This window comes from Necator americanus, chromosome III (assembly GCF_031761385.1).
Source record: "Necator americanus strain Aroian chromosome III, whole genome shotgun sequence".
Classification (NCBI taxonomy): Eukaryota; Metazoa; Nematoda; class Chromadorea; order Rhabditida; family Ancylostomatidae; genus Necator; species Necator americanus.
Window position 1 is genome coordinate 7,708,270 of NC_087373.1, and position 121,896 is coordinate 7,830,165.

The 121,896-nt window shown below is 39.6% G+C and overlaps 7 protein-coding genes across 17 annotated transcripts; 4 read left to right on the forward strand and 3 right to left on the reverse strand.

The window, feature by feature from the left end:
* Positions 1-20,544: 20,544 nt before the first annotated feature.
* On the forward strand, positions 20,545-39,143 carry RB195_008887 (uncharacterized protein; the record flags this gene model as incomplete). Of its 2 annotated transcripts, XM_064195618.1 has the most annotated exons (11): positions 20,545-20,643; positions 20,823-20,893; positions 21,198-21,291; positions 23,568-23,667; positions 24,271-24,445; positions 29,698-29,771; positions 29,885-29,989; positions 30,068-30,259; positions 30,900-31,020; positions 31,102-31,236; positions 38,993-39,143. In XM_064195618.1, 11 exons carry the CDS (start codon positions 20,545-20,547, stop codon positions 39,141-39,143), a joined length of 1,317 nt encoding a protein of 438 aa, XP_064046763.1. The 2 variants fall into 2 exon arrangements, with proteins under 2 accessions (XP_064046763.1, XP_064046764.1); XM_064195619.1 differs by lacking the exons at positions 29,698-29,771; positions 29,885-29,989; positions 30,068-30,259; ... (1 more) ...; positions 31,102-31,236; positions 38,993-39,143 and adding an exon at positions 27,158-27,218.
* A 2,223-nt stretch (positions 39,144-41,366) lies between these two features.
* On the reverse strand, positions 41,367-43,916 carry RB195_008888 (uncharacterized protein; the record flags this gene model as incomplete). Its single annotated transcript, XM_064195620.1, has 7 exons — positions 41,367-41,471; positions 42,067-42,138; positions 42,971-43,065; positions 43,214-43,330; positions 43,646-43,764; positions 43,820-43,851; positions 43,902-43,916. The coding sequence occupies 7 exons, from the start codon at positions 43,914-43,916 to the stop codon at positions 41,367-41,369; spliced, it is 555 nt and encodes a 184-aa protein (XP_064046765.1).
* A 1,433-nt stretch (positions 43,917-45,349) lies between these two features.
* On the forward strand, positions 45,350-51,142 carry RB195_008889 (uncharacterized protein; the record flags this gene model as incomplete). Of its 3 annotated transcripts, none has more annotated exons than XM_064195622.1 (24): positions 45,350-45,529; positions 45,615-45,736; positions 45,806-45,929; positions 46,057-46,153; positions 46,258-46,328; positions 46,450-46,594; positions 46,741-46,821; positions 46,915-47,003; positions 47,061-47,185; positions 47,254-47,356; positions 47,533-47,615; positions 47,943-48,050; positions 48,115-48,214; positions 48,269-48,349; positions 48,485-48,554; positions 48,784-48,872; positions 49,006-50,008; positions 50,068-50,141; positions 50,207-50,304; positions 50,374-50,434; positions 50,505-50,592; positions 50,689-50,817; positions 50,883-50,957; positions 51,012-51,142. In XM_064195622.1, the coding sequence occupies 24 exons, from the start codon at positions 45,350-45,352 to the stop codon at positions 51,140-51,142; spliced, it is 3,327 nt and encodes a 1,108-aa protein (XP_064046766.1). The 3 variants fall into 3 exon arrangements, with proteins under 3 accessions (XP_064046766.1, XP_064046767.1, XP_064046768.1); XM_064195623.1 differs by having other exon boundaries at positions 50,520-50,592; XM_064195621.1 differs by having other exon boundaries at positions 45,419-45,529; positions 50,520-50,592.
* Positions 51,143-51,696: 554 nt separating this feature from the next.
* Positions 51,697-63,633, reverse strand: RB195_008890 (uncharacterized protein; the record flags this gene model as incomplete). Of its 3 annotated transcripts, XM_064195626.1 has the most annotated exons (24): positions 51,697-51,954; positions 52,040-52,105; positions 52,284-52,392; positions 52,474-52,601; positions 53,026-53,152; positions 53,217-53,379; positions 53,710-53,852; positions 53,918-54,013; positions 54,083-54,212; positions 54,346-54,462; positions 55,255-55,408; positions 55,467-55,601; positions 56,440-56,545; positions 56,616-56,693; positions 56,870-56,955; positions 57,153-57,261; positions 59,843-59,901; positions 60,027-60,035; positions 61,106-61,226; positions 61,603-61,763; positions 62,283-62,465; positions 63,187-63,191; positions 63,252-63,340; positions 63,458-63,633. In XM_064195626.1, the coding sequence occupies 24 exons, from the start codon at positions 63,631-63,633 to the stop codon at positions 51,697-51,699; spliced, it is 2,808 nt and encodes a 935-aa protein (XP_064046769.1). The 3 variants fall into 3 exon arrangements, with proteins under 3 accessions (XP_064046769.1, XP_064046770.1, XP_064046771.1); XM_064195624.1 differs by lacking the exons at positions 59,843-59,901; positions 60,027-60,035; positions 61,106-61,226; ... (3 more) ...; positions 63,252-63,340; positions 63,458-63,633 and having other exon boundaries at positions 57,153-57,245; XM_064195625.1 differs by lacking the exons at positions 51,697-51,954; positions 52,040-52,105; positions 52,284-52,392; ... (14 more) ...; positions 60,027-60,035; positions 61,106-61,226 and adding an exon at positions 61,473-61,533 and having other exon boundaries at positions 63,187-63,340.
* Positions 63,634-66,331: 2,698 nt separating this feature from the next.
* On the reverse strand, positions 66,332-72,921 carry RB195_008891 (uncharacterized protein; the record flags this gene model as incomplete). Of its 2 annotated transcripts, none has more annotated exons than XM_064195628.1 (20): positions 66,332-66,497; positions 67,138-67,215; positions 67,348-67,483; positions 67,564-67,624; positions 67,704-67,829; positions 68,356-68,499; positions 68,555-68,668; positions 68,733-68,879; positions 68,956-69,033; positions 69,171-69,323; positions 69,416-69,496; positions 69,563-69,712; positions 71,135-71,263; positions 71,405-71,472; positions 71,723-71,834; positions 71,945-72,012; positions 72,185-72,307; positions 72,404-72,477; positions 72,597-72,727; positions 72,823-72,921. In XM_064195628.1, the coding sequence occupies 20 exons, from the start codon at positions 72,919-72,921 to the stop codon at positions 66,332-66,334; spliced, it is 2,238 nt and encodes a 745-aa protein (XP_064046772.1). The 2 variants fall into 2 exon arrangements, with proteins under 2 accessions (XP_064046772.1, XP_064046773.1); XM_064195627.1 differs by having other exon boundaries at positions 67,348-67,498.
* Positions 72,922-73,589: 668 nt separating this feature from the next.
* Positions 73,590-117,902, forward strand: RB195_008892 (uncharacterized protein; the record flags this gene model as incomplete). Of its 5 annotated transcripts, XM_064195631.1 has the most annotated exons (12): positions 82,026-82,065; positions 104,518-104,669; positions 106,273-106,494; positions 110,875-111,018; positions 111,666-111,769; positions 112,003-112,108; positions 112,841-113,051; positions 114,624-114,653; positions 116,764-116,997; positions 117,054-117,213; positions 117,307-117,571; positions 117,633-117,902. In XM_064195631.1, the coding sequence occupies 12 exons, from the start codon at positions 82,026-82,028 to the stop codon at positions 117,900-117,902; spliced, it is 1,938 nt and encodes a 645-aa protein (XP_064046775.1). The 5 variants fall into 5 exon arrangements, with proteins under 5 accessions (XP_064046774.1, XP_064046775.1, XP_064046777.1 ...); XM_064195632.1 differs by lacking the exon at positions 110,875-111,018; XM_064195633.1 differs by lacking the exon at positions 82,026-82,065 and having other exon boundaries at positions 104,529-104,669.
* A 446-nt stretch (positions 117,903-118,348) lies between these two features.
* RB195_008893 (uncharacterized protein) lies at positions 118,349-119,782 on the forward strand (the record flags this gene model as incomplete). Its single annotated transcript, XM_064195634.1, has 1 exon — positions 118,349-119,782. The coding sequence occupies one exon, from the start codon at positions 118,349-118,351 to the stop codon at positions 119,780-119,782; it is 1,434 nt and encodes a 477-aa protein (XP_064046779.1).
* Positions 119,783-121,896: the final 2,114 nt, after the last annotated feature.

The following is a 121,896-nucleotide window of genomic DNA, read 5'->3' on the forward strand; positions in this document are numbered from 1 at the left end:
GCCAATTCCGAGATGTCCATAAAACTGCTCGTTCTGATAAGAAGCGGTGGAAAAGCTGAGAATGAGTTTGAATGTTCGCTGATAAGTGCTAAATGAGTGAATCACGCCTGTGATCCCCGTCCGTCCGTCCGTCGCCCATCGGTGACGACAGCCCCCTCATCATTCGTGGCTGTTTTCGGAACTCCTCCTTCCGTCCCTGCCCTCCACTGATAAATCACCTGTCCTCTACAGCGTTACAACGCGTACATTTTTGACTTATTGATGTTGAGTTCTGAGGCCTACAGCCCCTCGCTTTCGTTTTCGATCAAGCGCTTCCGATCAGTGAATAAAAGAGATTCAGTTCCCATGGAAATTAGTTCTGAGAGGTCCATGGGTGTGGATGGATCTGTGGCAAAAATATCCGCTGCATCCAACGATGATCACTGATGTTGACTTAGCGCTCTCGCTGTCCGACATATTGTTGTACTTTTTCCTCGTCACTCATCTCCCGTATTACCTCATACTACACGGTGTGTTTGTGCTGTTTCTTGTCGAATTCATTAATTTCTGCTTTTTTTTCTGCTCCCCTTGGAACTGAATGCCCGGAAATTTACGGTCTTCTCTTTCTGAACAAACTCGCGAAGATCATCCACAGATTTCTTTTCGTAAAAATCTTACTCGGAAATGAATCCGCCGTTTTTCTGGATATCATTGTACGTGGTATACTGCATAGGTTTACTAGGATCCAGATACACGGTTTCGATCTCTTTCTAGTGATATCCGTCCTCGTACCCCTTTATCCTTAGCAAATGTCCTGAAATTGTATTTTCAAATCGTGACAAGGCTCACAACCCACGATAGGTCCTAAACCCACAGCTTTTAGACTTTCTTGTGCATAATTTAGAGTTTAGGTATTCTTTAAATTTAAATTTAATTTGAATCACATTCAGAGATCTCGTCACTCGTAAAATTCTCTACATTTTCTTTTTCTTCAGACCACCCAAACAAAAATCCAAGAAGGAAATCCAACTTCATTTCACATTTTTCATTTTCTGTCTCTTTCAATTTTCTCATGTGGACCTATCGTAAACAAAAGTGAAATACATATTTATTTATTCATGTATTCATTTATTCACTTTATTTATTAATTTAAAAATATACTACGTAATAACTCCCGGATGTGCATTTGATTGACGTCTTCTATGTCTTGACGTGAAGACCAAAAATCTGAAAGAACACACGTGTGCTCGTTTTCACTTCGCTTCCGTGAATCAGGGGCAAAAATTACGTTCACGTCATATTTCCGCGCAAATAAACAAATAAACAAATAAATCCTATCCTTCACAACATCAGCTGTCGAATTTTAACGGGTATATGGGATAAGATTGATCTTTCCAGTTGATCCTGGCGAAAACGTCGCTTTTACGCATTCCAGCACGTCCTAATCCATTCTTCCACGTTTTTGAGCAAATTTAAAAAAGAGCAGAAAAGCCCACCGAAGATTTCAAAAAAGCGTTGCAGTAATAGTGCTCCGTAGCGGCCATGCGAGCGCTTCCAGTACGTCCTCCACGGCTCAACGGCGCAGCGAATTTTGTTTGCGGAACTACCGCAGCTGGTAGCCGCTGGTGTGCAACTTTTATCGTTTCACCAGGCGCATTTTCGATCACATCGCGGTCCATTTAATGTCCGTGTCTGCCGTCTGTGTGTGTTTACGTTATCAACAATTTTAGCAACGCTTTTCATCCCGTAAATGTTCCGTGTTTTGAAGAGAACCCTATCGAACCTCCCTGAGTCCCATGGATCCTAACGATCCATATTGTAGTTCGAATACTATCCTTTTACTTATGTGGTCGAGCGCTATTTGCTCAGCTTTAAGGCAGTCATGCTGAATAAATCGAGAGAAAATTTCAAATTCCTGAAAATTTCAAATTCCAATTTCAAATTTTAGCCTAGCTTAACATGATTTTTTTTCTTGGGCATCCGATAGTTAGGGAATTATTAATTTATTTTAATTTCTATCTGATCATTCTATACTAACTATTCTTTTCTTTGGTACATACGCATTATAAACTCTTCAAAGGTTTTTCTCTTTCTCAATTTTTCTTCTTCTCTTTTCTTTCCCCTTTTTTATCCTCGTAACAACTTTCCTTAAAAAAAATAGAGATAGATTTTTTAAGCGACATAAGAAGAGAAAAATGGGGAAATTATGGAGAAGAGAACATCTCCTCAGAAAAAAAAACCATTACAAAAAAAAGGAAGAAAAATTGGGGAAAAACAGTTTCCTATTAGTTTCGATCACTTCTCTTTTTCCAACCGCTCTCAACATTCAATCACTATCAGTGTTTTTCTTAGTTTTTCTTTCTCGAATTCTTTTTCTTGTAGGTAAAAAATGTAGAAAATGTAACATGAGGCGGGATTTTGGGGCTAAGCATTGTTTCTCGGCACCCTACCGTAAGCAGGGCACCACATTTTCATGGCAGTCATGAAAGCGATGTACCATCGATGATTGGTGAGCTTTCCAGTTGGTTTTATTTTTCGCTTAGTTCAAAAATTTCAAAAATTCATCTTTCAATCAGATATCGTTACATTCGATTATAATTTGCAGGAATTACTGAATGGGTAAACAAAAAACCAAGTTGAGCGTTGGAAAATAAGTATTTTGGCTGAATTTTGAATTTTTTCAATCCGATTTATTTTTTGTACTCAATCTATTTGACTCAACGCTCCTTTTTTTGCCTCCAATGTAAACATATTTGCAAAATTAAAGTGGATAGGCTAGATGGAATAAATAAACAAATAATACATAGAATAGATTGAATAAAAGTAGAATAAGTAAAAGAATAGGTAGTAAATGAAATAAAATGGTAAATAGTAAGAGAAATAAATGAAATTCTTGATTAAATTTGCTAGGAATTTAGCTTTCGCTTAGAAAAAATTCGTTAAGAAACATTATTTCCCCTTCTAACCTTTCCTTCAAATTTCTCAGATTTTTTTCAAAAATTATTTCTATTTAATAGTACCAATTGTCGGAGACGCTGAGAAAGATCACTTAAAGAAGTGGCCATCCAAAGAAACCCACTACGCATGTCTCTGGAACATTTACAACTCTACCTTGACCATTCCACCTCGTATCTACACAATCTGTTCGCGATCCATCGTAGATTTCGTTTTCCTCGATCCGGACCAAGTGATCCATCCAAATGTTTTTCCCCGGCGGACCGGCTGGACCGACCGTGGCCGCTGATCTCGGCCTGATTCATGAAGTCCTAATGTGTTTGGCAGCTGCTGTTTTTACCGATGTGCTTCGCCTTACATTCAAAGAGAGGCGTCCGCCTCTTCTTCCTTCACTCATGACCCTCGCTCCTCATTTCTGGCCTGTGACGCGCGTTACGTTCCACCGGCTTGTACGTGCCGCCTTTTTCACTCATTTAAGCTTTAGTGTAGTCTTTTTGTTCTTTTTTTTCTTTTCGTTGAGCCTTCCTCAGCTTTCTTATTCAATGCAACATCTGTTAGAAGGTCGGCGCTCGTTTTTGAGGAGAGCTGTTTTTTTTTCGATGGTGTGTAGACAGAATGAAAAGTGGTTTATTTGAGTACAATGCCGGATTCGTTCGAATTTTATGAAAACCCCTATAAAAAAAAGGGGAAAATCCATGGGAATTTGATGTCAGAAAAGGAATCAGAAGCTCCAGAAAAACTGCACATATCAATGTCAACGATGAAAACGAGCAGATATGCCCCAGGTCGTTTGTGCTCCGCTGAGTGCCCGCTTCCCCTTGGGACGCACCTTCCATAATTCAGTGGTGGCTTTTGCGTACTTATCATTGGCTTGAAGTCCTTTCCATTCTAGATTTTCGAGACATTTATAAAAAAATACTTAACTCAACTAATTTAATTTAGAGTTTTTTCTAGAATAAGAGTTATGATTTTTGAAGTTCTGGAAAAACATTTAAGAAAAAAAGCAATTGAGGGTACGAAAATTGTTTTAAAAAAAAGGATAACCGCGCCAATGACGACCCTTACGTCATTCCTTTCGTGGATTTTTTAAAGTTGACTGATTTATAATAAAACTACTCTCCAAACCTATGTGAACATTTGAGAAAAGTCATTAACAAAACGAAACCAATTGTGCAGTTCTCAAATGATTCAACTTCTCTAATTATTTCCTACGTTGCTACGTTCATTACTTGCGAATTTATAGACAATATCATTAAATTACGAGAACGATTCGACCCCCATTGGGAAATTTCGCAGTTTCCGCGCCGCCACATCCCGTGTGCACATGTGTCCGTGTTAGGGGAATCCACCGTACCTCGATTTTGTGACGACACCCTCTCTTTACTTTCTTTCTTTTTCGATTCTTGATCGCGCATTCCCGAGAGAGCAAAAAAAAAACCATTGTTACAAATCTGCCGCTTTGTACGTGATTGCACAATTGTATCGGTAACAGCTTGTACAATTCACTGAAAACTGTGGATTTTCTTAACGTTGTGGGTTGTTATAATGCCCATCTTAAATTTCCATCCTGCATCCAGCACAGCCTTCATCAAGTTACGACATCTCGTAAATCACTGAATCACGAAAAACCGGAAACCAAACCTCCATTCAAAAAACAAATGTTACAAAGAAGAAACTTTAAGAAACAAACGCTACAGCTCCCTGGAGTGAGATGTTGCAATAAAAAGGATATCTGGCACACTCGTCGCACATTTTATGCGGCTATTAATCCAAAAATAGAAGTAGAATAAGTAAAAAATATATAGTAAATAAAATAAAGTAGTAAATAGCGACAGGAGTAGCGCAGTCGGTAAGAGATTCGCCGCGACAACAAGATCGAATGATCGTTCGAATCCGCCCCGATGGCAACTAAACTTTTTATCCCTCCGGTGGTGTACAGGCTAGCTAAGCTTTCGTATACCTCAAACGATCATGAATTGAAGTGGTGGCGCATCCCAGGCGGATTGATCGACGCCGGAGACCTTATCCTTTATCCTTTTTATTGAGCAGCGAAACCAACGAGTGGGAGGGGTTTTGGGCGGAGCGTAGGACGAGTTGACCAATGGCGATCCTTAACACCGCCTATTCTTTCTGCGCAGCAAATCGATACGACCGTTGCCAATTTTGTACGTTATTGAAGTGGATCAATTATTAAATTATTATTTATTATTGATTATTCGCTATTTTTGTTTATCTGATCGTGCACGAGCATAATCTTGAAATTTTCGAGAACATTCGAAACATTCGAACATTCGAAACAAATTTAGCTGGTTCTTCTAATTGCTTTGTCGTTGCAAATGCTTAAACTATTAAAAACTCCTTTGTTTGTTGAAGTGAAACGTAGGTTTTTTTTTCGAAATTCGAACCTGAGCAAACGTATCGGAAATTTCGAATCGCTACCGGTTCCGCTTGTGCATTTTGTTTTTTGCCTTTAATGACTATTGGCGGGAATATCGCCGTAGTGCGTGGCGATTGGAAACATCTGAGTGACAGGCGAGGTAAAAATTCTCAAATTCTCTGCAACCAGGATCCTCTGCTGTTTTTCGATCCTAATCCAATAAATCGATCCGTACAGGTCATTAACGACTTGAAGGTTCTAAAGAAGATGTAGCTTTTCTCGCAGGTCAATGAGCCGTATACTGTATCTCATCGGCCTTAATCCGTTTGGCGCGCAGCTTTTATCGTCAAACTGCTTTGAAATTTCCGAAGAGTTCCTTTAAAAAACGCTGATACACTAAAAAATTTCCCATAAAACTACAAAGTTCAAAAACTGTCTCAATTCTTTGGAGGAAATCAAAAGAGAAACAAAAAACAAGCAAGAAATAAATAGGAAGTGTTTTCTGACGTCGTATCTAAACCTTAAGGGATCGAAGACCAAACTCTTGGCACACATTCGCCTTCGAAGATCCTGAGAAGAAAAAATCTCATCTTCCATGAGAGGTTAAAGTTATACACTGGGATTTTATAACCCGTCAATTAAACTTATTAAAATTAAACGTTACAATTAATTTTATTCCACTTTGACCCATTAATTTTGAGTAAAAAAAATTTGAATGCTGTAATCTCTAGAAAACTCGAAAAAATAATCTTAAAGAGTCGTTCAGAGCCCATACTTTGAAGTTGCTTGTAGCCTCCATTCTTTATATTTAAAAATAAAAAAAATATGTTCATGAAACTTCGAACTTTTCTACCAAGGGACCAAAATTTCTGAGATGAAAAAAAAATACAGCTCAGTAATAAGCTCTAAGCTTTTTTTTATTCGTTATTTGTCATTCTAGAAATATGCATTTCCGACACGGATCTATTGGAAATATGAGAAAAAAGCATGATTAATGCAACATCAATCGTGTCCGAAAGAAACATCCGTCAATTTCGAGGACCGCTACGCCCCCTCCGTGCCATTGAAAAGTGGGCGGGGCCACAATTTTCCATCGCGACTGTCATCAATCCGAATATTTTTCAGATCCCATAAAATATAAATATTCCCGTAGTGGTTAGATTCAGTCATATTGTTGCATATAGCCCCGTATCACCTTCCTCCATCAAAATAAGCTCAAACCCTGGAAGCTCCAGAGCTTGCTTTTTTCTCCTGAGGCGAGACGCCAAGCGAACATTTATAGGATTATCCGGGTGTTTAATGTCTATTGTCTAGCATGCGGTAGCAGAAATGACTGTTCTTTTCTGTAATTTTCCAGGAAATTGCAAATCCTTGCAAAGAATTATGTCAGCCTAGAGCTGTGTTGCACAGATTGCTCGGTTTTTTCGTTGATTAGTCACATTCTGAACGAACAGCCTGCTTTCTTCATTTCTTCCAGGCAAAAGCAAAGCAATCAAAGAAGAAACCTCAAATTTTTGGATTATTCTTCTTTTCCTTCCTTGACATTCTGGTTGTACCATGTTTCTTCTATACATGCTTTTCTCTCTCTTTTTTCTTCTTTTCTATCTAAATCCTCAAATGCCTCCTCCTCCTCCGCTTTTTCTTCCCTGCTTAAGCCCTAACTTTCCTTTTCCTCAACGTGTGATCAACAAAACTATCCATGCAAATCACTGATGAAAACCATGGAAATCCGACTAGTTCCGCAGTTACGGTGGCTTAAACTTTAAGTTTTGCAGCCACTTCGAATGATTTTGGGATTATTCTTGGTTTTATGCGTAGCTTTCTAGTTACCTCATGCTTAAGGGGAATTTAGCCAAAGAATACTTCAGGATAAAACAGTAACCTTGGGATTTTGTAAGTAAAAAGGAGGAGGGAGGAGCATGGTAGGGGACCTACCCTCCTTAAATATAGATTCTTCATCTTACCTCAACAGAAACTGCTAGTGATTCAAACGACCTTGCTCTGGTTTGCAGGTAATTAATTTTTAAATTTTTGCAAAGAAAAATTTTAATCAAAATTTATTCTATTTTTTCTGACTTTTTATATTTTGAATAGAGATCGAAAAAAGGAGAAGAAGAGGTCAAAGTGCCGCCAATCCTGCCGATCTCTTATACTTTCGTGCGGTTCTCGTCGCTCGCATCACGTGGTTTGGCGAGCAAGACCGGGTCGGTCGCTCACTGAAGCATGTTGATTTATAGTGCAATATCGCGTAGTCGGTCACGTACAAATCGTTTTTACCGTTCGTAGGTGATTACTAGCGTAACATTAAAATGTTGCGATTGTGAGATAACTTCGAGATCGGGTAATGAATTTTATTTCTTCAATTCACTACTATCTTTTGACTCAGATGTCCTAAAGCGGGAGCGGAGGATACGGTAGACTCCTTGGAAACAGACACGTAGCCATACAGTTACTGTGAATTTTTTCCGAACAGGATTTTTTTAAAGGCAAATTCTGCGTTCTGCGATTATTTTCCCGCACGGACGTTCGAGAGCCCTTCACTCCCATTATTTACAGGTTATCATGGCACGAATCGAACGTGCTGTCACTCTCGATTCCTCAAAAAAACTACTCATTTTTTTATAGAAACTTTCATTCATGTGTGTACAAGGAGCAAGTAGTTTCTGCGCGCGATCCCGCGTGCACGACAATTTTCTTTCTTGGGAAAAAGTTGTAAAAAATACTCAGTATCATGCACTTTTCTATTTGGAGATTCTCACTGAATTACTGTGTTATTATAGAGTGATTTAGTGCACACTTTCGTATAGTTAAGTATCTCTTGGAGAGATATAGTTCCCAGCACTTATGTTTATTCAGCTGACCGCGACGCGTCCGCAACAACTCGTGGACCTCCTCTGTAAAGAAGACATGCATTTTGCTTTCTACCCCTCGAACCCGTCCTAAACTTCCTACCTTAATTTTTTTCTCATACTCAAAAATAAAAAATTTCTTTAAAATTAAAAAAAAAAGAATTTCTACCTTGCAGTTAGATCCGGGACCAAAAAGAAACAGCAATTCCACATTAAATATTTTCTCATTTCATTTCTTCATCTACTTTAAAAAGTTTACTTTTCTTTTAAAGTTAGAATTTTAAAAGCAAATCCATAACTTTTCACAAAACTTTGACGGTTCGAATGTGCGATTGTCGAATGAGTTGGGACCCGTGCAAAGCGGAAATATTCGTAGCAAAGTCGGAATAGACAATTTTTGTAAACTAGAAAATTTGCCTATTTTACAACCACAGAATTCACCATAGTAGTGGATTAGAAACATTTCGTTCAAATCATATGTCATCTGCTAAAAAAAAATTCCTGATTTATTCCCACACTCACATCAATTTGCCGATCAACATTTTACACTACATGTGGCACCTTATCAGATCAATCCATTCTTTCCACAGCTTTTCCTGAAATCCACCTCTTCATCCTGTCTACGATCTGACTCTTCGCTCTAGGGCCTGTGCCTTGTGCCTATGAGTCGTAGAGGCAATCTGACTTCAGTTGATCTGACGAGTTTCCACCTATGCATCCTCGTCCTTTGTAACCTCTCATGTTACCAAGAATTCGATTTTTGTTTTCTCACGAAGACGGATCTCAACTTGATTTATGTCTTATTTGTTTGTTTTCCACGTTAACGTCCGGATACGGATGGGTCCTCAGGGTATAAATTAAATTATTGGTGGGACACAAAAATTGTACTTAGCTTCAGTTCTAGCGTTCAGTGGAAATTAATTTCAGTGTGATGGATTTTTTTCTGAAAAGAAACACTTTATGATCTTATTTTTATTTTATTTTTGCTAATGCTGACCCTTTGAAGTGCTCGCAAAGAGATGCGGGGGTGGGGTCTCCAGAGCACATCCATTTTATATCACTTTAACTTCGGCGTACTTCTATCACAATGCCTCAACTGCTTGAAATCGATTTTCCTCTAATCTTGGCTTTAATCTCATAATTTTAGTTCTGTTGGAGTTTTTTTTCTCATCCAGAAGAGCAAGATTGGAATTAGGAGTCTGGAAAATCAAAGACATGTAGAACTATTCTCTCTTCTTCCTCCTTATTTTTCTCCTCTGAAATGTCTCATCGTTTCTTTTCAAAAAAAAAAAACTAGGAAACAGATAACCTGAAGATGAACGAAAAGTACCTCATCACCTGTTCACTTTGATGCGATCATAAAGCCCTGTACCCCTCCAGTAGAAGAGAAGACTACAATTACTGCCTACAGAAAAAAAAACCAGAAATCCAGAAACTAGAAACGTGTGCAGATCTCCATAGGAAGATGGTCAGTGCTCGTAAGCTTTCTCTCCCTCTGGTAGCGACAGCAATAACATTCTATCCTATCGGAAAAGTGGTTCCCCTACCGGTTAGCCCCGTGAAAATTGTTTTTGCGCACACATCGCAGTCAAAACAACCCTATCTCTGCTGTAGGCGTAGCCTCTCCGTATCCGGAACCTTATGCTCAGCCAAGATACTGTGCTCGATCGCAAAGCACACAACTGAAAACGTCCACAAGGCAGTCCTGCCGCACATATCGCTTACGGTATATGTGCGAATACGTTTGAATACGCTACTGTAAGCCATATAACGCTAAGAAATGGCCGTAAGTCGCCGACGGTCGATAAATCTACGACGACGCACAAGGTATAAATCTTCATACCTTGTGCGTCGTCGTGGATGACAATCGACCGACGTACAAAATCATTTTTGACGTCCTCCGCGCTAACGGGCCATCATCAATGTATTCGTGGTATACATAATGAATGCATGTGAATCGAATCCGTTTCTGACCTTATGCATCGATCATGTGATTTTTATGACCATATCACATGGAGAACTACGCGACAATCAGTACATCCTGGCAACTTCTGCCACCGGACAACACATCTTCGCACATGTTCGAGGAACACTTTTCGTACACGGATTTTGAACAAAATTCGTTTTACGTTTAGTGAAATCGCCTTGAAAAAGATAAGAACGACTTTGCGACCCTACAGTCACCGCACCGGACCGTAGCTCATTCTTTTACGGTGCGGAAATGCGTGAATACAAGCACGTAGGTTGATTTACGAAACGTACACGTCCTAGAAGTATATTTGCGCGAATTCTAATTGGAAGATAATAGAAGTTTACTGTCTCTGATTTCTGACCAGTGCTCTGATTGTTAAGAATCCCAGACACAGACACGGATCTTTTAACACCGATCGAGTCACTTCTCGTCCTTTCCGGAAGTGTTCAGTCCTCTTCGATGAGAAAATCCCATTTTTCGCTGGTCACATTTCTTGAAGGGAACTATTTTGAAATCTAGATTTTAGTGATTACTTTTCTTTTATGGCTCCCACCACTGATTTAGTGCACAAGCCCGTTTCAACTATATCTACAAGCTTTTATGACTATACTATTACTGAAGATAAAAAGTTCATCCTGGCAGTAATGGTGCCATCCTGGAAGCCGACAACAACTGCGGTATAAATATCCATTTACGTCACGATTACTCTTTTGTTTTAAATAGCTTTTGAAGCTCTCTGGTTCGACCTCATCCTATTTCAACTCAATCGAAACGCTTTTAAAAAATGATGTGGGGAAGACCTTTGTCCTTTGAGGTTTCCATGTGTTTGACCGGCAATTCCTTTCAAGATTAACCTTTGTTTCCTAAATTCTGGATCTCGTAGCAAGAATATTTGACTGAGAACAGAAAAAAAAACTAATTAGTAGACACGTAAACAAAGAGCGGTTCTGCCCGCCTTGCGACTGACCTACCCAAACTCTAACTTACCCATCTTATCTCGAGGTGTCTAGGAGGATTACCTGCGATTTAGGTGTTCTGAGGTAGACCACTGAGAGGAAAATAAAAATAATATAAGTAAAAAAATTATTAAAAAAATTAAAATCAAAAATAAATATAATAACAAGAAGAGTTAAAATCAATAGTGCTGCGTAGATCATTATTTTTATGATTATTGGGCTCAAATATCTCGTACAAAGGCCTTCTAAATTCAGTTTTTCTGGAGGTTTCTAGGACTCCAATGGTAAAATACCTAATGTTTAGGTTTTAGTTCATATTTTTGTGTATAACACGACACAGGTTAGCATTAGGGACGGAACAGAGAAAGGGAGAGAGAGCGATTATCAAGCGATGGAACGGCGCCCGCCAGTTATTGTGGGCGCGTCGCGGCCGTCACGGTCAACATAAGTGCCGGGGGCCCCGCCATTAAACCTTTAACTTTAAAAAGTCCCATAAAAATAATATAATATCTTTAGAATGAATTTGAGAAGAAACACGCTACGATTTCCTATTCCGAGCGTTTCCGTTCAATATTCAATTTCATATGTTTTTTACGGCCGTTATTCATCTATCAGTCTCTTTTATCAGCTGTTCGTTTTGAATTTATGTTTATCATTAGCATGTGGTTCTCGACGCTTTGCATTCACTTTTATATAACTTGACGAATCCCGTTCGGCGCTGTTTCATTCTCCTTCGATATTATTTCGAAATAACACAAAGAAATCATCATCTGAATCCATCATTTGTTTCCTTTAAAAAAAAAATCTGGTATTTTCTCCTCATATAACTTATTTCATGAGGCTGCATGTTGTGCACATTATAGACCTGGCGTTGGTCTTCTCACAAATTTGAGTCGTTAAAGTAATAAATTTAAAATAAAATAAGGAATTTCTTGGAAATTCGTCGCCGATTTCTATTTTTTCTTCAAAAATGTAAAAATGTGGGAAATTTCTACAAAAGTTCTGCTATGATAAATCACTCTGCTATTCTTCTTTTTGCGCATACTATGTGTGTTTTTTTTCTATGTCGTGTTTCTTTTAGAAATATACAGCAGTAGAACAGCTCCTAGCCATGCTGTGTACATAAATATCTATTAGTCTCCTGTTTTTTTTTTTTATTTTACACCAACCTTCTTCCAACTACTCAAACTTACTGGGCTTTTTCAGCAGCAATCTTTGCTTTGCAATTTCATCCGCACTTCAGCTAAAAAAAGCGCCCATCTATGTTGCAGTATAGTGTCGGGATCTGCGATCGAACTAAATTAATTCCTTGTGACTTTTTTTTTTCTCTTTACTTTGTAAAAAACGATATTTATTTATTTAAGTAGAAGATATCGAATTCCACTGAAATCGTCGTTTCTTCCGCCTGTAATCACCAAAGAATCGATGTTGCGAAATCAGGGAAGCGTGTTGTTGCGGCAACAGTCTACGGTATATTCTGCTAATACAGACACGCGGCAACGGAACACAGCCGCTGATCGCACGTTTTAGTCGGGTCGATCACATTCACTTGATTTACAGTAGTATTCTTAGAAGTATACACCGAATACGGTGCTTTTGCTTAATTCCCAATTTTTAGCAGCAGTTCCTCCAGTTTGTATCTCTCTTTACAAATGGAGCATGTTGAGGTAATTCTATCACTCAAGGACATGACCTTACTCAGAATCGAGCCGTGAAGAAACTACTTTCTTTTCCATTTCAATCAAATCCTCGTATTTTTCACCTCTTCAAGGACTGTCATTGTGGGGATCGGGTGCAATGAGGTGTGCAGCGTTGATGATGAGGTAAAACCTCGCGTGTCATCGTGTCCTAAAAAGAAATACATTTCTGTGGCTGAGTCCTCAATACGATTCTTACTGAAGGAATTTAGATCCAAAGTCAGTTCTAGTTCTTGTCGATGTAACTTTTTTTCCTTTTTTCTTTTTTTTTTCTTTCTTTTTTTTCCAACTTCTTTTTCCTGTTCTTTCGTTCGGAAATTTGCGTTGACGTACGGGAAACAGACGGATCGTCGCAGCTCCTCTTCTTCCGGAAGAAGAACAATGAGAATGTGCTCATTAAGTGGCTACATGGTACTGATAATGATGGTAAACACATTGTTGATTCTTTACCTGTAATTGAAAAAATCTAAAAAAAATCGAAAGTGAGGAGAAAGGTATGCTCAGGACCATTAACTTATGGTAAGGAGAACGTGTTTTGAATGTCATTATATGGAGAAAGTACGGATGTGTCACCTCTTGGAAAAAACAGGAAAAAAACCTTGGAATTTTTGCCCACGGTGCTCCGATTGTGTTTAACTTAATGTGTAAGAAGTTAGCAACGCGAGTATTGTCGTTACAAAACCTCTCGAAGTATATATCTAAAGATCGGAGAGAAAGGATTTTTGAGGATTTATTTTTCATATTTTTTTCACCTGCAGCACATCCTAAAAATTCGAGATATGCCTCGAAATTCTCAGCTATGGAAATGAGATGCCACTTTTTTGTTGGTGAAAATTTTTGTTAAATGCTCGCAAATCCTACGAGGTGCTCATACGTTTTTGAAACCGTCAAACTGTGGAAGAAACTCGTAAAATTTTTATTAGAACATTTTATATATAGGGATTTTAATAAATGTATATTTTTATGTGAGAAATTCGCTGAAGACAGTTATAGAATCGAATCGGAGAAACCATCGTGGATGAATCGCGAGAACCCTTGAAATATGAATATTCTTACATTTTCCTTATATTTTGTGGATGAGCTGCACTCCCTAATTTACTTTATTTTATCCTATTTTCATAATTTAACTTAAATTTTTCTTATACTTCTGTAAACACGCTGGATTTCCTGGTTCTCCTAATTCAGATTATTTTGCTTATTTTCATAATTTAATTTTGATTTTTGTAAAGTTGCCATCTAATTTGCCGATTAGGAAAGTGGGAAAATCACCATTAAGGACACAGTAAAGGATGAAGTTTCAGGTTTTAATCAATCCGTCCGGGGCCGACGTGCTTAGTAGAAAATCAGAATTCACAATTCTGAAGTACACTGTAACTGACTCCATTCACTGGCTAAAAAATATTTTTGTTTATCGCGATCCAAAAGAAGAAATCAATGTTAAGTGGGAAATTTAAATTTCATGTGTAGGATTCAGATATGTGGTTCCTATTGGTGTGTAAATTTATACGGAAAGAAAAAGGAAAATTGGGAAATATGTAGGCATAAATGACAAATATTTACAACAATAGTTGTAGACGTTATTATACAGTAGATAACTTTATACGGTATGATTTGTGAGTTGAACTGTTCCAGTGTAAATGGTAATGATTATAGCTAGTGATCAAAAATATGATCTAGCCATAGAGTAAGTCCCGGAGGCTCGAATCCCGTACGTTTCTGGTCAGACGAGCATATCATCAAAAAAAAAGAGCTAGGAGCTCGTTCATTGCCTCCGGAAGGAATGGGGAGGGGTGGAGGGGGGAGAAGTAGGGCACTATAACTTCACAACGGTCGCAATTCACGCAGCGGTTATAAAACACGGCTAAACTAGACGATACACCTATAAAATCAGCGTGTTCTGACGGGGGTTTTCGTCCCTCGCCGTCCCCACCCCCCCCCCGCTCCCCCTTCCGCTACCCCTAGTTATGTAAGCACAGCAAACAACACTACCAACATCATTTGGCACTATTATACTGTACATTATTTCATTATAATATTATTATTTTACATTACATATTTTACTATTATTAATATTTCTTGTTCCTGTTTTCTTTCTTTCTTCTGCTTTCTTGAACTTGTTTACATCTTTATGAAAAAATATAGGCAGAATTATGCAGAACCACACATTTTGCAGAATATACTATCTATATTATTATGCTATTATACTATGTTATATTATTATCATATTATTTATTCACTATTTACTATGTGGATTGTGAATTTTCAGGCGATTTTTAATTTACGTCAATATTTTGTCGCGGAATCATGAAAAATCCAATTCCAACGGATTTCTATACCCACATCTGTTTAACAGCTGCAACTTTCCATGAAATTCGAGAATTCGCTAAAACTTTAATTGTTCTCTCGATTATAATGGAAAATGAGGTTTAAATATGATCCTTTTTAATGTTGGATCTCCTGAAAGTAAAATTTCCAGAGATTTCACGGATTCTAGCAGCTTGAATTGAACTAAGATAAAGATCTGATGCAATACTCTCAAAATTTGCGGTAACCTCCGAGAATAATTGTCCTGTATGGATCCTGTGATCAATTTTGGTCGAGATGGACGAGTTTGCAGCACTGGTTTTCCCGTTCTGCACACGTCAATACATGTACATGTGAATATGCCACACGAAGAATACATGTTGTGGCGCTCGCGGTGTTGCGGTAAACTCGTCCTTTTATGATAATCGGACGAGTATTTATGGACGAAAAAGACATAAGAAGAGCAGAGTTATAACGTTTTGCACAATATCAATTTGTATTCGCGTAATACACTCCGTAAAACTCGTCCGTATGTTCATGTTAGTCCACCATGATCGAATTTATCCTGTGCCCTGCATTTAAGAAGAAATCTGAGGAATTGATCTGTCTTAGGTAGTTTTTTTTTCTTTTTTTTCCATTTTCATTTTAACATTCAAAAAACTTATTTGAGTGGAATAATGCTTTTTTCCTGCGTAGCATTGTTCTGATCCCTTCGTCCAGTTCGCTTTTTCCCTATATTCTGGAAGTAATCGCTGAAATGCAGCCTCACTAGTTCCACTCGCAACGTATTCAGGATTTTCATCCATTTATTCTACTGCTGGCCAAAACTAACCCTATGTATATAAAACCAGGATTATAGCTTTCTTTGTTTTATGGCGCCTCTCTTTATTCGAAATTTTCGGAGGAACACATGGATTGCAAACATTTCGCGGACCACTCGAAATCGGTCCGCTAAGCTTGGTGCTTCCTGTGGTACCTCTGAGGCTGTCTTAGCCGCGCCTACAGTCCATGACAGCGTCGCTCACGCGTTGCGGTTGCGACGCGGCTCCGATTGGGTCGGGGAGGAAAGTGACAAGCAAAAAAAACATATGTGTACGTTGGGGTAAATGCGTTTTGGTTGTGTATTTATCTTCACATTTCCAACCTTTGTTGTATCAGCCAGGATTATTTTTGGTAAGAGCTTCCATTCCCGGCCTTCCACTAATTCAAAATGCGTTTCGATGCACTTCCGTTTTTCTGAGGTTTTTTAGACTTGGTCTGATTCAACCAGAGAATCACTTTATCTAGAATTCAGAAAAGATTCAGTGAATCCATCAAATCAAACATAGATTCGTCCAGAACTTCGACATCGTCTGTTGCATCGTTCGGTCAGCCATGAATCTGTCGTGATATAAAAAGGGATCATGCGCGTTGATAAAGGGTAAAGGATGAGCCCGGCGATAAGCAACCTTTTCAAGATGCGATTTGTCGACCACGGATGGATGAGAGGCTTGGTTGTCTCTAGGACGGTTTCGAACCATTGACCACGCGGTCGTAGACAACTTTCGGGATGTATAGCATGGATGGCTGCTAGATCTTCCAGCACTCCATACACAAAACCTATTCTCTAGTGGCTAAGTCTAGCCACATAGCACCGAAAGAAGTTGCACCCATTTCAATTATTTTAGTTTTTCGTTGCACTGGAGCGGTTTCTGGATTTCTTTTCCAGCAAACTGATCAAAGACCATATTCTGACACCTTCAGAACGAAGCTGAACTGCCTCTACCTTCTGTTCCTTTCCATTCTGGACCATACAAAGACTTTGTTGTGCCATTTTATCGCCTACATTGTCCTTAGGCTGTTCCAGATGAGCTCATTCATGAACAGGGTCGCCCACTTCCATCAGCTGCCAAATTTTTGACGCTCCAATACTTTCCCCATATACATGAAATCATCCAGGATTTCAATTTTGTGCAGCAATATCTTCCAGCAATTCGATATCTTTGGAATTCGTTAAGAGTTGTCCGTACTTTTTTCTTGGCAAATTTCTTACTTATTATGACTGAGACGATGTCACCTGTTACAATTAAAAAAATAGAAACGGACCTCACAACCAAGCTGAATTTTCTAAATTTTTCATATAAATCTTGAAACTTTAAGGACTATTCTAATATGAGATGTTTTCCTTCTTTGTTTCTCCTTCACTCCGATTAGTTTTCACCCTCTATAAACGTTCGTGTCAAGATTCCCTAGCATCCTTAAGTCTTATTCCATGATGAAAAAGTCTGAACATTCTATGGATTTTCACTCTTATGTGCATCTGAAGGGAACTTACTAGTAATTCCTCTTGTTTTCTAAGGTTTATGTTTGAAACGGACAGTAAACGAACTTTCTTTGCTTAAAAAACCAAAAATTATTAAATCTTATAACTAAATTCATTCATTTAAATTCATTTATTTAAATTTAAATTTAAATTTATTAATTAATTCTATTAATTATTATTAATTTTTAAGAGAACACTAAACACTAAACATCAGGAAACGAAGTACCTTAGTTTAAATGAACGGAAAAAACCCGGAAAATTTTCAAAGTACATAGTTTCTGTTCCACTATTCATACAACTGCATTCAATTCTGAAAATTAAAACTCTCAAATGACAAACTTTAGTCGTTTTCCTGTCGCTTGCGCACGAAACTTCCAATAGAACCGGGCAAAAACTGTCAAAATTCCGTAAAGAAACGTGTATCGGTGAGGTATGTTGTAAAATCATTGTTTACTTTGTCGTATTTATATCGTAAACAGCGATGACGACAACGAGAAATTTATGCAAAACAAAAACAAAAAGAAAACAGGTTGCTATGTAGTGGATGTGGACCTTTTATTTTATTTTACACACATTTCTTCCCTGAATTCACCAGCAGAACCACCTGATCCACTCGATCGATATTGCATTTCCAGCCCGTGAGGTATCACTTACAAACCAGACATTCACAAAATAGCTAAAGAAAATACAATGAGGTTGTTTGCTGTTCTGCACAGCCATATGTTTATTCATGTGTTTTTAGGACAACGTTCATTTGTTTACTTTCTTGTTTGCATTTATTGTCACTTTTTGCTGCCGTTATTTACGTTCTTCAATGGATTTTTTGTGAAACCTGGGAAAAAGTTTGAAAAAAGTCGAGTTCAGATGTTTTGCGGATTTTAACAAAGACACCCTACTTATAGTTTTCTGGGAATTTGTTGGTTTTTTCACAAAATGTTTTGGAAAACTTTTCACTTGAAAGAACTATGGTTCAATTTCAAACTTCATCACTTTTTCCAAATTTATTGTTGTTCCGAATCGATTTTTGCGATAAATTTGCACTTTCTGGATTATTCTATTGTAACGCTGTTATGTTTTTTTTTTCGAATTTTTATCGCTATGTGAATGTTGCAATTCTTGAAAAGTTCCTTTTCTACCTCTCTCGGATGAATTAAGTAAAACTGATTTTTTCTAGTTTTCAAAAGTAATTTATTAGATTTCGAAGATGATGATGTTCGTAGCTAACCAACACCTCAGCACTGCACAAACTTTGCCATCGTAAACAAAACATAACGCACTCGGCTGCAGGTCGCTCTTTTAAAAGGTTCCTGTTGTAGTTTTTGGCACAACAGCGAGAAATAGAAATGTATTTTCGAGATTAAAATTCCAGTTGAACAGCTATTCTCTGGCTTTAGACATATTTTCTCGTATTTTTCTTCTTTTTTCTCTTGAGAGAAATGATTTAACTTTGATTCACATTCATTACACAATGAGTAGAAAGCGGTGAGAATAGTGATAAAAGTTTAAGTGGTGGAAAAAGCAAGTTATTGAAAGAAATTTAAAAAAATAGTAAAAACAATGATAGCATCAATGAAACAATGTAAAAGTTTAAATAAAACAATAAACAATACAATAATGGAATGCCACTTGTCAACAGATTCCTGCATGTTTTGTGCTAAAATTATGGAGTACTACCACAGTTAAAGTTTACAGTTAAAAGGAATGTTGGGAATTCTTGAGAATTGCTGAAAATCCTATTTCTTTTTCAAGCCCAGCTCGAATACGTGAACCTTTTGCCAAGGCAAAAAAAAAATTTATTCCTCGACCCTTTCCACAATTTTGACATTATTCGAGATTTAGCCAAGATTAAATAATAGTTTTAATTCTAAAAAATAAATGAAAAAACAACGAGTATGGATTGTTTCTTGTCCCGTTTCTGCTAAATTTACTCTATGTTTCTGTGAATCGCTCCTGTTTTTCTGTTCTGGAATAGATCGATTGATTATTCAACGAACCTAGGACACCCTGTATGCTGTGAATGATGTGAAAAAGTACAAAATCACTAAACCACACACACTATTTGCTGCTGTGCCCTTAAACACATTTCATTCTCATCCATTGAATTCGTTATCGAAACGTCGAACACCTCACTGATCGTCTGTTCTTGACACGTTCTCACTTCTTAAACGCATATGGCAAATTTCATGGGTTCTACGGCGAAATCCTGAACCTTTTTGCATGTTTCATCGAATATTTCTTGTTTAAATCGCAAAAGATAGGTGAGCATACGGTTAAGCTCTCATTTGCCTACCACGAACACTAATAGGAGTGTCCAGAATTTACTACTTTACTGTGTGAAGAAATAAAGTAAATAAAAAGTATGCACAACATAAGTGACTAATTTCACTGAGCACTGTAGTTGAGGTTGTTCGAAATCGATAAAAAATAGCAAAATTGAAATCTTGAAAAAAATTACTGCGGCATACTGTAGACGTATGTGCTCATTGATATAACCTTAGGCAGAACTACCTTAAACTTACTTTTCATTGCTTTCTAAAGTCTAGGAATTCTAATTTTAGGAATATGTGAATTCTTGGACGTTGCCAGCTCGATTGATTATTAATTAAATGACGAATCGAGTATATGGTGTGAAAACTGCACGGAAAGTCTTCCTGAAATTTCTCACCTTCCTTATTCTCATCTATTTCACCTGGATCTTCTGAAAACGTCTGCTCCTAAATTTCAATTATCACTTGGTATCATATTTCTCGATATTTTGACAACAATTACGCCTTACGTTTTTTTTAACGGTTTTACGTTTGAATTAGCTCGAGATCACTATCCTTTTGATATTTTAACCGGATGTATTTTTTCCCATTTGAAAAAAGAGATCTATTTTCGTATGTCCTTGGGATGTCCTATCATAAGGAGTTATTTTAAGGGCTTATTCTAGAAATTCTGCAGGTGATAGATAATTGATTTTTCCATAGAGAGATAAGTTGAACCTTAAATCGTGACCGAAACCGATGACGCAATTAGCAACGCATCAAATGACGTCACATTTTCATTTTTTTTCGACTTCTGTTTCTTCTTCCGCTTAAAACCCGTCAGATGCAAGAAAAAATAAATAATTACTTACAAATACATAAAACAACTGCTGTTTTAGATGTCCTGATGTTTTCGCTGTCCCTCGTTCTCCTCATCGTGCCATTTGCCGAAGGCGGCTGCTATCAGCGGCGAATGTGCTGCACTGGCAGAAACACATCATGCAAGGTTTGGCGGATTCTTTCAAAAATAAATCTTTTTTAAACAATGTAGTAACATCCAGAAATACGATACCGTATTTTTCGTCTTGATTGTTTCTCTGATTTTTTTTTCTCATTACTGACAGTCTTTTTCGACTGCGTTCTCGAGTATTCGAACTTCGAACAACGTCAGAATGTGTTTTCTAGGCAATCGACGATGGAATAAGGCATTTGCCAACTATGAATCCATACCGAAAGATGGACGATTCGAACCGATCGTAAGTGATGTGATTACTTTACCTTGCACACGTCGATACTTATGTTTCCCACACAACCGCAACGGATCTTCGGTTGTGATAGGAAGCAGGAAAAAGACAGTGTGCGGACCACAGAAATTAGTGCGGACGCGTCGCGGTTGCCACTATAAACATAAGTGCTCACGATTATGTCTAGTTGATCAATTTTTTTATTTTTATTTTGGATGCTTCTATATTTATTTGTTTCATTATGTCGCTTTTGTTAGTCAATTTGTTTCAATTTTCCACTTTGTATAAAATACAGCTACAGTATCCTAAAATTTAGTCATCATGGTTTACCAAAAACAGGACCGTTCTCAACGTATCAAACTCCTTACTACGAAGCATCTGGCGACGGCTACGATCTAGTCTATCCGGATGTGAGTTTCGCTGTCTGAGACACCGTAACATTCCATATTTTGTTCAATTTTCGTTTTCTTTTCTTCTTTTTCCTTCTTTCCTTTTTTTCTTTTCATTTCTTCTCCAATGAAATGTCACTTCAATTTTGTGAACACAACGTCTCATATCAATTTGTTATTGGATTCATATATGTCTTAGCAAACATACACGTTATGGCATTAATTCGACATTTTATCATTGTCGTTACCCTCGAATTTATTTCTGGAAGACATCAACCCAAAAGGAAGAAAGTGTTTGATTTTTATACTTTGTTTGCTCAAAGTGCTCTGAGTTGGCTTCCTTTCTATTATTATATTATTATTTATTTGTTTTTATTTCTTTTACTTCTTTTTTCAATTTTTATTTTTATTATTCTATAAATTTCGAGAATTCTTAAAAGTATGGAAAGAAAATCCTTTGTTTTTTTTCAAAAAAGAATAGATGGGTCAAAAGAATTCCGAAGGAAGAGGGAAAAAGATAAAGATCGGATGAGAAAGAAAGAATAGAATCTCTTTTAGTTGAAGGAAATTGTTTGCAAATGGTATCACTTTGCACTTTATTTCATCTCCATTTGAAAAAGAAGCTAAGAAAACCTCTCAGTGAATAATAAACCATAAAATTCTAAAATTCCATTTCTATGCACTCTATCTGGTTTTCCACTTCAAAACGCCCACAAGCCAATAAAAACTCGCTATTGTTGGGGGCAGGTCCCATTGTTGGGTGTCTGTGTTAAATGAACCTACCGTACCCATCTGCGCACTACAACACCTGTTCTCTTCATTGTTCTCCAGCCCAAAATTCGTCAGCGACGAAGAAGTTAGCAGCGTTTTTTCATGTTCAAACAGGAAAATATTAGATCGACCTCGGAAAGTTCTGTCCGCTTTTGTTACAACAAGTTTCGACACGTAAGCACATGTTCGTTTGGCGTATGTTCGGCTGTCTACCTTTATTCCTTTACTATCTTTACCTTTATTTTTACCTTTACTCTTAATGTATACGCTCTGATGTAGCAAAGTGAACAAAACGGCTGATTCAAGTTTAAGTCTTAAAGGCAGCATACCACAAATCTGGGCTTTTACGAATTTCAGGTGAAGTATCCGTATACGGAGTCGTAGATTATGGAGACGGGGGTGGTTCCGCTCATCCCTCCCTGAATCACTGCAAGAAGCCGGCCCCTGAATGCTGTTTTGTGCGACGCCTTCTATTGCAGCGCGCCACCCTTGCACGCGTAGCGTCCCTTTCTGCCTATCGGGGCAGTCCGAATTGATTTTCGACGAATCGCAGGGCGGAGGTGGGGCAAGGGGCGGATCGTTGCAATAGATGGCGTCCTACAAAACAGCATTAGGGAGGCGGCTGTTTGCAGTGATGCGGGGAGAGATGAGCGGAACTACCCCTCTCCATAATCTGCGACCCTGTATGCGGATACTCCACCTGAAATCCGCACCACCTCAGATTCATGGTATGCTGCCTTTAAATGTGAAGCAATAGTGCACCCATGGCTACTTATAAAGTTCATTTATGCCACTGTATTCTATACGAATTTCGATACGGAAGAATAAGCTCTTTGGCTCTGAATAAGAGAATGTTGTGCACATGGTGGTACAATCGAGGACCAGTACATTATGAGCTTTTAAAGTCGTACGAAAAGCTCAACTCGGAGAAGTATTGTCAACAACTCAATAATTCAAAGAGAGCAATCGAAGAAAAGAGGCCGACGATGTTCAACAGAAATAGAAAGGAGATCATACTGCATCATAATAATCCCAGGCCATATACTGCTTTAGGGAGTCGTCAAAAAATTTCAGAACTAGGCTGGGAAATTCAGTCACATCCACCGTAATCCCCGGACTTAGCACCGTCTTACTATCACTTATTTTTGTCCTCACAAAATTTTTTGAATGGCAAAGATTTTAAAGAGTGAAATATGATGTTAAACAAGCACTGGTTCAATTTTTGCATCAAAAGATGAAACATTTTCAAAAATGGTATATACGAATTCCCTCACGTTGGCATATAATATATACATTTATATATTAATAAGAATGGCAATTGTAATATTCAATAACGTTTATTGACAGTAAGAAAAAATTTGTATTTTGTTCCATTCCAAAAACGGACAGAACTTTCTGGTACACCTAATGTCATGTTAGGGAGCATATTTGCATGTAGGGGTGTTGGAGAACAAATGTTTCTTCTTTCCTATCTTTATATTTCCTTCGCTATCGAACATATGCTTCCCGAGCTTCGTTTGTTTTAGGTCTTCGATTCAGAACATCACCAACGCATTGGAAAAGTTGTGTTTCCGGATGTGATAGAACTAGAAGGATCAGGTGCCGGAGACATATATCTTCGATATGGTTCGTCCGTTCAGCAGAACATTTTTTTAAAGTTCAAATTTGTTCAGTCAAATCAATAAAATCACCACTCAGTTTCGAGTGGATTTTAGGAACGATATTTAGCAAAATTACTGAAACATAGCCTTGGTTGTTCCAAACGTCAGGATAAATTCAAAAAAAAAGTGCGAACCCGAGATGTTTTTGATTCAAACGTGGTTGCACCGCTAACTTTTGCACGTGCTGGTACGTTTCTCGTAATCGTCCCCTTTTCGACTGCAGCGCAAAGCATCCGCCCTTTCATTTCCTTGCGCTTATGAGACGTGACAAACATCGATGAGAAAACCACTATCAAATGAGGCAATGAATGTGCACTTTTCGATGACTTTCATAAATCTTCGATCTTAGAACTTTAAAAAATACGTAGTCATCAGCACTTACAGTCGAGATTGGCCACTGCAACATTTAGAACACGTGAGTTCCGTGGATTTGTCGCGGTCGACGAGTCAAACATAAGTACCGGCGACTATAAATCTCATAACTCTTGGTGTTTGGTCTGCTTTGAACTATGGAAAATTTCACAAACGAATGTCTTAATAAGATTTCGTAGTAAATAAATATTTTTAGCTCCAACTGATGATGATGTTGTGTCAAATCGTGTTCCAAAAAGCAGTCATCATGATCATGGAACATCACCAGCACGAAAAATCACACACTTTTTGTTCGGATATCCTGAAGGGCCGGATCAACCACCGGAAGATATTCAACGGTATACGCCGAAACCGAAACATCTTCTCATACGGTGTGTGTGAACTATTAACGCTTTTATGCTGTGCTACTCTCTTTTTTTGCTGATGCCGAAGACACAACGATGAGGTTCGAAATCGCAGATGCCATGTAGGTGCCGTGTGCTGAAATGTATTACGAGTTAATTCGATTAGTTAGAATTGCTAAAATCTTTGAATGTATTCATTAGCAGGTCAAGGATTTTGTTTGCAGTTTATTTTCAATTCCTAAAAGATCACTTCCTAACTACGTGTTAATGTAGAAAGTTGTCTGCATGTGATTTTTTCCCATGTGGATAGAATATGTGGACAAAATCCTGTTAATTGTTGCGTACAGCGTCTTCTAACGTACTTGAAAGTTTGCAGTGCCGAAAAAAATTTCCCTTTGGAGTAACGCTAATTATTTCGTTGCTGTGTGTTGGAATTGGAAATTTTTGCTTATATTTCATTTCTGTTATTGTCACCTTATAGATTACAATATATGACCTGTGAAGAAATCGTTTGAAACTTGAAAAGCTTGAAATTGCCCTGCTATGCCCCAAAATAATTGGGGATTCCCACTCATACGGCAAATCGATGCGGAGTCTATTTTCCGATCAGCTCCCTGTTCCAGTTTTACTTCTAGGAAGAAAGTAGGGGTACTGAAATCCAGATATTCTCTTGATGTTTTTTAGAGCCTCGAAATGTTCTTCCCGCTCAATGGCAATTTTTTGTTGATGCTTTGTAGCTGTGCTGATGCCTGAAATTTAAAAATTAAACTTAATCAATTTTGTTCATAAAGACAGCGTTTGTTGAAATTTTTGTGGATGAAACCCGTTACCTATTGGTGGAGACATGTTGGCTTCGAAAATTTCCCTGTACGTTGTCTTTAACATCTTAGAGGTAGCGCACACCTGCACGTTGGCAGTTGCATACATGAATAACCGCACGAGTGTCTTCAGCTTCTATACTGCAGTTTCTGATTTGTGAGCTCATGTAGCTGCAGCTCTTCTCCAGCAAAGAGTATCGTCATGATCCTGAGGAACTATCTTTGCTCCTTACATGTATACATACTTTCGCACTTCCTTTTTTCAATGCATTGCATGCAAAAAAAAAAAACTATCTAATACGTAATTAGAGGCAGCATACCACGAATCTGATGTGTTGTAGGAATCCACGAGAAACTCCAGTTTTTCTTCGAACTGGTCGAGCAGGCGCGAGTAATTTTTCATTAATCCATATGTGCCAGAGTCCTTACTTGCGTAAAGCGGGATACTCCTAGCATCACGCTTTCAGATGCGTGCTCAATGACGCTCATCGCGTTTTCTTTCTGGTTGCAAAATGCCCAAGTTTCCAATGCATATGTCAAAGCAAGGGGTCAAGCAAAGGGTGTTCTCGGTCTTCTTCTTCATAGTCGAGCGGACATCAGCAATACTTCCATTTCGCGCGCTAAGGTTGCCCAGTAGCTTCTTTTCTCGCGAAGAACTCGAATACATCAAAACCTTCTTTGAACGGCTTTGCGAAGATGTCTGACTATCCAGCCGCTCACAGCTCTGGTCCGGGGATTTTTGTTGCATCACGTATACCTAATTTTACTTTCCTTGGCATATGCGGCAGCATATGCCAAGGAAAGTAAAGTTGGCATATTCTGTCGTTAACGTAGGACTGAACTTCGAATTCCCTCCTTCAATTGCCTAAAGCGGGATTCTCTTATTCTTGCTTAACGCTCAGGTTTCCGAAACCCAGGTTAAAGCATGAAGAACGGTGGCGTTGAATAGGTGAGTAAGATGCTCCTAGTCCTCTTCACTACATTCTCGATGCTCTTATACGCTCCCCTAGCCGCTCGTCTCCTCCTACCCAGCACGGAGGTCACGTCGTTTATCATGTTAACTTCCCGACTTAGGTATACATAGCTGGAGCATTTTGATGTATTATTTGAACGTGAATAAGGCATTAATAACACGAACATTGTCTTGTCAAGTTCATGCTTTTCAATCCTCGATCACGTTCAATGATGGTGCATTCGGATATGTTCGTTCCGTTAATCGTCAATAGAACATTTGAGACCCATCTGTTTCGTACATACATCGGCTTTCGCAGATTCGGCCGAAGCTCGATCCATCCTCATGTTTCGTCAAATTCGGCAAGTAGCCGTTTCGCTTGGTTAGTGCTAGATGTTATAAGAACGATGTCATCAGCAAAGCACAGATGGTGTAGCTATCGACCATCAACCGCTCTCGAGAGCGGCCCTGAACATTTTGAAATTGTGTCACCTTGTCGGATCCCTCTCTTCACGTTCATGATGATATATATTCTGAAAAGGATGCCGAAATTCAGGTCGTGAAGTTACTGTATAACTCTCGAATCTTTACGTACTGAGTAAGAAGCGTTCATGGTATGCTGCTTTAAAAGGAAATTTGTGGTTCCCGTAACATATTTAGAAACCGTAATCTTCCTCAAATAATCCGACCTTTACCTGCAACTTATATACTAGATAATCCCTTTAACACTGTGGTACTCTATTCCTGCATCAAAGTTTGTTCTCCACGAGAGTTGAAAACCGTTCTGCATGGGATTAAAAAAATCTATCAAACCAGAGCGACAGAAAATGATGCCCAGAGTGAAACCGCGATCATACGATACACTTTGCCTGAAGCGCTGATTTCGAAATTTCTGTTTTCAAATTATCCAGTCAGGATAAGCAATGAACTACAGTTTTTGTCATAACTGCAGGTATATCCCACATTTAGAAGCCATTCAACAACTTCACCAACTGATTCATCATTTCTTCTCGAAGGAAATTTTCTTTGAAAAATTTGCTTATATGAGCTTTTGTTATTGCACGTTTTAAAAGAATCTTCTGAATAAAATTATGATCATCGAATTCTAGCTGCAAAAAGGCTCCTTATTGAAAAAAAGAACAGTTTAATAGCATACATCTCTTTATCGCATCTCCCTGCATTTGTGGTCATTTCAAGACCTAGTGGGGGGGGGGCGGCTCATATGCGATATGTCTGTTTCGGCGAATACACCTGTGCTCTCTTTTTGCTGGAATAAAATCTTTCAGCTCCAATTTATTTACTCCTTCATATTTTTTCTATTATCTTCCACCTCTTGGTACGTTCCCAACAAAAGCATCAACAAATTTTCATAAGTCTGTCCCGAAACGATTTCTGTATTTCAATTGTCAATGTGTTCGGGATTCAATAAGTTGTTGTGAATGTTTGAAGATTGTCACTTGAAATTTGATAAAAAGGGCCGAAAAAGGCAGCTCTGTTCTATAAGGCAGATTCTCCAATTCTCATAAATACGAACTCATCCCTCACCCAATGGCGAACCATGAATTTGAGCCATTTTATACACTGAGCAAATCGAACTGATTTCAAGTGAGTCATTTATTTTTATGGAAATTCGTTGGAAAAAAAACCCTCAAATACTCAACTACCTACTCTCGGGTCAATCTAACGTACGAGTTTATTAATGTAACACAACGTATTCGTATGCTCAGGTGTATTGGCGTATACAATGTACTGCCATAAATGTCTGTGCACTTCAAATTATACACACCTGATCACAGTTTTTGTCGTGTCTCTGCATGGCAGGGCCCCAAATCCAGTTTCGAGACTCGTTGAAGTGTAGACACTGGCCACCAAACATCCCAAGTATACGCATGAGCGCGTGAGAGAACAGAGTGAGGTCCACACGAGGACACAGTAGCCACATAGCTTGTATCTGCACCGATTATTCACGCCCTGCTTGACGCGATCACTACCCCTCGGGGACCTAAGCCACCTAGCGCCATCCTATGCTTTTCGCATACACTGGACTCATGCCTGTCTTTAGTATGCTTTGTCACATGCGTGACGCGCTATTGCTGCCCCCTCAAAGGCAGCATACTAGGAATCTGACGTTTTGAGGTGATCCACGTGAAAAGCTAGAGATGCTGTTGTAGATTGGCGGATCTAGGGTGGTTCCGCTCATCTCTCCCTGAGCATCGTAAGAAACGGCGTGAAAACTTCGGTTATCAAGAGGCACGTTAGAACGCTTCTCTATGGAAACGTTACGGTCCCCCTAGCAGCCTTTTCATTGGTTTTACTTGATGAGGCCGGTGAGAAGGCATAAGTGATCTTCGACCGCTTGCACTTGGACTCGGCGCGTGCACAAAGGTGGCGCGTTGCAACTGAAATCGTCTTAAAACGTCGTCTTCCGTACCGTTCCTTGCGACGATCAGAGGGAGATGAGCGGAACCACTCCTGATCCTGCAATCTACAACCCTAACTCCGTTGATTCCTTCACCACGCCAGATTCGTGGTATGCTGCCCTTAAAGTCGAGCTCTTATCAACTCTACGGCATAGATGTACATTGTCTTACCCTTTATGACATCTGTGTACTCGACTGCATACTATGCTCAATATACAATTACTCAGTCTTTATCTCCGCTCTATATATACACACTATAATAAACATGGCCTAAAACACCTCTCACTGCAGGGCTAGCAAGCACAAATCTCCGCTCGAGAAAAAAGGAGAGCTCGAGTAGAGGAGCGCCAACTCTTCCCTGATGGACAACCCCGGTTATCTCCAGTTCGCGGCATCTTTTCCTTCACCTTTTGGGATGGTGACACTGCTTGGGAGTTGCGCTTCTTGTTCTGTTCGGCCCACGTCCGTTCTTCCTTTTCCACTCCGCTCGGTAACCAAATGATGAATGAATTTCGGAACACGGAGGAGCGCTGCGAGACTATGCCGCACACTTGCCTAGAGACCTTTTAGATCGAAATTTATTCCCTCAATTGAACCCATGAAAATTTTTGAAAACAAGCCATGACATTAGTACATTGGATTAGGGATTAATAAAGAAACATTCTACCCATATATAAAACGATGTTGTACAAAATGAAGAAGCAGACATTCCCAATATCCAGTTGGAGCCATTGTGAAAAACTCAAGAAAAGAAGACGTAAGAATATTTTATTTTATTTTAGAGACTTATTTTACACAGACGACTCGACGCAACTCGTCACCGACAACATCGCGCTCAACCACTTTCTCTGCATAACGTACATACCTCCTCCTTGTGTCTTCTACTCCTTTGCGGCCATCCAAGAAAACATACCTGCCGTCTCTACATAAACATATCTCACTGCAAAAATGACTTTTATACTATTTTGATTTTCTTAATCATTAACCGCATTTTTTTTGAATTATTTGGAGTGTGATAATAATTAAAAAGTGGGATTTCCTTGTAGTTATGATTGGCACTGTATTGGATGCTATGTGAAAATTGTTTAGATACTCAATCCTTAGCCAACACATACCGTTAACTGTTTCTACGACACCAACATCAGATTATTACGACGATGAAGGTAACTTTTTTCCTAAAACACTACATTTTTCGTCCTCTACGGAATTTTGATGCTTAAAATCCATCCGGAAATGGTGTCACTACTGAGAATTAATTATAAATTAACTGATTTAGACCAACAACTTATGTACCTGGAAGCACCGCCTACCGACTGTTATTGCGACGAAACATGTGTTGTGCTTGGTGATTGCTGTTCTGACTACACATTTGTGTGTCCACGTACGTCGTTCTTCACTGTCCGCACTGCTCTTTTTTCTACTTTTTGAAGGAGAAATTTTTTCCTTTCTCAAATTTTAGGTAGAGACTGCGCTGTTTCTTCATGGGGTCCATGGGAGAACTGTGTTGCCGATGATGGTGTATGCGGAATTGGAGTCCAGCAAAGAACTCGATATGTCACACAAAAACCTGAACGAGGCGGTCAGCAATGTCCACCGCTGAAAGAAATGCGCACGTGCCACACACAGTGTTCAAAACGGCGATCCTTAGATGGTAATTGATTTCAATTAATTGAATGAATTTTAATTGATTTTCCTTCTGTAATACACCAAGGAAATCACTGAGGAGGAGTCAATATTTTAGAGGAATTCGTGGTTGTCAGGTAGGTTTTAGGTTGAACAGAAACAGCATTTGTTTTTTTCGTTTATAAAGTATGATTTCTCTACCCATTGCCCTGCAACTAAGCTTCAGGCTTCCTATGCGTGAAAACTACCGCCTATGCTAATTATTGCTATTAATATTTGAAATATTATGGGATTTCAATTGTAACACTCATCAGAAAGACCTATATAACATCATATAGTCCATAAAATTTTTGAATTATTAACTTCATTTTTCTCATTTCATGGTCATCTGCTTTCGCCTCTTTAGTTTAGGAATTTCTCGTTCGAGCGAAATTAATTCCCTATCCCAGTTGGAAGAGTTTCAACCGTTTACTGATACGTTTCGGAAATAGATAGACCAACTGATTCTTCCATTGTAGTGCGCTTGCAGTTGATTTAACAACATTGTGAAATAACATCCTGTATCCATGAACAAAAAATAAGAAGATCACAATTGAGAGCACACCCTGAAAACTATTCAATATTTGATTGCTATGATGGGTGTGATAAAACATACTGCGCTTTTCCAGATATCACAACAGTTGCACTGTTACTAGATTATCGTTACAATGACACTCGTTCGAAGATGGCTCGTGACAACATCTACTGGGACCTACCATCGGTTCACGAAAAGCTCAAAGAAGCAACCTAGTACGCTAGTTTTACATTATCTACCTTCTTCCTCTTGGCTCTTGTTCAAATTAAATGTAGCTGGCAAATTCTCGGTTTCAGCTATTGCGTAAAGTACAAAATCGGATGGGTGAACAGAAATTGTTGGCATAAGCAGTTCAAGACACGCTTATATAGAGGTAACACGATATGCGCTGAATGTCAACCGGAAGCCACATTGCACCGTAATAATGGCAGGTGAGTCTAACCCCGTTGATTGTTACTGGACCCATCCACTGATTGACCATGTTAAAATACTGTCCCTCCTGCTTACAAAATATGACCCATCCAAACAAGAGTTTAAAAATTAAAAAGATGTGTGGAGACTGATCCAAACTATGAAGGTAAAAGTGATGAAATAATAAGGAAAAGTGAAGGCTATGTGAACAATAACCAAAAAGGAAAAAAGCCCATGTGCATGAATCACAAACAGTCTTCATCTGCATTTCGATAATGACATCGTTTTGATAACATCAAACGTCAATCAAATGCCGAGGCAAGGCTGGTCAAATTTGATAAAACGCACAAAAAGAACGGTCTCCAGCTGAAATTGGCAAGACAATGTTCTTGAGGAAAGGATGAGTTTCTGATGCCTTGTTCACGCTCAAAATATACATCCGAATGCTCCAACTATGTATATCTAGATCGGGAAGTTAGCTGTGAGCGGTTGGATACCACGCAATACACACGCACCTCAGGAAGACCGTCGGCGCAATAGTCATACATCTTCGCAGAAGGTCAAAGAAGGTTTCGATGTATTCGATTCCCTCGCGAAAAAGAAGCTACTGAGCAACTTTAGCGGTGTGGAAGAATGGAATTTTCGCCTCCACGATATTACGGCAAAACCTCCGTTTTTAATTCCACTGGACAAGGGGGGAGGGGGGTGAAGGCTTTATTCGACAGCTTACAATAACTATCAAGATAGGTAGATTCTATGTGACCCATAAGTGAAGCGATCTGATTATCTCGTAAAGAACAACGAACGTTAGGTCTGTACAACGAGAAATATCAAATCTGTATGCTCATACAGAGCAGCAAAGAATATATATTGTCTAATAGCGAACAGTAACTGTTCAATGGGTTCGATAATGCCGCTTATTGAAATGAATATATGAAAATGAATAAATGAGGGATACCACCACGAAACGTAAGTGGATCTATTGGATCGCGGAAATGAAGTGATGACCTAATAAAAAGTATTTACTCGTGTACATAACATAATAAAGGTAAGTTACCCTAGATATCAACATAAATAACCATGAACAGAACACTGTATTGCGCTGAAATCGAGAAACGAGGAAGTTGGAGATCAGCGATAATTACGTTGACACAATACGGAGACAAGGCCACGATTACAAGAGATGCAAACAAATATGAGCTAAATGTGTGTACATAGTTATATATATTATATATATATATATATATATATATATATATATATATATATATATTATATATATATATCACTTTTAAAGGACTTAACGGATTTACACCTACTGACCCGCATGATGTTTGCGGGGTAGGTTCCTCTTCGTACCGCGGTTGTCGCAGCACCTCCTCGAAAGGAGTGCGGTGTAAGGAGCTGCGCTCCGACCCCTGCGTCCATATTAGTTTTCTTGATGAGTCGGCGTAGTCCTGTGACTATGGTTTGCCGGAAATACTGGTGAAAATAAACTCTTCTGGCAAATAAGGGAATCGTTGGTTGCACAATGTATTCCACAGTTCTTCTTCGCTCTCTTTCATTCTAAACGCTATAGTACACCCTATTCCTTCTTGATCTGTCCTGGATTTCCTAATTGTGATCCACCACATGTCTCCGCTTTTGCGGTTAAGGTCAGCGAAACGTAGGTGAATCACTTCGCTGACTCTCAGAAAAGCCAAAAATGCCAATAAAATCATGCTCGCTCCCTTGACCGCTATGACGGATGGCTTAGTAAGGGCCCATCCGTCACAGCGGTCATTTTTCCACGTCTTCTCGTGTTGCCTTCATCCTGTGACGGACAGGTGGCCTCTTTTTGTTGCCTGTGCGGAGGAGAGCGCGTTAGATTTCATTGTCAACCTTCGGTAAAGGACCGAAGAAGTGTGTTAAAGCTGCTAAATGGTAGCTCAGTGTTCTGGTCTTTCCGTTGTTGATGAGGTGGGCCAGAAACACGTTCCGTAACCTATGAATGGCCTATACAGGTACCCGGAATTTATCTGCAAAGGTCAAAAGTTCCTTCCTAACTCTCCTGTAAATCTGGAGAGTTCCTGGTGCAATTCAAGTATCAAAGCAATCGTTTATTGTCTTTGCAACTTCATCCTTCCCTGCAACGGCCGCGCAACCGCTACAGTTTCTCCCGCGCTCCTCCATTTAGGGGTCTCTGTAATTTCTGAAAAGCGTATCCTCTTCTGTGGTATGCCACTATGTGTGGTATAGTATGACACTATGCTGTGTGGTAGATCATATCATTGATCGCAATGTTCTGGACGCGCGCACGCAGCGGTATATTTCGGGTTGGTCTGCCGTCCAGTTGGAACGTTCTACTCCTCTCAATGTATTCCTGCTATTCCATTGCTAGTTTATTGCTATACACTGATCACATTGACTAATCCCGCCTCCTACTGAAGCTCTTCGCCTTGCTAATGGATGTACTCTGGACCCGCATAATATATGCATATCTCGGGGCGATATGATACGCGGGCCTGTATAGGAGACATGTCTACTGGAGACTCTTCTCGGCCCCTTGCCTACGACCCTGAGATATCAAGTCTATCCTATGGCAACGTTTGCGAATATTCGTACCGTATTCCTTTCCTGTCCTATGGTTGACCCATGGATATTATTCAAGACTATCCTGAGGATACTCCTCTGTATATGAGCTTATTCAGTACTATTTTCTGCCCTAAATTCTTCTGCGGAATAATTTGGACAGGATATTAAGACTCTTAAAAACCATATCTAACCCAATAATTGTAATTGATATTTATTTACAGCCTGATCTTAGATCTGGTTCCGATATAGAATCATAAATTAGTACTTGGAATGGGTAGGAGGGACTTGAGCTGACGAAATAGCCGGAATGGTGGCTGCTTCAGCCCCACCTATTCAAACACACGCGGACGCGGCCGTCTGCACGCGTCCACCGGAATTCAAAACCCCACTTTTGCCTCCACGATATTACGGCAAGTTCTCTCCTACGTCAGCGATCAAAGAATAGAGACGCCGCCGCGTTTGCCAAGGAAAGTAAAATAAGGTGGGTCGGGCACGTGATGCGCTTTAACGACAACCCTTGGACCAGAGCTGTGAGCGACTGGGTTCTCCGCGATATTAAGCGCACTACAGGAAGACCGCCGACCCGATCAGATGTCTTCACGAACTTCTTCAAAGAAAATCATAATGCTCTTCGTGTCAAACGAGAAACGAGGAACCACTGGGCTACTCTGGCACGCGATCGGGAAAAATGGAAGAATTACTGGCGCCCGCTTGACCAGTTCGAAGATCAACGGGAGTCAGGGTGGTCAAGGTGATATTACGGCAAAACCTTCGTTTTGAATCCCACTGGACAAGTGGAAAAGGTAAAGCTCGGGAGCGGGTCTGAAAGATATCGAAATGAACGAAAAATCGAAATCAAGTGGTTCTTTTCCGAATGTAAATAAAGGAGAGTCCCCTTTCAGAACTAGAGAACTTGCGGGAAATATAATAAACTGTTTAATGTGAGGAATCCAACTATTACCGTCTCTTAACAAAGGAAAGAACAAATGTGAGGTCCACATTGGAAACCATAATACAACCTTTACTCTTATTTGCTTTGGCACACAACAGAGTTTGAGCGATAAGTGAAGGAGGAGAAACCCACCAGACGAGAGAAGCGGTCCACCATATTTGCGCCTGTGGCGAAAAGGCATTATGACCCACCGCTGCGTGGTTTTCGTCTCTGAAAACGAATCTTTCGCATTAACTACTAGCTGTACTAGCGAACATGTCCCCTGTACAGTTCCCCCATACTCTTTCCAGCTCTTCAAAAATTTCATCTCTTATACACCAGTCGTCTAAATTAATCTCTCTAGAGGCTTCGTTAACCTCTGTATTGAATTCTCGTCAAATCCATACAAATTCTAACTGTAAATTATAGCAAAGTTTCCAAATGTGTTGACTAAGAGTTTGAAGATCAGATTTCGTGCTGTCCTTCTTTAGTATAGCGATGGCTACCTGGTTGTCGCAGTGCCAGACAACTTCCTCGCTGAAGAGATAACTCGAAAAAACTTGTAGCCCTGATAATATACCAAAGAGTTCTCTAGCCGTACTGGATGAGCCGAATAACTCTTGTGGGAGATTAATTGAAGAGGAGATTTTGTTATGGTTGTCTAAATATAAAACTGAACCTACTACCAATTTAGAAGCGTCAGAAAATCCCCTAATAGCACTGAGTAGGTTTCCCGTGATGTCCATAAAATACCTTGGAATTGCTTATCAAAGCATAACCAACCTATGATCTCATCTCTTTCTGCTTGATTTAACGCTCATCTGTACATCGAAGCTGTCCCTAGTTGTTCTTTGCGATAGCAGTGACCACTGCTTTCTACGCTCTTGTTTTCTTTAAAGGAATAACCAAATGCATAGAAGCCAATGTTCCTTGCCAATTCATTCGATCTAACATGAAAGGTTCACGTTTAGACAAAAGCCCAGAGGCCAATTCACGACATTTTAATCTTCTTTCCTGTGAAAGATTCAATGAAAACGATTTCAAATCTATTACTTCACCTAACCAACTCAGCTTCTGGAGCGGGATCCAGATACACTTTTTCTCGGCCACTAGGAAGCCGGCATTACCAAGGTCTTCTCTGACGACCTGGACGCACTCATTGCACCTGTGCGCAGACGCTGCCCAAATTAGACCATCGTCAAGGTAGACGGCAATACTTATCCCTTGAGATCGCCATTTAGCTAATAAAAGTCTCATTAGTTTTGTAAACACCATTGGTGCAGTCGATAGACCGAGAGGTAATAACAGAAAGGTAAAGTATCTCCGCCTCCACTTGAAACCCAGAACCTTCGTCCACTGGGGTTGAATCTTTACGTGATGATTGACCTGATTTGGGATCGAAATTTGTCATAGAGCCTCCCCTAGGTAACAAAGGGAGAACCCTCGCTAAGTCCTCGAATTTGATGTACTCTTTTCTAGGCTTCTATTCAGCGCTGAGAGATCTAGAATCAAACGCGATTTCTTCCCTTTAGCAACCGAAAGTGCATTAACTCTTATGGAATGTCTGAGCTGAAAGTCTACCTCGAGAATTGCGCCCGATGCTAACAGCTTTTCAATTTCATCATCAACAAACTTATAATTCTCATATGCTGATGAGGAATTCTCTCTCACCCCCATTGGCTTGGAAGCTTCAATACATCTGGGGTAATAACCGTTCGAAATCACCTCGCGAGTGAAAGAAGAAAGATGTAAAGACATTCAAAATTTATATTTCTCGTGAATACGACCAGCTATGAACTCACTTTCACTGTTTTAGAGGTCCTCTGCAGTCTCTCGCGAAATGGCCAAAGCGGCCACAGTGGTAACAATTGGGCTTTGGAAGCCCCTGGAATCCTTGCTGCTGTGGAATTTGCCGCCCCACGAGACCATATTGACTGCGCATTTGTGCGAGAAAGGGCTGGGTTCCTGAGGAGCGGGTGCCCACGCCGCTCCTCCGTACCGAAAAGACTGACTGAGAGGCATCTACGGGGGAACGGTAAAGAGGGTCCCGGCCGATTCTTCGCAAATGCCTCCGAGACATTAAGTGTCCAGAGGATATGCCGAGAGATACGCCAACATGCCTCGACAAGGCCACGCCTTATGGAAACCGACACTGCCATCCTACTAGATGGTTTCTTGGCTATAGAAACTCAGACAGCGACACAGTTGCAGGGAAAGAAGAAAATATAATAAGAGACACAGACAACTACGTAGTTGCGACGAAATAGGAAGAACAAAATTAGAATCACAGATCACACATTGTAAATACAAATGCACATATGTGTTCAAGTGTTCTATAGATAAGTTGTAAATAACCGTACTGGAAAGAATAAACATATAACACAATCCCTCTGGTCTCCAGAAATAGAACAGGTAGACATAACACAATGAACTCTTTAAACTCCAACCTCTATCTCGCACCTATAAACGTCATGTCATCGCCTATCGATTAGCGTTCCGTTCAATAACAATCTTCTACTGTCACTTAATAATAGAAAGCGAACATCTCTCTAATGACAACAACTTTAAACATAATATCACATAACTTTTTGTAACATAAAAAGAACGCAGTAAAGAAAGAAAACAGTACTGCACTGGATGGATACGACTAGTAGAAGTTATAAGGAGAGTGCAGAGATTCGATTTACTTAATTAGACAAAGGATTCTAAATATATAGCGGAACAATTCCTAAGTACTCAATAGAACTCTTACTCATACGTTGTGATGACATGACTTGGAAAATAGAACTAACCACTCCATGGAAGTTTTCTTCAACTTTTTCTGTCGCAATCACCACTTGGTCCATATGGAAATACGAACCTACATAGTTGGTATAGATATAAACTCCCGTTCTTACATTTAGACATTAAGACTGAATCAACAAAGAAGCAACGAACTAAGCAAGAAGCAAAAAAAAAACCGAAAACGAAAGAGAAAAGACCGAACCAAACAAAAATAAAGAATAGCGCAAAGAAGAATGGTAATTGTTCTCAAGTGCTTTGCATTCGCGTCAGTTTCCCTGAATTTCAAACCTCCCTGTGTGTTCTCGTCCAACCGTTCTGTTTGTTCCACTATTTCGATTTCGCGGTTGCCGCGAGCGTACGCGTATTCACCACGCTTGCGATGTCGCATATGACGGGGAATAAGTGGGCGGAGCGATGGGAGGAGCCACGTAGTTGGGCAGCAGCGAGAGTTATTTCCTTAGGGATACATTCCTTCGCGAATCGCTCTGCCGAGGCATGATCGAGGCATGCTCAAAAATCCGCAGGGACCCTCTTTACACGCACCCATGTACGAGTGCCTCCTTGTCTTCCACGCTGCTGTTTGCGGGACTGCGGGTTTCTTATCTGAGCAGATTCGTAGTGTAACGGAAACATTCTATACTCCAATCGACTTCCCATAGAACATATACCTTCTTTCTTTTTCTTTTCTCTTGAAAAAGCCGCCAGAACAGGACTAGTAGTTTGCATGCTTTCTGCTCTCGTGTGCTGGTCGTAGAAGACGAATACGTCTGGATCAGTACCGGCTATAATCAATAGTTTATTGGTGTCGATAATGTGATAGCCCGGCCAAGGTTGCTCCTTATGTCGAAGTCGTCTGGAGCACACTCCATCAGAGGAGTCAAAATGTAAAGGACGCTTGAATTGAATTCGAATTGCCTGGCAAGGCCAGGCTTACTGAATACCGGTTTCGAGGATGACGATGGAACTAGGCTGTAGACCGGTCGCTGCTGGTGTCGAGCTCCTGCGGGCTTGTGCCAGCATTTCTTCAAGCTCTTCGCGAGATATTTGGACGTATTCCATAGATGCTTCGGGAATAAACTCTTCTCCTTCTTCGGGAATAGTGCTCACGTGACCTAACTTGAGCTGACGAAATAGCCGGAATAGTGACTACCTCAGCCCCACCCCCTCATTCACACGCGGACGTCCGCACGCGTCCACCGGAATTCAAAACTCCTATTACTCTATCTATTACTGATGTCCGCTCGACTACATCGGCGAACAACGGGTGCACACGTGACACAGATGATACTGTTAGGGACACAAGGTGTAGAGAATTTTCGAAATAATTTTCTCAGTCAAACAGATATGGTATGATGACCCACCGGTGCCAGAAAGTACATGTATTATCATTAGCACATTGATTAAATAACCAAATAGAGTCAAAAATTTAGAAATGTGCGAAGTGCGACGAAAATGCGACTGAAAATTATTGTAACTTCTTTTTTTAGATGCGCATCCGATTTGGAGGACGGTGAACAAGGTTTCTGGAAGTTAATTGGACCAAAATCATGTAATGGTATGTGGACACGAATCGGAAGAGACAACAACTGTCATTGTTCAAAAAATCATGCGGACTTGGATCCATTCCTGATCGTCTAAGTGGTTCAACGTCAGACTACGGACGACCGTGGAAATATTTCCTTCTCAATGTACTTGTTCCTGTATTATTACTAATTACGCAAAGCTATTCCTGGTATACTGCTGCTTTAATTACGGGTATGGCCTTGGTAGGAGAATAAAAAAAAAGTGCTTCGCCTGGGCCTATATAAACAGTGCTGCAAAAGTTGTGCTTTCCTTGAATAGGTTCTCATCCCTAACAAGGTCTTTCTTATCCTGTAATTTCCACGCGTTTCGCAAACGCTTTTTTTTGCTTCCAGTAGAATTTCCAATCAAGACCACAACAACCTATTATCCTAGGTGATTTGAACAGAATCCGGTTCTTAGTCTTGTCTGTACTCCATTAGAAAAAAATAAGACAAAGCATATTGTTAATGGATGTATTTGATGAACTGAAGCAGTCAACTCAAATGTCCTCGGATCTTGTAATCTCACAAACGTAAGCTGCAAATTTTTTACCAAAAAAAAAAATTCTAGAGAAATGCTAGACGTATATAGCCGAGTCAAAACGAAATGAGTCATAAATTTAGTTGCGGTGTATTTGCGTACGCGCTCGAAACGGCACGGTGGAGGCAGCAGTGGGAACCTAGGTGGGACCGTCGCAAACTGCAGCGATGGGTGGTGCCAGCAAAAGTTTCACCACGCTCCTAGCCACTATGCTCCACTGAAGCGCCTCGAGAAAAACCGCGTACGCAATTGCGTACGTGCTCCATGTCGTTTTGACCCCACTATACTTGTTTGACTTGGCGGTCGCAACACAGCGGCCACAGGTCGCACAGATCTTTTGCCTGAGCTTGCGCGAAAATCTGCTGCAATTGGACGCGTAGCGCGATACTCGTGCGACTACACAAGAGACTTTTTGCTGACTGCTTCCGAGAAATTTTCCAGTAAACGCTTACGCATAGTCGCTCTCATAATTCCCGTTTATAGAACCCTATCGATATCTTTAGTTTTTTGAGCGGGAAAATCCCTTGTGCTATTTCTCTCAGCACTGGTTTTTGTTGCTTTATCGTGAATTTTCTCGGTAATTTCGAAAAACTCACTATTTTCCCACTATCGCATAATAATTTTGTATAGTTTTAATTGTAATAACTAGTAAATTCTGCCACAATCTCTCTTTGGAACTATTTGAAGCATTTATACGGAATCATTGTGGACATATTTTCTTCTCTTAAGTGACTTCTATTTCACTTTACAAAGTGAAAAATGAAGACACAAAGGAGTTTCCTCTGGAAAAATCCAACGTTTTTTCCAGGATAAAATTGTCCTTCTATACTGCACCTGTGATCACAATTTAATTCTCACAACTTGCGAGAATCACGTAAATGCTCCATGAATGCTTCGAATGTCATGATATTATAATTTATATCGTCTTTGCTGGTCGATTTTAAACTACGCCACATATTGCTTTCTGTTACACTGCGTTCACGTCATCATTGCCTAAGTTTTCGGTGATTTTCATTGTAATTTTAAGGCGAATAAATTTTCTATGTTCAATCGATGAACCTATCTTAACCAATTCTTGTCAGCAGGAATTTTTCGTCTATATTTCCAATACTGACGCTGTGTGCATCCGAAGAATGGACGTGGCGAAAGGATCAGGGCTAAATTGGGCTGGTTGTCCGCACCTTGAGCATTTTCTAGCTTTCCACAGGAGGCCAAGATCAGCGACCCATACATCAAAGTCTTCATTTGACATGCGCATGAGTTTTGTACAAGTATAGGTTGAAAAAACAAGCTAAAATAAATTTACCGCTTTTTGCAATCATAAAAATTGAAACTAAAAAAAATACACTGCTGAACAAGGGAGGATTACGGGAAAAAATTAAACTCAGTAGAAGCTTGGGTATCACTGTTTCACAATAGCCATTTCGTGGCCAAAATTGCGGGTTGCCGTAACCATGGTGAAGATGGTTTTTGAAATCGACGTGGGACCATCGTGAACTACACCGATGTATGGTGCCAGCAAGGTCCCACCCACGATAATAACCGCTATGCGCCACCGCGCCGCTTCGAATGCAGTCGCCTACGCAGCTGCACCGTACTTCAAGTTGTTTTGATGCCGCCGACACATTCTTCAGGAACTATCTTTTTAAGAAGTAGGGTAGCTTGAAGTTAAGTAAACTTGGCCACTTGTTCGAGATATAAAGCTTAAAGTCAATGACTCGTTTATTTCTTCAACATTAATATGATCTGTTTTCATATCTATACAGTGAGATCCGGTAACGGCATATAACGTGCGTCAAATGACAACTTCATCAATTCCTTCATCGTTTTTCCATCTGCACATAGCGGATGTCGTAAATTGTACTAAAATATCTAACAAAGATCTGCACTATTTCATACATATAGAGTGTAATGAATATTCGGCGCCAAACGTGTTCAACTAGGTGAGCGTGACGCGTCTACCGCAACGCACACCACTTCTCTGCCTGACTAACACGCTCCCTTCTGTTGGCCTCCTTCGAATCGATGGCGCATCCCTCCCACTAAGTTGAACACTTTTTGGCGATGATTATCTCGTTCATTTATAACAAATACTTTGTTGACACTACTGGTCACTGTCTTCTGCTGTATATAATTACCACAGTTTATTAGTGCTAATATTTCGCAAATTTCTTTTTCTAAAAGCTATTGATTAACTAGTCTAACAGCTCACATAAGAGAAAACACAGCGTAACATCTTTAACATACAAATATTCTTAGCGGATCTCTGGAAAAAGGTTCACTTAACGAAATGTTAACATTAGAACTACTTCGAGAGCATGAGGGAGACTTCTGGAACTAAAAACTAAAAAACGACAGAAAACTAGCTTCTCAAATAATTTGTCTTCATGTTATGGACTGCTCGCAATACTACATCATAGCTTTGGATAATAGTATAAATGAGACGCTTATAGCTCACTTCATGCTGCAATTCAGTCCAATTCCCTCTGTGTTTCACGTTGGAACGCATTTTTCGCACCACTTTTACGGGCTGCAATTTGTGAAATTTGACCAATGCACCATTAAACAAACCTCAAATTCATGTAGCATTAGCGAATTTTATGTTTGACTCCTGATCTTGATCCCGGATTAGAACATAAACTTACACTTACACATAGGTGAAAGTCTCTGCAAACTGTCCTTGCTGTCTTTAAGTGCTAGTACATTCTTCAGATATTTATTCACACTTACATACAGTTGCCGTCACTTATATTCACCCAAACGTCCACTCCGAGGTTCGCCGATCCAATAAAGTGTTCGCACACTTTCTCACATTGACGCATGTCCTACCTTCATGCACTCTATACTCGATTCTGGGTCAACGTAATGTATGACCACTTTACATTGAAGTGTATCTATTTCTTCTATTCAAGTGTACATATTTTGATGAGAAACGATTGCTTCTGGATAGCTCATGCAGGATGTCCTCTTTCAAGTTTTTAGAAAACCACCAAAAAGGACCAAGAGTATGGAATAAAAGAAAGACGAATGCAGCGAAGAGTGTTTTTGGTCGGAGATGAAAGATGGATAATGATAGTTCATAAAATATACAGTTTGAATTCCGTCATTCCGCGATCACATAGCGAAACTAGGGTTTTTGTTTGTTAATTTTTAGTTTTTAATCGTATACCTATCGCAGTGATCCTTGAGAAAGACAGTGAGATCAAAGGAGTGTCCTGCTGGCAGGGGTCTGCGGTTGTTTGCGGTTTAATTAGATTGGTCTAATGCGGTCCCTAACAACACGCAACAGGAGACAACTACACGAGAGCTTTTAAATTGGCTTCAAATACGTGACCCGTCCATATATCCAATAAATAACCCACCTTTGCTCTATTTCGATATACGGGTTCCTGATCAAAGTAGTTCCAAGCAGCATTAATCCAACGAATATCGGTTGGTCGTAGACGAACAAACTTAGCTGAACATTAACGAATTTGCCAATAACGCAATGCTGCATTATATTTTAGATTTGTCTAAAATATAATGCAGCATTGCGTTATTGGCCAAAGTACCAGCTAAATATTGGTTCAAAACTGCTGCAAATATGCAATTTTGTCGCTGCTCACCTAGTTTTTCTCGATCTGTTTCCTCTATGAGAGTGCTTAAATCGAACGATGTATCAGATGAATGTGGTGAACTTGTAGTCTCTTCGCTTTCATCGGTTTCGTCAGTCTCACTGGTTTCTAGGTGGTTTTTTTTTTTAGTAATTTTACTCATGAAATGAAAGTCCTCTTCAAAAATGTATAGTCTATAGTTGATTCATCTTCGCTCAGGCGACCGCGACGGATCCGCAAAGACTCACGTCCTTAACAACTCTGAGACACACACACACTCTTTCTCGGCCACCATCTGTCTAGATGCAAATCGAACGCAAAAAAAAAAACGGTCACCTAGGCAAACAGAAACACTGTTGCTTGTTCAGTGCATCTGAGTTTGTTTTCGCTAAAGTCTAAATAATAATCTAATCTACAGATCCCCGTTTGAACCTGCCAACGTACCAGGTTCATCAGATTCTTCCTCATCGTACACATCACTGGTGTCTGTGGTGTCACCACTCGAGAATTCGCTTGATACCATCGTTGTCCCGGAATGATAGGAAGACAATTCGGAAAACGCTCTGAATTGTGAACCACTTCAAACTCAGTGATTCCAATATTTTTAAAGAAAATCACTTTTGCTCTCCATCCGACTCGTTGCTATCGCTCTAAAAGTACGTGAATTCATTTCATGCGAAAGTGCGACAAGTGAGACTACCTGCTCCGGATTCATCTGCAACTATCCTGCCAAATGACGATTAACCACAGTAGCTTGATTATGTGATAATTGGAAACTATACAATGAACCATTACTTAGGAAAACCTCTCTTATATAAGCAACCCTCAGGTTATCAGTGATAAATTGTTCATCTTCATCTTGTTTGACTTGTTCTAGTGTGTTGTGGTTGTGAGAGGTTGGCTCATAACTGAATCGTTCCTAAAGAAATCCATCAGAAAATCAGAAAGTTACCTGTGCAGGAGTTTTCCACAGTTTCTGTCATACATTTAGAAGTATCTAGGTGTGAATTAACGCTTACAATTTCATTTCTATTATTCTATTAACCTGTTCCGACAACTGGAAAAGAAACATGGGTTTGTATCACCCTGCTACGCAAATATTACGTCTAGAAAAGAAGTTCTGGTTCCAACTTCGTCTTTGATCCTTCAAACTTGATGAGAAGAATCATCTCCTCATCAAGTTTGAAGGATCAAAGACGAAGGATCTGAAATGGTCAGAACGAGGTGAGGGTTGATCGAAGCGATGCAGCGGAGCGTAGCGTAGGATCGAATTGGGACCAGCGCAAACTGAAGCGATGCGTCGTGCTTGCAAGGGTCCCCCTCGACCCTGATCGCCACGCACCAGCGCACCGCTTCCAGCGCAACCGCCTACGCAACTGCACCAAGCTTCACATCGTTTTGACCCGACTATACGGGGAATGTAAGGCATTTCTTCGGTACTTTTTCGAGTATTCTCAAAACCAAAGTCTTTTGCTAGTCGACTACAAGACGGGACAAACATCTCATCATTACCACAGCTGAATAAAAGTGAAGACGGACCTACAATAGCTCATGTTCAAATCCAAATTAGTATACAACAGTACCCTGTTCATGAAGTTGTACACACAACTTCGAAATAAACCCTGTGGGAAAATGTGTGCTACCGTAAGTTGCAATACAATTAGTCCCAACCTAAGAACCGCTTCCACCTCATCACTTAGCATTATAATCTAAGACGGATCGACGCACATAAACTCACCTCTGCTTCAATCCCCGCAATTGCAATAATTACATGGAACATGACGAAATCCCCGCCGTTACGGTAATGCACAAACTCGTCCAGGATCATATAGAAATTGCTGGGTTACCCGTTTATTGCCTTGAGAACAACCTGGGACCACAACTTACAGTTGCTAAATGAAAATGATGAAGATCCAAATTGAAATCTATCAGTTGACCATTCATTTAACTCCTAATTATATCATTGTGGAGAAATATAATATGGACGAGTTAGTGGTCAGCTATTTCGAAAATGAAATTTTTGAAATACTGAAAACTATCTGTTCAGAAGATTGCTTGCTGTATTTGGTAGTACCTAACGTTCCTTATCTCTTGGTTTGACTTTGGTGGTGTTATTTCATTTTGGCGCTATTCGGTTTGCGTTTCTAAATGAGATCAAAGTTTCGAGTACATCCTGGAGTCATTCGTTTAGAGCTCACTCTTCCCGCGGCAGTTCAAATGAACTCATTCTGCGTGGACGAGCTAGTATTGTCTTTCGATGAACTTCAGCCTTTTTCTGACGTTCTGCAGGACGAAACGCAGCTTCCTAGATTGCTTAAGTTGTACAAGGTAAACTTATTCCGCCGTCCTAGGAAATGCTCTTGAAATTGAGTTTCTTCTATCTTTATTATTAGTTCTATTTCTTTTACTGCAGAATCTTGATAAACACAACGATGCCAGCTTCATACGACATGTCCTAGTGCTTGTTTCTTGTATGGAAAAGTGCCTTCAAGCCGATCCACCACTTGTGAAGAAGCTACAAAATTGTCTTGTTGAGTATGTTTTTTTAAGGGGAAATATATGTCTATAATTTTATGTATGTCGTTCTTCACTTAACTCATTTAGGTTCACATCGCTTATCGAAAACACGAAAGAGACGACTTCGAAGAATTATTATGAAATAGCAGTTGGGATTTTATTTAAATACAGTAGCGCTCTGCTTCTCATACAGGAGGAGACTGATTCCGAGGTTTCCTAGAATTTTTTTAAATGTATTTCTATTGGGACTGTAAATTTCCGCGTAAAATTCTTACTAAATTCCTTTGTTCTGAGCCATACACTTTGGCGCCAGCAAAGATTAGATTTTTCCATTCCAGCTTGGACTTTTTCTGGATGCTGTAGCCTACCATTATCTTTGTTCTGCTTCGTCGACAGACCCAAACATATCTGCATGGATTGCTTTACAAGCTCTTGGTTAGTTAAAGTTGCGACTTTTTTGGTTTTATAGAAAGTAGTTTTCATTTAACCACCAACTATACTAGGACGGTATTGAACTCTGAGTTCATTCTTCATTTCAGAAGCAGGCGCAGCAATCACATACAGTTACGTCGTTGAGAAGAAAAACATTGAGCTGTGCGAACGAGATGACGTAAGTGATCCGATTAGTTCTCAAAATAGCCGCATTAATGTTTCTATAGGATTCTGTTACAACATTAAACATGTAGAAACTCGCATTCCTTCACTAATGCTTCTATTTCTTACTTTTTCAGTTGGCAGAATTTTGCGTCGACAGTTTAATACCGTCAGATGGTCGGATTCACCGACTACACGCTGGAGTATTTCGAGATGTTATTTCAACAGCTCCTACTATTTGGCCAGCAATCACTGTCAAGCGGGTACAAGAGTTGTTTGAAAGTATGGATTTCTAAGGAATTATCTTTAGAGGCAACAATTATTCTTTTTATCATTAGTTTTGGACATGATTTGTCTGTTTCTATCTATTTTCTGATACACATTCTTGTTTGTATGAGTTTACCATATGAAACATAAGATACTTGCAGGACTTACTCCTGTACTTCATAAACCTGATGTTCTACGAATAATTTTGTGGATGATTGGACATGACAGTACATTTGAGAACCGTAAGTTTAGAGAGTTATCATTTAATATTGTTCATCGAAACTTTATGATGGCGTGCACAGTATGCTGGTTCTTTATCCATTTTCTCTTTCAAGTGTCGTTGTTCGATCCCATGTTCTCAAAATCACCGCTCAAAGAAAGCAATGATCCAGATTCTTCCAATCTGACAGCAATAGATGTGAAGGTCTGTTCTGTACTTTGTTTTCTATGCGGTTTTGAACTAAAGTATAGCTTTTTTCAGTGTTTCCTATTCACGCTTTCTCTTTGGAGTGATTCTGTAGCTGATCCGGCCCTAGTGCCTGCGCGTCTTCGAATTAGGGCAGACCATTTCAATTGCTGGAAAGCAGTGTGCCAACTCTTGGACAGGTTCGATTTTTTAGTGGCTACATTGCACTTTCTTATTCCATTATGAGGTGAATTATCGGAAATTGCAGCGATTCTAACAGTGAAACAGCAAAGTCACTTCTTCTGCAATCCAGAATCATGGACTCGGTGAGGTTGCGTCATCGTGTTGTTGATTTGAGAAGACTGTTCGAAGTGAGTTATTCTAGAACAATTGTAGAAGAAAAAAGTCTTATTTTGGTTTTTTTCTTCGAGTTTTTTTTTGTCCTGGAAGCGTTTTTTTTTTTTCAAATATGACCAATCATGGATGCTTTTGATCTTGCAGCTGCCTATGCGATGTAGTGTGTCTTACTTATTTTTTTTTTAAACAGATGTTCCGTTGGCTGGAAGCAAATGCAAGGAATGACCTTTGGTTGACACTTTATGCAACGAACATAAGCGAAATTATAACTGGGTGAGATATTTTTTCGGTTCATCTTCGATACTAATAAATACAATACACATCTCATTAAAAAAAACTCGTGTCTTCCTCTAATTTTTAAGTAAACTTCTGTTATAAGTTGTATTTCATGGTATTGCCAACTAATTCGGAAAACGCATCATCCTCTCCGCGTCTCTTCCTTCATCTCTCTCTATCTGTCCTCTTGTCTACCTCTTTGTCTCTTATCCACTTTCTCCCCCTCTCCTCCAAAAAAATTTCATTATTGTTTTCAGTGTAAGACTGATGAAATTACAACCTTTTTTGAATGGTTCTTATGAATTTTAGATTCTCAGAATTTAGAGTCCACTCGCATCGAAGGAAATGCGATGACCTCTTTCCCTATGGAACTGAAACTGATGTAGATCTTTCCGTTGATGAAGTCGATCGAATCCAAGAACATGTATCGAGGTTCCCTCCATTTCACCATCATTTCTGCGGTTGTATAATAAAAAATTGTTGTGATTCAATTCAGGTACCTGGCTTCTCAGTTCCTGAGCAAAAATGAGTTTTCCTACGCGGAGCAGCTGCTCATCTACGCAAACTCACTTGAATGTAAAACATTATTGATAAAGGTACGACACGATATTATCGTAAAGATTCTATACTGTCATGTTTCACAACTTCAGGTATACGATAAATGGCTTAATGAGGGCACTCTTGAAGAACCCAAGCGCGGTCAACTTTTAAAACGGATACGCGACTTAGAGGTAGATTTGAACGTCTCGGAGAATTAGTCTTAAATACCCATGCTAGTGCTCTTTTGATATGAAGATTTACTTACCTTTTTTTAAAATTTGTTGTATTGAGATTGTATTGTTTGTAAAATGAAACGTTATTCTCAGACGGAGTGTTCCAATTCCATTTTACATGGACGGTCAACATCGACTAACTCGGTCGCTTCAATTCTATCAGGTACGCAGTTTCACATCTAAAAATCTTGCACATGTAGTTTTAGAAGATTCCTTTTTAGCAAGATCGCCCCGTCACAGTCATTCCTACCATGATGTGATGTGACGGGCTAATCAGTGGTAAATTTAGTAAAGAATTTATGTTTATGTCAGCTAATTACTGCTTCCCTTTTGCGCGTTCAAATAAACAAATGTTACCAGAAAATGCAAAACATCTAAAAGAAATACTTTAGCTGGTGATAATGCCGCTTCTACTACACAATCAACAAGTCATAAAATTCTTGTGGATGCTTGCACGAATACACCGATCCGTGGTGATACTGTAAGTTGCATTTCTGGGGTATTATTATTGTATTTGATGTTATGAGAATTATCTCAATTGGAAGTTTCTTCTGCCCATCGTGACAGTTTTACAAAATAATTTAATCTCTTCAATCCAACACCTCTTTTTTCAGTCGATGCTATCTCGTGGTGACGATGCTTCATTTTTCTCCGTGAGAAGTGATAGAATAAGTGCAACAGAGGAGTCTTTTGAAAGTGCAATCGCTAGCCCACTTGGGCCGAATGTATCATCGAAGTCGAATGTTTCGTCGCCGCCTCGTTCTGTTCAACCAACATCTCCTTTGGCTTGTGGAGGTGCTGACATGGTACACGTTAAGGGAAACACCATTAAGGAAGAGAAACCGTTGGTGACTTCTCATTCAACATCAACTAATGGGGTGATAGTAGTAACAGAGAAATCTGACGATGGTGTTCTTCCAGAAGACCTTAGTCACCCACCGCTGACACCTTCAAAGTCTGGGATCACGAAGAGCCCAGGAGTCATTATCAAGAATTCGAATGCGCCTATGATGACAGGTTCTCCTGTGCCCATAGTGGTTACGAAATCACCGTTTGGACCACCAGTGATCAACAAAGAAGTAGCCGCTTCTTTTTGGAAGAGTGGAAAGTCTAGCGGTGCTTCCCTACTCGGATTGTTTAACAAATCCGGATCGAATGTTCAGCCAGGAATTACACCTAATACTTCCACAGTGGGAGTGCCTGGGGTTATTGGAACGGTCCCCCCTACTGTGTTGCTGCCTAAGACACAATCTCCTCCTGTATTCTCTAGCAGCAACTCTACAATCATACAATCTAAATCTGGTGGAAACTTGGAAATGACGAGTGCTGCATCGACAAGTGTGTTTGGCGGATCTGCACAGACGCTTCATATTCCTTCAAGTAGTGCAAGTACAAGTGGACCGTCGTTTCTAAATAGTGTCTCTGCTCCAAATCTCTTACCCAGACAACCTCCAATCATGCCTAATTCATTAACTCCGCAAGAATTTGGATTGAATGAGCCTTTCTCCAAGCCAGGAATTATGCCCCAGATGAAACCCCAATACGAGTTTAGAAACTCTCTATCATCGCCTATCACTGCTAATGGTCTAACTGACAATCAGGACGAAGATGAGCAATGTGCGTTCTGGGTATTTCGATTTATTTTAAATATGATTTTCATGGCAGATTCATTTCAGTTTGCAATAATCTTTTAATTGAAATGTCTCGGAAGAAACTAGAGAGTTGTGGGAAGAAATCAATCGCAAAAGAGGTTCTGTGGATCATTCCTAATTTTTTTCTTCGTATTTCCATCCGTTTTTGAACACCAGACTTTAGGTCAGCCTCGACGATATGAGTGTGCTGCAACGACGGATTTCTGAAATTGAAAAACAGATGCGAGGCGTGCGAAGCCAGCTACATGTTAACACAGACATGTATGACAAAAGCCAATTTTTTGTTCTTCTTAGTTATTTATAGGAGATCTGTGATTTTACCTAATTCAGGGCACCCATACCTTCAAGTGCAGCACCGAGATCGGCGCCTACTCAAGCGGAGCTGCTTCGAGTATGTTTAAAACTATGTAGTTCTAGAGCTTAATTTTAAAGTAGTGAATTCCTGTAAACGATCACTTAAGCGACGTCAAAAACAGGATCTACTGGAGCTCGAGCAGCAAGTTGCACAATACGTTAGCCCTGCTGATGTTCAAGGAGCTCCATCTGCTGGTAATTCTTAAAAATCGATTCAGTCGGTGTCGATTAATACAGTGAATGCTACGAAAGTCGCATATTTCTGGAGTTTCACACAATTTTTGAGTTTAGGCTCGGGTGACAACTCTTCGACATGTGCTGATCCTATGAATCTGTTTCGTGGACTTCTTATGTCGAGTAATGCGGCCGATTCACAAATTGCTTCGAAACAAAGCAATTTACCTTCCAGCTACAAGAGTGGTTCGTATTTCCTCTGAGTTTTCCACATAAGCAATAGCACTGAATTATGCCAAATTACTGCCTAGGTTCTCAAGAAAGCACACCAATTCGTCTGTCCAAGCCGAATCCCCTAGAAAATCCGCTACTAAGAATGGAACAAAGTGAGTTACTCTTCCTCAGTTGACAGGTTTGATTTTACTTGTTTCTTCATTTAGTGGCTCGTCATCCTGGGTGCAACGGTGTTTGTCTTGGATGTATGGATGATGACTCTCAAGATCGAGCTTTGCGTGAATTAACTAGATTATCAGAAGAATGGAATGCCGATACTGATTCCGAGACTGATTAGATTTGAACATTCTGAAGAATACCAGTGATACTGATCTGTAATTTCATTAATTTTGTAACGTTTTTATATTTTCATTAACAGTGAAGATGAGTCTTTCTATAGCACCTATAGCGCAATAAATGAAGAAGTTTTAAGTAGAATTCATTGATGTGAAGGAAAGAAGCCATGAGATATGCACAACCAATAGATTATTAGGTACCACTTTGCATTCCCTAGTTTGGTTTTGATCCAAAATCATGAATCCAATCAAGAGCTTATGCAAATGCATGCGTACAAGTTGTAGACACTCTCCGTTTTCTCCGGTAGTGCTTTTGATAAATTACGACCGTAAATTTCAACTAAATTCAGACATCTGCTGCATTTCTGAACTCCTGGAACTTCGTGTCGGTAAAAATTGGTAATTCTGATGTGCGAAGAACACCTTAAAACGAAGCTTGTATTCACAACTTAATCAAAATCATTAGCAAAAGTCGACCCGTATGTTTTGAGGTGCTCTAAGGACCGGAAGAAAGCACAGATGTAGATATCACAAGAGCTATGAGGGAACCCTACGTCTAATCTTCACTGAATTTCACCTCACATATTAAAGGAACATGATCACTGGGGGCTATTTTGGATGGTAACGCCTCGTACTTCGACAATAACTCGAGAGATGGTCGTGGCGCTAGTCGATGTAGCCTGATCGCGTCTGTCCATATGTAGTCCAGACATCCAGAAAAGCCATGCTCAATGCCTTTTTCATCCGTATAGCGAGTGTAGTTCGTCACATCAGTACCAGTTAGATTCTTGAGCCCTTCACCGGAAGGTAGTAGCTGAAAAATCAGATTTTATAGATTGGTGTCAGTGTCTCGTTCAAAAAGGGAAAATATGTTTTCTTATCAAAGAAAAAACTCCTACCAAGAGATCTTTAGGAACTATGTCTTCGTCCAAATGCCAACATGACGATGATTTTCGAAGAATACCCTTGAAAAAGCGACTATTCATATATGTGAACTCGCTCAATCATCGGTAAATGAATTCCTTTTCAGCTTATATTACACCGGCAAACCACACAAAATTGAGTTCTCCTTTAATAGAACTCAAATTTCTATGTGATCTGAAACTATAGTACATAATATAATTTTCGAGAAGAAAAACTTACGGTACTCAGTAGTTCGTAAACGGGACCATCGGGAGTGCTATTGAAATCTCCAGCGAGAATGAGTCGAACTGATACATTGGGGTTCTGATCTGAGTAAAGCTTCCGAATACTGCAACGCACAGTGAACAATAGCGTAGGGTACAGAAGCACCACAAGACTATATCATCACGGCATTTCCCCATACCACTACCTGTCTAATTGACGAACAGCTATAGTCGCTTGAAGAGTTTTTAAATGTTCATGTTTAGGATTGTGATGTAGATGAGTATTACCACATACAATGAGATCACCAGAAGTACGGTCACGCAGAACTAACACCTGGAAATATTGAAAAGTTCGAGATATTTTGATGATCCTATAACTGCAGTTAGAATGAGCTTTCTCTCTAAACTATAGTAGGGTCAAAACGACATGAAGCTTGGTGCAGTTACGTAACCGGTTGCGCTCGAAGCGGTGGGGTTGAGCGTAGCGGATTGTGGGAGGTTTGCTAGCACCATTCTTCGCTGCAGTTCGTGATGGTGCTTCATGTCGTTTTGACCCGACTATACACAATAAGAATAGGAAGAAAAATAATTCGATAATTTTAATGATAGCAAGCTAAGTGTGTCTATTCTTTTCTACTAAGTTGCTTATAGTATGAGATATCGGTCATTTCGTCAGTGAAAGCTTGCAACTCTACACGTAAAAGATTTCTTATATAATGTTATACAATGAAATGACGAGACTATAAAACAAATTGCACCTGAAGTGTGGTTGGTCGACTAGCAAATATTTCTAAAGACGTAGCACTTGAAGAAAGGATGCTTTTCACATCACTGCCACTTGTTTCTAACAACGACGCCAATCCATAGCTTTCCGAAAATACAAGTCTAAAAGTTTGGCAGTTTGGAGTTTGGCATCGAAGTTTTCCTGGTCGTACATTCTCTCACTTACTCAAACCGTTCGCGACGATAAGCAATCACTGATCCTTCCGTAACCTCTCGTTGCTTTTTCGAAAAGCACATTTCTGCACTAATCGATTTCAAGAGTGCACTGAGGTAGCGCATTTGCATCCTATGATCAACTTCTTGCAGAAAACAGAGATCCATGTCGTAACCTGCAAAATAAGATGCTTTAGAATAGATTATGTCATTAAATAATGGTAAGCATATCAGAACTGTATTTTCTCGTCAATGTCTGATGAGCCGATATATTCTTATAAGAAAATGGACAGCCTTTTTTTATTGTTGTTTTCAATCAACAACAATTGGGTGGATGCGAGTTATTTGATCGTCAATGCTTAACAGGGGTTTATAGTTCAAAATTAATAGTGAAGTCAAGTTGAGCAAACCGTATACTTCCTACTAACTCATTTTAAAAAAAATTCTGTGCGTGTCTGATAGTAACTAATCTTGTTAAAGATCACCTAAAGCTAAAACTGACTTACTGAGTAGTTCTCTCAATATCAGTGGATACCGATATTCATACATCTGATAAGCTTTCGGGCAGTATGGAAAGAATAGTGATTCTTGTGGACCTGATAAATCCAAATACAAATCAGCAAGAATGTTGTACGAAACTATCCGAATGCTGAAAACAACTAAAAATTTGAAGTGAGCAGACCAGTAGCAAATACAAAGATAACAGAACTGCACCACTTGGACGGTTTCTCCTTCTGACACCACAGAGCATTGCTTTCAAAAATGAATGGCTCATCGACAAACTCAATTGGGTACTTTGACACGCCACACCTGCCAAACCGCATAAATAATATCGATGAAAAAACAAAAGATTGCAAAGTATTCTGACAGTTGACTCACTTAACTATGGATTCTGGACCCAGATCAGCCACAAGAAACAGCTTTTTCCCGATATCGACGGATGACGGTACGTAGCTGTCGCCTGTCCAGCGATACTCACAATTTGAAACGATAAATCTGCGAGAAGGACCTAGGTTACGTCAATAAAGCCAACAATTGCAGTTCCAGTTCTATGGTACAAAGTATGTTCGAAAAAAAGCGTCTTTCATCCATAATGGGGATAGAAAAGGCGACAAAGAAAAGGGCTGACTTGTCAAATTTACCATCTAAGAATGTGATGTTCTCTCGTGATGAACTTGGCTTAGATTTACTTTCATGACACTCTTCTTGGGGTTGATTATACACGTACCAATGTATAGTCGGCCTTATGGTTGTTGAGCCTAGAACAAAGCACGAAGCTGTTGTTGAATTATGAAATAAACTATGTAGCCTAACATTCTAAGAAATAATATAAGTGATAATGTCTGTTGAAGAAGATATTACGCTTTGAAACAAACCGCTTCGTTTCAAAAAGACAAGAACATGACTTTATAGTAAAACGGTCAGGTCAAAAAGCAAATGACTATGTCTTTCATCACTTCAAGATCATTAGAAAATGAGCTGAATGTGTTTAGCTGAGAAAATGCGAGCAGCCTGCTATAAAACAATCTTTCTCTGCTTGCCGCCCTCATCCTCTTACTTTTGCCTTCATTCTACTAACTATGTTGCATTCAGAAGTTGAATATACTCGACAGGGGTCAAAAAGAACTAAATGTCGATACAGTTGCGTTGTCGATTACGCTCGGAGCGGAGCGGGAAGATTACGGTAGGGATTACTTTACTCGTACTGCGGCACTGAGTGGAACTGCTGAGAAATCCCACTCCGATCCCAAAAGCTCGAACCATCGCGCCGCTCACGCAACTGCTTCGATCTTCACCTCGTTTTGTTTCAACTATATACATATAAGGGCCGAGCTTGCGGCTGCTTATTGGATCCACAGCAAAGTTTTGCTCAAGTGTACGGGGCTGACTGAGAGCAATATATTACGATCGAAAACCCTGAAGAATGATTTAGGCTTTACTATAAGAACGGTTTCCTCGTTTCGCGACCAGTTTCATATGATGAGACGTCTCGAAAACTAGAAGACGGCCGGTGTTGCCTTGACTATGGGCGATCACAGTACATAGCTCACCTTGCCTGAAGTCTATAGCTGGGTAAATCGGGCATCCAACAATAGGTTTCAAAGCGCACGTCAGAGTAGATATGTCGATTGGTTCACGTATTATAGTGTAAGACTTCCCACCAATGATTAAATATCTTTGAGATTCCATAACATCTTCAAGGGACTACAAAACACAACATTTTGAAAATAACATTAACAAACAAAAAACATTAGATGCATACGAATGATTCTGATTTTGTCACTTCAGGAGCTTCCACTGTCACTGGCGGGAATTCATTGGATGGTGCAGTGTGCAGTGTGGCATGAGACTTCTTAGGTTTTTGTGGAGCCAACAGTTTATGAATTTTAGTTTCAATCTAAATTTATCTCTAGTTATTAGGAAAAAGTTGAAACAACAAAAATATCGAGCTGTAATAAGATGAGGGGGGGACTAATAAACAAACGCAGCGTTCTATTTAAGAAAAAAAAAAACCGCTTAAACCATAACACATCTAAGCTCTTGGCGCATATGGCAGCCCGGTTGCCAATCACAAACGGTCCACTTAAAGGTAGTGTGCGGGGAATTTTCCATGTTGAATTTTTCACATTGGTAGACAGTTGGCAACGAAAGAAGATCTGCTAAGGACGTATCGCAATTTTGTACTCTCAAGGATAACAGATAAAATCCTCCACAACTCTTGGAGTCAGAAGCATCAAGAACATCCGAGCCATCATTTTACCCAGCAAGCAACTTTTTACACCCACAACATTGACGGCATAAAACGTGAGGCAGACAAAAAGCGAAATCTCTCGATGGAAGAACTCTTTACATCTGTACGGATATCAAGATTTTCCTAGCGAAGTTTCACTACGTCACGTCTATGTAATTGATGGACTACCTCCCCGGGGAAGTTAATGTTTCCGCTGCTTCTAGTGGTTCTGATTCAAAGATTCTCTGGCATTCTGGATTTCGCGTACATCTCGTCGCTCCAAATGGGAATCGAATCTCCAGAATCAAAAATTTATGCGAATGCTGTCTTCAGACAAGAGCGCTTAAACTGCTGCAAACCACCATGCTCTTGAGACTCCTAAAACGTCATGACACAATTCTCACAAAGAAAATACTGTCTCAAGAAAGAAGATTCAATTTCTGTCTAATATTTTGAAGTCTGCCGATGATACTTGCATCATAATTTTGTAAAAATAAACACTCACTCTCTTAGCGGTTTCCACGAATGGTTCTGCAAGTGGCCTCCGTAACGTTATCAACAACGAGGAACCATCGTGAGAAAAATCAAATAAAAGTGATACGCATTGAGGCCTAAACAACACTGACGGAAAGGCAATCCACTGATTTAAAAAAAAAAAAAACATAAGCTACGCATGCATACTTTTCTGTACTGCACGAATCAATAGGGTCCTTCCAAAGCAGGATGGAATTCTGTGGTACTATCATCGGAAGCTGTGTTCTGTAATACTGATAACGAAATAAATAAAATTAAGATAGATACATGCATCAAAAGGATAAATACTATAATAAAATATAAAAAGATCTCTAACTATAAATATACGTATAATTTAAAGCATGAAAATATGTTCGCTTCTATCCATCTACGTACTCGATGAGCACAAAAAGAAAACTCACCTATGCACTCTTTTTGTGTTGAAGGAAAGAGCTTTTGTTGACTTCTTTAGATAGACAGCGGGTGTCTGCTCGACACGATCAAGAGTCTGCAATGCCAAAAATCAGACCTCAAGACGTACTAAGGAACTTTTTGAAAGATCACTTCACTATAATGTCCACCACTTAAAAAAATTAAACTAAATTAAAACAATTAAATAACTGCACTGAACTACCAAGCTTCCTTATGCAAACGTTGGTAGAACAACAGCACTTTACTGCAGTTTATTTAAAAAAAAAAGCTTACTTTCAGTTGCTTTCCGAGAACACGTTCCCACTGTTGATTAGTCCGTGATTTACCAAATAGTTCGCTCAAAAATCCCACAAATTTCGACAGCATGAAAATATATACAGACCTGAAGTACACCACTATTTTTATGAGGTAAATGCGTAGAGAAGTGGGGATATCCAGAAGGCGGTTTGGAGACTCCGTCGTGGAATAACGGCAATAGGCCGCAATCTGTACATGAGCGCTGGCTCCATCGTTCAGAGGAAGTTGTAAAATTAGAGGAAATGATTAGCGTTGCCCAATCCACTTGGGACACTCCAGTACGAGTTCAGTCCGGAATCGTTTGAGGTTTATTAGCGCAGTGTGAAGCTTTAAAATGACTTGCGGGAGCAAGCCGATGTGTTAACTCAGTGTTTTTAACATCCCAGACAAATCTAGTACCAATTCATCAATCCCGAAAGGATGAAAGAGTTATGCAATTCCAAGCCGTCGACCTTAGAGACTTGTTGTCTTGCGGATCCTCGCGTCACTACGCCACCCTTTCACTCGTAGTACTTCATCGAAGCCAGGGGGACGATGGAAAAGGTGGTGTTCTGCTAACATCACGGGCATGTTGGTGCTCAAGTACGGTAATGCATAATCTTATATGTAAAAAAGACCTGTAGCGTTGTCTGGTTGCGTAAGCGGCTGCGCTTTAACAGGCTGTCAATGGTCCTACCACGACCGGAATCGCGGCTTCACCGCGGTGCTTCGGGCGAGTCCGTTTAGAGAACTGCACCAGTCTTCGGCACGTTCTGATCGGACTACAAACATCTTACTTTGGATCTCTCTTGATCATGGTGTAGGACGTACTCTGGCACTAGCATCAATTCTAAAAAAAGAACTGTTAACAGTCTTGGTCCGCTTTTTATACTTTATTGGCTAGAGAACTCTATGGCAGAACTCGCGTAGGGTCGAACCTTCACACTTCGTAAATACAGAACCAACTGGAGAAGGTTACCACGTTCATTCTTATTCTATCTAGGCCATTATTCTCTATTGTTCAGCCTCGAATTTATTATCTTACTCATTACTGGGTACGAATAGGGGCAGGAATATGGTTACACTCGAAAAATCATTCCATTTATGGTAGGGTCAAAACTACGGAAGGACGGACAGTTGCGTAAGCGACTGTGCTCGAAGCAGAGCGGTGGAGCGTAGCGGTTAGGATCGTGTAAGGATCCTCGTTGCGACTAGTCTGTCTCCGCTTCCTCATCACATGTGCTAATAACACAAAGTGTGAACACTTCTCTACGCAGTCACGTTAATAATCAAGAATAAATCCTCGGATTTGGTGCGGTGTACGGTCGGTTGAAAGCGACCTGACTTGCGGTGCAACCACCTACTCAATTGTATCACAACTCAGATTGTTTTGACCCAGCTCTAATTCAGCAGGTTTTTGTTTTGATATGTTGCAAATGTCCCATTCCAAGGCTCTGAAATGTGTAACTAACCGAAAGATTGGGTAATAGATCATTTTCTGTACCGTTCATCAGAAAATCAATTTACTGTTAATTATGCCGAGGTTCATCGGAAGTCGAATTTTCTAGCTCTATTCTACTTATTTATCTTTCTCTCTTTTAATTCTAGTATCAGGTTCATTCGTTTCGTTCACAGCAAGAAAAATGAAGTGTTTCAAAATGAAGTCGTTTTTATTCTGATAAATTCTGGTCTGATGCAGTTACTGCTCTAGTATCCATGAAGATGATTTCATCTCCAGTAACTTTTATTACAATGGTAGCAAAACACGTATTTTTGTGTTCATTTGATTGAGTCAGCCTTTGTTTTTTGTCTAAACTTCTCTTTGTATAAATCGGGACTTTCAATTGTCATCAGCAGCACGTATTTTGTACTTTAGTTGTATGTAAAAAGGTTTTTGTAACATAGTTTTTTTCAGTTAATACCACATCTCTTCTAGTCATAAAACAATGAGTAATCTGTAAAGGAACTCCCTGAACCTAACTTCTCAGAATATCCAAAGGTTGTTACTTTTATGAGGATTTCAAATAACATGGTTTGATGGTTTGATAACATAGTAATGTTACTTGTACAGTCTAGATATTGTAAACACCATTATAACTGAAGCTATTTTAAACCATTTCGTATACAATTGATTTCTGTACATAATTGAAAAAAATGGTGAGCGAGACACAAAATGCCAGGAATTGCAATATAAATTCTCAATGTCAACGAGACGAGTTTAATTAAAAATTTTAATAGGTGTAACCGAGAAGAGCTTCGAAAAAAAAATCCTTTATAAGTTTTCGCGAAAGTATACCGTAGAAAAAATAGTAGTAAATAATAAACAATGCAAATACAACTCAATCAGTGCATCATCAACCTCTACCAAGAAAAAATAAACATCAAGAAATTGTACGAGTTACTTACGAGTTAGTTAGAAATTATAGTTACACTGGGAAACTAACAACAACTGGAATCATAACTTCATCACAACCACATCAGGAAAATCACAATCATATAGAATAATTGTAAAACTAGAGATGAACTGGAACAATAGTAATGAGAAAAGTATCAAAGAACGAACATCCAAAGATATCACAGCTTTGAATGAGACCGTGAGATAGCATAGTATTGATGATGAACTAACAGTACTGGGAAACTCGTTTGTGAAGAAGTCGGTAGAAGAGGATTTCTTTTTTAAAAGCAACCAGAAATGCATGCGACCCGACTCTTGACAGAATTCGTAAGAATTAGGCTGTTTGGCAGACTGGGCATGAATAACGTATGCTTATTTTGTCATAATTTGAATAGGTCAGATAAATTGTTAACACAACTAAGTAGAAAAGAACAAAAACTTCTTAACGAAAGAGAATATAGAATATTCAGACTAACCTTTGACATCTATAATGAGAAGATTGAAGCCGTTTTAGCACATAATTTCTCTACTGTAAAATTTATTTTTCTTCTTGAAAACGCATTTTTGCTTAAATGCTGACAAAATTGCTAAAACAAATGCTCATCCTAAGGGAAAAAAAATGACAAAAAAAAAACATTTATTTACTTCAAGGTGCGATGTAAAAAAGGAAGTGAAAAATGACCGAAATGCAATTTAGTATGACTTCAATGTCATGCTAAATTGCAATTCAATGACTTCATTGCCTGTTTGTTTTGAAATTGCTGTCTTCTCGCTCAAGATAGGTATCCAGAACGAGGAAACTGTCTATATTTACGACAAACTTTAAAAAGTCTTAAACATCTCCGACACGAGCCTCCAGAAATATGAGTAAGTATACAAGTTTAAATAAAAACATGATTTTCGGCAACTGCATCATATATCAAACCGAGTAATTTTACACTTTTGTGGTTTCTAGTCGCAAAGACTTGCTTCTCCCTTGTCATCTTCGAGCAACGTATGTAAATCTCACATTAGAGAATAGATGTCGCAAAGCCGGACAACGAGAAGTTTTTGTCTGATGTAATGTTCCCCAGACATATAGATAAATGCGAATGTTGAAGGAAACCGCACACAATTTAAAGTGGAGCCAGAATACCTTGATTAATGTTACAACCATCAATTACCCAGAGTAGGAACTTAGTTGACTTGAGTTAAGATTTGGTTAGAAAGTAAAAGACCCTCTCCACTTTTGATCAGCGTGAAAACTTCAAAACAAAAAAAACCGTTTTCATGTTGATTGGTTATTCAAATATTTACAATAACTAGCAAACTAACCTATACACTATATACCAACATAAACCAATCTTTCAACAAAAAAAACTGAAAAATCCCAACGAGCATAATTCGCACGTGAATGAAGTAGTTAGTAGGTATGAAAGGCGTGAGAAAATGACAGTGCAATTTTCGACAAAGCAAGTAGATGAAGAAGTAAAAGAAAAGGGAAGAGAACCATCACATCCAGTCACAATAGTTGTATTTCACGCCCACAGCAATTGCGACAGCAAGAAATGGTGACGTTCTCATAGTTGGGCCCTTTCCTGCGAATTCGCTCCTCACACGGCGACCGCGAAACGAGCGACTGCAGATCGAGAGTAGCAAAATACCTTGTGTCCGCGTTAGTCACAGCGTTGGTATCACTACAGATGAAATATCTTCATTATAGAAATGGAAATGTCAATACACCATACCTGATACCACTTTCCTACAGGTCCAAATTTTTCAATTAGAAATAAAAACCCGAACTTTGTCGGAGATAAGAGTGTTGCAGAAATCTTTTACCGCGACAGCAAAAGGAAGCAAAAAATTAAGAAAAAAAAATCCCATCCGGATGAATTCCCCAGCGGGTGCAAATGATAGGCAAAGAATACTTAATAAGGAGTAGTTTATATTCTATATAAAAGTACCACGGCTATAACGTCTACTGCCATCGTAACGGGATGATAACTACAAGACGAAGCAATATCAAACAAAACAAGACAGATTTTGTCTAATTCAAAAAGCTCAAAAACATACCAAGCGCTTCTGACGATCCGCTGAGCATCACGAAGCATTCCGACTAGAACTTCCGAACGATAGGTGAGTTCATCTGTGCGAATGGACTGTGCAAGGAACTTGCATTTCCATACGTCGCGATCGATTCTTAGTTGATCCACCAGTTCGTTTTCGCTTACTAACTGCAAAACAATTTCTAAGTAATCATTTTGATTAAATGAGTGTTTTAGAAACAATATGGAGAATACATTTGCTTTTCTTCTTGGATGACTAGTTTATATGCTCAATGCGGAATTCTGGATTACACTGAATGAACACATGTGGACAGAAAGTGGTGAAAAAATAGGAACAATATAAACTTCTAGACTTTAGAAGATTCGATGGCCTGCATATTAACAAATTTCTCCTCGTATGTGGTACGAGATATCAATGAAAAATTTAGAAGCAAAACCAAAAACGAAAAGGAAACTGTTAAAAAGATGCAAAAGTAAGCGTATAAGGCATGAGGCTATCAAATGCATTAAACCGTGCACAAAATTACAGCACATACTGCCATGTTTGTGTGTTAAATACACGTTAGTGCCTCACGAGTTGAGAAAGTTAAACGTAAAAAGCAGAAATAAAATATAAGAAGACGGCATGCGTCCCTCGAATATAGGAGAAGTTACGGACCAATAATTGAAATTCGATTAAAAAAGCACCTTCTCTGAAAATTCCTGCACTCGGTGAGCTAAACGGATTTTATCCTCGGTAAGTGCTTGGACTTGACCTTGCAGCTCATCGCTAATCGTCGCAACCATCAATCGTTTTAGTTCCACATTCAGCTTTCGTTCCAATTCCAGTTCTGACTTCACTTCATCCAACTGTTTCTTCAACGCCATGATCTATAAAATAGAGGAATAAAGTGATCTGGGTAATTAATATCTAATGAAGAAGTAGTAAAGTCCTTGCGTTTGTGGTCGTAACGTATTTGTCGCATTTTAGGTTCGTGCTCGCCCATTTTGCACAAGCGTTCAATCAATATAAAGAGATGACTTTCAATTATTGAGTTACCCACAGCTACTCACTCAAATTCTCGTTCCAGAGATACTTACTGTTGGACTGTAACAATTCACTACAAGTTTCTGTCCTTTATATTGACGACGCGGTCACGCAAACCCATGGCTGTGAGAGAACGCTAGCGATTTCACTGAGTTTTTTATGGCTTCAACAAAGGCAAATATTTTACAATTTCGAATGCACTTTTCCTTCTCTGTGAAGTTCCTGAATGATATTTTCTATATTACCTCGTGCATCCTTACCCAGTCTCCTGAGGAGTTTAAAAAGAACCTAAAAAATACAAGAATGTGAATTTCTATGTCCCGATTGAACACTCATGTAAAATCACTGAAGAAAATCGACATGCAGAGATTATTAATGAAAGCTTTGACAACTGAACGTATCCTCCTACCAAAGGGACATTGAAAAATGATAATTTCTTAAACAAGTCAACATAGGATAAAACAAAGTAGAAGCATTCTAACATGTTATACTTCCTTATTCTATTTTAACAATACATAGTGGTTACGTAAAGAACAGAGAGCGAATATTATGAAAGCAGCTCGCCTCGTCTGAAACGCAGTCGTCTTTCAAACTTGCACGGTATTTCCTCAGATCTACTAGAAGATTACCTCCAACAGTTTGTTTGTTAGAGTTCTCGTCAACGAAACCGCTCCCATATGGGATCAAATGTGGCAATTCCTGCGGCGCTTCTCCTTTTCTAGATTCATCCATTAAAATCTTGAGTGTTTCCAAAAATTAAAGCGTCACAACAGCGACTGTGATAAACAGCAAAAAAGAAGAAAACAAAAAACAAAAACAAAAAACAAAAAGGAACCTATCTGCGCTTGGTGCGGCTTTATATGGCTCCCATGGAACAAATCGTGGTTTCTTCATCCTCGTCAACTCTTTCGCTGTCGTCGCGCCATTTGTCGTGGGTTTCTCGGCAAAATCATCACTATCGTGTGAGGAGACATGGTGATCATGAGCGTGATATAGATCTACTAGATCCATCGCCAAGATCGGCCGGGACAGGCCTCCTCAACCCCTAAACTCGTTTCTATTCGTAGGAAAAGAATTTTTTTTTGACGTACCGACTGCCTATTTATTGACGAAAGTGTTCGTGTAAAACGTAACACAGAACTGACATACGTAAAAAGGAACAAGTTATTAAGGAATTAACAGGTAACTGAGTAAAAACAGGCGAATAATGTTCCCCTAGTTAATGCTCTTGCCCCCTTAAATTAATAGTTCACTCGAATAGCACCGTTTGAAGTTGTGTTTGAGTTTGATTTTGAGTACAGTTTGAAATTTGTATACATGCATTGAATGAAGCATATCAATGTTACATTCAAACCACTAGGAAAACTCAAAATTTACAGCCAACGTGGACTCTGGTACAGATTCCCCTCGAATGGATTGATGAACCCCTCTTGAAATGATACGGTAAGCCGATGCATTGCATATAGCGCTTAAAAGTGCACCAGTGTAATTTCCACATCCACGCTGCTAAAGCACTAATACTAGAAATAATATCAGCATCAAATTGAGGTATAAAGTACAAGGAACAACAATTTCGCAGTAACAGTCACTCAAAAATATGATTCTGCCTGTTATTTAACATATTTTCGGCTCAAATCCTTAATCAATTTTGAAATATAAATAATGCACATCAATCAAGCACGACAGAGTGGCGTCAAAATAAATTGAAACCTCGATGCAATTACGTAAAAGGCTGGGATCAAGGCAGTTCCGTCGCTGAGTGGTGGAGGTGCTCCAAGAACGACCGCAACCACTGGCTCCGCCGTGACGTTTCGAGCACAGCCACTTACGCAACTGCGCCGAACTTCAAGTTATTTTGACCTGAGTGTAGCCTCAACAATATAACAAAAAATACTTGTTGAACTTGAACCGAAAACACTTGTTTTTTTTCTCCATCCAAACATTCAGTTTCGAAATAATTCTACTCCTTCAAGAACAAGAAAATACGGAAATAAATGTGTACCAAAAAAATGCAAGAGATTGCCACAATAGAGACACACATCACCGGAGAAAAAAAAAACCAGGAGGTAGAATAAAAAAAGCAAATCCAGCACTTGTAGCTAAATCTCAGCCCGGTTTCAGACAATAGGATCCTGTTCCTCTCTCCCAGTTTCAAAGCAACCTTTTCTCAATGAAGGCGACAAACCCACGGAAATAGCAATGGAATCTAGACAGCTTTAGGCGTGAGGTGTATTGCTGCATGTGGGAGAACACCGAGTGCGCGAAGACGTACGATATAACAAAGTATATTCTAATTGTAACATTCCTGTTTTCTTTAAGACCTGAAATGTATTCATGTGGTTCGCTCTACTGAAAATGTAGGAGGGAAAAACTTCAGCATTGTTCGGAATCTACAATTCTGGAATTTACTGAAAGTTGTACTATGGGATAGTGTAGTCGTCTAAACCAGGAATATTTTTTCAGAGAAAAAATCAACCGTTAGTCCCCTCCGAAGATATCCGTAACTAGAAAGGTTAGGATTAGCAACAGAGCTGCTGGTCATCTGTATTTGATCTATTTTGACGCGACATTGGAGTTCATCGACCAGCCCAATCTCCACCACTCAGAACGTCATGTAGCCGCTTACCCTCAGGAAACTGCCGTACTTCTATCACTTCAGCGACATTTTATCATATCTCCATTTCATGCATTATACTTCTATAAGTTTTAGCCGTTTTTTTCCAACTTATCGATATATGCCTTCCAACAACCTGAGCTTGAGTCCTTCGAAGAGATCCTTATCTTGCCACAGTTCTTTCACTTATTCTATTCTCTTCGTACAAAATACCACAAAACGCATTTCCGCTGATAAAACACAGAAGTGATGCCTTCTTCGACGGTCCTTGTGACTTGGTCAAAGAAATCTATGTCAACAAGACATGGATGTCAAGATTTTGTCCAATATGACCCACCATTCCGTTGTGAAACTGGGTGAAGTTAACGTCGTTTAAAATGAGAAGAACATACATGTTGAAGAACGAAGCATATTTCGTGAATCTAGTACTTCGCGCAACGCTGATAGAAAACCGTACTTGGAGAAAAAAAAATGATAAACCACCCCTCGATTAAAAAAACCTTCCAGAATAATTAATATAATTAATTATTCTGGAAGGTTTTTTTAATCGTTATAATATAATTCGTACAGTAAATTCGGGCGTTTTCATCATCGTGCTCTACGGTTCACGCTCATTTCATCGTACACTCCTAGATCTGTAACTCATCCTAAGAGAAGCTGTGGCTCAACATAAGTTACAAGTTAATAAATAACACACGTTGTGGAGCCTCTCGAATAACTGAGATTTTTAGAAAAGTTTCCAGCTCATTTACTCAAAATATAGTAACAATACTCACAGGAACAAATTATAACAAACTACACATTTCAGAACAAATGGCAAGATTTTTCTAACGAAAAGTCCTAGAATTATCTAGAATGAATCACTACTCGAATGCTTGCCTTTTTCTGCACAAAAAAATTAAGAAAACCTATGGAAAGAATGCATTCTAAAGAAAAGTCATAAATACACAAAACAAGAATATTTAGGAACAATAAAAGAAACAACACAACATGCATACACGTTAACAAGAACCGGAATTAAGCATTAAGAAATCTCAGAAAACTAACAAAAAAATTAAACAAGAGAATTCAAACAACTCATACATTGTCTAGGAGTTATCTTTTCTTGTTTTTTCTTCCGCGTGGTCTTCCTCGAGCTGGTACGTTTAGGGTTTCGCCCGATCTCATGCGAAACGGAGGCATATTTGCGCGTGGCTGTGAAAGCTGGGCGCTTTGAGAATTACAGCCGCCAGATTTCACGCGTGTAGGGCGCACTGAGCATCTCAAACATAAACTTTATTGAAAATCAAGTGAACTAATTCATGTCAAAACCTACTACAACCGAATTCTTTCAATTTTAACGACCTTGCGAATTTGTATGAATTTGTATGATAACTTGCCAGAGATACCCAAGGAGCAAAGGCCAGGTTTTTTCCCTTCTCGTTTGTTCTTCATTCAATACATCTTTGTACTCTTTAAAAGGTTTTTAGGATAATCCAATTTCTCTTGTTTCATTACACGACGAAAAACCGTCAGATGTCGGTTAAAGGCACCACCCCACAAATCTGAGGTGGTACGGGTTTCAGGCGGATTATGCATATACGGGGTCGTGGGTTATGGGGAAGAGGTTGATCCCGTTCATCTCTTCCTGTATCAGTGTAAACGGACGACCGGAACGCTGTTTCTAACGACGGCTCTGTTGTTTGCGTTTGCGCCCCCTCCCCCTCACCCCCCTGTCGTAAGAAACAGTTCCGGGCTTGTCATTTTACATCGATACGAGGAGAGTTGGACGGAATCACCCTCTTCCCCACAACCTACGACCCCATATAAGCTTTATCCTCCTGAAACCCGTGCCAGATTCGTGGGGTGATGCCTTCAAAGTTTTGCTGTAATTCAATAGAAACGATTAACATAGGACCCACTGTTTCTTTATAACCAGTGGCGTAGAGGTGAATAGTTCGCTCGGCTCAAAATGAATTTCGCTACCGTCAGCTTCTGGCCTAAACAAAAAACATCAATAATAATTTTTGTGCGTCAAAAAGGAGCCAAATAATTTGCAACTCTAGGAGTCACCTCATTTGTCTAAAATGTTCAATGAGCATAAAATAAGAAAAAGAACAACTGATTATTACGATTTATGTAAGCTACTCTTCTCGACAAGCTTGACATCAGCTTTCTCCTTTGGCTTCGGTGCACCCTCATGATTGTTTGGAGACTCAAATAGATCACCACCGTCGTCTTCCTTCATGACAGTGTCATCCAGGTCCACTGCAATGGGACGCTCTACAAAAATTGAGCTTAACAACAACTTGACAAATCTTGTAGCAATCAGAATTGTGAAAGTTTACTGAAATCATCTGCCATTGTTGAAGCAGTAGTTGTTGTATGCTGTAAACTCCCACTTTTGTTCTGAAATTTAAGAAATAGCCAATTGAAATTTATCAAAATCATGAACAAACGTACTGGATGTTGGCATAGGTAAACTCACCTCGTCGCTAAAAGTTTGTCCCATTTCTCCACGTTCAGGTGCCTCCAAAAATTGCTTCTTCGTATCGCATGACACCAGTTCCTCCATAGGATCCTTTCTTTTTGTGGGGGTTTGTGTCTTGCGCGTCTTAAATATTGATGTGATCAGCCTTATTCATAGCTGCACCACCCAAAATCGAAGGTACGAGTACTCGTCGCATTTAGCTATAACTATCTTGACTTTCAAGCTCTGCAAAATTTATACGCTTCCTTTTCAAACTTTTATGAGTTGTAGGTTGGGAGTTCTTGAACGATAGAGTTGCAATGTTCCTCCGTCTTCTACTATTCTATCCATCGTGGCTGTCAGCAAAATCTTCTTTATTATCGACTAGGGATTTAAACTACAACTAAAGGAATCTAACTAATTAGCTATCACCTTGATTACGAAAGAGATTGTACTTTGAAGTGCATCAATACTGCAAGTAAAATGGTTTTGCAGCAAAGTACTGATGAAGAGCACTTTTCTTGATCAACTTCTATTTCTCTTCCTCTTTTGAGATGTTCGGGATTACAAAAAACTTAGTTTGCAAAAACTCTGAAATCTTGAGGAAAAAAATTTCTGGTGATGCTGCCTTCACAAGAATTATTGTATATCTATCTGTATACACACGAACGCTATTGCAAATCGACTCTTCTTTCCTGAGCTGCTGCTCCCTCAAGTCCATTGCTGAACGAGTAGCAGACCGTGCTTTTCTATCGGTAAGAACTCTCGACTTCCTCATCTGGTCGCGGCTATTGACATCCTTTTTTGCATCCTCCTTAATTGTCTTCGAGTATAAGATTTAAAAAAAATCCGAAGTATTTGTTGTTTACCTGCTTTCGCTTTCGCCCTCTTTGCTTTTTATTCATATTCTGTTCTTTCACCAGTTTTTCTTTCTTCGCTATTTTCTCTACTTCTTGCATTTCCATCATGAGAAAGTATTCATTCTGCAACACAAAAAGGAGAATGTTGATTTCGGTTTCAATTGCTGAATCAGAATATCAAATGGACCTTTGCTGCTACCAGCTCTTCAGCCTTGGTGGATAACTGGAGTCTGACCAGATGTATCTCTCCTTCAATCTCATAGTTCTTATTTTGCAGATCCAAAATATCGGCATCCGCTTTCAACATTTTGTCATGCAAATCCGAAATCTGGACCTTAAAACAATTAAAATATTCAAATATTGCTTTCAAGAAATGAATTATGAAACATAGCACCACAAAATTATAACACCTTCGCATTCTCGAGATCCTTGTCTGCAGCACGTTTTTTGGATTCAACGTCCTGACGAAGTTGAACGAGTTTGGGATTCTGCAAAGAGAAGAACAACGATGTCATAGAAAAGTGAAGCAGTCCATGTTTCGGACTAATTCTCTAAATGGTTAGGTTAATGTTCGTTCATTTCCGAATCTTCTTCAATATAATTAATATATTAAAAGTCTCCGGACCTCTGTCAATTTCTCCTGCTTTTCCGTAATATCCTTACGCAACTCTTCTAGCTCCTCCTTTAGTGCGGCTAACTTCCTATGTTTTTCTTCTATCTTCCGGGAGTTTTCCTTATATATGTTTAGGAAACATTCCCTTTCCTTCATATTTTCCACCTATAATGAACCGTAGGTATGAAAATAACACCCGCAATCATCAAGAGATGCATGTCGGAGGCTAGAGAAGTCAAAAAAAAAAAAAAACATACTTCGGTCCTTATTTCCTCATTTGCTTTTTGACAACACTCTAGTTGAGCATTCAGATCCTCGATTCGTTGTTCATATTCTTTCTGCACAACCAAAAAATCGGTACGAAAAAAGCAAGTAAAACTTGATTGTGCAACCAAAGATCTCACCATCATAGTTTCCAGATTTAGTGCTGCTTCCTTCTTTTTCTTATCCATGCCCTCTTCCAGCTCCTTGAGCAGCATTTCTTCTTGCAAATATTGCTCTTTTTTCTCTTCCAACTTGTGAGAAATATACTCCAGTTGCTGCTCGACTTCATTCTAAATTGATGCAAAATCAACTCTTCAGCTTCTTACATTATTTCGTTTTTATCTGGAGGGCTGCGCTTCTGGAGCTTTTGCTTTTTATCTGGAGGCTATCGTTTTATCTGGAGAGGGCTGTTTAGTGTTGCCGTTTGTTTTGCTCTTAGCGAAACACTAAGCTTGTAGTGATTTTGTAGTTTGTAATTTTTATCTTATTCTTTATTTCTTTTTTTGCAATTGTGCACGATTAGCATAGTCATAAAATTGAGAGATTTTTTTCCGCGAGTTGAATAACTCCTTCTGATGTCAGGACATTTCCTCGATGATTTCAGCTTTTAGGAATTGTACTTCTGCCCCCTTTTTGTGCAAATGTGCGCCCTTGCTTGGGAGATCTCAGGATCTCACTACGCTTGCAATTACAGGGAACACAACTAATGTACAGTCCATTCTGAAATGAAGTGAACATGAAACGAAGTGCGAATTCCAAGCTGATTTATTAGCGCCAAACACTTTATAACTTATCTTTCCAAAATTAGGATCTTAGGGGCGGCCTAACAGCAAAGTAACGTCAAAACTAATGGAGAAGAGCACTGCTAACACGAATTTGACGTTCTAAGAGTCATAGAACTTGCAGAATAGGACTTGCAACATAATTAGATTGCAAAAAAATGATAACGTGAAGGCAGCCGACTGAACGCGAGAGAGTTTATTAAATGACGAGTTAGTAATATTACAAGTTGTTCCAGTTTCAAGTTTAAAATTTTAGGAGTAAAAGTAAATATATTATAAGCCAGAACTGTTTTGCTTTCATGATTCCTAGATTCAGTATTCTCGAAAATATTGCTATGGTGTTTCATTGGTATTCTGTTGCTTTACTTTTGTTTGGGACAATGCGCAACTTTCATGAAATGCATCACTCTTGCCGAGTTCCATCTTGAAAAAAATCGAATCTAAGTGTGTTTCACATTTTTGAGCATCGAAAAATCCCACTGAAAATGCCAGAAATTAATGCAAAACAGAGGATGGAACGTACAAATATCAGTTACAACTTTGATTGTTGGGAGCTATTGACACCTGGCAACCATCCCCGCAACAGCGGTTAGTGGATTTCGTTTTTTGTGCTAAAACTTCATACCGTATAGAAAACAGTGGTGTAGAATTCCTTACACAATAGTGTTGATCGGTGCAAATAACACTCAGAATATATCCAAAACCGGTATCATAGGCAATGAAAAAAGTTAAAGCTCAAAATCAAACTCATTGTACTCGTATCTCTTCAAGCTGTAAACATCAGTTTCAAGACGATTTCAATATCGTCGTAGAACTAAATAATATATCCAAGAAGTAATGGAAATTGAAAGCAGCTTAAATGAAATAGTTCGATAATGTATTGAAAGACAATTTTCCTTGTTGCTTTTAGCTGAGACATATTTGAAATACCTGTTCAGTGAGTTGGATTTCCAGGTCTTTTAATTCGCGAGAGTTTCCTTCTATTTCCATCGTAATGTCTGCTATTCTAGAACTCAACTCTTCCAGTCGATTATTGATCTTTTCCATCACTTCGGCAAGCTAAAATCCTCAGTTCTGTAGTATTTTTTTTTTGGACAACATATATTACTCTACAACAAATGTAATTATGATTTCCCAGAACACGACGGACAAAATAAAACTAGGAGAAATTCTTTGTTCGAATAAAATCGTGGCCGTTACCTCTTCTTTTTCCGCTTCAAGGCGAGATAATCTATCTTGTTGTTCCTCTGCATGTCCTTGTTGTGCCTCTAAAGAAACCCAAGAAAATAAAATTGTGTATGAACAGATAAATAAATGAAAGATGAAAAAGTACTCCATCAAAGAAATGTTAAACTTGTTTTGAATTTATCACCTGTCCAATGCAATTAACGAATGAAATTTGCTTCGAGGTAACTTAAAATATCTAACTGAAAATGCTCAGAAATTACTAGAAACTTTCATCGAATGTCATGCGCATATTTTCTGCATGAAGGAAAACTAAAAAAGGAGAAAATGTACCGTAGTCGGCATCCAAAGCACATAACAACTCTGTCTTCCCGGCCAAATCCTCTGACATTTCCGTTCTTTCCTTCCGCAAACTTTCGATTGCTTGTACTTCAGCAACGAGTGACTATATTGACGAATTCACTTTCACATATTTAAATAATATTTAATCATTTATTTAAGGAATGTAAGGAGGAATACGAAAGAAAAACAGAGGGTAATGAAGGGAGAAGTTACCGTCAGGTCAAATGAATCCCTTCTGGCTGCCAGCTCGTTCGTAATAGATTCTCTCATAGTGTGGACACCTAGAAATAGGATAATATAGTACTTAGAAAAAAGATAATCCAGCGCAGATAGATTAGTGGAATCGTTGCTGTCATCAATAAGTCTTGGGAATTGAGGCGATTGATTTCAAGCCATATTCAAAAATTGAAACAAAGACTATCACAAGAGGAAAAGCATTCTATTATTACCCACCTGAAACAACACGTGGATCAATAGGTTCATGCTGTTGGAGATCATTCATATCATTACGGAGTTCTTTTACCTTTCCTTCAACATTTGAGATTTGCTCACGCAAGTTAGATACCTTCGCATGAACTGCAAACTTATGAGTGAATTAAAGATCTAAAATGGAAGAAAAAAAAGCACCAGGAAAACAAAATTCAAGAGAAGAAATGTGCAAAAGCAACAAACTTTCTTGGTCGGTCTTAGCTTGCGAAACACGTTGCGACTCCAATTCATCTATTTGCCCAGACAATGTTTTCGCCCTAAAGGAATGCTATAAGGTAATTTCTGAATCTTCGACGTAACTTAAGTAGGACCACATGGCTAGATCATGAAAGAAAGAAACAGAGAGGTGATATGAATCGAAATACAAATAACCTACTGAGTAATATTTGCGGATAACTTTCCCTTCAATTCCGTACGCCTCCTTTCGGCCTCTTCACGTTTTTGTTTACGCTCAGTTTCCGATGTTTTATAACGTTCAAGTTCTTCTTTTAGTTTTCGAATCAATTCCTTAATGAATAATGTCTCTTGTTAAGAACAAATGGATTAAAGCTGGTAAATTAAAGGTGACATTCTTGTTTTGAATGAATCTTGAGTAAAACAACCTCTTTCATTGAATTGATCTTTTGAGACGCCTCCAGAGATGATTTGTTCTCATCTGTACGCGATTCAAAAATATTGAATTGTTCAATGAAGTTGTCCATTTTTCAGAGAAATAATGAAACTGTAAAAGAAAACTAAATTTTACAAATAAACTGAAACATATATCATAATGTATGATACAAACAGAAGCAGGTGCAATGGAATCAGCGAACGACTTATAGTCTCATGGTTACAAGAATGAAAAAAAAAATGATATAAATAAAGCGATGAAAGAATACTTTTAAGAAAAATGTTAGAACACTAAACCTATGAATTCAAGATGTAACAGTTAGGTTTTCAGGTTCCAATTCCTGTGTAGGATCAATACAATGGAACGTTCTATAGCATCTATGCATATACAAACGAATATATATATATAGAAAAGATGAAATATACATAAATACGTATGTATGTATGATCCAGAGGGAAATTTGGGATATAAGGTCCATTTTACATGATTTAGCGAAATAACAACTAAACACAGCCGACAACGACGCTTTTGTTGTATCGCACGACCGCGACACGTCCACTGCAACTCTGCCTGTCTAACAGGTCCCGCTACTGAAGCTCTATCACGGTATCCGATGTACTTGATAGGTTTAATTGAGTAAAGATTGAGTAACTAAGGTTTTTTGCAATTAAATGAAACAATTTCATTTCACGCGAATCTTAGCGGCATACTGTTTATTGGTCATTTGATTTTGAAGCTTATTGATTTCATCATGGAGTTATGGTCGGGTGAAAACGACATAAACCTTGGTGCAGACGTGTGTATCGATTCGCATGTATTCGATTATGCTCAAAGCGACGCTTTAGAACGAACGGTTGCGATCGAGATGGGACCACTCTCCAACTCCACCTAGACGCTTGCGCAACTGCACCGACCTTCAGATCGCTTTTACCTGACTTTATGTAAGAGTTATCGCTTACGGGGAATTCACTAGAACTTTTTCAGTTTTGAGGACAAACGGAGAAAAAAAAAGAACTACACTAGGAAAGTCCAACCAGGAACGAAACACAGAACTGTGAAAATATGCTGGTCCGTGCACACCTCTGATGAGATAGTGTGATGACAACAGAGGAAGAGACGACGAGAGACGATCGAGAGGCAGTGTGAACGATAGAGAGTGCGTAATTTTTACAAGTAAAAACCTGTATGTGAAAAGTGAGAACGAGTCAAGAGAAGAACATGGTACAATCGGCCAAAAGCGACCCGAGCGGAGGTACGATTGTCCATCGGATAAACATTCGCGGCGGGACCCTCATTAGCTTCAATCGGGCGCCGGAATTGGGCGAAGTCCCACCGGGTTACCTTAAAGGCATCACCCCACGAATCTGAAGGACTACAGATTTCAGGTTGAGTATTCGTTTACGGGATCGTAGCTCAAGGAGAGGGGCTGTTTCCGTCCATTTCTTCCTAATTGGCGCAAAAAACGGCCCGGAAGATATGACTTCGAGCGTTCCGGAGCGCTATTTTCTACAACGAGTCCGATTGGAGCCGTGTGCGCGCGCCGCATCTTCCGGGCCGTTTTCTACGGCAATTAGGAAGAAATGGACGGAATCACTCACCTCTCCATAATCTACGATCCCGTATACGAATACTCCACCTGAAATCCGTACCAACTCCGATTCGTGAGGTGATGCCTTTAAGCGCAACCGTTTTGATTCCTTTAATGTTCGTATCTTTACCAGCTGTGACTACGAGTATCCGCTCGGAGCAGAGCGTGAAGCTATCGAAGCAGACGTCAAGCAAGAGGAATGCTTGCGTTGCGGCAAGTGCGCCGCTGTCAACTGGACGAAGGTGAGTCTCGGCATGTATGTTTCTCCAACACTTACACATTTTAGTGAATGGAGAGCGGCATAGACAGAATTTGATCCTCGTTTCGTTTGGGAATGTGATGACGATTTTTTACTTGAACGCGTCAGAACGGTGCGAAATTTTAGATACGGTTATCGTCTCGTCAGTTCCCAAGGAATGCAGGAAGGAAAGTAAGAAATCATCAAAGTTAGTTGTCGTTACATGCCGTAGTTTCAACTACCATCTCGGAAGCAGTCGGAATTTGAGCGGAAGGAATAGGAAGTCATACGTTTTTTTTTTTTGCAGGTTGTCCACCGCTGGGTCCCTGCTCTGCTGCACTAGACGATGTTATTCATTGACAGAGGGACTGGAAGAGAATTACCGAGAATGGCGGTGCGTGTTAGATGGGTGTTTTATTGCATGAACGGTAATTGGTAGATATCGGCCGCAATGTAACGATAAGTTAACATCTTGTACAGCTTGGCCGCCTTTCGCTTCACCTCATTTTTCCCTGTGAAAGCAATTCTAACCGTTGTGCTACGAGCTAATCTTTTAAAATTGGATGGATTCTCTAAAAAAAAGAAAGAGAGGAAAAGTTCAATCTAGTGAGCGGCAAAGCAAGGAATAGATGGGTTGAAAGGACATACTTAATGGACTTGGATATTACATCCATCGTAGAGTCAAAACGACATGAAGCACGGTGCAGTTGCGGAAGCGGTTGCGCTGGAAGCGGCGCGGGGGAGCGTAGCTGTTACAACCGAGTGAGGACTCTTGCTACCACCGTTCATTGTTGCAGTTCGCGATGGTCCTACCTCGATTCCAACCGCTCTCTTCACTGCACCGCTTCGAGCGCAGGCGTTTAGGAAACTAGAACGTGCTTTTTGTAGTTCTGACCCTACTATAATTTAGTTTTGAGTTGAATGTGTTATGTTGCTCTAGTAGTACTAGTTAATACGTGGCACTGTATTATGGAAGCGCTGCTTGCAGCTAGGCAGATCCTGTCATCACATAGCCTGGTCAGAAGAATTTGACTCATTCTACAATATTCAGAGAAAGATTATGTACAATGTACCATGACTTCTAATCGCCCTCGGATGAAGGGGGGATATAGTTACGCCAAAACGGCATGACTTTTGGGTTCATCGCGTGAACGGTAGCGATCGCCGTGGGACCTTCGCTCTCCACAGTTGAGCGAAAGTCCCACCACACTCCTTATGCTCATGAGGACATCTGTCGAGCAGCAGCGGATTTTGCGATTCGATGTGTAATTGTTTTTCTTCTACGTGTAACAACTTCCACAAAGAGATGCGTTGACTATATGATAGTAGTTTTGTACAGAAATATCTGTTCTAACTAATTACTTCCTTCTTTTTTTTCATGGGGATTTTATTGTGGACCTAGATAGCCTGACAGAAATAACGGTTAATTAATGGTAATTAGTAGCAACCATTCCGTTACAGATATCAAATATTGATCTCGCTAGTTTTTTTTTTGTCTCTTTGAGAATTAAGTACACCTTCCTTGAGGCTATGGCCAATCATCAATCTAGCATTAGTAAAGTGTTGTGTTAAATAGAGGTTATTTTCTGGCTATTAATCTTTGTCAAACAATTTGTTTTCTACTTGAATGCATCTGGTTTCATAGCGCCTGTTTCTTATGAGTAAATATTTTGATGTTTCCTTACAAATGACTACTTTTCTCTGAATTGTGCGCACAGTATATTGAAGTAAGTAAACAAACGAGTAAAAAGAGTTATAAAAGCTCTCTTTCTCTTTTTCTCCCTCTTTCTCCCAAAAAAAGAGACAACAAGAATATTGTGGGGTTATGTTCTCGATTATTATGGAAGTTTGCTTACCTGTATAAGCATTGACGAAGCTGTTAATCTCCCTTTTTCGACCAAATTTAGAGGATAAAAGGATAAAGGATGGGACCAGCCGATGGTCAAGTCTGTATTTTTATCCTCCCAGACAACTCTGGTACCAATTCATCGACCCGAGAAGGATGAAAGGCTTGGTTTGCACTAGGGGGGTTTCGAACCCTGAACCGTGTGGCTACAGCGGACCTCTAACCGAGTGCGCCACACCCACCCCTTTGAACAGATTTAGCATTGAAATCTCTCTTTCTCTTTCTCTTTCTCTTTCTTTCTCTCTCTCTTATACGATGTCGTAAACATAAAGTGAGAGAAGGCGAAGATGTATTACAAATAGTAGAATTCTGTTTGAGTTTGTGTGAACCTTTTCGTGTTAAAATCCTTTGTTTGAGTTTGTGTGAACTTTTTCGAGTTGAAATCTTTAACTTTTTGTGATAGGAGGTAGAGAAAGATGAAAAGAAAAATAAAGTTTACGAACTAGCAAATGAATGGTAGAAGGATGAAAATAAAGTAAGATTAAATAAAATTAAAAAAAAAATCACCAAGGGAAGGCAAAATTGACCCCTCTATCTCTTATAGCTAATGCTACCAATCTCAAAAAAAGTGATAAAATGATTAAAAACGTAAATATACTAAATTGATAACTCGACAGTGTCACTAAGTGTTGCACGGTACATAGTTGCCGCGTCGGGTGTTCAACTGAGTGGACGCGACGCGTCTGCCGGAAAACACGCTCTTTCTACGCTCGATGCATATTTGTTACGAATTTACGAGTTTTGTTAAAAGTTACGAAAAAAAAACCACTCGAAAACAAGAAAGGAAGCTTTGAGGAGTTTTTCAACGTTATCGATCTTATCGATTATTCATCTTCTCATCGATCTCTTGATTGCTCGTTACTTTTTTGATAGAGGCGGGGACCGCCTCTATGAACAAAGTGTTGCGACTCGTCGACACACCTATTTCGACGAGTACTGTAAGAATGTCAACGCTTGTGCTGGAATTATCTTAGATTTAGCGATAACTTTCAATTTATTCATGCTTTCTCCGTATTCTGCATACCTTTGAACGATTTTCATGTGTTGTTTGGTGTTTTGGATGATCTCTCATTAAAAACCCAGTAAATCGTGCTGTGATTTATGATCTGCATATTTTTACGAATGAATAGATATAACCTTGCGAATGTCAACTGATCTCCCACTCATTTCTTCTTCTTCTTCACTCAACCTTAAATTAGCTCCAAGCTCCGATTAGCAACGCTGTCTGATTGAGACTCTCATACACCTCCCATAGCTAGAGCATTCGTGAAGTTTTCAGAAAGAAAATCTCCTTCCTGTTTTTTTTTCTTTCTTTTTAATACTATGCGAAAATCTGCATGATTGCAGAATTTTACCGAAATGTACTAGGAATTGTATATCCTCGGGAGATCTATTGAGTTGAAAAAGGAAATCACTTACACTTAATTTTACTAGAATAACCTCATATGCTTGGATCTTCGCAGGAATACATATCCATATAAATATCAAGTTTGCAGAGTTGTGAAGTGGGAAAAAAGTTGGGAGATTTGGAAAAGTTTGTAAATTCTGGATAAACATTTCCGACTTCTAGTTAATTTTAGCCTTCAAATCTCAAGAACTCCACGAAAACATCGGTTTTATTTCAGTAAGTCCGAGTAAAACGAAGGAGCTCGGTGGTTACTTCCAACAGATCTACACTAGCCGTCTGCGCTCCAGAGCTTTTAGACGTTTTCAGTTGCAGTAAGTATTTATTGGAGTACTTGTTTGTTGTTTATTGCCTCAAACCTTTAGTGACTCATACTATTATTATATTCCATAACAAGTTTCTGCGTAGGATTATTCCTTCAAGAATTGAATATTAAAGGCAGCGTATCGTTATGTGACGTGGTACAGAACCCACAGCCAAAACGTGGAGTTTGGTAGTAGGTTACGGAACCCAGCGTGTTTCTGCTCATCTTCTCTCTAATCGTCCTAAAAATTGGCTTGGGAACCGCTTTTTCTTTTACGAGATACTTTGAGATGCCCCTATATGTACGCATTCTGTTCCATTTAGCAGTATATTCATTCTCTTCACTTGAACAGGCTAGTGAGAAGACATAATTGATCTTACGACCGCTCGCACTTGGATGCGGCGCGTGCACGAAAGTGTTGCGTTGCAACTAATTTCGTGGTAAAACACCGTGTTTCACGTCGTTTTTTCACGACAATTAGGCAGAAATGAGCGAAACCACACCGGGCTCCGAAATCTACTACCTGAACTCTGTGTTGTCTCCTATAGATACTAAAAAACTTCCACTGAATACACGAATGTCGCTGGTTTCCATAGCACGTATCATAACACGCTCCCTTTAAGGAAATAATAGCCATTTGGTCACGGATCAAAGATTTTTGTGTTAAATTCTGCTATAGGTTGTAGACATTCTCGGTGTCTCCCATAGATACTACAAAGTTTTCACTGAATACACAATTACATCGAAGGGGGAAACTTTTACCTTAGCTCGTCCCTAAGGTTTTTTTGAACTAGAATCTTCAGAAAAAGCTGAGCGCTATCACAGACATCGCAAAATCTGAAAATCTTGAAGACATCATCATTAGGAGATTACGTTGTGGATAAGTTATGGAATGATTCGGACCAGATTGCTCCCATCAAATGTGCCCTGCGGTCTAATTCTCTTCTCTCTCTTAAAATTGGACAAAATCTTGAACTGAAGTTCCGGCTTCGAGTGGAGAATAAGGTACCAGTGGAAAATTAAGTATAATCGCGTCAAAATGACTTGATGCGTGTTGGAGTTGGATAAACGCAGCGATTGAAGCGCAACTGTGAAGACAACGGTTGCTATCGAAATGGGACCATCACCTGCTGTGATCGGATCGCAGGGAGGAATGAATGAGAGTCCCACCTTGATGATAGCCACTAGCTTCACCGCGCCGCTTTCATCTTTTCATCCGCTTATGCAACTGCACCGGACCTCAGAGAGATTTTTTTTTACTTTTTCATACATTTTTTATAATATTTTACTTTTGTACTTTCTAATACATTTTTATACAAATTTTTCATGTTTTTTTATTTTATACAAACTATTTTTTTTACTATTTACCGACTATTTTTTTATACAAATTCCTCGGAATCAGTGCTTTTTTTGTCCTTCTATCACTCATCTTCGGTTTTCGTTTGGGGCAAAGTGTAGTTGGGAGGAAGGGCTGGCGGGTCACTAAATACTGCTTTAATCGGACTCTACTTCTGGGAGGAAAAGCGTCCAAGGAGCACAAAGACCGTTCTTGAGCTCAGATTTGACAGTTAGGAACTAGGATTTTTGTACTTCAGGAACGATTTTTTGTGCACCAAGTTCGGTTCGAGTACAATAAGGGAGCGGCTGAGTGCCGCCCCTCCTCATCCCACCTCTCCTCCCGACTACAGTTTATCCTTTCTTTTGTGTCCATCTATTGGTGATCAGTATAGAAGAGTCGCAAGTTTGTCTGTGATTGTGTAGGTGGGGCAGCTTCTGTTATTTATTCGAGTTATGTTACGACATTGGACCACGATGATATTGCCTGCATTCTATTGTAATATAATAGGTTGTATCGTTGTATGTAATATAATAGGTTGCATCGTTATCAAAAAATCACCCGAGGCTATTATACACTTTTTTTCTGGATTACCAAGTAGAATTGATCGTGATCAGAGCATCATTCATATATTCGTGAATCAGCTAACTAATCATTTACACCTCTACCCATATCTATTCGTGGAAAGATTACAACATCTTCCAGAAGTGCGAAAGTTCGACCTTCCTTAAATCTTAGCATAGAGATTGCAACTTGTCGATAGTAAAATTTAAGCTACAGCCAAGATTGTTAACAAACTTTATTACGGCTAACGTTCCGGCGTTGTCGCCTTCGTCAGAGCCTGGAAAGTAAGAGCATTTGCAATATATCCTCTCAAATCCCCCATCCAGAACAAGTCATCATATTGGAGGATATTACACCCGGAAACTAAAGCCAAAAGAGCCCTTACCATTGTGCCTACCTCAATAGCCGCGTTGCCGTGATATTAGCGGATATCCGTGTGGAGCAATCGCTCCGTCAATATCAATTAGGATGCTCCCTCCTCTGACCCCGTAGATCAAAACCCGCAAAGGTCTTGATACGGAGCCAGCTCGTTGGTCACTGCTAAGCACTCTTCCTTTCTATTCATTTTTGGACGGACTTTTTGAATCTATCCAAAACGCCTCCAAAGTTCTGCGAGCTATAATTCGGGTTCGTACGACAGGATCGTGACAGCTGTACAGAAAGGTGCATCTTCATGACATTGTCTGCGGTGAGCCCTGAGGGGAGTTACTGCATTCGATCGTTTCATCCCCTTTAGATGTTCTTTAATGCGAACACAAAGAGGTCGCAAAGGGGAACGAAATTGACGCAATTTAGCGGAACAGAAGAAAGGATTACAGACTACAGATTTCTGAAGGAATGAACATGATTAATTTCCTTTTAATTTAAAAGGGATTTCCAGGCAATGGCGTCATTTTCCACCACTGACAATGCCTAGCCACACTTGCAAATAGATGCCGGCTGTGAAAACTGCAATAGTGAGAAATTTGTAGCATCTACTGTAATTAAGTTTGCAACTCCAAGTTCCCTAGGAATTCCCACGCGCCACTGTTATGTTAAATAGTCGAAGACAGCGAATGTAACATCTTCCGACTCTACTGTATATTCATAGTAGCAAAGGTACATATAGCATATTCTATTCATATCTACATAAGTTGCGCACCAACTATAGAATTGTAGAACAGTTTGTCTAGAAGTCTGAAAATTGTTAGGGATTCAAGTTGTTGGAATCTCCTCAATTTATGGCACTTATTTATTCTTTGTATTACGCGATCCTGCTCGAAAACACCAAAATCTTAGAAACACAAAGATGTGCAAATTTGTGTGTCTTATTATGCTATTTATTAAATTTTCCATAATGTCAGATAATAATAGAACTACTTATTGTTTATTTATTCTTTTTTTTTTTTAGATTTTCATGTTCTGCACACTGGAACAGAACAAATTGCAGGATAAGAATATTAATCCTAAGGAAGTTGTCGGAAGCTACTTGGCAAACAATTATTCAGGGAAAAACAGCAATGCCTTTTGTTTCAAAAATTGAATAAAAGCGATTGTTGCGAGGGAATTGTGGACAAAAATTACGACTTGCTGTACTCACCAAAATTTGAGTGCTTTTGTTTAAAATCAGGGTTTGAACTTATGCAGCAATCTGATTCTTCGAAATTTTCACATTTCATAGCACTTAGAGAGCGTCGATGAAGAAATGTTCGTTTTTCTCCGCTAGTCGTACCTTAAAATTATCCGGTCCGGTCCAAAAAAATTGATTTGTTCTGCAATACAGCGTATATAATGTTATATATTTAGTACTGGCTACAGGTGTGAAACTTATATTTTGCTTGTTTAGATTGTTGGAACCGCTCATCTTGGTGAAATATGGGAGCTGAGAGCACAGTCTACGCAATTATTAACGAAGGTGCGCAGTTTTGAATTGAATTAGATTTTTTTTAAGAGCGAATTTTGTGGTTCTATGTTCGCTAAACTTTTGTTTTCAGTTCCATTACTTTAGCGAAACCTTGCATTCGAGAAATGTTGAGCACAAATTATATTAATAAGTGAAATAAATGAGAGCAGTTATATATCACCCATCTGAACGTCCGGCTAAAGCCGGTCATCAGACTTTCTGTGGTGTTCGCGCCGCTCGCCATCACTGATTATTATTGGAAATAAATTCATAGTAGTGACATTTTCTGTAAAATTAGAATTGTGATTTTCTAACAACGTTTTCTTCAGTTTTTCAAAGGAATTTCAGGCCAGAGATTCATAGTTTTCTTTGTAAACGCGTCAGTTCTACATTTGGATAACATTCAAACTTCACCTTTAAGCACTCTTTCGATACCAATGTAATATAGACACGACTTGGAATCGTTACTCAAAGTATAGGATTCCCTCTTGTTTCCCCCAACAGTTATCAGAGAATGATGTTTCACATAAAATTAAGTGAATGACATCATCGTTAAGATAAAGATAACGTTCCACAACAGATCATGTAAACAGTTGGCTACTATATAAGCAGCAGTTAGCATTCATGTTTCCACTTTTTGATGAACGAAGGAGTCGTAGAGGTGAAAAGCAACGCGGAAAGTGGTTACGACTATGAAACGTTTGCGACGTCCCATTTACCTTTTGCGACACGCACACGAAGTTACTGTGCGATCCACACACACACACACACACACACACACATGCACATACACATACACATACACATACACATACACATACACACGTACATACACACATACATACACACATACATTTACACATACATAAATACACACGTACGTACACACATACATACACACATACATAAATACGTACATACACACATACATACACACATACATATACATACATACATACACACATACACACGTACATAAACACATACATAAATACACATGGACTAAGCTCGTTATTATATATCATGATTGTAGTTGTATCTTATCCGGATGTTCAAGTGAGCTTCAGCATTTCTCTAAAATACTAGGAGGTAATTCCAGCAGGTGGTTTGTACTTCCGGATGAGATTCAAGTGTATTTTTCCAAGAACATTTGAGTCAAAGAAGACAAATTGTTTAATGAGAAGAAAAAAGTCCACTTTAGAGGATCTCATGAATTGTAGAATACTACATTTTTATGTAATTTAAGGATTTTGAGTTTTATAGTTTTCTTCGACTACAAACTGCCTCATTGAATACGGAGATTTTGAAGAGGAAAATGTAATGTACAGTAGTACTTGTTCTTCGATTAGTATTATACTTAAGGCATAAAGTTAGTGTTTCCGTCCAATGAGGTATAGAAGGCGAGCTATAACCTTCTGGAGGTTGTTTCCATACTTCATAGCCGCCGGTAAGTTAGCAAGTACAGTAGTATTTTTGTACTTCTGTAACTACCTAGTGGATTTGAAACAAAAAGCTATTCTGTGTAACTGTTGTAAAATACGTTGTTTTTTTCTTGGATATTTGTTAAAAAAAGAACTTCAAAAATACCATGAAAAGTGTATTCAAATTGGACGATTAACCGTCTCATTGCCCTCCCACCAAAATTTCACTACACTCCTTTCATTGCGGTAAACCTCATTAATCGAGCGTGTACGCCTCCTCATCTTTGCGTAATTGTGAACACAATGAAGCGCAAGCGAGATGCATCTCAAGTTCCGTGTTCAACTTCCTCTTCCTTTTCTTCTGCATCCTTTCTTCTTATTTCCCTTTTCTGAACAATCATCTTTCTCTTTGTATTGTCTTTCTTACTTCTATATTGTGTTTTTTTTCGGTGCCTGGTGTGGGTGTAGTGCAGTAAGTAAGAGGTCTGCTGTGGCTGCGCGCTGAATGGTTCGAAAATGCCATAGTGTCAACCAAACCTTTCATCCCTTCTTATTTGATAAATTGGTACCAGACTTGTTTGGAAGGATAGAAAAACTGACTTGACACATCGGCTAATCTCCGCACGTCACTGTATTGGCTAGTCACACATTCGTAAACCCCAAGCAACTGAATTGAAGTGGACGAAGTTGCGCATCCCATACGGATTGGTACACCAGAGACTTTATCCTTTAGATTTTTCTGAGCAGTTATTTGGTTATCACTTAACTTTATGTTATCCAAAGGAAATTATTTTATATAAAAATGAAATTCTACAGAGGAATTGTGAAGATATCGTCATCAAATGGTGTGGTTTAAGGTGTAGGAGGACAGTAAAGTAGAACAAATAAGGTCCCTCAAAGCAGTGCCCTAAAGCACTAAGATTCTTCCTGTTTTTTGCTAAGGCGGCATATTAAGAAACTGGCAATATTGGGATCTTTCCATGAATAGATAGGAGTAGGCGCAGTTTACGAAGGAGGGCGTGGTGTAGCGCACGAGTGTGAGCTCAATTCTCTTCAGAAATTGGGAGGAAGGATTGTGAAATATCCTTGTGTGATCCCGTTTAACCAACAATACAACTTATTACGGACAATTGGGTAATGGCAATGTGCAACGGGTCTACAATTGTGGGACTTGGGAGCAACGCCTTTGGCTTGTTTAACTCATATTAATTGGATTACGGGTATTGGGGATGACAAGGTTCCTCGTCTTCTATCACATCGTAATAAGCTGCATCGGTAGGAAGACGGGATCACACGGAACTGTCCTACACGAATTTTTCCGGATCACTAAAAAAAAAGCAGTGGGTTTTGCGCGGTCGGTTAGAGATCCGTTGTATCCGCGCGGTAGATGGTTCGGAACTGCCTCAGTGCAAACCAAGCCTTTCATTCCTTCGCGGCCTTATAAATTGGTACCAGATCTGTCTGGGAGGATAAGAACACTAACGTGACACATCGTCAAGCTTTTCATTGTATTGGTTATTGTGTAGGCCAACAAAACCTCAACGATTACGAATTGCAGTGAAACGCGTTGGCTCGTCCCAAGTGGATTGATACGCTAATGACTTTATCCTTTATCTTTTACTAGGAAAAAAATTGAGCATTGTAACGCTAATAGTGCGGAATAAAACTCCTATTCTCATCTATACGTTCATAGGAGGGGTTTCAACATCGTCAATTTCATTATGCTTTTTGTTTTCGTCTTACGTTCGCAACCGAAGTGAACGAGAGAGAATTTACCTCCGCGCATCCATTCTTGCACCTACAGTAGTTAGTACCGGTTGTTTCTGAGTGCTGATGTAAAGTCGAGGAAATCAAAAGGTTTTTCTTTGAAAAAAGCGAACTTATCAATGCGATCCCCACCCGAACTGTAGTCAGGTCAGAACACGACACACGTAAGCGGCTGCGCCCTAAGCGGTGAGGTGGAGCGTAGCGGTTGGGATTGAGGAGGGAGCACCGCCCGTTGCAGTTCGCAATGGTGCATCTGCACCACACGCTTTGAGCACAGCCGCTTAAACTGTTCTTACAACTGCACCGTGCTTCATTTCATTTTGACCCAACTATACAAAGTAGTATGTCCCATACTTTTGGATAAATAGGATGCACTATTTTTTGAATGCTTCCTTGCTATTGACTCGACTCTATTGGCAAACAAAATCTCCTGACGCGTTTACTCCACCTTTCCCGAGGTGTGTCGTCCTTGAACATAGCTCTGTCTAAACCTCGATCTCTACAGCAGCAGCTCGCACAGAATCCATACATTACACTGCTCAATGTCTTGTCCTGCAAGATTTGGCATGTCGCTAGAACTGTATATCGACATTGAGTAACCTGAGTACCGTCGACGATTTCTGGGAGTTTAACGTAACGAAACGGAGAGCTGTTAAAGGCATTTGACACGGGTGGGTTGGACCCTGGTAGCGTGCTGCACATCAGCATCTTTTTGCAATGTCTGGACACTTTCAGCCGTATGAGCAATGCTACCCCCAGCAAATTGGTGGCAATGAGACTCCTGTGTAAAGCTGCAATAGAGATATGATACCAGACTATATAATAACGGGCTCATTCTGTTAAGTGTGTTTCTGTGTGTACCTGTGTGTGAGAGTGTAACGAATTTCCAGAAAGCATTGAGAAGGGTGCAGCGGCGTTAGGTAAGTGTGCAGGCGTCAGAAAGGGATGAAATGTGATGAAACGGGTCCATAGGCGCCAGATAGGTACCAGGAAGCGTCAAGATGGGTTGCGTCACTTTGGTGTACCTGGGCCAGGAAACGGCAAAATGGGGTTGGAAGTGTCTCACGGCGTCGATTGGTGCGCTACTATAGAGTGTAGTGTCGTGTAAAACCTTCAAGTGAATTTGTCAAGAAGTAAATAGGACATTATGAGCTCTTTCATTGCCGTGAAAAGTGCCGCGTTTCACCTGTATGTTCTCTCTCGCACGTCTATTCTTCTGCACGTTTTCTTCATCAGGTTGGTAATGTCCTTTCCGCAGAAAATGGAAACACGCATGCAAACGGCTGCTTAAATAAAATAGCTAAAATAGTAGCTAATAGCTAATGTGATCTGACATGCAACCTTATCTTTGTCAGTACGATGATGACGTTTACGTCACTCCATGGTTGCACTTCATTCGTTGCTAATTGTTAGAAGAGAGGTGAAAAACTCATACTCCGAATATTATGCTTTCACATTTTGGTAATATTGTTGTGAACTGGAGTTTGAATACTCTTCAAATGTAGTACTGATGCATTCAGGATGAATCCTATGGAATCATCATTTCATTTTATCATCGTTTCACCTATGCTTGAATTTCCTTGAAAGAAAAAAAAAACAAAAAAAAAACGAGCCTCGTTAGAAAACATACAGATTTGGTTTTACAAAACTTTAATTTTTATTGATTTTTGTAGCACAGAAAGCGCTACAAGGAGTATGATGTTCGGAATTATCCAGACGTTCGAATTTTTTGCTGTACTCACTAAAAAAAAAGACATGCTTAGACATTAGTTTACTTTTTGCTGTTAGGATGTCCGAGCCTGGGATTATGTTTTGGAAAACGTATCTTTTAAAGGCATCATCCCACGAATCTGATATGGTACGGATTTCAGGTAGAGTATTCGTATACGGGATTGTAGATTAAGGAGAGGGGGTGATTCCGTCCATTTCTTCCTAATTGCCGCAAAAAACTGCCCGAAAGATACGGCTTCGAGCGTTCCGGCGCGCTATTTTCTACAACGAGTTCGATTGGAGCGCGCCAGCCGTGTACACAGTTTTCGTTTATCTGGGCCGTTTTTTGCGCAATTAGGAAGAAATAGACGGAATCACCCCTCTCTTTAATCTACGATCCCGTATACGAATACTCCACCAGAAATCCGTACCACCTCAGATTCGTGGGATGATGCCTTTAAGCCACATGCACATGGAAGAATTTCGCTGGAACTTATGTTTGCTCGAAAAACCGCAATCATTCGAAAACACTTCTCGAACTGTTGTATATCTGACTCGTACTATCTCTAACATCTGCCTTGTTCCAGTCACACGCATAATTTAGAAAAATGTGAGTACCTCCGCCAGACGAACAAAAAAACAAGTCATATCACTGAACTTTGAAAAAAGAAAAAATATCAAACGCCAACATTCTTTTTCAGGAAAAATTATTCAGATACTTTTTTTCCACAAACACTTAGTTTATATACAACTACTGTCTCAGTTTTAAAATGGAACTATGATCCTTTGAGAAAAACTTTTATTAGGTATGCAGCTGCTTTCTAACGCATTAGGCTTCCAAGTGAAAACACACCACAATAATTGCTCTACAGTGTTCTGCAGAAATTGCTCTTAAAATTCCATTACTTCTCTTTCAATTTCATATGGAGCGGAGCCGGAAATGAGAATATTTCTTTCTCACGTGCATCAAGTGAACTTCTCGTCCTGCACAAATTTTTAAAAATTTAATTCAGTCCAAAGAAAAATTCTAACTGTTCTATGCCTGTGTACAATTATCAGTGCAATCTAAAATATTAGCAAAACGGTATGATATCTGAATTGCCCGTATAAACGTGATTTTTCTCCTTATATTTTTTAGGACTACTTTCTATATGATATAAAATTAATTATATGTACATATATAAATATATGTACAACACAAAATAATAGATATAAAAGAGAGATAATTAAAATAACCACACTTCCAATAGTTTGCATCAGTTTTTTCGATAATTGGCAATAGACTCAGAATCTGTGCGTCGGCCTACTTCTTACTATTCTTGCAATTAAGCAGAAATGTTAATAAGTGTACCAGGATGAGGAGAAATAAATCTGAAAAAAATAATAATAAGAAGAAAGAAATAAATCTGACTGTTTGCCATTTTCATCGAATAATAAATCTGAAAAAAAATGATAAGAAGAAGAAAAATAATAAATCTGACCGTTCGTCTTCTATTTTTACGAATACATAGGACGGTTGTGTTTGATAAAAGAAAACAAGTGAAAAAATAGTTATAATGCGTCCTTCGTTGCTATAACTTCTATCTGTTATAAATTCCTCCTCCGATGATGCGATGAGTATTGGATAGAAATCACGGTATATTTTCTTGAAAAGATTGTTAATTCCCCTCTCTCTCTTTCTCTCCATCTCTTTCTCCGTTTTTCACTGATTCATGTACAAAATAAATGTTTTTAATAGCTTTAGCAGGTGCTTCGATTCGATCGAAGACGGAAAAAAGGAGTTGAGAAATACTAAAACTAAAAAAAAATTCTCATTAAACTGTCGTCCTATCACCTCGTTTTTAAAGCTACGTAGTATTAGATCACTTCACAATAATTGGCGTAACTACAGTAGCGGACTTTTTTTAACTATTGCAATTAATCCTACTATTGTAGATTACCGTACTGTTACATCCCTGTTAGATGACCTTTGGGATCTTGGTCCATCTATGCTTGCACAATTTTATCCTAGTTTCATCTTTTAGATTGGCGCAATGAATGAACAACCAAAAAATCACCGTAGCAAATAACAACCAAACAATCACTCTCGAAATTGGTATCACACGATGACATTACGTATTGGAGGTGTCCAAAATTACGTTTTACAAACCTGAGATCTTTAATGGACATGACTAGACATCTGGAATGCAAAATTTGAGGTCGAGATTATGTTACACTGGTCGTCAAAACTAATTTTTGCGTTCGGTACCAGATGGAAATCGAAATCTTACGAATTTCAAGCGCTGCATGTTTTTTTAGGATAAATTAAACACTGCTGAAACTACATTTGCCGTTATAGTTTGGATTTTTGAGTGCCAAAGAGTCTTTTTCGGGAATGAACGCCGACTAGCTTTTCTTCTAACATCCTCTTCTTCATTACATCATCCCCAAGATAATTTCCCTCCCAGTGCGTAGGGCAATAAAATTTTCCTCATGAAAAAAGTGAAGAGCAAGGAAACAGAGAGAGCTAAACTTCTGAAACTTTTCCGAAAGGACTTGGTCTACTGTAGTTTTCTGACGGTCAGCCGTATACAAGGTCCCGCACCCAGTGGTGTGGTCTCCGTTCTACGTCGCCATCCTTTTGCATGCGTCCCAATTTGAATTGCATCTTCGCGATTTGAATTCAACTACGTTTTTGTGTTTGAATCGTATTTTGATGAGTTTCAAAATTGACCACCTGGGCACTGGTTGTCCGTGCGCCTTAGGAAAAGAATCAGCCATAGAATCGCCACAGAACCGCCTATGTAGGCAGTGTCAAGTTTAGCTTTGAATAATCGCAAATAAATTCCTGACAAGAGGACTGAGAAGAATATTTTAGGTGGTTTTTTTTTTAGCAGAAAGTTTGCCCTACAAAATATTCATACCACTGTTTCTTGCAACCCCCTAGTTTTTTGGAATTTAGATGGAAAAAGATAGGAAAAGTGGTAGTTTTCCACCGTTTTCCTCATCAAAAATTTGGGAAAACATCAAAGCCCCGGAGATCAGCATCTGAAAGTAGCATCTGAAAGTAGCATCTGAAAGAGAAAATCGTAGGGGGAAAAGTGCTGGAATGTGACTTGCTTGGTTACGTTGAGTATTAAGTTTATTCAGCTCTATTGGACTTTATTCATGATCATGCAGTTTTCGGCATTCGAGCAAAAATCGGGATTTTGACAGCTTTTCCCATTCAAGAAAAATGCAACAGCGTTTTGAAAAAAAATTGTTTGTTTCCATTTGTTGGAATAGGGGGACTATGGAAACCCCCTTATGCAGAATTTCTGCATTCGGGACCATCTGGTTCTCTCAAAAATTGGATGAGAAAAATCCATCAATATCACGAATAACATCTAACAATGTGAACAGAATCTAAACTTTTTTTGGTAATTAAATTACATTAAGTCCACTTTTAAACTGCTGAAAAACATGTATAATTAAACTCTTCGTCTTTTAGGAGTAGTTTCAAGTTTCCATCACTTTTACAAAAATTTGGCTGAGCGTGGTGTTGAATCTGCGTGGTCCCAGTGCCACATTTTTAACATGTTGTACATCCTCAAAACAAAATGTCGATGATTCCAAGTTACTGTTTTATGCCTGAAACTTAATAGTTTGTGATGTATGTAATTATTTATATTTAATATTATCTAGTGTAATATTTTGTAATGTATGTATGTAATACTACGTAATATTTTGTCATCCTTATCATGCTATCTTCCATTCGCTACATCCCACCACACACTTCCTTACGACCTCCTTTCCTTGCAAACCCCGTCCTTTACGACCTCCCGATGGGAAAAATCCTATCACACACGCTTGACTCTACGTGTACATCTAGGGGCGCGCGCCCCAGCCGGGCCATATACCAGGTAGCCATTTAACTTATTCATTTTGTGTTGTACAGAGTGTTATCGCATTGTTATTTGCATTGCGTTGCACATTGTGTCTTGTTGTTGTGTAGCCATGGTAAATTTTTGTGTTAAAGAATAATGGATAAAGTTTCTGGCGTTAATTAATCCGCTTGAGATGCGCCCTCACGTCCACTTCAATTCAGAATTGTTTGAGGTTTACGAACGTGTAACTGGCCTATACAGTGACTTTCGGGGCTACCCGATGTGTCACGTCACTGTTTTTATCCTCTGGTACCAATTCATCGACCACGGAGGGATGACAGGCTTGGATTGCACCAGGGCGGTTTCTAACCTCCGATTGATCGAACCTCTAACCGCTACACTACGCGCTCCCAGACTTCTGTGTTATGAGGATAAAACCATTGTTTATTATGATTATATTGCATAGTGCGCAGGTTTCTTCGAACCCTGAAAGGAGTGGGACTTCACGGATAGTGTAGCAGACCCTGAAGAGGAGTGGCAGCAAGGGTTGGGACTCTGGACACATTCCCGTATTTAGACCGGAGGGGCTAGGCTACTATTTGTCGGCTTAGCCCAGCGTACCGTGTCGTCCGGATCCGGACTGTCGTGACCGAGTCACACCTACCGCTCCATCTCGTAGCAGACCCCTGGGTACGACATTTACAGACATTTCTATTTCCGGAGAGAACAGATGGAGGAATGAAATTTCCCTCAATTTCCCTTCCTCGATAGAATTCCCTCGATTGGCTTCGTTTTGTCGTCTAGGGTTGTACTTTTGATGCCGGACAAAAATGGAAACGCGTAGCAGAAGAAAAAAAAAAGTAGTTTAGATAACGTTCATTCGTTTCCCTCTTGGAAAAGATTATTTTCTGACAATTCGGGCAAACTTACAATTCCACAACGTCCATCTTAATTCAGAATCGTTTGAGGTTTACGAACGTTTAACTTGCCTATATAATGACTTTGTAAGGGCTAACACATGTGTCAAACCAGTGTTTTTATCCTACCGGAGAAGTCTAAGCAATTTATCCACCCCGGAGAGTCTTGGTTGGCACTAGAGCGGACTCGAACCTCCGATCGATCGCGTGGGCACAGTGGGACACTTTGCCGACTGCGCTGCAGCCGTTATAGCACCAGATGATGTAGTGGCTCTTAAAATGTCTTTTAAATTATGGGATGTATCAAGAAGGCTCGTCCGATTTCACGGAGTTTTTTTTTAACATATAGACACACGATTTTGCAGTTGTCTTCAAAATTTATGACGCGGAATGTTTCCTGAGAACGGTTGGTGTCACATGTCCTCCAATGTTGCTTTTGAGAACAGTTTTTTTTAGCTTGATAATTATCAGAAATGCAGAAGAAATCGCGGGAACTGTTCTCCACTTTTAAAAAGAAAAGAAAAACAATTGAAACGAGGTGCGTAGAACGAGGAACACGTCGTTTAATTTGTTTTTCTTACCACCTACTTCATTTTTCCCTGACAAAATGTTCAATGGATGGGCTCCAAACAGCGGTAAAGAATCACAATCCGTTTTTGATCTCCTAACATGTAAATTATTATCGGGTAATAGTGTATGTGGTGCAGCGATAAGAGGTTCGACTGCGACTGCACGATCGATGGTTCGGAACTGCCCTAGTGCCAACTAAGCTTGCTATGCCTTCAATGTCGATAAATTGACATCGTGCTTGCTTGAGAGGACTAAAACCACAGAAAAATAAGTTGTCTATGAGAATAAGTACTTCTACCGGCTACTCACGCGTTCATGAATTTTAAACGATCCTGAACAGAATTAGAACGCGTCGGAGTAGATTAGACGCACTGCGCTTTACCCATTATATCCGTCACCGTTTTCGAATTATTATCGAATGTCCGGGAAAAAAAGGAGAGAAATTGGTGGCGTAACAGAGAAAAACGTTGACACCGCTTGGAAAGGCTAGGGCTACGTACCCGTACATCGCGTTTCTGGCACTGAACTTTTTAACTTTGTCCATGTACGTTCCCGAACGTTTTATCGTTTTCTTTCAAGATTAATCATCCATGAACGATTATTGATCTGAGATGCAACGATCGGTCTTATCTTTCTTTATTGATTAATTTGTGTTTAGCTGTATTTTATTTAATCCTAGCTTATTTTTATCTCTTTATTTTTCATTCACTAATTCCTAAACTTTATCTTTCTTTTGCTTCCTCCTTATCACCTACCATAAGCAGTTAAATGCAAGGATTTCAACATGAAAATGTCTTCAAAACCCCACTTTACTTTCCTTTTTTTCCTTTTCTCTCGTTTACTTTCTGTGCAATTCTGCAAATGTGCACCCTAAAAATAGTCCCGCTGTCTGCAACAAATTTTCTGCTTTCTCTTAAAGTGCAACATTTTAGACCACTTCAGTGTTGGTTTCTGTGTCTATTGTTACTCGTTTTTGAGGTGAAAAAAGAGCAATATAGCTTAGCTCTAAGCATATAAGCTATTAATCTATCATCCTTACTATTCATTTGTGCAAATTTCATTTTAGGTCCTTATAAGAGGTCAGTGTTACCTAAAATGCTTTTCAGTGAATGCGTGTCAGTAAATGCGTTTTCAGTAAATGCGTGTAAACATTTATTTAATCTTTTTTCGTTCGCTCTACAGCCATCATTCATGGTTTCATTGGTTAATTGAATAGGGTCATCATTCACGTTAATTAATTAATCAACTAACTAATTAATCACCATGAAATGTCCTAAAATAAGTGCAGTAACTGTAGTGGATGTCACCATCTAAGAGAAAATTCTCCAAAAAAAAATTCGAATTGAAAAATTTGAAGAAAAAAAATTGAAAAAAAATTAAGATTAAAATTGAAATTGCTAAAGCAAATCAATGAAAAAAAGCTACGACCTGACTTAATTGCTTGCTCTATCATTTAAGGCTTGAACAATTAGCGAAAACCTAATGAGATATTCCTTTGTACTTGCATAACGTTTCGAAGCGGAATTAAAATTCCTCTTCACCCATTCTTACTGCTCGACACCAAAAATTATCTGATTGGAAAATCTCATTTTTTGTTAAGGTCATTGGTGGCAGAATAACGATGATTAAAAGTGAGTTTTTTTTTTCGCCCTATGTCCCAGCCCTTGATTAATCACCCGTACCCATCGTGTGTCATCACCATCGGTCGAGCACTCCGCCGTTTTTTTTAGTCGGTAAATATAATTACTGATTAAATTGCTAGTAACATGTTTGTTCCGTCGCTAACTATGATTAAATATGAGAAGTGTTTGCGTAAAGCCACAACAACAACCTAGTTCCAGTAATTTTTCACGAGACAACAAAATGTTTATGATTCAATCTATCTATGTATACCGTTAGGGATTTTATTTAGTGATCCTTCGTATGAGTGGTAAATAAATCTTTGTATGGGTGATTTTTTTGCTTTTGAGTTATAATTCTGCCTTATTTGAGCGCTTAATACTAAAATCTTAGGATTGTAATGGGTGGGACAGATATCTTGAACAAAACTGTGCTCATTTTAAAATCAAAAACACAAACTTTAAATAGTTGTTAGAATAGAGGAAGTACGAATAATTAAGTTTTTACTAATTTTTAATTTATATATATATTATTACTTTTAATTTCCTTTTCGATAATTTAAAAAAAAATTAGCGTCAGGAGATGAATTTTTTTGTGTGTGAATAACCAACATTTACAGAGGAAATTGTTTCTGATGAACTTTTAACGCTATATGGATCCTATCAATTAATTAATTAATCTATTTATTTCTTTATTTATACTAGTATTAATATTTATATAAAGCTAAGGCAGCTGAGAAGATTTTCTACATAAATGTGCCCTTTTCTCATTGTTATTAGTATTTTTATATTCTTATTCTTAATAAAGTAAGCATAACATGCAAAAATACTATAATACAAATAAAATACATAGTTATGAATATTGAAGGACACTAATTTAGTGAATTCCCAAGTAATAGTACTTGAATATAATATAATTTGAATAAATTACAATTTTTAGATTCTCATAAGTTTTTTTTCATATTCTTTGTTGTCATTTTGTAACAGCTAGCTTTCTTTTGCAATGAAATAAATAAATAAACAAGAGATGTATGCTTGGAATTGATATGTTAACATTTAAAAACAGGAGCAAAAGTACTGGATGAATTTTAATAACTAGTCATTGATCACATCACGTGATGTTTGGTTAATCGTAGAAATTTTTATTAAATTTCAATGTCCACATAATTACAATAATGGATTCTACTACTCCTACATCCACTCTTTTTTTCTCCTCTTTTTTGTGCTCGCTTCCTGCGCTCCGCCCACATATAGTCGCGGAGCTATGTAGTACATACGGTAAAGGCGAAGTCCTTGCTTTAGGTCATACCCAGTCCCGGTGGCTGAAGTTTAAATCCATCTGAACTTTCCACTGCTTTAGTCCTTCTATCTGATGCTTATTTTTGCGAAGACTTGATTATCCATTTATTTATTTATTTATTTATTTATTTATTTATTATTACTCACCTATTATTTATTAACACTCAGATTGAATTAGGAAAAAATTAGGGAAATTTAGGATAAGCTCAACTTTTTTGCATTTCATTCGAGAACTGTTCCCCTGTTAGCCATAAAAATATCGTGGAATAAATATTTCTCCTCACTTGACCAACTTTTCCATGTTTTGTTATTTTTTAAAACTATTTATTTTTTACTACCTATGTGTTTTATTATTTATTTGTTTTTTATTCATTTCAATTTTTTTGTTATCTTATATGTATTCTTTTGTGTATTATTTATTCATCTGCTCTTCGAAAGACTCTGAAATTTCCCATCACTTTATGTTTCCCTAGTGAGGGAGAGGATTGTTTGGATTTTGTAGCGTTAGGGTCCTTGATTTCGAATAAGACATTTATTCCCAAAGAATTATAAGGATATTTTATGTGCTTACAGTACACATAAAGCCGTAGGAATCGCATTTCTCATAAAATAATCGTACATCGTCTGGAAGAGTTAAGTTTAGGTCATTTCAGCACTTATCTCGCATAACAACACAATTTTACTCGGATAGAAACATTTGCTTTTATTAGAACCTAATCGTAGCTAATTTTTTCCTATTCATGGTCAATCCTAGTAATTGTTGAAATCCTAGTAATTAGGTGCAATAACTTACGTAAGTGTTCTGAAACCATGGCTGCTTTGACAACATGTAGAATGTCTAGTAATTGAGGGAATAAGGTCGGACAAACTTTAAAAAATGCTTTTCTACTATGTGAATATTGTAATTCGATGCGAGTTGAATCGATCCTTTCATTTCTGGCTCTGAAGAAGGCGATTTGCCGAAATTTTAGCCCATAAAATCAATTAGTATCTCCGTGTAGAACTCATAAAAAAATCGATAGGACATCCTGCAGTGCCGAGAGTCATTGAAAGTTGAACAGTTCGATTGTGAATCTTAGAATACGGATAGAATATAATAATAGGCTTAGAGATTGATTAGAATCAACCTCTAAGCCTTCCGTCCCCGGTGAAAAATTTTTCTTAGATTATTTTCCTAGATAGATAGATAGATTAGACTATAGATTTTCCTTAGATCCTTAGATTCCTTAGATTATTGATTAACTATCAATCAATTTTTGGTATTTGGTATGGCAAATCTAGAATAATATCCCTTTGACAGTACTACAGCATACCTACATACCTCCATTATTAACCATACAAGACTAACATAACCAAATGATCTCTGTAATTACTTGTGAAATTACTGCTTTTATTCAAAATTACTACTTTCTTTTTCTTACATTCTACGTAAAACTTTCCATATCCAGCTTCTCTCTTCTCAGAGAGATGCTTGGAGTCAATTATTGATTCTTCTGAGAATGGAATTCACAGTAACGTAATTCATTCAGTTACCGGAATTAAAGAATACCTTATTAGTGGACACTTGTGTAACTACTACAGTAGGATTGTTCATTTCGCTGAAATATCGCTTAACTGCTAGTTTGTCCTTGAAACGAATGTCGGATTAAAGGAATGAGAACGAGATATTAGGTTCTATTTTTTTCATATAAAGCTCACTCCAATCAAAAAAGACCAAAAGTTCCTAAGAGTGCTAGTGATCAGGTAAAAATTGAGCGTACTTTAAGGCATCACTCCACGAATCTGAGGTGGTACGGATTTCAGGTGGAGTATTCGTATACGGGATGGGAGACTACGGAGAGGGGGGTGAATCCGTCCTTTTCTTCCTAATTGCCGTAAAAAACGGCCCGGAAGATGCTTAAGACTGGCGCGCTCCAATCGAACCTCTTGTACAAAATAGTGCGCCAAAACGAATGAAGCCGTATCTTCCGGGCCGTTTTTTACGGCAATTAGGAAGAAATGGACGGAATCACCCCCCTCACCATAGTCTCCCATCCCGTATACGAATACTCTACCTGCAATCTGCACCACCTCAGATTCGTGGGGTGATGCCTTTAAATCCCACGTAAGTGCCAGTATTAATTTTCCTTCAAAAAATGCAGATTTTTTTTTTACAAAATTCACAGAGGCAGATAAGCACGGGGAAAATGTTTAAAATTAAAAGTTAGTTTCTTACTTACTACTTATTACTTATTCCTTACTTCCATGTTTGTTTGAGGTTTCAGTCTTGCGCTTACGTGTTGCTGAGCTGCTGCTTAAATGCAACGTTTCACGGTACTTATGATTTTGGGGTATAGCAAATATTATAAAATTACTAGATATTAGTAGATAATATACATATAGAGTTCGGAATGTACGCTACGAGCCGCCGAGCAAAGCTCCGTTCGACTCCTCCATGAAAAACGGCGTGGGAAACGGCCTTTGCTCCTACGAAGAGGGTTAGGAGTGGGCTGTGCGCCCTTGCGCATACGCCGGGTCTTCCAGCAGCCTATTCCTTGATTTTACTCGAATAGGCAACTGGATAGACCTCATTCATCTTCGCCAGCTCGCTCTTGGAGGCGGCGACGGCACAATGGTGGAGCGTTTTTACGCGCCTCGTAACAAGAACCGGCGTTTCTCATGCCATTTTTCAGAATGAATGGAGGAAATTGAGCGAGGCCAAGCTCATAATTCACGTCCCGAACTCTGTATTTGCCCACAGGGGCCCTATATTATCAGTTTTGTTATATGCTGCCTTCAACATGGCGTGACCAACTGTGCAAAAAAACATGTCCCAGGATGAGACGTTGAGATCTAACGTTTTCATTTGCAAAATGTAATTTGAGCACATTTTGTCCACGATTTTGAGAACATGCGTTGTGTCGAATGAACACCGTTACGTTATAGCGTTTGATCACTAGTCGTCTCTGGATAGCAACATGTTCGCTTATGGTATATTATGGATTAGGCAAGATATAGAAGCTTCTGGAGAAAGGGAATGTTTACTAAAGGTCCACATAGAATATATTAAGTGTGTCTGGCGTTAATGAATCCGCTTCGGATGCGTCTCCACGTTCACTTCAATTCAGAGTCGTTAGAGGTTTACGAACGTGTAACTGGCCTATACAATGGCTTCCTGAGCCAGCCGATGTGTTAAGTCAGTATTTTCATCCTTCCAGAAAAGTCTGGTACCAATTTATCGACTCCGGAGGGATGAAAGATTTGGTGAGCACCACGGCGGATTCGAGCCATCGACCGTGTCGTTGCAAAAGGACCTCTACCCGACTGCGTCACACCTGCCCCATATGTTAGCATAATCAACAATATATTAGCATAATCAATTATAAAATTCTCCTTTTCACAAGATCTGAAAAAAATGAGACAGAAAAACGGAAACATATGGAACAAAATGGTTACGTATACCCTCGAATCGAATCGAACCTCCAATCGATCGTGCAGGAAGCGGAACCTCTAACCGCTACACCACATTTCCTTCCCCCATATGAATATGTAGAATATAAAAATGAATAGAATAGAATATGTATGAATAAGAAAGTTAAGATTTGAGAAGAATCCATCTTGCTTCTACTCTCAGACGGCGGAAAAGCTTAGAAGCAAGAATATCAATAAGGAATGTGAGAAAAAGTCCCTCTCGAGGCTTTTCAGTAATTAATGACTCTGGAATAATGGTGACTTCAAATAGCTTCAATAAGACGCGAAGTGGGATCGCATAGCTACGCGGCAAATTATCGGTGGTGGAGATTAAAAGAAATAGACTAGACGCTAGCATCATAGGGAATTTCTTAAAGCATTTGATTTATGCAGCTTCATATATTTATATTTGATGTTTATTAGTAACTAAACATTTGAAAATGTTATTTTATCGTATTTTACTGTAAAAAGAAGCTTAAGTACGTTATCTATCATGTCAACAAAGTCAGAAAAAGAAAATGACAACTTCTTGATAGTTGAATTGTTTCAGTATATTATAACAATTTTAAGGATACTAGAAATGGCTGAATTTTTCTTTAATTTTTCCATAGCTAAATCAGAAAACGACAAAATTTGAAAACAGTTCTATCATATTATTTGAGTACAAAACGTTATTGCAATCATGAATATTAGTTCATAATTAACCGCGATTTTTCTAGCGGGCATTTTTCCCAGCAAAAATTGTGTGTCGCTTTTTATTTATTTATTTTTAATAAGAACATTCCTCACTGTTTTGTTCGTAAAAATGCGTGCGGAAAATTACATTTGTTCACATTTGCTATATTATGCTCCACCACTTTGTGAAAGGAAAGAAGGCCTCACAGCCACCATTTTACGATCTCAACGAGCTTTTCGGCGAGGGAACTGGCGAAGAATTTGTGAACGGCAATGCCAGGAATGGTTCCCGCACTTCAAATCTTGCGACATTAGTTTGAGAAAAAAGCCAAGAAGATAGCCACCATCGGATTTTGATTGTCCGGCTTTTTTGGCAGCTGTGAATGCGAAGGTGAAACAACCCGAGTGTTGGCCGAAATCTTCAATGTCTACCATTCCACGATCATTCGTCGTCTCAGAAATGTTGGAAAAGTGTGGAAATCTGCCGGACTGGTTTCTCTGGAGCTCTCTACAACAATAAAACCGATTGTGCCCGAAATTTCCCGGAGTTGAATAGTGGGCGTCAGCATGTCGAACGGTGTGTCACCGAATCCACGCCCAATGAAGGCTAGGAGCTGCTTCTTCATCGGCCAGCCCTCCTCCCTCGGTTGGCGAGGGTTAGATCTCCAGAAGTACATGCGTCGTAAACTTTTATTTGTTTTTATTTTTATTTTGTAGCAGTACGATTAGCTAGAAAATTTTTTCGAAATATGAAGCCTGCATTGATAAGATATTGATATTGGCTCGACAATTGAAAGTTCAGAACGGAACATTATTTGGACTTAGCGTCCATTTTTTCGAATTTTTATTCGAAGTTCTTAATATCTCATGCTCAAATATTTGAGTCAACTCGTAGAATTTCTCAAGTACAATTATCATTCTCTCTGGGCATACTCGAAATAAAAAAAAAACCTTTACTAAATGCGAAATGTGAGCAGTCAGCTAACATTGAAGGATAAAGTATGAAGAGCCTAAAGGGATGCGCTTATGCGTTTGACTTCAATTCAGATTCTTTTGAGGATTATGGACATGTGTGCAACCTTACAAGGACTTCAGATAGCCAGCCGATGTATCAAGGACGTGTTTTTATTCTCTCAGACAACTCTCGTACCAATTTATCAACCCCAAATAGTTGAAAAGCTTGGCTGGCGTTAGAGCGGTTTTCAACCAATGACCGTGTAATCACAACCGGATCTCTTACCATTGCAATATACCTACCATCGATTGCGATTGTTCCAGGGTTTTTTTTGCGTTAATTATTTCTTTTACATCTTGCATGGTGGTTGACGTGATTGTTTGGTTAGTTTTTTTTTTTTTTTTTTTTTTGCTTTGAAATTGCAGACTTCATTAGTTAGAATATGTCGCAGCTAATGGTGCCTGCAATTGAAAAACGCCTTCCACCCATATTCAAAACCTCATCTGGTCCAATGGCTCATACGGTCTGCATATACTAAGAAATATGCTGCTTTAACATGGTTATCATTCCATCCCAAGATTACATACTGTACTGTTAAAGTTCTCCGATTCGAATGTGGTGATAAATACTGTGAGCGTAGAGTTTTACGTACGACTAAACTATATGAAGAGATGTTATTTCATATCTGTCTCTAGTTAATAGTTCTGTGTTTTTTTTCTTCCATGAAAATGCTGGTAATTGTAAGATATTATATTTAAACGTCAAAACAGAAACTTGTTCACATCGGCGCAGTCGGTTAGTGGTGGCAGTGGCCGCTGCACCCACACAGTCGATGGTTCGAAACCGCCCTAGTGCAAGCCTAGACTTTCATCCCTCCGATATCGATAAGTTGTTACCAGAACCTGTCTGGGAGGATAAAAACACTGACATGATGCATCGACTAGCCCCCACTGGTCATGTTTAAGACCAACACGCGTTCCAAAACATCAACGATTACGAATTGCAGTAAAACGCGTTGACGCATTTTGAGTGGATTGATACGTCAGTGACTTCATCCTTTATCCTTTATAATAGTAGCCTCGCAGAAAAGCTCTTGCAACGAAAAGTAGGGATGAACTATTGGATTCGTAGGAGCGGTTAACGTGAAGTGGTCGTACTTCACTTGAAATGTCTTTGCGTGCTAAGAAATTGTGCAGAAATAGGCGTAAAAGGGTAGTTATTTATGATAATGTTAGTGTCTGCGCTCGCCTCTACAACCACCTGCTTGTTCGTCAAAAATAAAACACTTTAATCCTGCCCTCATTACCATCAGCGGACATTTCCACAAGTTCAGCCATTTTAGCTTATTGTCATTTTATTATTTTAATTTTATGATTTCAGATCTGTGTAAACAATTCATAGATAAAATCCCTAAAAGATGATGAATTGATGTGAGCTTCTCTGTTTGCGTACATTCCCTCCATTCACCTATGGTCGTGTCAAAACGAGCTGAAGCTCGACGCGGCTGTGTTCGAAGGGGCGCGGAGGAGCCAGCGGTTAGGGGAATCGTAGAGGATATTCGCTAGTTCAATAATAATCGAAACGGGACCTTCGCCAGCTCCATTGACCTCTACATCGTGGTTTCTGTGACTTCTCGTGTTCTCTGGACGGCCCTTGAAAGCCAAGGAACGCTATTAATCTGTGCTGCATCGTACCGATATCCGCATCAGGTCTCCAAGGTGAACAGCCTCTAGTCGATAGAATAATATAGGTAAGGGAAGTCGGCAAATTAGATCCGTAACTTTCTAAGTCCTAGAGCTGGCGGAGGTCCCATTTCGACAGCTGTTGAACTAGTGAGTGTCCTCCACGATTCCAACCGCTCCGCGCATCGTTTCGACACAACTATACCGTCTTGTTCTTTCAGTTGAGGTTGATGTAGTCTGTAAGGCCGAATAGTAGTATATAGTAGCCTGCATGGGTTTCCTTTTATGCACCAGTTCCATGTTTCAGGCAAAGAATGCACTGGGAGCAGTCCCCACTCAGACAATCACTGCTACGAGTAACAATTTGGAATCTACCGATTCTTAGGACTCAGTAACTTGTATTTACTCTTTCCATGGCACAATAACGAGTTTACCCTAATCGAATCATCATCTTAACTACAAGTATTCACCTTCACTTATGTTTACCTGAACAACTTCGGGGAATTATGCACTATTAGCATGTTTGGCAAATAAGGCAGTCTAGAAATGCCACAATAGGTTGCAACAATTTCCCTCTGATTTTCGGTTCGCTTGAGCTGGTTCTATTCCCCAGATTCCACAGAAACTCTCCTGGAAATTACCTGATGTTTCTCTGAATATAGACAATTTTGTCTGGTAGCGCTTCATCGGAAATGGTGCTGAAATTTTCCATGCTGTTCCCTTAAATCGACCAGAATGAATTGCTGTTTCCTGACGCTACACTTTAATTTAAATCTATTTAAAAGTTATTCATCCTACATTTTTATTTGTTATATTGTGACAACGTTTTATTCCTATCTATTTATTTGCTGGAACTATTCTGTTAGCACCGTTATACATAATTCTATACATATCCATAAGATAACGCAAAATATCTTCTCAAAAACCATTACAAACACATGTTATCAGCTTAGAGAATGTTATTTTGATATCATCAGGACGGGATAACCCTATTCAATTATATTCTTCGTTGGATTTGAAATATCCGGATGACCTCATCGTTACTGACGCCATTTCATTGCTAAATCACCTCAATTTAGTAATTTGTGAACTTATCATTTAGAATAAATAAGTTTTCTTTTTTTTCGAAGATAACCATCAAATGGGCTTGATTATCTAACGCAGTCAATAGGTACTTCCTTCCTGTTAATTTTCGTTCAAATTTGTTTTACTTTACAACGATTTTAATCTATTTTTCTTCCTTTTGTTCTATATGTTGGTACTTATCGATGTAAGTAGTGCAATCCAAGGGAAAATTCGCGATCTTCGCGCTGTATTCCATTGTGCTGCTGACGGACCTAAAATAGACGTCTTACGTGGTGGGACCCTCACTCGACTTCAATGTCACCGTTGAACCCAGCTTTTAACTGCATTGCAATGATACGCTCGTAGTCATCTATTAGAGATTATTATTATTATTATTATTATTATTATTATTATTATTATTATTATTATCAATATTAATATTAATATTAATATTAATATTATTAGCGTCATATTATTAGACGAGAAACAATCCGCTGAATATGTTTAGACCGGATATTGTTGGGTGATTTGAATTCTGCAGGGATAGAGTGGACCTATATAAAATTGTATTGAAATTGGCTTCCACCTCTCCATGTGCACAATGAATAAGTTCTTAATTTATTGGTAATTCAGTGATGATTAATTTAAAAATGATGGTAATAATTAAATATCGGAGTTTGACAACTTAGTTTTCTTTTCTTGATTACATTTTATTCCGCTTATTTATTTTCTTATTTTTCATTAATTCTTTCTTATAGTGAGTAAACAAATAAACAACAAAATTACTGTACCTAACAGCTATCAGTGATTCCATTCAAGAAAAAAATACAAATTTGTATTTGCAAAATGCGTAAAGTAATCAAGAAATTTAACGAATGACATTATTTTTCTTTACCACATCAAATGATTCCCTCATAAAAAAGAGTTTATGAAAAGCTAAACAAAAACGTAACATTTCAGTTAACTTTGTGATTATCTAAGTACTAGGTTGGTGCAAAAATAATGAGCGTTCTCAAACACTCACCTCAAAACGCTATAATTCGCCTCAAAATCAACTTTATCAATTGAAATAAGAACCATTACAGTTTACGCTTCTTTGTCAACGAGACACGTGTTTGCTGATTACCGCTGCATAAAAGCCCGAGTAGTGTAGTTTGCGGACATGAGCATGGTCACGTCAACTCAATCTATAGTAGTAATCCATAGAAAAAATGTGTGTGAAACAACCCTATCCTGTCTCTCCTACGATGCAACTTATTGCTGACGATAGAACGCCACACAAAACGTCCTCGACCGTGTAGATTAGGCAGCTTACGAGGCGGAATTGCATAGGGCTGTTTTACGCTTTTTTTTCTGGAAAACTAAGGAGATTGCTCTTGTAAACCACACCTCTATGTCTATCTATTTGAGGCGAGTTGCCAACATTGTCAATTTCGTGATACAATGCCTTTAAATTATTTATCCAATCTCCACGAGACTACTGGTTCAGATAACGCCGTGATGGTCGACTGGCAGACGTGGTTACTGACTGCAGTAGCGATAGTGACCATACCAGTCTATATTCGTATTCTTTACGTTCTTATACGTAATCGGACAAGACATCGTTTTTCTTCACATTTCTACACTATAACCATATCACAGGTACTAGATCTTTGTATTTTCCATTATTATTCACTATAACCTAGTTTTGATTAGTTAAAAAGTTTCAGTTAAAAGAGTCTCTTCTCTACGGAATTACAAACAAAAATCTTCTTTTCGTTATAAGCATTCACCACGGCTTGCTTTTTAGTTCGGTCTACATTATACTACTAATAACGTTTTTTTTAATCAATGGAGGTTCTTGTTTATAACTTAAAGGCATCACTTCACGAATCTGGGGTAGTTATACGCGTTTCAGGTGGGTTATGCCTATACGAGGTCATAGATTATGGGGCGGAGGGTGATTCCGTCCGTTTCTTCTTAATTGCGGTAAAAACGGCCCAGAAGATGCGGCGGGTGCACAAGGCTGGCGCGCTCCAACTCGTTGTAGAAAATAAGAACCCAGAACGCTCGAAACCCCATCTTCCGGGCTATTTCTCACGACAATTAGGGAAAGATGAGCGGAACCACTCTAGTTTCCATAACGTACAACGTAAACTTTAGGGCCTCACACCGGTTTCTCACCAGATCAAAATACTCTGCCGCTAATGTTCTGTTTGTTGGGATTATTCACAAAGCTTGACTCTTCACTCTTCCAAGGCAATATCCAAGACAAAAGGAAGAAAAAAATCTAGGTCAAAGGCAGCATACCGCAAAAGTTGACGGTGTCGAAATCTCACCACGAAAAAATAGGGTTTGGAGGCATAGATCACGAATGTGACCACGCTATGGGATTCAGAAAAACGGCGTGGGAAACGGTCTTGGTGGTCGAGTTTTCCTACGAGGCACCCACGTATTATGTATTATGTTTCCTACGTATTATTTCTGCCAGTGAGCGAGAAACTGGTGGCACTGTCTCTGACGCTTGCTGGAAGAATGAACGCTTGTAACTCTTTTAGGAAGCATACAGGTGAGGTGCATTGCAGGAAAATTCGGTCATCAAAGCCGTTACCTACGTCGTTTTTCAGGATAATCAGGGAGAATTGAACGTGATCACGCTTATACTCGTGATTTGCACTTCTTCCTCTATTTTTTTTTTTTTTTGCGAGGAGACACAACATCATCGTGATATGATGATATGTTGACTTTGAATTTCTTCTCGAATCTTAGTCAAGCGACAAAAGCGAACATTCTACAGAACAAGGGCTGGAAGGGAAAGCCGTCGTAATGGAGAACTAATTAGATAAGAAAAAGACAAAGAAGAACACATATAAAGTGATTTCCACGTTGGCTTAAAAGGAAAATTTGAAAATCCAGAAAAAAAAGAAGCGCGGATTCATGATGCTCTTGTCTTGTTCTGTTAATCTCTCCAGAAAAAAAGAAGCGGGGATTCCTAATGCTCTTATCTTATTCTCTTAATCTCTTCAAAAGGTAATGAATATTGCAATGCTCCCCTCAGAAAGAGAATCCCATTGTCTAATTCTTACTGTTATTTATCGATGACAATAGATTATATCCACCTTCTAGGATAAGTAGTGGATTTCCTTTTGACGCCCCGATTATCCAGTCTTTTCATCACTTCTTTAATGCTCCACTTTCATGTAACTACCATTTTCATGACTCAGTGGTAAGAACTGATTATTTAACTAATGTGCAACGTTTTCAGGGATTTATTGATATTATTGGTTTCACCTGCTATTATACTTGTGTGAATATGCGCAGTTTTGATGAATTGAAACCATTCTATTGGAGTCTTAATGGTACATTTTTCGTGCAATGGTCCTATATGCAAACGTACCTCTTCGAATATGGAAGAATCATTGGCGTAGCCATGATCTCTATCCAACGTTGCTCTACAGTATCCTTCCCGAATAGTCAGTTTAATCAGGTTAGCTAACCTACTGTTAACTTTTACATCCACGCTATTGATAATGTTTCTACACGCAAAAATCCTACTAAAGGCAGCGCATACCATGAAACTGACGATGTCACGGTTTTTGTGAGCAAGTACTGGGCTCGAAATGTAAATTACGATTATGTGCGTGGCTCTGCTCTACCTCCCTTACTCTTCCTGAAAAACGGAGTAAGAAACGTTGTTTGTTTCTACGAAGTACATATACGAGAACGCGTCACAATTACGCAACATTCACAAGCTCTAACGTTCACAAGAGGAGTCAAAAATGAATGAGGTCTTCTCAGTAGCATATTCAAATAAAACCAACTAATAGGGAACTATAGCTGAAAGAATTGGAATCTATACATGTCATACATCATCTACCTCCCTGGAACTAAAACGATTCTTACGCTGTTTTTTTTAGGACAATTAGGGTATTGATTACGCCATACTCTTAATCTACACACAGCACGAATTCTGAATTTGCCCACAGAGACCCAACATCATCAGTATCGTTATACGCTGCCTTCAAGAGGAATTTCCGAGAGTCGTTGATATTTGCGCTTAAAGAGAGCGTTTCCCGAAATTGGTGGCGGTTATAGCGCAGTCGGTAAGAGGTTCCGCTGTTTGGATGATCAATCGGTGGTTCGTATCCGCCCTAGTGCTCAGCAAGCCTTTCATCCCTTCGGGGTCGATAATTTGGTACTAGACTTGTCTGGGAGGATAAAAACATTAACTTGACAGAAGTGCGAAAGTTTCAACCCATTCTGGATCGAATACCTTTCCTGTATTGCCGTTACATTAATGAGTGTTGCATTATATTCCCCACTCAAGACGAGATGGACACTTGTTTCGAGCTTCTAAACCAGCAGTCCCCTTACATACGGTTCACAAAGGAGAAACCCAAAGAAAATTGACACGATGGTTCCGAAAACCCAGCAACTAAAAACATTTTAGTTCATTGTCTTTCCGCTCACCCTTGGAAAACTAAGAAATCTGTGGTTAAAAACATGTTTAGGACAGCCGGAAGGGTGGCATCAGATGTCCAGGAGCGGATCGATGCCATCAACCTAGCGCAACGCATCGCAAATTCTAACGATTACGCTGGTAATGTAGCATGTAAGCCAGATCTTGGTGCGCAGGGAGAATATGCCACAGTGGTTGAGTCGAATAAGATCAGTTTCTGTCTGCCCTTCATAACCGACGACTTGAATAGAGTTCGAATGTTCTTCTGTCTTGAAACCTCGGCATATTCTGTCTGTGTTTTGCTATAGTGTGCCTACGAGGTTTTTAGATGGAACCTTTATTTGCCTGACGTTTCGGCTTTTTCGCGGTCTTCAGAGGCCTAAATAGAGGATGACTGGAACAATGCTACGTTTATCCCGTCAAGTGCCACACCACCCTGGGTCAGTGTTTCGATAATTGTTCAGGGTAGTGAAAACAGAAACCTATCTACATTGAAAATGGTCTTACGTTTTGCTCCACCGGATGTGGCGCGGCTGGTTGCACGCACTTGTCACTCAGTGTACCAGCGAATGAGTATTACTGCGTGTAGATCACCAGCGACGACATAGATTATTTGATCTACACACAGAATATCAGGCGGTTATAGGTCACAGAGCGGAAATAATTTCCTGACCACCTGAAGATATTACAATTCAGGCATTCCTTGATAAAAATAAAATAAATAAAATAATTGTAATATCCTCAGGTGGTCAGGAAATCATTTCGCGCAACTGAGAGGGCTAGCAATGGGTCAACGATTAGCACCAGTACTGGCGATCTGCTTCATGAGCAGAATCGAAGAACCACAGTCCGAAATGGACGAGTGTTTCCGAATACTCAACCAACAATCGCAATATATAAGACTCACACGAGAAACCCCAAAAGAAGGATGGCTTCCGTACCTCAACACACAAATAAGTACTTCAAACGGCATTATTAGAGTAAAGTGGTATCGCAAAGAAAGTTGGAAGAACATCATATTGCACGCCAAATCTGCACATCCGACTGCAGTAAAACGCGCAGTGATTCGTAATATGTTCAAAACCGCTAGTGAAGTATGCACTGGCAACCAAGAACGACACGAATCACGAAGACTAGCCTTGAAAATCGCATGTGCCAATGGCCATACAGTACGTCCGCATTACCGAAGAACCTGCACTGTAAATAGCAATGTTCCGCGCGAAAACAAAATTTCTCTTTGTCTTCCTTTTATCTCTGACAGTGTCAGTGCCGCTGTTCAGCGCAGCATTATCCAAGCACAATTACAAAATGACGTGATCTTGGTAAATATCCCAAATGCAAACATCAAAAGCCAGCTTGTTAGAAACAGACTATATGATAGATACTGCATCTGTGAAAGATGTGTTATTTGTCCTTACGGAAAAACAGGCGACTGCGCGAAAATGGGGGTAATATATGAGATTGAGTGCTTGATATGCAATGCAACTCACGTTGGGGAGACCTGTAGGAATCTTGGAATGAGGATTAATGAACACATGGCCGGAAAACGACGAAAAAGTTTGATAACACCACTAGGAAGGCACAGACATGAGGCCCACAACGGGAACGATTACGATGTGAAATGCGTTATACTGGCTCACGAAACAGAAATATCGGCAAGGAAGACGTTGGAGGCGTTTTTTATTCTTAAAAGAAACCCTTCAATGAATAATAGGAATGAATGCTTGTCCATAACGAATGAGTTCTTGCCACTTGTACCGCTCTGTGACCTATAACCGCCTGATATTCTGTGTGTAGATCAAATAATCTATGTCGTCGCTGGTGATCTACACGCAGTAATACTCATTCGCTGGTACACTGAGTGACAAGTGCGTGCAACCAGCCGCGCCACATCCGGTGGAGCAAAACGTAAGACCATTTTCAATGTAGATAGGTTTCTGTTTTCACTACCCTGAACAATTATCGAAACACTGACCCAGGGTGGTGTGGCACTTGACGGGATAAACGTAGCATTGTTCCAGTCATCCTCTATTTAGGCCTCTGAAGACGGCGAAAAAGCCGAAACGTCAGGCAAATAAAGGTTCCATCTAAAAACCTCGTAGGCACACTATAGCAAAACACAGACTTGAATAGAGATATACGGGCTAGTCTGGTGAAATGCGGTCTCGCGGTCTCAAGTGAGAATTGTGGAAATACCTCCAACAAATCTCAAAAAGCAACTAGTTCGAAGTACTGCATGGTCTCTGGTATAGTCTATCTAATTTCGTGCAAAACATGTGGGGACCAATACATCGGCGAAACAAGGCGACCCCTTTGTGTTCGCATTAAAGAACATCTAAAGGGAATGAGACAATCGGATGCAGCAACTCCCCTCGAAACTCACCGCAGACAATGTCATGAAAACGTTCCTTTCTGCATAGTTGTCAAAATCCTATCGTACACCCCGCGGATATCCGCTAACATCACGGCAACGCGGGTACCGAGGTAGGCACAACGATTTAGGCTTTTTAGGTTTTTGTTTCCGGGTGTAATATCCTAGGAGATGATGATTTGTTCTGGATGAGTCATTTGAGAGAAGATGAGTCATATATATTGCAAATGTTCTTACTTTCCAGGCTCTGACGGAGGTGAAAACGCCGAAACGTTAGCCGTAATAAAGTTTGTTAACAATCTTGGCTGTTCCTTAAATTTGACTATTGACTAACTTGACACATCCCAGTCCTTGCAAGTCATTGTGTAGTCCAGCTACACGTTCGTAAACCTCAAACGATTGTGAATTAAGTGAACGTGTTGGCGCATCCCAAGCGGATTGATGCCCGAGACTTTATCCTTTATTCTTCATCTCGAAACTGACGTAGTACGGAGATCCCAAGGACTCCGCGGAGTTAGGGTTCTGGACTACGGAACGCAGCGTAGCTCCGTTCAATTTCCCCTAATCGTCGGAAATAACGGGGTGGAAGACGTCGTTCCCTCCTACGAGGTAGGAACAACGGAATGTGAAACGCACCTTCCCTGTGCACGGGATGCGCCCACGAGCGAACGATCGAAGATCAATGATGCCTTCTAAGTACCCTATTCAAAACCAGAGTTCAAAAGTAAAACCAAAGAAACGGCTGCTGACCGGAGCAGGTGCATGTGTAAGCGAACGTGTTCTAACGCACCTCGTAGGAACAAACACCGTTCCCATACCGCTTTTTGCGACAACTAGAAGAGGTTGGACGGAGCCACGCCGGGTTTCGTAATCTATTATCTGACCTCTACGGGTTCCCTGAGGTTTTCGCACTATGACAGTTTCGTGATACGCTGCTTTTAATGATCAGCTGCAAACACCTCTCAGAAAGGATGTTTTTTCTCTGCAGCCTTCAAAAACGTTTGCATCAACGTTTTATTATTTCCTCCAAGTTCTAGATGCTCCTAAACTTGCCATCATGGGTATTCTTTGCCTTCCAGTATATCACTCCTGTACTACTTTGTGCTAATATGTTTTTCGTTGACATGTACTTCAACGCAGAAAGTACATTGAATGTCGTTATTGATCGAAGAGTGCTTGAGGTGAGTTGAGGTGAGGGCGCAAAATCCACATCCTATTTTTAAGGACATTTTATAGTCGAATCGTTAAAGACTGGGGCCAGTTGCGTATGCGGCTGCGTTCGAAGCAGCGCGATGAAGTGCAGCGATTGGGATTCAGCACCACGCGTCGCTGCCGTCCGAGTTAAACTAGTGATGATTTCACCTCGATTCCATCCATTAGCTCCATTGCGCCGCTTCGACCGCAGTCGTTTACGCAAATGTCCCAAGCCTCAGGTCGTATTGAGACGATTGTAACATTGTATTCGCACATTCACCACCTGAAGGTTACAAATATTCTAATTACTACGTAATCGCGCAAGTAATGTGGTACTCTTTGGTTCCTTTATTTTCCATATTTAAGATAATATACAACTTTTTACAGTCTGATACATATGTATTCTTTAAGTTTTAGTTCCTTTTTTTTCCTCCGAAGTCTAGCACATATTTTTATACAGTGTATCCTTCATTTTCTACAATCCTCTTCAGTATTTCTTATAAGCTGACAGAAGATAGATAGGAAGTAGGATTATTCTAGTAATGAATATATATTTATATTTAAACTTAACTGAAGGAAAGCACTATTTTCTTATTCACTATTTTATAGCACTATTTTATTCATAGCTATTTAGGGGCACTATCTGAAATCAGCGTTGATTCCACTGTTTGCAATAATCATCTGCAGTGTTGCCTATGGAATACTTATACGGACTATTCGAACCAACTCCGTTTCCACGTTAGTTACCCACGTTATTTTTCTAAATAAGTAAATATTTTACTTCTACTATCACCATAGCAATAACGTAATTCTCCTACAAAAAATCATATACAAACCACATATTACATTTTAACTTTTAAATTGAAGAAAAATCCAAAAATTATGTTAAAATAGTTTGGTCAAAAAGGAGGGTGAGAAATTCAGAAATATTTGGAGAAAGATTCTGGATATTCATATATTGAGGTTTTAAGGCGTCGTAAGGATATTCGACTGAGTGTTCAAGCTGTTGGATTACTATTTGCACTAGTTGTCACCTGTATACATTTTTGTATGCAATTCATCTTCAACTACAAAGGAGTGAGTTCCTAATTTTTCTTTTTTCCTTTTCTTCCTTGAGTTCCATTTTGTGTTGGAGAAAAAAAAGCGGGTGAAAGCCGGAAATATTCGGAGGGCTGCAAGTACTACTTTGAACTTGAAACTTTGAAAAGAACATTCATAGATCACGAACTCACAAACAGTAGCTACATTATAGTTTTTACGCCGTAGATGTAGTGATCATGAGAGAAACAATTTCTACTCTCTTGGTCTACTTACATTTTGAGTGCTCTCTTGTCCTCTCACATTATGGCTATACTTGTTTACTCACCTATTTTTCCATTTATTTATTAACTTAGTTATTTATTTTTGTTATTATTACATTTTTTATCATATATGAGTAATTATAGAAAATATTTTGAAAACGGGGCGTGCGTAGCGTTACGGATAAGAGATTCGGCTGTGGTTGCACGATCGATGATTCAAAATTCGAAATGGTTGCAGAGCCAACCGTACGTTTTATCCAGCCGAGGTTGATAAATTGGTGCTAGACTCGCATGGGAGGATAACACTTGCTCCACACATCGACTTGCTCCGGCAAGTCACTAGTTATTATTATAAGCTAGAAACGTGTTGCTAAACCTCTAACGATTTGAGTTAGGGTCGAACGAGTAGGCGGATTCCACAGGGATCAACGTCATATGCTATCTATCGCATTTTATTTATATGAAAAATAAACGAATACATCGCACAAAGTGAAATTTGAAATTTCAGATGACCCAATTGGTATATACTATGCGTTACTTCACACCGTTATGGGTTGGATTACTAACATTTATCAACCCGTGGATGATTCTTCTGATGGATCGCGAAGTGCGACATCTAGTGCTTTGTCGAAGTCGTTCCGACGAACATAGTAGCGTTCATCCGATGCAAGCAACTTCTCGAATCATGACTACAACGTTTCGAAAAATGCAATCTTCCGGTAAAGATTAATTTCACTCATATTTGATTTGTATTCCATCCTAGGATAAGTGTACCCGAAAATCGTTGATTTGGGTAGTAATATTCTCATTATGTGATCTCAATTTTGTTTGTATCTGTCATCTACAATGTCTAAGAGATGTAGTCCGGGGAAAATGTCCTGAAGAATCGTACTTACGCGACTACCGCGGCCATGCGGCGTGGTGAGGCCAGCGGTTGCGATTGTAGTGGGACCATACTTAGCTCCACTTGGTCGTGCTACAGCTGTCGATGGTGCTAACGATGGTCTTACCGCGGTCCCACCGGTATGCCTCTGTTGCGTCTGTTCGCTATGCACCAGTCTTCAGGTCGTTTTGGCTGGTGTTTGACCTGTAGTCAATTTTTGCAAACAAATCCTCGTTGTTTTTACATCTATAACGCTACGCAATGTTGTCGATTCGATAAATTGGAATTGGTACCGAATCCTGGAATTGCAATTAGATAACCAGGAAGAACGAGCCCATCTAGCAGTTGTTTATTACCAGCACCAGTGATTTATTCATCTAACAGTCTGAACGTCCGGCTATTGCCGGACTTTTGACTTCGTTTGGTTCTCGCTTTGCTCCCCTTCACTGATCCGTGAAAAATAAAAGTGGCACTTTCTGTAATTTTTTTCGAACGTTTTCCCGCATTTTTGTGGAAAAATCTAAGCAGTGGTGAGAGATTTAGTACTTTTCTCACTAAAAGGTATCGATACTTCACTTGGAAAATATTCGAACTTAATTTTACACATATATTCCTTTAATACCGCTACAATTGCTACAATTCGGAAACAATATTTGAAGTATTAGATTTTCTCTTCCTTTTCCCCAACAATTAGCGTAGGATGATGCGCAAAAACACGAAATGACGTGAACGCCTGAGATCAAGAAATCAGAAAGATGGAGTGGACGTAGTACTTTCCAGTGGGAGCAAAAATTCATGTTGTTGATCTCGCACCACCACATATTTCTACATACCTTCTGGCACTAATGCACCAATTCAGAATCATGAAACTCGTTTCGCTGCCTTCTAATACCAATCTCATTTGACGTTGTCTTACCCAGACCTCTAGACTTTTATGGGGCAGAAACGTATTCATTATTTCACCTCAAACACCACAAAAAATACTGAAAGCGAAAGCTTGTTGCAAGTTTAGACTACAAATTTTCCTTTCCACAACAAAATGAAAAACGGGAGCGCTGGGAACCTTGCAATTGCTAACAAAAGAAAAGGAACACAAACACAGACAGACCGAAGTAGCAAGTATAATCCATATAGAAAAAAGAAGGCAATAATTTAATCTAATGCAAGGAGTTGACTATAACGAATTTCCAGAATATGTCGAAAGAGAAAGCGATAAGTTTGTTATTTTTCAACGAACTGATCAGAAACTTTCAATGCATCTTTATAATCAAAAAACTAATCACTTTTACAGCTTTGCAGAATTGAAGATAAACATGCTCCTAAAGGTTTATAAGGCTCTCTTTAACACGCGACTGAAAGTAACCTATCTCTTTATGTGTTTCTTATGCACTTAAACGTTTATTTACAGTGCTTCAGTGGCAGAATGCTCACTTATCAGGTGGGTGGTGCTGGTTCGGTTCCCAACGGTGGAAAGTTTTGCATCTTCATGAAGTATTTTCCTGACACCTAGACAAAGACACACAGCTACACACACGAACTAAGAGCGTTATTATACAGCATGATATTCATTTGATGCCTCGGCAATTTGTAAATATATTTCAAAGTGTCAGATAAATTTCTCGTCTTGGTCACAGTAGTTAAGAGAGAGTAATACGCAAAGATGAAATGACACTAACCCCATCATCATACTAATAAAAGTAAGGGTGTTACATCACGTTAACTGCTAACTACCATTTAAACAGCTGTCTGCATGCATGTATTCAGTCTTTAAAATAAGGGTGCGACAAACATGATGAGTGATGTGACAACCACAGGTGAAGAGACATACGGAGGTGTACTTTAGAGTGCACGCAGTTGCCAGTTCCAGTTGCCACAGCCATAAAACAGTTTACGCTGTCCCATTTAATTGCCAACAAAACCACTTGAAGTTGTTGCGCGGTGCTCATACAAAACAATCCCGCTGATTCCAGTTTCAGACGTCATCGCAGCAATCCCGTGCAGAGGAGTCATTCTCAGTGCTTTGTAGTACTACCGCATTACTTAAAGCGTAGCACCACGTTCACTCCATTTTTACGGTTACTGGCTGCGGCGCACCAACCCGACTGTGTAGGATCCGTGTCACCCTATTTTTTTCACTTTCTGGCGCCGGAGCAACTATTTGACACCGTAAGTCCGTCTCACTATTTTCTGAAATTTCGCTATATACTCATTCATGTACAAACACATGTGAAAGAATAAACCCTTTATTATATGAGATAATAAAGAACGCCTCTTGAATCTAAAGTATTAATAGTAGTAGCTAAGTATTAGTAATATTATATAGCACCAGCCTGAATGTCCTGAACGTAGTTTTATGTTTGGAAAACATTTAAACTTCAACTTCAAACACTCCTTCGATACAAGTAGAATGTGGGCCCAAACTGAAAGTATTACTCGAAGTATGGGATTTTCTCCTCTTATTCCTGGAACATATTAAAGGACGATGTTGTTAACATGAAATGACATGAAGTGAACTTCATCACAGTACTGATAAAGGTCCCACGTCAGATACCGTGAATTGTTGGCTAAACTTAAAGGCATCACCCCACGAATCTGAGGAGGTGCAGATTTCAGGTGGAGTATTCGTATACAGGATGGGAGACTACGGAGAGGGGGGTGATTCCGTCCATTTCTTCCTAATTGCCGTACAAAACGGCCCGGAAGATACGGCTTCATTCGTTTTGGCGCACCATTTTGTACAAGAGGTCCGATTGGAGCGCGCCAGTCTTGTGCGGCGCCGCATCTTCTGGGCCGTTTTGTACGGCAACTAGCAAGAAATGGACGGAATCACCCCCCTCTCCGTAGTCTCCCATCCTGTATACGAATACTCCACCTGAAATCTGCACCACCTCAGATTCGTGGGGTGATGCCTTTAAGCAGCCGTTTGCGTTTGTATTTCCCATTTCTGATGAAAGGATGACCTACCTGATGGGGCAGACGTGCGGTGAGAGTACACATGTGGCGGAGTACATAGGGGTGAAACGCAACACAGCACCTTTCGCTGCTATGAAATTATTTACAACGTTTATTTTATTTGATGGCAAATTCAGTTGGAGTTATTGCGCGATATTACTGCATCGCGGCGCACGAACTCGATGTCATGGGACCTGTCTCACCCCATTTTATGGCTTTTTGGTGCCGGCACCATATCTTCGCATTAGGACTCATCCCGCACCCTTATAACGATTACTGGTGCTGGCGCAGCATTTCAAAGGCACAGAATTTATAACACTCCATTTTATGGCTTCTGGCGCCGGTGCTGTGACTCAACTCAATGGGACCTGTCCCATTCTTTATAACGGTCACTGGCGGTGACGCACCAATTCAACAAAGTTAGATCCGTCCGGAATTTCGTTATATATATATATATATATATATATATATATATGCATATATCCACGGATCTCCCTCACTAGAGGGATCACAGCCGGTTAGTCGCGAGGCTACGTGGCGCGTCCCCGGGTGGCGGATAGGGATCGCGGACCAGAAGCGACCTTGTGCTTGCCCAGAGACGCAGGTGGATTCAGAGGATGGACTCCCTGTTTCTGCTGAGCCAGGACTGACTCATGACATCCTTGTATTCCGCTCGTCGGTCTGGCCAAAAGCCTGCAATCAAGTGACTGGGAGGTGCAAGGGAGGCGGTTTGGAGTCGCCTCCAACAAATAAACTCCACATGTCCACTCCGGGAGAACGAAAGTTCTCCCAGAAACTCATGGGACTAGAGGCTTGCAACCTGCCCATGGGTTTTAAAATTTTTACGCAAAACACAGTAATAGAAAAGAGTCTCCTGATTCCGGAGGAAAGCCTGGTACGGTAGCGCCAGGTAGTACGGAGTTGCAGGAGTCATGTAGGCTACCAAAACGGAAAAGGACTAGGATGGCGATCTGTACTTATAACGCACGTACGCTTGCATCGGAAGCGGCCATCGAAGATCTGATGATGCAAGCCAAGAAGATCAAGTACGTCATCGGACTGACCGAGACGAGATGACGTCACCCTCTCAACGCCGTATATGAAACTGGAGAAGAACTGTTCTTAGGAACATGCGACAGTAGAGGTGTTGGTGGAGTTGGCGTCCTCGTCAACACGAGTATGGCAAAGAACATCGACTCTTTTGAACAAATTACGACCCGAATCGGACGTCTGCGGATGAGAAGATGTGGCCCAACACCAGCTTTGACTATCTTCGTCGCTTACGCTCCAACATCAAGCTACGAAGAAGAAGAAGAAGTCGAAGCTTTCTATATGCACCTGGAGAAGTTCTACCGAGAAGACCATGCCTACTACAAGGTCATAATTGGCGATTTCAACGCCAAGGTTGGCCCAAGAAGAACACCGCAGGAACATCAGGACCCACGGCCTACAATGGAATGATCAGGGGGAGAGGCTCTCCGAGTTCATCATGACGACTAAGACCATCCATGGGAACTCGCAATTCCAGAAGCCCTCCTCCAAAAGTTCTATACGAGATCGGACCATCGCCTCCTCCGAGGAAGATTTTCCTTCACAAGGAGCAGAGAAAGCCGCCAAGTTCAGAGAGAGAAATCCCAGGACTACCATCAACTGGGATCTCTTCGCTACGCTAGCCGGCTTTTGGGAAGATTCCGCAATGGACAACATCGACGAGGAATACCGACCGGCTCGTTGAACACCTTCACGACTGCGCGAAGAAGGTTGAGAGTTTTAAAACCACCAAGAGGCGCCTGTTTCTTGAAACTCTTGAGCTGATACGTCAGCGTGGAGCAGCATGAGCCGCAGGGAACCAAGAACTCACGTCCGAGCTCGCAAGGCTTTGCAGAGAGGCGATAAAGGAAGACCTTAAAGAGAGAAGAGCAGAAGTGCTTGCTGAAGCTACAGAGATGAGGAAAAGCATCAGCTATCGTCGAGACTTCGCCAGTCTACAGAGGTGAGGAAAAGCATCAGCTATCGTCGAGACTTCGCCAGTCGCAAGACAAGGATGACTGCTCTCCGGAACCCAAAGGGAACAGCCATTCTCTTCTCTTCGACAGCCATGTCCTCTTGCCTCCTCACCATCTGAGAGAAGATGGACAAGTCATTCCAGAGGTTCTCCCGTCCGAAATACGACATGCTATCATGCCGGTGAGAAATCGTACGGCACCCAGTCCCGACAGAATAAGACCAGAACACCTGAAGAGCCTTCTGCCAGTACTCATCAACACCCTGGCGAGGCTCTTTACACGTTATCTGTCGGAATGCAAGGTTCCTAAACAGTGGAAGACCAGCAAGACCGTGTTGTTGTATAAAAAGGGAGATCCACATGACATCGGCAACTATCGTCCAATCTGCCTACTGTCCGTCATCTACAAGCTCTTTACAAGAGTAATCCTTAATAGGATTGAAAAAGTCTTGGATGAAGGACAGCCATGCGAGCAAGCAGGGTTTCGAAAAGGATTCAACACGACTGACCACATTCACACTGTTTCGAAACTCATCGAGGTATCACGAGAGTACAAGATGCCGCTCTGTCTCACCTTCATCGACTTGAAAAAGACCTTCGACTCAGTTAAGACGGAAGCGGTCGTGGAAGCCTTGGACAACCAAGGCGTCCCTACTCAGTACATAAAGGTACTTCGAGAGTTGTACAGTAACTTCACGACCGGAATTTCGCCATTCTACAAGAACATCATCATTGACGTGAAGAGGGGGGTCCGACAGGGTGGCACAATTTCACCCAAAATATTCACAGCCACCCTCGAGAACGCAATGCGAAAGTTGCAATGGGACGACATGGGAGTGAAGGTTGATGGTCGGCAGCTACACCATTTGCGCTTTGCTGATGACATCGTACTGATAACACCTAGCATCAGCCAAGCGGAACAAATGCTGACCGAATTCGACGAAACATGTGGATGCATTGGTCTTCAGCTGAATCTACAAAGCACGATGTTCATGCGGAACGGATGGGTCTCGGATGCCCCATTCACGCTCAGCGGAACGAACATATCCGAATGCACCAGCTACGTTTATCTGGGTCGGGAACTAAACATGATGAACGACCTGACCCCCGAGCTGGGCAGGAGGAGACGAGCGGCTTGGGGAGCGTACAAGAGCATCGAGGATGTAGTGAAGAAGATCAGGAACACCCGGCTCCGTGCTCACCTCTTCAACACCACCGTACTTCTTGCTTTGACCTATGCTTCGGAAACCTGGGCATTTCGCAAGCAGGAAGAAAACGCGGTGAGCGTCATTGAACGCGCAATTGAGAGAGTGATGCTAGGAGTATCCTTTTTCATGCAATTGAGGGACGGGATTCGAAGTGCTCTCCTACGTCAGCGATCGAAGATTAGAGACGCCGCCGCGTTTGCCAAGGAAAGTAAAATAAGGTGGGCCGGACACGTGATGCGCTTTAATGACAACCGTTGGACCAGAGCCGTGAGCGACTGGGTTCCCCGCGATATTAAGCGCACTACAGGAAGACCGCCGACCCGATGGTCAGATTTCTTCACGAAGTCCTTCAAAGAAAAATATGATGCTCTTCGTGTCCCACGCGAAAGGAGGAACCACTGAGCTACTCTGGCACGCGATCGGGACAAATGGAAGAATTACTGGCGCCCGCTCGACCACTTCGAAGATCAACGGGAGTCAAGGTGATCAAGGTGATATATATATATATATATATATATATATATATATATATATATATACGTGACAGATTAACTCCGTTATTATAAAGCATGACTACTGGATTGTACCATTACATTGCTAAATTACAAGCTTATACTTGAAATAAAGAGATCCAATGATAAATAAAGAACGCCTCCTGAATCTAAAGTATTAATAGTAGTAGCTAAGTATTAATAGGAAATAGAATGATAAGTGAAAGTAATTTGTCGAATTAGTGTACATTACTGGTTTGTCGATACCCGTACATATATTTGTTGTACAAGTGGATACAAAGGTGCAACAAATCACATAATCTCTGTTTGTTTGTTTGATTGTTTGTTCTTCTGCTTGTTTCTTTGCTGGTTTGTGTTCCTATCCGAACACTCCTTTTCATCTCCTCATCATCATATCGTTTTATTCTCCTTCGCAAACAGAAGAGTAATTTTTTTCTTTTCTTTTTTCTTTTTCAAAAAAAAATAAATTATATTGTAAATAAGTGAAACAACAATAATCATGTATATAATAACGGGCTTATTCTGTCACGTGTGTCTGTCTGTGTGTGTGTGTCAGTCACGAAATTCAAAAAGGGGGGTGCGACGGGTCCACCGGCGTCAAGTTGGTGCCTCGACGCTAGAAAGCTATAAAATGGGGTGCGACGGATCCACCGGCGCCAGATACCTATAGGAGGGGGTGCGACAGGTCCACCGGCGCCAGATACCCGTAGAAGCGGGTTCGACGGGTCGACAGGCGTCAGACTGATGCGCCGGCGCCAAACACCTATAAAAGCGGGTCCAACAGCGTCGAATTGATGCACCGACACCAGAACTGTTTGGGGAAAACAGGGAGAAAATCCATATTTCGAGTGATACTTTTAAGTTTTGTCTGTAATATATTGATAAGGAGTGTTTGAAGCCGAAGTTTGAATGTTTTCCATAAGTAGAACTGACGCTTTTAGAAAGAAGACTTTAAAACCTTTCGCCTTCAGTTATAATATAAAAAAGGAAGAAAGATTGTAGGAGATACACGAGTCCAATTTCATAGAAAACGGCACTAATATTAATCTTCGTTGATCCGTGAAAGTCTGAAGTCCGGCTTTAGCCGTACTCTCGGACTGGTTCGAAGTTTTCAACCTTTCTTCCCCAGTTAAGTCTGCTAAGTTCATTTCCCCTTTTTATCCGAATGCAATCATTCGAACGTAGGTTCACACAACTTGTGATATCGATAAATACATTCCAGCATTGTCACTCCTCGATAAGAGTCGATATGAGCAAGTGTTTGTAGGTGGTGATCATTAATCGACGGAAGTGCCGTACCTGTGGTTGTTGCAAATAAAGAAATTCAAAGGTCGTAAACATGGAAGAATCCGTGTGACAATGAAGCGTAGAGCAAGGAGAACATGCATAAGAGATGTCCATTTTTTTTACTAAAGCATACAAATCCATACGAAGGGTCAGCTTCTGCGCCGTTTCCTTAACCGAAGGAAGTATAGCTAGTATGGATAGCATACTGTGAGCTGAAACTTGTCAGAAATTTAAAAAACCTGCTATTCAAAAGAAACAATGATGATTTGCTTACGATATCGTATCTATCGCATATAAATAGACGAATGAGAATGATACGAAGAACATCGTATTAGGTTGAGTCACAAATAAGTTCTCTTTTGTTTTTTATGGACTCTTTTACGGATTCTCCGCGAATGCCTTCAGGACATGTCGTGCCCTGAGGATATGCCGACGGATACGCGAACATACCTGCAAGATGTAACGCTCCAGTCGTCCATGAAGACGCAGACATCCGTCTTAGATTTCTTCTAGCCACAGAGACGCAGAAAGCTGCGCAGTCACAAGGAAATATGCAAAGAAGAGTGGAAATTAGCGAATAAGTCAGAGAATAATAGTGTTAAATAGAAGAGCATGAGATTTTGCATGGTGTTCTAATAAAGAAAGGGAGTGAGTTTGTCTCTATATTATCTTCAGAAAGTCTAGAATACCTACCAACTTTGAACTCTTTTTCTTCCT